The sequence below is a fragment of the Schistocerca americana genome, chromosome 6, assembly GCF_021461395.2.
Source record: "Schistocerca americana isolate TAMUIC-IGC-003095 chromosome 6, iqSchAmer2.1, whole genome shotgun sequence".
Taxonomy (NCBI): domain Eukaryota; kingdom Metazoa; phylum Arthropoda; class Insecta; order Orthoptera; family Acrididae; genus Schistocerca; species Schistocerca americana.
This window is the reverse complement of record NC_060124.1, coordinates 519,038,630-519,182,808: the sequence shown is the minus strand read 5'-3', so window position 1 is coordinate 519,182,808 and position 144,179 is coordinate 519,038,630. Positions and strand designations below refer to the sequence as shown.

Genomic DNA, 144,179 nt, shown 5'->3' with positions numbered 1-144,179 from the left:
AGCCATTATTATTAAGGAGATTTGAAATAAAAAATTTTTGTTATCTCCATATATTTTGACGAAAAATACACTGTGATCATTGCAACCTCTTCCATCTATACATTACACCAACCGAACAGGATCTACTCTCTCGCCCAACAGAACAATAACTGCACATTACATGGTCTCAACTAGTAATGCTGTCGACATCCTCTCAACAAGCACTGCCCACGTCAGCCTCTGAACTACAACTGCCCTCGACATTCTCTGAACAACTACTGCGCCAGTGGAGGCGGCGGAATAATACGCTTTGGCGCAATCTCTGGCGCTGTGACTCAGTGTAGCCACCTTTCACATGTAACAGTGTAAGGCGTGAACGACCTCACGGACCTTTCGACACCATGCACTCAGTGTACTGCATCAGTTGTGAATACTAATGGTACTATAACATCACTGGGGATCAATCCATTTTATATTTAAGAGTCTCCCGTAACACTATTTTTCAAAAGCTTTAAACGGTCTCATTTTGGTCTTCGTAACCATACAAAGTTGTTCTTCAGATACAGCTACTCAGTAGTGCCTTCACAGTCCCTAGATTTGTGTTTATAGACGTTGGCAACTGTTTTCTTCTGTAAAAAAATCCCTTTTGCCCTCTGCAGTCCTCTTCATTACACAAAAACTTTACCCTTCCTTATCCTAGCCAGCGGGGTTGCCATGCGTATTAAAACATCGCTACCGGGACAGAGAGGTGCCCTGGCCCCAGATCCAATTCATCTGGTGGATTGACAGCGATAGTCAGTGTGTCGCCCAGCGTGGATATGGTTTTCAGGCGGTTTTCCAGTTTCTGTTAAGTGAATTCTGGACTGATACTCAAGACCTGTCTCACTAATACGATTCGCCAATATTTAGCAAACATCGCTCACCCTCACATGAATAATAACGCACGCTTATAGCTGGGGAACACATATTCCGTCCCGACAGAAAGAGCATCGAGCCACCCATAGAACTAATCCGTTAATAACCATACCGACCCTGCGGCCTCATCCTCAGTTCCTCCTACAATCCATTTCTTTATTACGAAAAATGAAGAAGTGTCTTGTTCTGCCCCAGATATCGCTACGCCTTTCGAATTATGACACTTAATTAGTTTCAGAATCAGTGTTGCTATTTATTTAAGCCATCAATGTCTAATTTGACCTGGTGAAGCGGATAAAGTTCCAGAATTTGACACCAAGTCAGAGTCTGTCATTGAGATTCGAACGTGAGGCGTTGGCCTCAGTAAGCAACAGCGCTAGCCCCCATACCGTGAAAGCGACCTACAGTAGTTTGATTCTATAGCTACTCCATTCCTGTTGCTCACTGACTGCGCCATAAAAACGGCTCTTCAGCACACCAGTACAGCACTACATCTGCGTATTTCAGTAGTCGGTTCCTAAGTACACATCGCGACGGCAATAAGCTTAATCATCCAATCACATCTCGCAAATCTATTTCGGTAACACTATTAAGCAGCATACTTATTTTTTATCTGTTATCATATCTACGGTTTGCTCCTAGAAACAAAAGTAAACCGTACAACTACTGCTACAGTCATGTTGATAACAAACATAGACATTAATTAAGCAACGAAAAAAATTCACGCAATAAAAGCTGATTGTCTTACTAAAGTCTCACATTAATCTAATTCTAAATGGAAACTATCATTTGATGCGGGCATCGACAAGCAGCATGTTCGTTTTACCATAGTTTGGTCTCACGCGCTGGTTCTCCCTGGCAATTGCCGCCAGCTCCCAGTTGCGCTACATGGCATTGTGTTAACACGTATCCTATCACTTATAATAATCAATTTCTTATATTTAGTTATTGTTACGTGATATAAATGACAATGGCTGCCTTCCACATTAATGTGTTCTCACTTCTTTACACCACCTTGCGATTTCCGTCCACGATTAGCCACCTAAAGAGATTCTCTGTACTCCGAAAATCTCTCGGGCTGCTTCCACAACGCGACGTAACTCCCACGTATTGGAGGCGATCTCAGAAGCTAAACACGGTTGTTCTTCTTATCGTAGAAGTTTATTCGCCCTGATCGCGCAAAAATACACAGTTATTACTAGTTTCAGCGAAATTAAATCGCCATCGCCAATCCATTTCGTTGACTGTTGACGTTAACTGGACACAACTGTATTGTATACAAATGTACAGTTATGGAAATTTCTAACGTCAAACCGACTAAAGTGCATACAAATTCGAACTACTTTCCCAAAAAGGAAAATAGGAGTAACCCGCTGAATTACAGGCCCATTTCACTAACGTCGATTTGTAGTAGGGTTTTGGAACATATACTGTGTTCGAACATTACGAATTACCTCGAAGAAACCGATTTATTGGCACAAAGTCAGCAGGAGTTCAAAAAATATCGTTCTTGTGAAACACAACTATCTCTTTGTGTTCATGAAGTAATGAGTGCTGTCGACAGGGGATGTCAAATTGATTCCATAATTTTAGATTTCCAGATGGGTTTCGACACCGTTCCTCACAAGCGTCTTCAAACCAAACTGCGTGCCTATGGAATATCACCTCAGTTCTGCGACTGGATTCGTGATTTCCTGTCAGAAAGGTCACTGTTCGTCGTAATAGACGGAAAGTCATCGAGTGTCATAGAAATAATATCCGTGTTCCCCAAGGAAGTGTGCAACCTCCCAACAAAATTCTTTCTCATTTTGAAACCTCCCTACAAAATTCTTTCTCATTTAAACTCCCCACAAAATTCATTCACATTTAACCTCCCCACAAAATTCGTTCCCGTTTAATCTACGCTCAAAAATGCATTCACATTTAGCGTAACCTCAAAACAGAAATATTCCTAAACCTTTCAACAGTAAAAATTGTAATTATGTCGTTCACATTCAGTGTAACGTCCCAATAAAAAAATAAATTCAGTAACCTGGTAATAATACAATGTAACTAACCTCTCAATTAAATTGTCACACATTTATGACTTTTCAATAATTCACTGTGAATTTAACCTGGTAAATTTTGGACGACAGCAGTGCTGCGTCATGGCCCTGAAAGATCATTCTGAATAAAAAAGGAAAAATTCTTACCTCAATGAAGTCGCCGGATAACGCATATATATCTGCTCTTACAATAAATCTTTCTGGCACAGCCCTGTGCAATGCTGGCCGACATATCTGTCATTTATGAAAGGAAGCAACTGATTTTTCTATTGCAACAATCGGCATGATCATTGATTGGAGAAATTAGTAAATTCTTTAAATTGAAATGAATGGTTGTTAAAAGTTACTTTTTATGAGGAAGATCATTATTACGAGATTTTTAAAACATTTACATGGGACTTGAGATAGCATTACTACATATACGCGAGGCTGCTTTTTACTTTATACAATAATACTCAGGCTCCGGCATCGCTGCACCACGACCGGGCCAGCCAACACGGTACACCAGACCAGACCAGACTGCAGACTCCAGACTAGCAACAACTTACTGCTACAGCTACACAGCTCCGACTGCAGTCAACACTGCTCTCTGGTCAAAAATTCTCTTATACCTTGCATATCGCAGGCAGCGCATGAGCAATACATCGAATTTACATCTGCTCGGACCTCTTACAAGTGTTATAGACCCTCTATTGTTCTTGACTATACTAACGACATAGGAGACAATCTGAGTAGCGCTCTTAGATTTCTTGCAGATGATACTATCATTTACCGTCTTGTAAAGTCATCAGATGACCAAAACGAATTGCAAAATGATTTAGGTAAGATATATGAATGGTGTGAAAAGCGGCAATTGACATTGAAAAAGAAAAGTTTGAAGTTATTCACAAGAGCACTAAAAGAAATCCGCAAAATTCCGATTACGCGGTAAGTCACACAAATCTGCAGGCTGTAAATTCAACTAAATACTTAGGGATTACAATTACAAATAACCTAAACTGGAACTACCACATAGATAATGTTGTGTGTAGAGCAAAACAAAGGCTGTGATTCATTGGCTGAACACTTAAGAGGTGTAACAGGTCTACTAAAGAGACTGCTTACAACACTCCTGTCAACCCAAATCAGGAGTACTGCTGTGCGGTGTGGGATCCACATCAGGTGGGACTGACGGATGACATCGAAAAAGTACGAACAAGGGCAGCTCGTTTTGTATTGTCGCGGAATAGGGGGGATAGTGCCACAGACATGATACGTGAATTGGAGTGGCATTCATTAAAACAAAGACGTTTTTCGTTGCAACGGGATCTTCTCATGGAATTTCATTCACCAGATATTCCCTCCGATTGCGAAAACACTCTGTTGGCACCCACCCAAATGGTTCAAATGGCTCTGAGCGCTATGGGACTTGACATCTGAGGTCATCAGTCCCATAGAACTTAGAACTACTTAAACCTAACTAACTTAAGGGCGTCACACACATTCATGCCCGAGGCAGGATTCGAACCTGCGACCGTAGCGGTCACGCGGTTGCATACTGAAGTGCCTAGAACCGCTCGGTCACAACGGCCGGCGCACCCACCCACATAGGAGGAAATGACCATCACGATAAAATAAGAGAAATCAGAGCTCTCACAGCAAAATTTAAGTGCTCGTTTTTCCCGCGCACTGTTCGAGAGTGTAACGGTAGAGAGACAGCTCGAAGGTGGTCCACTGAACCCTTTTCCAGGCGCTTTATTGTGTATAGTAGAGTAATTACGTAGATGTAGACCTTTTACAGACAACATTCCACATTTTTATCTTTTACAAAACTTTACGTGATATTACGCTTGAAGGTGCTGTAGCATATTAAAACAGAGTTCACCAGCATGTTTTATAATATTAACGACATGCCACCTCAGGTGTTTTCATGGTCCCTCCTGGCAGCCCTCTCTCTCTTTAGTCATGGAGTTTGTATAGTGAGACAGTACGTTCCGATTATCCTATCATAGACCATGACTCAGATAACAGACTTAATACATTGGACCACAACACAGGCCTCGAGCTACTCAACACACATCTGCTGATCATTGAAGACACATTATTGTACGAGACTCTTCACTTGCATGTAGTAAAGTCGCAAAACATCCTTTTCATATTTTTAATCTGTGTGTACCAATAATTTATTATTCTAACGTTAATAGTTTACCACTTTATGTATCTGGTAACAATGGCCGTAAAAATGAAAAAAGATACAGTAACAAAAATTTTATAGTAATTTTTAAGTATATATTTGGAAAATCAGGTATACATTTCTTATACTTTTGCGGACTTTTGCACACAAAAAATTGAAAAAATAAAGAATACGAAATTCCAACATTATATTTCGAAGCGATACTCCTATGCTCTATAAGAATGCTGCCATCTGGAGGAGCCTCAAAACGGAATGTAATCGTATTCCGTTGATTGCCTCATGACAGTTTCTGTCAGATGTCGACAAGGGCACAAGATGAAAATATTTTCTAGATGGCTTGTGTATTTTTTTGTAACTGTTCGCTCAGGTATTCTTTTATTGTGTGATAAGAGACGGTACTACGGAATGTTATCTGCATCAGGTACATTTACTGCTTGCTCACAAAGAGAACAGCTAATTCTGAGGGAGGGGGGGGGGGGGGGGGGGGTGCAGGGCATAGAGGAGGTAAGTTCCGCCCACCGGCACACAGCATACTGGCGGGGTAATGAGACGCATTGACGTTACGCAGTGCTGGCAACACTCTGGCGTCCACATAAAAGTTGTGCTCCAAGCGGTATACACATTGCCATCTATTTGCCGCAGCAGCAACTGTTAATGTTGCGCATATACTAGCGCAAAAGCGGACAGCGGCATAATAAAAGATTGCAGGATACGTGAAATTATTTATGTGTAAAACCCAATATTGCAATTTCGACGGTTGGCCGTTAACAAGTGAAATCTAAAGTTTCTCATTGAATGATACTGCCTATTGTTACTAATTTCGTAACAATTCTCTTGGACAATTTGGCATTATACAGAACTAGTAGAAAAACTTACATTGTCGCAATAAAAATAGAAGGAATAAATTTGGAAAATTTATTGACAATTATTAGGCTGTATTGTACCCTCAAATACATCACTCAGAATTACTTTCATTGTACTCCTCTTCTGTGTGTGCTTCATGCTCGTCGCTACTGCCCGTTTCGGCAGTGTTAATAATGATATCGTCTGTTGCTATTTCAACAACACCATCACGCCTCCAATATTCTTCTTCTAGTTGTGGGACCTTCCTGCAGTACCCTTCCCAGTCGTCGGCAGTTACAGACAAAAGGGATTCACTTGCTGTAGCAAAAACGTTAACTTTCGACATGTCCCCTGAAATGTTACGCTCCCTAAACAACCGTTTTACTTTCGCCCATGCCAGTTCTACCGCACTCAAATCACAATTGTAGGGAGGCAAGCGTACAACCATGTGGCCTTTCTCTTTCGCCATTCGTATGTTTTTTTAGCAGGTCTATGCTCTTGTATTAAAGCGAACCGAACCCGCTTTCTCATGCTCTCATTACAGGCGACACGCCTATTTTGAAGCCATTCCAACATCCTCACTTTGGTGTCATACCGTGTGGGTGTTTTCTCAACCTGTCTGTTATGGTATGGAGCGTTGTCCATCACAATTACCGACTTCGGAGGAAGTTTCGGGAGCACCATGCTTGAAAACCGCCTTTCAAAATTTCCTGAATTCATCTCACCATGGTAGTCACCTTTAGATGATTTAGCCCAAAATTTTAGTTCGGCTTCCCTGACAAATCTCTTCCTTGATCCAACGCTTGCAATAATCAGTCTTTTGGCGGATGATCCACAACCCACAACGCCGACAATATCACTCTTCTGCCAACATTTACCTACTGTCATATTGCTGTCGATCCACGTTTCATCCAAATAGAATATTTCTGTGGCTGCTTCCCTCAGATGTTTCATTTGCACAATAAAACGCGACCGCCAATCAACAATGCTCCACGCTCTAGCAGTAAAGGCCGCTTATTTTGTGCTTTCCGCCATGTGAATCCCAAGGATAACAAAATATTCCGCAGTGAAGTAATACCCCACGTCCAGCCGATCTTTTCTTGTACTACAGGACGAAGTGTTCTCAGACTGGGAGCAATCTTCTGTACCACATAAAAATCTTCGATTGTTTGTTTTACGACAGTCCTGCCCAAAATTATCCAACTGCATTTTTTCCAGTAGATCTTGGCCTAAATAAAGGAGAATTTTAAAAAAAAGGGTTAGAGAGTCAGACTGTGAGAATGTGTAGTTAGAAGTAACAAGGAGACGTTTCCAGGTGAAGAATCTACTTTTTTAAAACACTTATAGAGTAGTGTTAGTTAGTGTAGTAGGTTATGGTCCCTGGTGTTGTAGTATGCAGTCACATTTAACTGAATTGAGTGAAAATGATTATAACAGTCCTTGCTATTAATATTAAAAAAATGCGGTGTAACAGTATTCGTGCCCGTCACCTTCGGCAAAGCAATCAAGCACCATAACCGCTACGCTACAAGCGAATTACATAGATATGACTAATTTGTAGCTTTAGACTCAATTTTATATGCATATTGGAGGACAAGAAATTCTTTCACACCATACAAACAAAACGACTACAGTAATTCAGACAAACGGTAAGGCAGATTCAAAGCAATGTCGAACTGTAAAATTTGAACTGAAATTTACCTTTTTTTGCCTGGAGTTTATGGTGATTTTCCAGCGTTGTCTTTGGAAAATCTACGTATTCTTTTAACGGAACTGACACTCACTCCTGTATAAATAACTGTTCTTGTTATTGGCTGCGAAAGAGGATGGAGCAATTTTTAATTTTTGCTCTCTTCTTCGCAGCATTTAGTGACATTACTAATTATTTTTCTTTCTAGACTCCGTAGTGTGCTGCCCTTTGCTCTTCTCTGAGGAGTGGATGGAGTATTTGGCGTTGCCCGCGATGGGGCAGGAACCTCTTCGTCACTCATAATGCAGTGTAAAACTTCACTAAGGAACGTAGCGAAGTTCACCAGTCAATTTGCAATGGCTATGCACGGTTCAGTATTACATCACTGAGGTTAGCAGCGGCCGGACGCTAAACACGATTGAACCGAATTTTAACGAGTCAGAACTAGGGAGACCTGGCTCTTCTTTTTGTGAACAAGCAGTACTTTGAATCCGTATGCCTTTTATGTTGGTTTGACGTCAGAATTCTCCATAATTGTATCTTTGTATGCGTTACTGTTGTGTCCAATTAATGTGAACAGTCGACGAAATGGACCAGCCCTGCAAGAAATTTTCCTATGGTAATGGACTGCAGATGGCGATTTAATTTCGCTGAAACTAATAATCACTGTGTATTTTTGTGCGATCTGAGCGAATAAACTTCTGTAATAGGAAGAACAATCGTGTTTACTTCCAATTATTGACAGAAATATTGTTGTATGCGATGTCACCCTAAATCTACAATTTACATAGCACACCGGATTGAAACTGATGAATCAGATGTGACAATATCATTCTTTGACTCTCTAGAACAGCATTTTTAAGCTTACAAGCAACATCTGTGATTTCAGATACTTAATTCTTAATACTGCTCTTGAACAGTGTCTAGGTCGTTCACAAGTACCGTTGACGCTCTTCTTCCTATCCCTGGGACGCTTTGATTCTGTCTTACTTTTGCTGGCTGTGGTACCTGGTATCTTATTGTGGCTGGATCCTGTTTTGCCAAATACAGTTCCAGTTTACGTAACGACCCTTTTTAGACGATGTAGACATAACTAGTGCCATAAATACAACGACTGTCAAATTCAAGACGATAGGCTGGAGAGATATAAATAGAGAGTTTCAGTGCATTGCTTAAGAAAGTTGCTGCTGTATGACGTATCGCGGAGCGCAGATGGAGTGTTTAGGGTCCTCATCATTTAAGTGCGAGGAGGGCACCTAAGGATTTCAGACATGCTTCGCAGCATTCCATCATGTCTGTCTAACACGTATGACACAGTCGTGTTTTTCCTGGCCCTCAGTGTACTGGGTGGGTTGATGGGAACGGCCGCAAATATCTTTACGTGACTGGCTCTTCCTTTCAAGGTAGCAGTTGAGTTGTTTCGTCGCTACGTAATGTAATATTATTGTAATATTCCAGCTGCGGGTACCAGCAATGATGCACTACCGTAATTGAGACGAAAACGCTCTTTGCTGCGAAAAAAAGCATGTATTTTTTTTAAATTGTTAGAAATAAGGACTGGCAATTGGACATTTTTTTTGGGGGGGAGCTCAAAGAAATTTGCATATAGACGTGAAGTGTAGAGGAGATACAACATACAACTTGTAATCGCAGTTATCACGAACAAAAATTTAATTTGTGAAAAAGAAGGTAAATATCGTCTACTAACTTTTATTCGATGTTGGATACCCCGACGTTCATAAACGATTAGTGTGTTTAGCAATCCAGTGCAGTGTGATTTCTCCTCAAATTAACAATGCTGGGCGAATCTGCTACTATTACGGTCTGAACGACGCGAAATATTTCGCCGTCAGCTTGTGTGTTAAAAACGTTCCCTAAGCGACCAGTTTGTTAGTTAGAAGCTATTATACTGCCACTGTTGTTCAACCTTCTCATTCTGAGAGTGTTTCCAGAAAATCTTACGGCGACTGTGAGTACTTTAGCTGCTACGGAAGAGGTAGTTTTCATCGCGAGTTGTAGCAGTTTTCTCCGATTTTGTCTGGCGTTCTCTGAGAACCGGAGAAACGTGAACCACCGGCCGCCAACTCATCCTGTACCTAACTCGTTCTGTCCTTACAGCAACCACGAAGAAAACATGTTTTATCTATAGTCACATGTTTTCACAGATTTTCATATTAGACAGGTAAAAATTTTTAAAATCGAAGCATCCAGGCAAACAAATCAAAAGAGAGTTAAAACGCAGTACTTGCCTCATCTCTGTCGCAGTCAAAGGCCAAGCTAATTTTTCTTTACGACGTAGCAGTTCATTATAAAAGGGGCGTTCAAAAAGAAACGAGTCGGAGGCATAATTACAGAAACCAGTACCTGTATGTCAAAAGTATTGACCCTGGCTGTTGAGCCACTTGTCCCACTGTGGCACAAGGCGGTGAATGGCTGTCTCATTCCCGTGGCTGCGATGTCAACCAGTTTGCACGTACAGCTGGACGTAGCCGTCCGAGGTGAACATACAGGAACTAGTTTCTGTCACTATGCCTCTCTCTCTCATTTCTTTTTGAAAGCCCCTTTTAGTTTCATACAGTTTTTACCCTCTGCAGCTTCTTCGTGTACCACGGAACCTATTCTCTGACGTCACATGCCCTACTGTAACACAACGGCCCCCGCCAGACTCAGCACGCATCACGACGCGTGTGTCTGGGCTTCAGCAGAACCTTTAACAAATAGAGAGCGACACTTCGTACTTAACGCTCGGCCCATACAGGGGCTGGACATAAATATGCCAACAGCGTGAGAAATGCATGCTTGAACAGAGACGGAGATGCCAGCCAACCTGCTGGTTGCGGTGTCGTATTTGACCACGAACTGCACGTGTGCAACGTCCTCAGCAAGCTACAAGTACACTACTGGCCATTAAAACTGCTACACCACGAAGATGACGTGCTACAGACGCGAAATTTAACGACAGGAAGAAGATGCTGTGATATGCAAATGATTAGCTTTTCAGAGCATTCACACAAGGTTGGCGTCGGTGGCGACACCTACAACGTGCTGACACGAGGAAAGTTCCCAACCGATTTCTCATACAAAAACAGCAGTTGACCGGCATTGCCTGGTGAAACATTGTGACGCCTCGTGTAAGGAGGAGAAAAGCGTACCATCACGTTTCCGACTTTGATAAAAGTCGGATTGTAGCCTATCGCGATTGCGGTTTATCGTATCGCGACATTGCTGCTCGTGTTGGTCGAGACCCAATGACTGTTAGCAGAATGTGGAATCGGTGGGTTCAGGAGGGTAATACGAAACGCCGTGCTGGATCCCAACGGCCTCGTATCACTAGCAGTCGAGATGACAGGCATCTTTGTCGCATGGGTGTAACGGATCGTGCAGCCACGTCTCGACCCCTGAGTCAATGGGTGGGGACGTTTGGAAGACAACAACCATCTGCACGAACAATTCGACGACGTTTGCAGCAGCATGGACTATCAGCTCGGAGACCATGCCTGCGATGGTCTATTCAACGACGAACATGGGTGCACGAATGGCAAAACGTCTTCTTTTCGTATGAATCCAGGTTCTGTTTGCGGCATCATGATGGTCGCATCCGTGTTTGGCGACATCGCGGTGTACGCTCATTGGAAGTGTGTATCCGTCATCGCCATAGTGGCGTATCACCGGGCGTCATGTTATGGGGTGCCATTGGTTACACGTCTCGGTCACCTCTCGTTCGCATTGACAGCACTTTGAACAGTGGAAGTTACATTTCAGTTGTGTTACGACCCGTGGCTCTACCCTTGAATCGATCCCTGGGAAACCCTACATTTCAGCAGGATAATGCACGACCGCATGTTGCAGGTCCTGTACGGGCCTTTCTGGATACAGAAAATGTTCGACTGTTGCCCGGGCCAGCACATTCTCCAGATCTCTCACCAACTGAAAACGTCTGGTCAATGGTGGCCGGGCAACTGGCTCGTCACAATACGCCAGTCACTACTCTTGATGAACTGTGGTATCGTGTTGAAGCCACATGGGCAGCTGTACCTGTACATGCCATCCTAGCTCTCTTTGACTCAATGCCCAGGCGTATCAAGGCCGTTATTACGGCCAAAGGTGGTTGTTCTGGGTCTGATTTCTCAGGATGTATGCACCCAAATTACGTGAAAATGTAATCACATGTCAGTTCTAGTATAATACATTTTTCCAATGAATACCCGTTTATCATCTGCATTTCTTCTTAGAGTAGCAATTTTAATGGCCAGTAGTGTATCAGTCGTGGTCAGCGTAGCGCAGAGTGCATTCGAATGTGGGCAAATGGTTAGTATTCGTGTGGTGGGTATTTCTGTGACAAAGGGAACCGAAGTGTTCGGCGTTTCGAGAAGCACCGTTCCGAGATCCATACTGCGTACAGGGAAAGCGGAAAAACATCATCCGCTAAGTCGCAAAGCGGACGTGGTATTTCATGGTACCCGTGCTTACTCTGCATTACGCCCAAAGATTATGTGACGATCTTGGCTGATCAGCTCAATCCCACGGTACAATGTTTGTTCCGCCATGTTGGTGCTGTGTTTCAAGAAGCTTCCTTGATCACACAGCTAGCATCGTCCAGGACTGGTTTTGTGACCACGAAGATGAGTTCTCACAACTCTCCTGACCGACAAAGTCACCCAGATCTCAATATTAGAGAATCTTTGTGGTCTATTTTGGAGAGATGTGTGCGTCATCGCTGTTCACCTACACCGAGCGAGATGGCGCCGTGGTTAAGCATACTGGACTCGCCTTCGGGAGGACGACAGTTCAAACTCGCATCCAGCCATTCTGATTGAGGTTTTCCGTGATTTTTCCCTACATCGCTTCAGCCGAATGCCTGGATGCTTCCATTGAAAGGGCACGACCCATTTCCTTCCCCACCCTTCCCTAATACGATCCTGTGACGCTAATGACGTCATTGTCGATGGGACATTCAACACTATCCTCGCTATCCACCTGCATCACCGTTACCACGAAGTGTTATTGTTTTACAACAAGAACGGCAAAAGATTCGCTTGAAAACCTTATGGGTCCTGAATTTATCCACTCCGACACAACTGGAAAGCTGATTTGAATGCCAAGGGTTTCCCCACGCCGTATTAGGCATGGTAATATATTGTGTTTTTGGTATTTCCATGTTTCTTCCACCCTTTGTATAATTATAGTTTCTGGTTCCTTTCATAATGACCAAATCTCTTAGAGCTCTCATTACTCAAATGTACCGGGATGGGTGCGATACGAATGAAGATACCAGAAAAAACGAAATACAGAATCAGGGCATCATAAAATATGAAATAATGGAACTGGACCAAGAATGGAAAGTACCAGCCATCCCAAGGCAGAGTTGAATTACGCGCCGAAAGAAAGAAAAGATATAGAACGACCCAGGACACGCTCGAAGCAACTGTGAAACTGAAACGTGCAAGAATTCATAATCCATAAAGTAGAGACAAAAAATCAGAATTCAAGGACAAAGGAAGCAGTATATCAGGGGGCTATCTGGCCGACTTTGCACTTCAATGTGCCATTAATCTAAATGATACCACTGATATGACACTTCAGGATGGCGTCCACTTGACCTTGAAAAACTACAATAGCTAGTGAGGTTACCTACACGTAGAGGGTTATGACGTTATCAGTGGCATTGAAGATATGGCATCATCAAGATAATGGATGGTGACAAATTAAAAAGATTAAAGATGGCGACAGGCAGAAAATTTAAAAGTTAGAAGATGACGAAGGCAATAAAATTAAAAATATACATGAAACCATTGGAGCGAAATATTTTACCGACAATCACAGTGCAAGATGGCTCTGGTGGAAAAATGAAACGACCAATGATGGCAGAATATATATATATATATATATATATACATGTATATATTCTGATAGTGGCCAGGCTAAACATATCTCACGAAATAAGCATCAAACGAAAAAACTACAAAGTACGAAACTCGTCTAGCTTGAAAGGGGGAACCAGAGAACCAGATGGCGCTACGGTTGGCCCGCTACATGGCGCTGCCATGGACCACTTATATATACACTCCTGGAAATTGAAATAAGAACACCGTGAATTCATTGTCCCAGGAAGGGGAAACTTTATTGACACATTCCTGGGGTCAGATACATCACATGATCACACTGACAGAACCACAGGCACATAGACACAGGCAACAGAGCATGCACAATGTCGGCACTAGTACAGTGTATATCCATCTTTCGCAGCAATGCAGGCTGCTATTCTCCCATGGAGACGATCGTAGAGATGCTGGATGTAGTCCTGTGGAACGGCTTGCCATGCCATTTCCACCTGGCGCCTCAGTTGGACCAGCGTTCGTGCTGGACGTGCAGACCGCGTGAGACGACGCTTCATCCAGTCCCAAACATGCTCAATGGGGGACAGATCCGGAGATCTTGCTGGCCAGGGTAGTTGACTTACACCTTCTAGAGCACGTTGGGTGGCACGGGATACATGCGGACGTGCATTGTCCTGTTGGAACAGCAAGTTCCCTTGCCGGTCTAGGAATGGTAGAACGATGGGTTCGATGACGGTTTGGATGTACCGTGCACTATTCAGTGTCCCCTCGACGATCACCAGTGGTGTACGGCCAATGTAGGAGATCGCTCCCCACACCATGATGCCGGGTGTTGGCCCTGTGTGCCTCGGTCGTATGCAGTCCTGATTGTGGCGCTCACCTGCACGGCGCCAAACACGCATACGACCATCATTGGCACCAAGGCAGAAGCGACTCTCATCGCTGAAGACGACACGTCTCCATTCGTCCCTCCATTCACGCCTGTCGCGACACCACTGGAGGCGGGCTGCACGATGTTGGGGCGTGAGCGGAAGACGGCCTAACGGTGTGCGGGACCGTAGCCCAGCTTCATGGAGACGGTTGCGAATGGTCCTCGCCGATACCCCAGGAGCAACAGTGTCCCTAATTTGCTGGGAAGTGGCGGTGCGGTCCCCTACGGCACTGCGTAGGATCCTACGGTCTTGGCGTGCATCCGTGCGTCGCTGCGGTCCGGTCCCAGGTCGACGGGCACGTGCACCTTCCGCCGACCACTGGCGACAACATCGATGTACTGTGGAGACCTCACGCCCCACGTGTTGAGCAATTCGGCGGTACGTCCACCCGGCCTCCCGCATGCCCACTATACGCCCTCGCTCAAAGTCCGTCAACTGCACATACGGTTCACGTCCACGCTGTCGGGGCATGCTACCAGTGTTAAAGACTGCGATGGAGCTCCGTATGCCACGGCAAACTGGCTGACACTGACGGCGGCGGTGCACAAATGCTGCGCAGCTAGCGCCATTCGACGGCCAACACCGCGGTTCCTGGTGTGTCCGCTGTGCCGTGCGTGTGATCATTGCTTGTACAGCCCTCTCGCAGTGTCCGGAGCAAGTATGGTGGGTCTGACACACCGGTGTCAATGTGTTCTTTTTTCCATTTGCAGGAGTATATATATATATATATATATATATATATATATATATATATATATATATGCCATTACCTGCTACGTTGAGAAGTATCCAGCTATTCTACAATTTTCTCCGCAGCGCTATTTACTGAACGCTGTGAAAATTGTGTCATTTATCTAAAAATGACATAAAGATTGCCCTATCACACGACATTTACATTTACATGTATATATTATATATTACCTATCTTTCCCTACAGATTACCCCTATTTTTCTCAAAATTTCGAACGTCTTACGCGATTTTTGTGTTGTTTGAAAATCTTCACAGGTCGACAAACGCTATGGAGGATTCTTGATTTTTCTTCAGTCTTGCTGCTCTTACCAACTGTAGCGCCACAACTGCCTCTGTGGTGCCTTTGCCTTTCGTAAAGTCAAACTGATCGTCATCTAACACATTCTCAGTTTTCTTTTCAGTTCATCTGTATATTATTCCTATCAGCACCTTGGATGCGTGAGTTATTACGCTGATAGTGCGATAGTTCTCGCTCTTGTCGACTCTTGGCAACGGCGTTACGCAGTTGGTACGCCGGTTCCCGTGTGATCATCGAAGTTAAGCGAAGTCGGGCATGGCCGGCACTTGGATGGGTAACCACCAGCCGCCATGCGCTGTTACCATTTTTCGGGGTGCACTCAGCCTCGTGATGCCAACTGAGGAGCTACTCGACCGAATAGTAACGGCTCCGGTCAAAGAAAACCATCATTACAACCGGGAGAGTGGCGTGCTGACCACACGCCCCTCCTATCCGCATCCTCAACTGAGGATGACACGGCGGTCGGATGGTCCCGATGGGCCATTTGTGCCCTGGAGACGGAGTACTTTTGTCGACCCTTGCAATCTTTGGAATTGTGTGGATAACGTCTTTCCGAAAATCTCATGGCATATCTCCAGTTTGCACACCAGCCTGAAAAGCCATTTTGTTGCAACGTCCGTCAGTGATTTTCTGAGTTCCGGTGGTATGTTTTCTATCCCTTCTGCCTTATTTGATCCATAGTCGTCCAAAGTTCTTTTAAATTCTGTTTCTAATACTGGATCACGTATCTCAGCTATATCGACTCCTGTTTCTTCTTATATAACATTAGATAAGTCTTCCCCCTCGAGGCCTTCAAAGTACTCTTTCCACATATGCGCTCTCTCCTCTGCATTTAACAGTGAAATTCTCATTGCACTCATAATGTTAGCGCCCTTGCTTTTAATCACCGAAGGTTGTTTTGACTTACGACAATCATTTCTTTTTTTTTTTTTCTTCACATTTTTCATGCAGCCATTTCCCCTTAGGATTTCGTTCCTAACTGACTTGTATTTCTGTGTGCCTGAATTTTCCTGCACTTTTCTGTACTTCCTTCTTTCACCGATTCTCTGTTACCCATGTGTTCTTCGCAGCTACCTTCCTCGTATCTAAGTTTTTCTTTCCACCTTCTGTGTTTGCCCTTTTTAGAAATTTCCATTCCTCTTCAACAAACCTGCCTAGTGAGCTATTTATTGTCGCAGTATCTATATTCTGTAGCCTCAGAGAACTTCTAGGGTACCTGTTCATTCTTTAATCCTTCACCGAAGGAGGTGGCGCCGTGGTTAGCACACTGGACCCGCATTCGGGGCACGACGATTCAACCGTGTCCAGCCACCGTAATTTAGGTTTCCCGTGCTTTCCCTAAATCGCTTCAGGCAAACGCCAGCATGGGTCCTTTGAAAGGACACGGCTGACTTCTTTCCCCATCCTTCCGTCATCCGATCTGACAGATGACTTTGCTGTTTGGTCCTCTCCTCACCAACCAACTTAGTACTTCCATATCCCACTAGTCTCTTAAACTGCAGTGCACTCCTCTACTAAATCGCGATATGAGTCTATATCTGATCCTTGGTGTACCTTAAAACCTAATATTTGATTTCGGAATCTCTGCCTGACCACTATGTAATTTTATTGCAGTCTTCCTGGCCTTTCCAAGTACACCATCTCCTCTTTCGATCCTTGAACAGAATATTAGCTACTACTAACTTATATCGGTTGCAGAACTCAGTTAGCCGTTCCCCTTTCTCGTCCATACCATCAAGCTCATATTCTTCCTTTTTTCTACTCCCTGCCCTACAATAGCATTCCGATCCCCCTTGACTATTAGATATTCATCTCTCTGTACCTACTGAATTACGCCTTCAATATCCTCATATACTTTCTCTGTCTCTTAACCCTCTGCTTGTGACGCTGGCATGTATTCCTGAGCAATTTTGGCGGTGCTGATTCGTTGTCGATTCAGATGAGAACAACCCTATAGATGAACTGAACGCAGTAGCCCACTCTGCCCTACCTTCCTATTCATAACCTATCCTACTCCCTGTGTAACATTATCTGCTGCTGTTGATATTACCCTATACTAGCCTGACTAGAAGTAATTCTCTTCTTTCCATTTCTTTTCACTGGCTCCACTGTATCTAGTTTGAGCGTCTGAATTTCCGTTTTCGGAATTTCTACTTCCCTGGCACGTTCATACCTCTGATATTCCACACCCCCACTCATAGAGCGTTACCCTTTTGTTGGTTATCCAATCTTTTTCTTATGGTCGCCTCCCCCACATGCCTTGTGGTTACGTATTACGTGCCGTTAATGCAGTAGTTTCTATTGTCTTCTGCATCCACATGCCGCTGATCACTGGTGATCCTTCCGCCTTTTGGCGACAGTTTCCCACCTCAAGGACAAGAGTGTCCTGAACCTCTGTCCGCTCTTCCGTCATCTTTGGCCAGGCCAGTGACTGAACGAGGGAGACTTCCTGCGCCGAAAGTATTTGGCCGCCGTTGCAGGACCTAGAATGTTTTGATTACTATTCAAAGACGCAACCCCTAGACCAACGTGCACAAGTAAAAATACGAAAACCAATAACATTTCAGCATGGGTTTCCATCTGCATTTTATTTTTCTCCTGGAATTCTCTAATATCTCCAGGGTTTTTCGGTACACAGGAGAAATATAAACTGCTGATGGAAACCTTTCTCCGAAACAGTCATCCATCGAGGCAACAGAGCGTCGCATTCATAGGAGAAAAGCCCAATCTACGCAGCAGCCTGCTCCATTTTCTGTACTGACGATCGTAGTAATCACTCAGTATCACTGAACAACAAATATCATTGCGAGACGTTCCACATACGATCCGTCAGCGTACATAGTCACCTTTGCTGCCGGAATAGTGGTCTAGTGGCAGACACCGGCGCCTATAACCTCACAACATTTCAGGGACACTTTGTATTTTTCATTGACTGTGAAATTGCGACGTAAATCTACCAGTCAGCTTCGTTGCAGAGTGTACATTACATTAATGTAACTGCCGCTGGTTTAATGGAGTGCAGTGTTCCACAGTAAACGCTGCTGCGTGAAATTACTTTCAATAGTAGTGATTGTTGTTGCTCGGCACTACTTCCTTAGTGTGGCGGTCGAGTCAGTGCTACACTGTAAGTGGAATTCAGACGAGGTGCTTGCCGGCATCGGCTCGAGCATAGCTGCTAATTAGTGTTTATATAATTCATTGCACCACGTTCTGTTGGTTTTAATGTTTCTGTGTGAAATGATCAATGTCGTACGGTGGCATGCAGAATATTAAAATTAGTGTATTTAGAAGGTTTTGAGCTGAGTAGTGATATCGGTAGTAAATCGTACAATTTGTGATCAGCCAACGATAGCTGTTCTCAGTTGACCGAGCAAGGTGGGGTACTGGTTAGGACAGTGGACGCGCATTTGGGAAGACTAAACTAAACTCTGTCCGAAAAGGCGTTGGAAGACCCAACGGTCCGACCGACCGCCGTGTCATCCTCAGACGACAGGCGTCATTGGATGCGGATATGGAGGGGCATGTGGTCAGCACACCGCTCTCCCGGCCATATGTCAGTTTACGAGATCGGAGCCACTACTTCCCAATCAACTAGCTCCTCAATCTGCCCCACAAGGGCTGAGTGCACCCTGCTTGCCAGCAGCGCTCGCCAGACCAAATGGTCACCCATCCGAGTGCTAGCCCAGCCTGACAGCGCTTAACTTCGGTGATCTGACGGGAACCGGTGGTACCACCACGGCAAGGCCGTTGGCATTTGTGAGGACGACGGTTTAAATGCGTGCCCGGCCATCCAGATTTTGGTTTTTCATAATTTCTCTGAATCACTAGAGGCAAATGCCGAGATGGCTACTTTTTTTTGAGTGTGTAATCTCATTTTGTTCGTTGCATCTGCTCGGAGCGGACGTCGTAAGACATCCGTTTAAGTGCGTTGTTGACCGATTAACTCAGTTTTTTTATTACAGAGGGCTGCTAACCCTCTGACCGAACACGCTGAGCTACCGTGCCGGCGTTTTGAAAGGTCACAGCCGATTTCCTTCCCTATCCTTGACACCATCTGAGCATGTGCTCTCTGTCTAATGACGTCGGGCCGACGGGACGTTACACCCAATCTTCTTCCCGTTTTTGTTCTCAGTAGAACCATTCATTATCTCCTTCTTCAAACTAACAGTAACATGAATAAACACATCGTTAACTTCTTGGAGTGTAGAGAGGCAGCATCGTCGTAATGTAGCGCACTTAGCCGTTCTGTTATAAACAGCTGGATTAAAATGGGTCCATCAACATCGTGGAAGATCTAGAGGACGGAAATATTGTTCGTTCTGTCATGCAGGATCGTACAGGCGAGTTAGGAAATTGGCATTTATGCAGCAAGATCAGTATCAACACAGACAGCGCGATGAGGCTTGGAGCAGCTCGGACGACCAGCACGGCGTCCATTACTGCGTCTATTGCGTCTTCTCTTGACGCGCCAGGAGAGAGAGAGGCACAATGGCAGCGACGGCCCCAACAGCAGAACTGAACACAGGAGAGGCTTCACGTTTTCTGTTCGGATGAAGCTTATGATCTGCATTCAATGTCACTCTTGATTTACCTGATGCGGAGGCTCTGAGGAGAATTAACTTTGCCATTACGTTTCTACCATGGTCATAGCGCCATCAGTTTCACAAAGCCGCTATTTTCGACAGCTCCATTGCTGTTCTGACGTGCTGAGGCTGGCGGCTGTGCCCTATTTTCGAGGCATCGATAGTGTTATCTTTAAGACGATAACGATAGACAAAGTAGAGCAATTATTGCCTTTATCTGCCTCGGAACAGAGGCTGTTCAAGAGTTGCCCTGGCCACAACGTTCCCCAAACATTTAACCACCGATATCATCAGCTACTGCGAAACTGACTGACTACTACCTGCAGACGACAAGGATTAGTCAATTATTACATACACAGACATAGCCATTTCAATCATTCGAGCTCTACATTACTCGATGTTCAGATGCCACAGAGCTATTGCTGCTGGCAGAGGTGACAGCATTGTGTGGTGAATTTTGTACACAATACAAGGTTTCCATAAATTATCTTTGCAACTTAAGTCTTTAATACCTTTAAAATTATACAAGGTCTTAACTAATGGTTTTTAACATGTGATACGATAACTCGTGAGGTTTTGTTTCCTCATTCACACACGTCAATGTGTGCGTCCTTAGTGTCACGGGTAACGCCTAGTAGGAATTCCATTTCTCTCCATGTACGATTCAAGAGCTTCACAGTGACATGCTCAAACCCACTGCAAGTGCATGCCTTCAAATCCTGTAGGTCTCTAACCTTTGTCTGGTACAGCAGATCCTATACAAAAGCACACGGAAAGAAGTCTACTGGTCGAAGGTAGTGGATCACGGCGGCCATCGAACTGGACCATCTCGTCGAGTCCACCTATCTGGAAACTTTTCATCCAGAAACTGACTGACATTTAGGGGACAATGCTGTGCCCCATCCTGTTGGGATATGTCAAGAGATTTGCAGTTGTTCCAGTTGTGGTACAGAAAACTCCTGAAATATCGCCAGCTAAACACCATCGTTGACGGCAGACTCGATGAAAAACAATGGGCCAATGATGCAGTCCGCACCAAACACTGACCTTGGGAGTGTGTCTTTCCATTTCACATGTAACATGAGGATGCTGTGAACCCCATAAACGAATATAATGGCGATTCAGTTGTCCAGATACGTGAAACGTTGCCCCAGAAGAGACGCAAATGCCGGCCAGGGTGGCCGAGCGATTCTAGGCGCTACAGTCTGGACAAACGTGACCACTAAGGTCGCAGGTTCGAATCCTGCCTCGAGCATGGTTGTGTATGATGTCCTTAGGTTAGTTAGGTTTAAGTAGTTCTAAGTTCTAGGGTACTGATGACCTCAAAAGTTAAGTCCCATAGTGTTCAGAGCCATTTGAACTATTATTCTGAGACGCAAATATTTTCCAAATTAGCCATTGCTTATATCAGTGTTGCTTGGTAGATCCATGGCAAATTGTTCACCCTGAGATCTGTCCATAGGCTATGATGCCTAAAGCAGCTGTACCTTGTGGGGATATAGCCGAAACCTCTTGTGCACTACTGAACGTCTCATTTCCAACCCTCGGGCCACCGCACACTCCGATTTTGTCAGACTCCTTGCAAACTCCTGGCATACCTTGTCAATGTCGGTGTCTGAAACAGGTGGCTGACCTGCCCCCTTTTTATGGAGAACATTACCTGTTTCCATAAATGAAGTGTGGCAAGCCAGAATAGTTGGTCGGGATCGTGGTTGCCTTCCATACCATGTTCGAAGCTTCCCTTGCACCTTAGTATTGGATATCTGCTGTATGAACCAGTCCACACACTTAGTTTTCTCCCGTGACATCCCCATTTTATCGGCTTTCCAAGTCCAATTTTGCGTCATAATTGCGTCATCTGCAAGGTGAAAGAACTGTATAAGCTATTATGCTGAAATACGTTTGTTAATATCGAGTACAGTTTTAAAGTTGTTAAAGTCTTAAGTTTTAATGATTGTTATGGACACACTGTGCATCTGGAAATCGCAAACAACTGAATCATGTATTCTTCCTACTAAACTGTAAACATGCAAAAAGTAGAGTTGGCTGTGGCCCACCGAGTATAAATATAGGCAGGAGCATTCAGATGTTCGTTCAATGTGCAGACAGCGACAGTCCAACAGCGATGACAGCTAGAGAGGCGCTGATGGCGACGGTGCTCCTGGTGGTGCTGGCGGTGCAGGTGCCTGACAGGGTCGCCACTGCGCCAGTGGCCGGCGACGGGCCCCCATCTGACCCCGACGACAACGAGGGGCACCCCATAGAGGGTCTCCCTCTGACAGTGCCCAGCCGCATTCAGCAGGTACAGCCGCCGCCCCCGCGCCCCCTGCCCCGGCCAGCCCCACAGCCCACACCGTTGCCAGTTGGTTCCGACGTGCCTGTCGACCTACCACTGGATGCAGAGGGTGCCTCGACCATCAACAAGGCTGTCAGCGTCGCCGTCAAGACGGTGAGTGACCGCCTTTGGGCTGGCTACCTTATATAATTTTTTATTGTTTCCAGTTTCCGCACAGTAGATGATGTTTCCCAAAGTTAATAGCATATCACTGGGCAACGGCCTTGCCGCAGTGGATACACCTGGTTCCCGTGAGATCACCGAAGTTAAGTGCTGTCGGGCGTGGTCGGCACTTGGATGGATGACCATCCAGGCTGCCATGCACTGTTGCCATTTTTCGGGGTGCACTCAGCCTCGTGATGCCAATTGAGGAGCTACTCGACCGAATAGTAGCGGCTTCGGTCAAGAATACCATCACAACGAGTGCTGTGCTGACCCCACGCCCCTCCTATCCGCATCCTCCCCTGATGATGACACGGCGGTCGGATGGTGCGGGTAGACCACTCGTGGCCTGAAGACGGAGTGCTTTTTTAATAACATATCACTAAGTTGAACATAGGAATGCATGGGTTTGTGGTGATACATACTAATAAAATTATCTCGAGATTTCAGCCACATTAAGTCGTTTAAAATCCATGACCTTTCGGCGGAGTGCACTTCGGCCGTTGTGAAGCCGTGACTGTCAGTTGGTTGCTGTTAACATCCTGTTACATCCATCACACTGAAAATACGATGATGTCAGAGTGCGCATAAATAAATACACAACAGTGTCGTCATATGACTGAAAGAACAAATCTGTAGAATCCTTGCCGGCCGGAGTTGCCGAGCGGCTCTAGGCGCTTCAGTCTGGAGCCGCGTGGCGCTACGGTCGCAGGTTCGAATCCTGCCTCGGGCATGGATGTGTGTGTTGTCTTTCGGTTAGTTTAAGTAGTTTTAAGTTACAGGGGACTGATGACCTGAGAAGTTAAGTCCCATAGTGCTCAGAGCCATTTTTGAACTAATGACCTCAGAAGTTAAGTCCCATTGTGCTCAGAGTCATTTGCAGAATCCTTGAAGAGAGTGCACGTGAATAATAACACCACATCAAAGCTGACCATAAGATGGAGAATATTTTAATCAGGCGCCCATTAGCTCCAGTCTTGCCCAGTTTGTTTCTGGAGTACATTGAGGACATCGCCCAGGACACATCTCCTGCATAGCCTAACCGCTTTTGTTATTATGTCGACGACACGTCCGTTATCTGATCTCATGGAAGTGAAAAGCTGAGAGAATTCCTGGACCACATTAACAATAGCCATGGCAATATCAGATTCACGATAGAGGCAGAGACAGGTGGTACCTTTGCGTTCCTTGACGTCCTCGTCCGACATAAAGAACATGGATCTCTCAGCCACAGTGATTACCGGAACCTCCACCCACACGGGCCGATATCTGCACTCTAAAAGCTGTTATCGTCCGTCGCAGAAACGTTGTGTTCTGAGGACCTTGGCGCATCCAGAGGAATCCGTCTCAGACAATGAAAATCTGCTTTAGGATCTGAGTCACTTAGGGAAAGTATTCAAGGAATATGATTACGTAGGCTTTCCCGGCGTAATAAGACTTGAAAGTCTCTTCGGGTTTGCTGCCGGATCCTAAAATCAAGTTGACTCGATATTTCGGCGCTCCAATTAGTCGCCATCTTCAGGAAAATGCTGCTTCTGCTGATGAGTCGCGCTGAGAACTGACGCCAGGTTGCAAATCGACGTCGTATATAGGCCACCGTTCAGTACACGGCGCATGCGCCGCCCATCACGGTATTCAAGGAATATGCTACAACAACCGGCCGATACCGCAAGCCATCTGTCCGAAAACACGGCGGCAGAAGGATCCCGAGGAGGACTCGAAGAAGCTTGCGTTTTCCCCTTTCTGTGACTCAGAAACAGAAAAGATTAGCCGGCTTCTAAGGAGGCATAATATCGATTCGGTCTTCATGGATCCAACAAAATTTCGACAACTCACGAGGCCTGTGAAAGACGATGTGTGCTTGTGAACGCCATGATATAAAATACTGCGTGGATGTGGACAGTTTTATGTTGGACAGACGGTGTGTACTACTGAACACTGCTGTGCAGGACACGAGATTTCCTTTCACCATCGGTATGCTGAGAGGTCAGCGGTAGCAATGCGTGCTTTAGAAAACAGACATCGCATTACATTCGAAGAGTCATCTGTTACTACACGGAGTAATAGTTTCTGAGATAGCGTAATAAAATAAGCGATTGAGATAAAAAGTCGTGACAACTCAGTGAAGACGGTGCCCTGCAGCTAAGCACCGTTTGGGAAGCGGCCATCGGAAGGTTGGCAGGCGTTCAACGAAAACATTACTTTATATGTCAGTGGAGTGAGCACCAGTGACGTTACAGAAGGCAGCCCTGCTATATAAGGACAGCAAACAAAAAACAATCAACACTTGACAATGCCCGAGGAGTACTCAGCCGAAAGCTCCTGGATTTTAAACCATTCGACACGACTGGAGGCTCTACAGAATTTCATTAAGTCTAACACATTACACAAATCTCCAAGATGTTCTTACATGTACCTCAGTATTGTGTATCCTCATCTCCTCTACATTTTGGAACCACGTGGAGTGTCTTCTTTCCCATCTACCTTTAGTTCCTCAGCCCAGTACAATTTTTGGTATCATTCTGACCTCCATTCTCTTACATATCAACATCGCAGCAATTTCCTTCTGTCCAACATAACACACATTCCTCGTTTCAATTCCTGTCTCTTCAACACTACATTGTACCTTAATTATTTTTCCCTGAATTTCTTTCTGATCCTCTCCGAAAGTAGGTCTCTAATACTTACAACTTACTGTATATGTTTCTGATTACTTGTCCAAGTCTCTGCCCCATACGGAACTGTAATTCTGATTTCGACTTGAATCTGATGCTTATAGTTCTATTCAGTACGTTCCTGCCACAGAAAATTGTGTTGGGCATCTCAAAGACCTTATGGCCGTTACTAATACTTTTCTTAACTTCAACCTTCGAAGTTTTCTAAAACACAATCCCACGTGCCAAAAAATTTTGGTCCTTTTTATTTTCATTCCATCTATATAGACTTCATATAGATCATAGGTTGCAAAGTCTGTTTTTCTTATAATTAATCTTCAGATCCACGTTTCTGTATTCTGTTGTTAACTGACTGCATATGAAATTTGCTTAATGCCTGTCTTGCGCTGTAGCGACTTTTTCATCGGCGAACAGTACATGATTTAGGTACTGTTCAATCTATAATTTCTTATTCTGTTCCCCTACATTTTCGAGACCATGTCCTAAACATAATATTAATACAAATTTTAAATAATGTTGGTGACGTAAGTCAGCTTTGTATCAGGCCCTTGCCTGTTATAAATTTCTGGGAAAGTCTACTACCGATTTCAATTTTGCATGTGTTGTCTTTATGCACTTGTTATATTGTTTTAAATAAAGGACATTCTACATTTGCCTGATAGAGTGCTTTCCAGGGTATATTGCTTGGTACATAATCTTACACTTTTTTCTAAATCAATGTAAACTAATCTGGTATATTTTGACATTTTGACTCGTCTCTCCATGTTTCCAGAGTTTCTTCTACATTTAAATTGTCGTCTGTACTTGATTCTTCTTGGAATCTAAAATTAGTTTCCATTCTGCTCTTCACTACTTTTCAAGAAATTTTCGTTAATGAGTTTGTAACACAAATTCCTCGATACTTCGAAGAACATTCTTAAATATCGCGGTAACATAATCTACAGGTAGCTTCGTTTCTTCAATACCTGTATCACCGTGTAATATATGGATGCATGTTATTGTTGGTAGTGTGACAACTTTGTCTCCACGAGATTTGAAAATTTCCATACTTACTCTGCTTGATCGAGGTGATTTATCATTCTTCCCAGGTCATAGTACTTCAAGCACCTCGTTTTCTGAAATTTGTGTCTTAAAATCTTTCCGTTCGTTTCTTCCACTACTCTTCTATATTTGCAATTTATTTTTTTAGGTCACATTCTTTACATTTTCTTTTTGTATTATCAGTTGGACATAACGTATGGCTTTTCTCTCTTGATGGACACCTTTTAAAATGCGCCATGATTCTTATGCTATTCCAAAAGCTAGAAAACTATTTACATCGGTACCTGTTATTTCCCGAATTTCCTTCTTTGCTAACATTATTTTATTTCCAAGATCATTTATTTTTCCGTTCCAGATTGATCTTGTTTGTTTCCTTTTAGCATCCATCCATTGATTAGGTGCAATGCTTTCTTACTTTATCGCTGTCTCTGTTTCCTCCGAACACCGCTCTTGACATCTTGTATGTACTTTCTTTCACAACCAGCACCTTAAATGCTATGTTTTTATCATTAGCTTTTATATGCTCATAAATTTTTCCTGCATTTTATTCCAATAATTCGTCCAATATTCTCTCGGTTATTGTAATTATGAATGTTCTTATTCTTTCATCTTATAAGCTGTCAATAATATAAAGTTTCTTTTTATTCTTCTCTGTGAAGTATATTTTTACATCATTGATATTATTATTTCTTACATTTTCCACTCACATAAAAATCCTTGATATTAGACGGTGACTTGACCCACATTGGGCTCCTCTGCAATGATTACCTTAAAATGATTATACTGTTTATTATACATAGTTCAGCATACGGAAACGACGAGGCAATCTTTGGTGAAATTAAAAATAGGAGCGGTAACATTAAATGTGCAATCTGAATTCCATTGTTAAATGCACAGGAGAGAGTGGATGCGTGAAAAGAGTACATAAGGCCTCTATGGCGTGATGGAAGAAGAAACAGTAGTTGACAGGGAAGAGATCGGGGACCTAGTATAGAATCATAATTTAAAAGAGCTTTGGACGACTTACTGTCAAATAAAGCATAAGGAATAGATGACATTCCATCGGAATTTCTAAAATCGTAGGAGGCAGCGACAACAAAACGACTATTCACGTTGGTGTGTAGATTGTCGATATACCATGAGACTTTCGGAAGAACATCAGCGAAACAATTCCGAAGACGGCAAGAGCTGTCAGATGCGAGAATTATCGCACAGTAATAGCTCATGCACCCAAGCTGCTGACAAGAACAATATACAGAAGAATGAAAAAGAAAACTGAAGAGGTGTTAGATGACGATCGATATGGCTTTAGGAAAGATAAAGGCACCAGAGAATCAGTTCTGACGTTGAGGTTGATAATGGAAGCAAGACTAAAGAAAAATCAAGACACATTCATATGGTTTGTCGATCTGGAAAAAGCGTTCGATAATGTAAAATGGTGCAAGATGTTCGAAATTCTGAGACAAATGGGGATAAACTATAGGGAGAGATGGGTAATATACAACATATACAAGAGCCATGAGGGAATAATAAGAACGGGAGATCAAAAACGAAGTGCTAAGATTAAAAAGGGTGCAAGGCAGGGTTGTAGCCGTTCGCCCCTACTGTTCAGTCTATACATCGAAGAAGCAATGACAGATATAAAAGAAAGGTTCAAGAGTGGAGTTAAAATTCAAGGTGAATGGATATCAATGATGAGATTCGCTGATGACATTGACATCCTCAGTGAAAGTGAAGAAGAGTTAGAGGATCTGCTGAACGGGACGGTCTAATGAGTACAGAATACGGATAGAGAGTAAATAGGAGAAAGACGGTATTGAGAAGTAGCAGAAAAGAGAATCGCGAGAAACTTAACATCGGAATTGGGGATCACGAAATAGACGAAGTTAAGGAATTGTAGGCATCAAAGCAAGCCATGATGGACAGAGCAAGAAAGACATAAAAATCATCATAGCACTGCCAAAAAGGGCATTCGTGGCTGAGATAAATCTACTAGTTTCAGACATAGCCTTAATTTGAGGAAGAAATTTCTGAGAATGTAAATTTGGAGAACGGAATTCTACGCCAGTGAAATGTGGACTGTGGAAAAACTGGAAAGCAAGAGGATCAATGTATTTGAGATGTGATGGTACAGACGAATGTTGAAAATTAGGTAAACTGATATGGTAAGGAATGAGGAGGTTCTGTGCAGAATCTGCGAGGAAAGGAAGATACGGAAAGTGTTGACAACAAGAAGGAACAAGATGTTAGCTCATATGTTAAGACATCAGAGAATAACTGCGATGGTGCCAGAGAGAGCTGTACAGATTGAAATTGTGGAGGAAAACAGACGTGGGAGTACATCCAGCAAATAACTGAGAAGTAGGAGATCAAAAGGTAGGCACACGAGGGGAATTTGTGGCAGGCCGCATAAAACTGGTCAGAAGATTGTTGACAAAAAAATGCGTGTGTAGTCCTTTCTGGTACTTATCTTCGTTCAGTTTTCTGTTATTAGTCATGATCTGAAGATGAGTGTATAATCAGCTGAAACTAGTCATCATTTAATGTTTGCCACTTGCGATCTCGACTGTTAAAATATTTTATCATTAATTTTTTAAGCTTTGTGTAACCATTTAAATCGCTTGACTGTATGCTGGCTATGGCAGGAATTAGTAGTTAAGAAGTGTAGTGACTTACAGACCAAACTGTCGTCAAACTTCCTGGCACTTAAATGTCTCTGCCAGATTGGGATTCCTAGAACTTTGCTTTCCACCGACTGAACTACCTAGTCACTAGTCGAGTCGCTAAAGACCTTGCCATGATAGGCAAAATTCTTCCGGGTTCTAGTTCTGGTCTGGCACACGGCTTTAATACTCCAGGAAGTTTTTTTTTTTTTTAAACTGACTTTCGAGCCTTGCTCATTTGGTCATCTCAGTAGTGAAATGTCTATTATGACTATAAGAACGTAAGGACAACACAATATCAAGCTTTTGTAAGTCCATCCTTTTAGCAGGACGTCTCTGGGACGACGGCAGTTTACTATCGTGACAAAAAATAAAAACACCTACAGCGGTCCTTACGATTTTATTTTACTTTGTCGCTACCAGTTTCGACGCTTCATTGCGTCATCTTCAGGCTGTTTTGATGCGGTACAGGTTGATACCATCAACTATAGTTGGAGTGCTGACACATTATCTGCGAATCCAGTAATGCTGGCAACTGATGGGTTATGCATGGGGATCGTATCAACCTGTAACGCATCAAAACAGCCTGAAGATGACTCAATGAAGCGTCGAAACTGGTAGCGACAAGATAAAATAAAATCATAGGGACAGCTCAGGTGTTTTTATTTTTTGTCGCAACACAGTATCAAGTCCCCTAGGGGAGAAAATCTCCGACGAGGTGAGAATCGAACCTGGGCGTCTTCGCTTAGCACCGCGCGCCAGGACATTACAAACAGTGCACACTGCTCTGCAGAGTCGAAGATTCATTTTTCGAATCGTGCCGAGTTGTCCTCAATCCTAACCATTCTTTTGGGACCCTTGTCTCTTGCTAAGATAAAGTGCAAAGTGTAATGACGACGTGTTTCCTTCCTGTATGTTGCAGCTGGTGGCTCGCAGCGAACTCGGAGCAGTGCAGGCGTCACGAGTGCTTCTGCACGTCAAGGAGCTGCTCGGACGGGTAAGCCAGTGCAGGCATGGCATGTCGCGAGTCTAAGAGTCCAGAGGTCGCGAGAGTTGCGCGCGCAGCCGTCAGGTAGTGCGGGGATTCCCCGACCCAGCGGCGCTGCTTGAAATTCTCGGCGGGCGCTACGGCCCCGCCGTCCCTCAGGACTGTGGACGCGGCGGAGGGGCGGGGCTGTCCACCCCCAGGGGTGGTGCCGGCCTGCAGACATAATTACGCGCCCCTTTTACTGCGCTGGGCACGTCTCCATAACCTCTCCACTTGAGATACCTGTACTCTGACGTTTAAAATCTCTAGAGACGGCCACAACCAACTTTTAAGTGGCGCTTTTCTGTGCGTAAAGAGGCCTCAGCCACTCCTCTGGCAGTTGGCTCGACGGCCACTAGTGAGAGCTGCCTTACCCACGATTGCAGCCTTGTGGACCTCCCTGAGAGTTTAATGGTGGGAGGGGGGGGGGGGGAGGGGTAGGACGTCAAACGGGCCGTCTTGGAGCAGGAGAGACACCACAGGACATTTTAATTTACACTGTCTACACTTTCTCCAATAAATTCATAAAACTTTGTCGGCATGACCAGGAAGGATTAAGGATTCACGATCATAGCAGTGGAAGTTCAAAAAAATAAAAAAAATAATTTTTTTTACATGTGAAAGTTCATCATCTTTTCACTTCTATTGGCTGCGTTTGTTGCTATAGGTACACGTTTCATCATAAGTAAGAGAGATTCTTCGATGAATTTTGTACAGCATACAAACCATACTTACTCTCTCTACTCTCTCTTACCCTAGAAATTATTTAATTTATGAAAAAATGAATGTGCTGTTACATTTTAAACTTCATGTTTAGAAAATACTCAAATTTTATAGTTGTTGTTGTTGTTGTGGTCTTCAGTCCTGAGACTGGTTTGATGCAGCTCTCCAAGCTACCCTAACCTGTGCAAGCTTCTTCATCTCCCAGTACTTACTGCAACCTACATCCTTCTCAATCTGCTTAGTGTATTCATCTCTTGGTCTCCCTCTACGATTTTCATCCTCCACGCTGCCCTCCAGTACTAAATTGGTGATCCCTTGATGCCTCAGAACATGTCCTACCAACCGATCCCTTCTTCTTGTCAAGTTATGCCACAAACTCCTTTTCTCCCCAATTCTATTCAATACCTCCTCGTTAGTTATGTGATCTACCCACCTAATCTTCAGCATTCTTCTGTAGCACCACATTTCGAAAGCTTCTATTCTCTTCTTGTCCAAACTAGTTATTGTCCATGTTTCACTTCCATACATGGCTACACTCCATACAAATACTTTCAGAAACGACTTCCTGACACTTATATCTATATTCGATGTTAACAAATTTCTCTTCTTCGGAAACGCTTTCCTTGCCATTGCTAGTCTACATTTTATATCCTCACTACTTCGACCATCACCAGTTATTTTGCTCCCCAAATAGCAAAACTCCTTTACTACTTCAAGTGTCTCATTTCCTAATCTAATTCCCTCAGCATCACCCGACTTGATTCGACTGCATTCAATTATCCTCGTTTTGCTTTTGTTGATGTTCGTCTTATATCCGCCTTTCAAGACACTATCCATTTCATTCAACAGTTCTTCTAAGTTCTTTGCTGTCTCTGACAGAATTACAATGTCATCGGCGAACCTCAAAGTTTTTATTTGTTCTCCATGGATTTTAATACCTACTCCGAAATTTTCTTTTGTTTCCTTTACTGCTTGCGCAATATACAGATTGATTAACATCAGGGAGAGGCTACAGCCCTGTCTCACTCCCTTCCCAACCACTGCTTCCCTTTCATGTCCCTCGACTCTTATAACTGCCATCTGGTTTCTGTACATATTGTAAATAGCCTTTCGCTCCCTGTAATTTACACCTGCCACCTTCAGAATTTGAAAGAGAGTATTCCAGTCAACATTGTCAAAAGCTTTCTCTAAGTCTACAAACACTAGAAACGTAGGTTTACCTTTCCTTAATCTTTCTTCTAAGATAAGTCGTATGGTCAGTATTGCCTCACGTGTTCCAACATTTCTGCGGAATCCAAACTGATCTTCACCGGGGTCGGCTTCTACCAGTTTTTCCATTCGTCTGTAAAGAATTCGCGTTAGTATTTTGCATCCGTGACTTATTAAACTGATTGCTCGGTAATTTTCACATCTGTCAGCAGCTGCTTTCCTTGGGATTGGAATTATTATATTCTTCTTGAAGCCTGTCTAATACATCTTGCTCACCAGATGGAAGAGCTTTTACAGGACTGTCTCTCCCAAGGCCGTCAGTAGTTCCAATGGAATGTTGTCTACTCCTGGGGCCTTGTTTCGACTCAGGTCTTTCAGTGCTCTGTCAAATTCTTCACGCAGTATCATATCTCCCATTTCATCTTCATCTACATCCTCTTCCATTTCCATAATGTTGTCCTCAGGTACATCGCCCTTGTATAGACATTCTATATACTCCTTCCACCTTTCTGCTTTCCCTTCTTTGCTTTGAACTGGGTTTCCATCTGAGCTCTTGATATTCATACAAGTGGTTCTCTTAACTTTAAAGGTCTGTTTAATTTTCCTGTAGGCAGTATCTATCTTACCCCCTAGTGAGATAAGTCTCTAAATCCTTACATTTGTCCTCTAGCCATCCCTGTCTAACCATTTTGCACTTACTGTCGATCTCATTTTTGAGACGTTTGTATTCCTTTTTGCCTGCGTCATTTACTGTATTTTTATATTTTCTCCTTTCATCAATTACATTCAATATTTCTTCTGTTTCCCAAGGAGTTCTACTAGCCCTCGTCTTTTTACCTACTTGATCCTCTGCTGCCATCACTACTTCATCCCTCAAAGCTACGCATTCTTCTTCTTCTGTATTTCTTTCCCCCATTCCTGTCAGTTGTTCCATTATACTCTCCCTGAAACTCTGTACAACCTCTGGTTTAGTCAGTTTATCCAGGTCCCATCTCCTTAAATTCCCACCTTTTTGCAGTTTCTTCAGTTTTAATCTACAGTTCATAACCAATAGATTGTGGTCAGAGTCCACATCTGCCCTTGGAAATGTCTTACAATTTAAAACCTGGTTCCTAAATCTCTGTCTTACGATTATATAATTTATCTGAAACCGTATCTCCAGGATTATTCCATGTATACAACATTTTATAGTTATTTATCTCAATTTTTACCACAGTTTTTAACAGATTTGGAAAATTGTAGAGTTGCATACACCTGTACGTATGGTTCGTATGCTGTGCAAAATTCATCGAACAATCTCCCTTACTTATGAAGACAAGTGTAACTATAGCAACAAATGCAGCCAATGGTATGTGAAAAAAAGGTGAAATACAAATGTAAAAAAAAATAAATTATTTTCTTATATTTTTGAACTTCCATCACTATAAGTGTAAATCGTGAAAGCTTTCTGGTCATTCTGACAAAGTTTTATAAATTTATTTTTAAAAGTAGAGATAGTGGAAATTAAAAATTCCTGTGGTGTCTCTCCTGCTCCAAGTCGTCCCGTTTGACGTCCTACCCCTCCTTAAAACTGAGCGCCGACAGGATCACGAACCCACCTATTTTATGAGTCGTGCCAGACTAGCTCAGCTAGCACGGCCATTTTAGAAACGTCATGATTAACCGCCAAGAGCTGCTGCTAGAAATGACTTTATTATATCGCCATTTTCTGTCCATAAATCATCATCAAGAATCATAAAATATTTACAATAGCGTACAAACCGAGATACACAGAGGTGCCTAAGGTCATGGCATACCTCCTAATATTGTGTCGGACCTTCCTTTTTCTGGCGTAGTGCAGCAATTCGACGTGCCATGGACTCAATAAGTCGTTGGAAGTCCCATGCAGAAATATTTAGCCGCGCTGCCCCTATAACCGTCCACGACTGTGAAAGTATTGCTGGCGTAGTATTTTGTGCACGAAGTGATCTCTCGATTATGTCCCATAAAGGTTCGATGGGATTCATGTCGGGCTATATTGGTAGCCAAATTATTAACTTGAATTCTCCAGAACGTTTTTCAAACCCATCGCGAGCAAGTGTATTCCTGTCACAGGTGCATTGTCAGCCACAAAAATTCCATCGTTGTTTCGGAATATGAAGTACGTGAATGGCTGCAAATACTCACCAGGTAGCAGATCATAACCATTTCTAACCAATAACCGATTCATTTGGACCATGCAACCTAGTCCATTCCACGTAAATGCAACCCGTACAGTTATGGACCCACCACTACCTTGCAAAGTGCGTTGTTGACAACTTGGATCCACGGCCTCGTGGTGGCTGCGCTACACTTGGCTCTTGCCATCATACCAACTGAACTCGGGAATCGTCTGACCCGGCTACGGTCAGGAACGTCTAGTGTCCAACTGGCCTCGATCCCATGTGACGGTTATGTCTTGGTGTTAGTAAAGGCGCTAGCATCGGTCGTCTGCTACCGTACCCATTAACGTCAAATTTCGCCGCACTGTCCTAATGGGTGACTTTCGCCTCACGTCCCACATTGTTTTCTGCGGTTTTTTTACGCATTGTTGCTTATCTGTTTGCACTGACAACTCTACGCAAAACGGCGCTGCTCTCGGTCGGTAAGGGAAAGCCGTCGGCCACTGTGTTTCCGTGGTGAGAGGAAATGCCTGATATTTGGTATTCTCGGCATTCTCTTTACACTGTGCATTTCGGAATATTGAGTTTCCTAAAGATTTCCGAAATGGAATGTCCTATGCGTCTAACTCCAAATACCATTCCGCGTTCAAACTCTGTTAATCCCCGTCGTGCGGTCATAATCACGTCGGACACCTTTTCACATGAACAGCCCCACAAGTGCAATGCTCATTTATACCTTGTGTAAGCGATACTACAGCCATCTGTATTTGTACAAACTGCTATCCCATGACATTTGTCACCTAAGTGTAAAGTCAGTGGCGTCACCTATAAGATCATGATTCGTTATTGTCGCTATACCTTGAAGTCGTCGATTTTATATTGCCTTTTTAAGTGGTTGTAAATACATTCTTTTGCGACGCCTGATGATTATCTGTGGACCGAAACTGCTGATATAGTAAATAAATAATAAATAAATATTGATTGGCGACTCCATGGAGTGTTCTGTGCACCACGACCAAATAGTGGATAGAATTGGAAGGAGAATCAGCTTTGATCGTTTTTTTTTTTTTGTTTTATTATCCGCAAAATCGATTTTCGGTCACTTAGTGACCATCCTCAGTGCTGTAATATACAATTAAAATTGGTAGGCACTGGTATCAACAAGTTTAGAGCGATCACATAAACAGCACTGAGGATGGTCACTAAGTGACCGAAAATCGATTTTGCGGATAATAAAACAAAAACAAAAAAAAAAAAAAAAAAAGACCAATGCTGATTCTCCTTCCAATACATTAATAAATAATACAGCTATTACGTTAAATCTTGACGTTTTTCAAGTATTTACGAGTTGTCGGCCAACAACTTCTTAAAATACAATACATTCGTAGGAGCATTGCCTGCAATACAAAGTTTTCTTGGTTCGTGTCCAGGTCTCCGTGTGGTACCAATTTTAACGAGTCATGAAGTGCCCAAATATTTTTATATAAAATGCATTTTAACCATCAGCTGTTTACTTTTCGCTTTAGTCATCTACCGGTTTCGGTTATGAACCATAATCCAGGATGTAGGGTAGAACAGATCAGTTAGACGCATCCCAAATTGCTTTGAAGGTGAGCAACATCAAAATTATCCAGTGAAATTGTATAGACACCTGACATAATTTGTCTACAATACTGACAGTCATATCTCATGTGAAATGGATAGACATCGACTCACATCACCTGTGTCTATTTGACATGAGATATGAATGTCACTTTTCTAGGCAAATTATGTCAGGTGTTTTTTACAATTTCTTGGATGTTTCTATACTGTTCATCTTCAAAGGAATTTGGGTTGCTTTTAACTCAATTTTTTGTATCCATCTTGGATGACTGTTAATAACTCAAACCTGTAGATGACTAACGGGACAAATAAAGAGCTGATGTTTAAAATTTATTTTACAAAATACTTTACGGGTGTTGAACCTCACTATATGGAAACATTTCGAAAATGTGTTCATTCCTCTCCATAATGAAATACTCGTTCTAGAAATATCTCCTAGGCTACTGATAAGCATTTTCTCAGCAGTATCCTTTTTCCCTGTAGTGCTAGACCAGCAAGGCGTGTACGAGAGCGTCTTTGAAGAGCACAAACTGTGTGATAAATATAGCAGCTGTGAACAGACGCCGCAGGTAGTGGCTGTTTGTTCAGTAGGATAAATAATTGAAGAGAAAGGTTTCCGGTTCAAGGCATGGTGCGGCGAACACTTTCAATTAGCCACAAAACGTCCACACCGTACACACTCTACTGTAAAGTGAAACTTTGATCTGCTCCAATCTTGATTTGTCAAGACCATTGTTCCACGGCTACACCGCTTATTCATGACGCGGTAATAGTGACTCTGAGATATAGAAAACAATGACCTACTAGTAGTCTACTTTAAATTGAAGGCTCATGCAGTACTTTGTGGTATCGGAGTGAGGAAAATCTGAGCAATGAAATGCTTCAGCGTATTCGCAAGGTACCTGATGTCGTTCCTAAGAGAAGTCAGCCTGTGAGTGTTTTTTCAAAATAAAAAAAATTGAGATGCATGGTCCAAACACTTGGCCAGGAAACAAGATTTAAGTGTTTCATAAATACCTACCAGCGATAGTTTTTAGTAGTTTTGGGTTAAAAGAACATGGTCGATTTCCTTCTCCGTCCATGTGCAACTCGACAGTTAGCTTTAATGACGTCGTTGTAGACAAGATGTTAAACTGTAAGCTTCCTTCCCTCTTCTTTTCAAGTCTTGTAACTTCATATGTGGAGCTTGGAATGCTGTACACTCCACTGACCTGGCACTCAAGGAGTTCCTTTTAACTATGTTCAAATGCAGTTATGGAGGTCACGAATTGAAGAATACAGCACTCGATTACGATTTAGCGAAGTCAAGCACTTCAAGTGCTAGAGGAAACTTTTTTTTTCCGTTATTGGATTTCGGTTCCCCCTGGAGGGGGCGGGCTGGCAGCAGCTTAGTACGCCGCTCTTCAGCCTACATAATTTTTAAAACATATGAAGATAAGAAACAAAAAAAAAAACCGGCGACAAAATGGTGAGGTAAAATGTAAAACGGCAGAAAATTGTGGAAAGTGAAAACAAATGGTGAGTGATGATAATAAAATACACAGGAAGCAGACAGGGAAAATAGTAGACAGACAATTAAAAAACACAGCGACAGTCTAGATTCTGTTCGCAAGTGATATAATCACACCCTGCAACAGTATGATGCCCGTTCGCAACACTTCAGAAAAAAGTTAACAATCACCGGAAACACTGGATTAGAAAGCCGGCACGAAGATCACACACCACAGGCAAGGGCAGATGGGGGGGGGGGGGGGAGGGACCTGGACAGATGAGGGGGAATAATCGGAGGAGGAGAGGAAATACGAAAGGCAGGGGGGGGGGGGGGAATGACGGAGGGGGGCAGGGCAGATGTCAGAGGCAATAGGGAAAGGCAGAGGAAGGGACAGCAAAAGGACACGGAGGAGAGAAGGGAGGCAGAATGAGGGTAGGTGGGGAAAAAAGAGGATGGAAGGGGGAGGGGGAGGGGAAAAGAGAGCCAGGGAAAAGGACAAAGGATAGGAGGGGGTTAAGATCAGAACTGATAGGAGGGATAAATGGAGGGAGAGAGGGCATCTTCCAGGAGGGGGAGTTGATGGAAGCCACCTTGGGAAAGGAGATGAAGGGTGTAGAGATGTAGGGTAGGGCGGACACAACAGTGATTGTGCAGAAGAGGGCAGGGGTAGGAGAGGAGAGGAGCAACCAGAGGATGAGGGGGATCAAGGTGGCGGGAGGTGTAGAGTAAGCGAATATGGGGGCAGATGGGGGAAAGGAATCTGGTCGTAGAGGGTACGAGTGGGGGATGGGAGGTGGATAGGGAATGCGAGGTGGACTGCATGGCGCTTGAGGATCTGGAAGGACTTATAGAACTTGGGAGGGGCAGATATCCATTTGGGACCGGCATAACAGAGGATGGGACGGATTCAGAGGAAATGTACAGAAAAATTTGATGTTCCTTGCAATGCCGTCGTTCCACAGGGGAACAACTCCCCTTCTGGAAGTTTAGCTGTGTAATCTACCTCGACATTGTTGTTAATTCCACCTGAATCAATACTGTATGGCAATGCGGGTTTGATACCAGTTCTGCTCAGCCACCAGGTCCAGGGACCATATGCGGGGTCGGCTACAACAGAAACACACTTTTACAGTGCATCTGCTAACCTGGCCACCACACTTACAAGTGATTGCGCAATCGTGCTGCTCCCAGCTCTCAATATACAGCCTTCTCGCCCCCACTTCCGACACCACTTCCATAGCGGCCTCCAGGTGGTGATACAGCCGCGAATCAAACACGCAGATGGTAACTCGAATGCACGGCCGTCACCGCTTTAGGAATAGCGGCTACGACTGATACAACCTTTTTTCGGTTATATCGTTCTTTTTTCCACGCCACTAACGTGACTATTGAAACCGCTCAAGATAACCCGTTTCTGAAATAAACGATTTTTGGTTTTTTGTTTCTACTATTCCCCGTTATAAACGTAGAAATCGAACAAAGATTGGAAAAATTTGATTCTCTCTGTTTCAAAATACATAGAATCAAAATATTATATTAAATAGGCCAATAAAAACACTTAGTCCATCTACCATTTGTTGCTTTTCTAGAAAAGTGATAAGTGGTTGAGGACTGCAAAACAAATCACCAGTGCTCTCCTATTGATTCTAATTGTTTGAATCTCTGCCCAAAGATCATATTGTAACCAGAGATAATACAATTATTTGGGCATTACGTGTAGTCAGTGCTAAAGGGTGAAAACTGAGGTTGAAGACCTCTGTTTTTCATGTTAATTTGTCCAATTTCAAGGGCTACAAGCAGATAATGAAATATTATGTCGATACAGGCAAACGATTAGTTACTTTCTATTTTTATTTTATACTGAGAATGAATTAGTTTTAAGTTTTCAGTTTAGTACTAATACCGTAATATCATTCGTCTCTTATTACACTACTGGCAATTAAAATTGCTACACCACGAAGATGACGTGCTACAGACGCGGAATCTAAACCGACAGGAAGAAGATACTGTGATATGCAAATGATTAGCTTTTCAGAGCAATCACACAAGTTTGGCGCCGGTTGCGACACCTACAACGTGCTGACATGAGGAAAGTTTCCAACCGATTTCTCATAGACAAACACCAGTTGACCGGCGTTGCCTAGTGAATCGTTCTTGTGATGCCTCGTCTAAGCATGCGTCCCATCACGTTTCCGACTTTGATAAAGGACGGATTGTAGCCTATCGCGATTGCGGTTTATCGTATCGCGACATTGCTGCTCGCCTTGGTCGAGATCCAATGACTGTTAGCAGAATATGGAATCGGTGGGTTCAGGAGGGTTATACGAAACGCCGTGCTGTATCCCAACGGCCTCGTATCACTAGCAGTCGAGATGACTGGCATCTTATCCGCATGACTGTAACGGATCGTGCAGCCACGTCTCGGTACCTGAGTCAAAAGATGGGGACGTTTCCAAGACAACAACCATCTGCACGAACAGTTCGACGACGTTTACAGCAGCATGGACTATCAGCTCGGAGACCATGGCTGCGGTTCTCCTAGACGCTGCGTCACAGACAGGAGCGGCTGCGATGGTGTACTCAACGACGAACCTGGGTGCACGAATGGCAGAACGTCATTTTTTCGGATGAATCCAGGTTCTGTTAACAGCATCATGATGGTCACATCCGTGTTTGGCGACATCGCGGTGAACGCACATTGGATGCGAGTGTTTGTCATCGCCATACTGGGGTATCACCCAGCGTGATGGTATGGGGTGCCATTGGTTACACGTTTCGGTCACCTCTTGTTCGCATTGATGGAACTTTGAACAGTGGACATTACATTTCAGATGTGTTACAACCCGTGGCTCTACCCTTCATTCGATCCCTGCGAACCCCTACACTTCAGCAGGATAATGCATTGCCAAATGTTGCAGGTCCTGTACGGGCCTTTCTGGATACAGAAAATGTTCAACTGCTGCCCTGGCCAGCGCATTCTCCAGATCTCTCACCAATTGAAAATGTCTGGTCAGTGGTGGCCGAGCAACTGGTTTGTCACAATACGCCAGTCACAACTCTTGAACTGTGGTATCGTGCTGAAGCGCATGGGCAGCTGTACCTTTACACGCCATCCAAGCTCTGTTTGACTCAATGCACAGGCGTATCAAGGCCGTTATTACGGCCAGAGGTGGTTGTTCTGGGCACTGATTTGTCAGGATCTATGTACCCAAATTGCCTGAAAATGTAATCACATGTCAGTTCTAGTATAATATATTTGTCCAATGAATACCCTTTTATCATCTGCATTTCTTCTTGGTGTAGCAATTATAATGGCCAGTAGTGTATTTCACAGAAGCATCAGACAAACCTTTAATCTTTTAAAGGAAATGAAGCATTCAACTTCCATACTAAGTCACTTCGTAAAGATATTTCCTGACGAGGGCTGGTGCTATTCTGCACTACAATGGATGGCAGTCGACGACAGCGCGAAACAGCCGGATAGACCAGCTAAGGGCAAGTCTGTCACACTGTACGCACACGCGTACCTTAAGCCACGACACACAGAAATAATGACATTACTTTCTCAGCAATGCTGTACCAATTCTTATGCCGTTGTTTGTTGTTCGCCTTTGTCGCCATTTTTATTAAAATAGCAATGATCGCTTTCCCCATTTTCTATAATAAAGCAGTACTTCAAACCAATGCAAATTTTACTAATAAAAATAACTCCTTTTTTTAAAAAGTTTGGCTAAAAGCGAAAACTTTTAGGGCTGATGTTATGGCTATTTCATATTTCGGTTTTTTAGTCGTTTATTGCTATTGCCTCCCTCCCCCCATTATTATTTGAAAAGCGATTTCAACGTTATGAGTCTTACTTGACAAACAGTGAAACCATTGAACGAACATATCCAAACATTGGCCATTTGTTATGCAATATATCTCATTTCGTGTACAAACTACCTTCTTCCATGTTAGTTACGTACTACTAAGGGCCGTGTTTTGGCGGGGGTGAGAAGTAGTAGTTGTTGCAACTGCCATATTGTACAGTTGTAATTCAATTTTATACTTGGAAGTTAATTAAAATGATCCTGTATGATGGAATATGTGTGTGTAATTGCGCACTGATATGATGTTTTACTTACATAAATACTGTTTGGAAGAGAAAATAGAATATTTGATCCGTGCATTAATTGTAACTATAATGAAAAAGTTTTAAATTTGAAGACATGAGAAAACCTCGAAATCACGGCAATATATCAACAAATGAACACATTTTGACCACACGGTGCTACTATCTGAAAATCAAAACCTGGATCGTATTACATAGACTCAAAATTTTTCTCTCGGCGAGACATATTTTTGTCGGTTATCCACGCGAGACAGATGAGTGCAATAGGAACTAATGGTTTTCAGGGTTTATTTAAGTGCCAGTAAATCAAATCCATTTGCATTATTCACTAACAAGAAAGTATTCCAAGTTTTGATGAATTGTGTTGATGGGGCTGCAAGCGATGATGGAGCCTGGTACGTAAGCATGCATTTGTCTGGTTTTTCTATAAGTTTTTCGAAGGGGTGGCCAGGAGAGAGTATGGCTAACAATCGAACAGCACGCGACAGCTTGCAAAGGAAGAAATGATTTCGTAAGCGATTGTCTGAGAGAATGGATCCACATGAATTTCTGTTGCTTGAATAAGTTTACAGGCAGGAACAACAAAATCACTGAAATGGCTGTCCAAGGGCTTAGATATCAAATACTTTACCAACCCAGCATTAAGAAACAGGTTTCTCCGAAAAACGTGGGACGTGATGCGGTAGCTCCATACACGGGAACTGATGTCCAGTCTTTGAAAATAGAACTTCAGCTCTTTGATATACAATACAGCGTAAAATGGCTGAAAGTGACAAAAAAAATTTTGGTTTCTATGAAAAAAATGTTCGGGAATTATTTGCTGATGTTGGAGCTTTGGTAGCTGTGAAGCAGCAACCAATTTAATTGCTCCACAACGACGGAAGAACTGTTTACTTTCGAGGCTAAGCCACGTAGTACTTAGCAGTGTAAGCATGTTGCTGTTGGATCAGTGTTGCTAGAATGTTTTTATCCACTTTTGACAAATAAAATGGAGAAATGTATCTAGTTCACTACACGACGGACTTTGTAAGATTATCTTACCTTATACTCCTACCATCGTATTTAGTTATCATTTCTCTCTTTCTTGCATTTTCATTCCTACTTCTAATAGTTTTCCATTTGTCTTTTTAAACGCATATTTTTAAAGTTTGAAAAATAAACCAAATAAGATAGTGTATGTGGTACTCCATTCGTTTACGTTTACAATAAAAATCAAGCAGAATTTAATTTGAAAAACTCCCCAGTCACGGTTGTTTAGGACATAATAACTGATAATCATTCACACACTGTCGATAAATTTAAACGTTCATATTATATAACTTTCTGATACTCGGTAGTCGAAAAATACGTTTCAAACCGGGCATAAATTGGCACGGTTTAGGAGTTTTAAGTGCCATTGGATATATGGTGTGGGGTATCCAGAAAGCTCCAAAAAGCGGTTTTAGTTTCTAATTTTTTTGAACTCATTTTCAAGGGGATCTCCCGTTTAGACCCCCTTGCGATCTATATCTCATCTATTGCTTCGTACCCCCCCCCCCCCCCCCCCCCCCACGAATAATTTCGTGCTGGTAACCCCAGAACGCCCGTGCTCGATTATGCTTACAGCTGGCACATAACAGTAATATATATATATTTTTTTTAGTTGTGAATTTACGGTCATATATCGAAAATCTATAAATACGGGGTGTTACAAAAAGGTACGGCCAAACTTTCAGGAAACATTCCTCACACACAAATAAAGAAAAGATGTTATGTGGACATGTGTCCAGAAACGCTTAATTTCCATGTTAGAGCTCATTTTAGTTTCGTCCTTCCTCGATTCACCGCCAGTTGGCCCAATTGAAGGAAGGTAATGTTGACTTCGGTGCTTGTGTTGACATGCGACTCATTGCTCTACAGTACAAGCATCAAGCACATCAGTACGTAGCATCAACAGGTTAGTGTTCATCACGAACGTGGTTTTGCAGTCAGTGAAATGTATACAGATGCGGAGTTGGCAGATGCCCATTTGATGTAGGGATTAGCACGGGGCAATAGCCGTGACGCGGTACGTTTGTATCGAGACAGATTTCCAGAACGAAGGTGTCCCGACAGGAAGACGCTCGAAGCAATTGATCGGCGTCTTAGGGAGCACGGAACATTCCAGCCTATGACTCGCGACTGGGGAAGACCTATAACGACGAGGACACCTGCAATGGACGAGGCAATTCTTCGTGCAGTTGACGATAACCCTAATGTCAGCGTCAGAGAAGTTTCTGCTGTACAAGGTAACGTTGACCACGTCACTGTATGGAGAGTGCTACGGGAGAACCAGTTGTTTCCGTACCATGTACAGCGTGTGCAGGCACTATCAGCAGCTGATTGGCCTCCACGGGTACACTTCTGCGAATGGTTCTTCCAACAATGTGTCGATCCTCATTACAGTGCAAATGTTCTCTTTACGGATAAGGCTTCATTCCAAAGTGATCAAATTGTAAATTTTCACAATCAACATGTGTGGGCTGACGAGAATCCGCACGCAATTGTGCAATCACGTCATCAACACAGATTTTCTGTGAACGTTTGGGCAGGTATTGTGGTGATGTCTGGATTGGGCCCCATGTTCTTCCACCTACGCTCAGTGGAGCACGTTATCATGATTTCATACGGGATACTCTACCTGTTCTGCTAGAACATGTGCCTTTACAAGTACAACACAACATGTGGTTCATGCACGATGGAGCTCCTGCACATTTCAGTCGAAGTGTTCGTACGCTCCTCAACAACAGATTCGGTGACCGATGGATTGGTAGAGGCGGACCAATTCCATGGCCTCCACGCTCTCCTGGCCTCAACTCTCTTGACTTTCATATATGGGGGCATTTGAAAGCTCTTTTCTACGCAACCCCGGTACCAAATGTAGACACTCTTCGTGCTCGTATTGTGGACGGCTGTGATACAATACACCATTCTCCAGGGCTGCATCAGCGCATCAGGGATTCTATACGATGGAGGGTGGATGCATGTATCCTCGCTAACGGAGGACATTTTGAACATTTCCTGTAACAAAGTGTTTGAAGTTACGCTGGTACGTTCTGTTGCTGTGTGTTTCCATTCCATGATTAATGTGATTAGTAGAGAAGTAATAAAATGAGCTCTAACATGGAAAGTAAGCGTTACCGGACACATGTCCACATAACATATTTTCTTTCTTTGTGTGTGAGGAATGTTTCCTGAAAGTTTGGCCGTACCTTTTTGTAACACCCTGTATATAGATCTAATTCATCACCCAGGAAAGTGGTTTTATTCTCGAATGTAGCGTCAGGTGCATTAATAACGTTAAAGTAACCATTTCATGATAAACGCGAATAAACATTTCATATAAGTAACACTGCATTGCAGTATGGAAGGAAGTCCCAGTAATGGCTGCTGACTGCCTCAAGCTATTAACGCTCACAGATTGGTTCATAAAGCATTGATGTTAACTGTACAGGGACTGACGAACATCATGAGGGTAGATCCATTAGATTTAGATAGTGCAGCAGCAGAGGTCTCTACTTCTTCTTCTTCTTTTTATATTCGTGTGGTTTGATCACCGTAATTTAACCGATCAGTTATTATGTCGTTGACATATCAAGACACACATCATCAGCGTAATCTGATCGGCGGAGATAATTTTGACAGGTACAGCTGAATTGGAAGAGCAGACTTAAATAATCGGAGAACGGTTATTTGCAGCCGTGGTTAAGTCAGCTAATTAAAATTTTAATGAAACGGTAACTGGTAGCCCTATAAGGTAAAGCAATATCATAAGGAACATAGCTGCTACCATGATATTGACGATTTTTTGAGAAAACCACTCAATTCTGTGTACATTTATTGTCAAATTTTTTGTCGCACACACGTCCTCCTTCTATTAACTAACGCCTTAATGTAAATAAAAAACCGTTGATTTACATCCATAAAATATCAATATGTTCTATTCGCACTAATTCGAAAAGAAAAAAACAAGTCGCATCAGCCATGTGGCATCACCCGATGTATTTCACCCCAGTGAAAACATTTCACATAAAAGGCGGCATCCAGTGCATTTCATAACCGCCTCTCTCCTTTCTATTTGTTTACGATAGGAAGTACGTTTCATTGATATTGTGCCTCTGTGCTAAAACCGGACAGCATGAATGAGAGTATCAGGATCAACTGTCGGCTTTGATTGTGTATTTCTTTGAAAACAGTAGTCACACAACAAATTACAAGCCCTTCCTTTACCGTGTTCCCTTCGTTTGTCTTCATTAGTAACTTCACTAGTGTATCGCTCGGCAGAACGTGAGAGGAGCTAAGGGGGTGGGGCGACGGGGGTGGGGAAGAGTTATCCATTGCGCTCAGTTCGTCCCAGTAACTCGAAATTTTGTTACCTCTCACGCATCCACATCCCGTCTCGATACATTTTCACACACAGTCTTTTTTTTTTTTTTTTTGCATGTACGTTTTATCTCTCTAACCCTATTGTGTAATCAGACTGATGTGTTACATTCCCGCTTGTATGTCGGGGAGAGATTAAAGCTTTAAAAGATAAAAGTTTTCTCACGTGCCGACCTCTATCGGCGTTTTTGTCCCCGTTTGAAGACAGCACCTACGAACGGTGAGTCTTTTCTGACTTTGTTTTTCATGAAAATATCCTCCAATGAAGATGAAGTGTGAAATAAAGATCATTATCTTCACCTTCTTCTTCTTCTTCTTCTTCCTCTTATTATTATTATTCTTTCAAAAGGCTAAGCCTTGTCTCTTATGTGTGGTGCATTCCAGCAGTAACATGAAATCATAAGCAAACATGATAAAGTCAATAATTTCAGCTTATCTCAGAGCCACAATATCTACAAGCTCACAAAGGTAAGCTTTTCCGTTGGGATGACAGTGGTTATTTATTCTAATGCAAACCAGTGAATCCAGTTATGGATTACGGCCAACGTAAAGGCATTTAATATCGCTAACATTCATATAAGTTTTCAACGCTTTGAGTGCGGAGGGTAGAAGCCGAGAAACGGTAGATGCACAAGATTTCGATAGGACACCTTCGTTTGGATCATCTTCAAGTGGAAATTTATGAATAATTCCACTATTTTTCATCTAGCGCTCTTGGTGCCAGCCATTGAAACACGAAGTTTAATAACAAGCGACACCTGATAAAATCTATTTTTCTTTTTGTTTACACACTAGCCGCAGGTAAGGAAACCGGGATCAGAAGGTAAATGATTATTGCGATGCAGATGTTTTTGATCTTGGGCCTTCCTTCACAATTTAAGAATCTGTACTCCCCTATATGTCGACAAATATGAGTTTAGCCATTGTACTTTCAAAGAAATTTATTGCCTTCGCTCAGATCAGCGTTAACCTTTCGCAATATTTTCGTCCCCAGTCACAGAAATCTCTTTGTATCTCGATAATGTGGAATCCTGTATTCTGATTATGTGTGAGGTACAACTTAATTATTCTGTTGCCTCCTCTGGTTCTTGTACATTGTGTTAGACGAATAGCAGCGTGACATTCAGCGGTTATACATCCTGCACGTAAAACGTGGTGCTTTGGAACTCCGTGGGATGTGTGCTATTTGTTAGAAGTCACCCACGGATGAGTACTAATTTAGAGAAATACGAGGAAGTGTAATCCTATGATTATGTTTCTCGTGTGTTGTGGTCTTCTGTCCGAAGCATGGCTTGTTGCATTTCTCGACGCTACTCTATCCTGTGCAAGCCGCTTCATCTCCGAATAACTATGGCAGCTTACATCCTTCTTAGTCTGCCTACTGTATTCATCTCTTGCTCTCCCTCTACAATTTTTACTACCCACACTCCTCTACAATATTAGCCTGGTGATCCCTTGATGTCTCAAAATGTGTCCTGTCAACCGAACCATTTTCCTAGTCAAGTTGTGTCACAAATTTCTTTTCTCCCAATTCAGTTCAGTACCTTCTCATTAGTTTCATGACCTACCCGTCTCATCTTCAACATTCTCCTGTAGCAGCACATTTGAAAAGCTTCTATTCTTTTCCTGTCTAGACTGTTTATCGTCCATGTTTCACTTCCATACATGGCAACACTCTATAATTCTTTTCCTGTCTAGACTGTTTATCGTCCATGTTTCACTTTCATACATGGCAACACTCCATACAAATACTTTCAGAAAACACTTCCTAACACTTAAATCTATATTCGACGTCAAAAATGTGTCTTCTTCAGAAAAGCTTTGCTTGCCATTGCCGGTTTACATTTTATACCCTCCTACTTCGGCGAACATCAGTTATTTTGCTGCCTAAATAGCAAAACCCATCTTCTACAACAAGATAAGTTTCCTAATCTAATTTCCTCAACATCACCTGATTTAATTCGACTGCGTTCCGTTATCCTTGTTTGGCTTTTGTTGATATTCATATTTTATCCTCCTTTCAAGACACTGTCCATTCCCTTCAACTGCTCTTCCAAATCCTCTGCCGTATCCGACAGAATTACAATCTCATTGGCGAACCTCAAATTGTTATTTCTTCTTTCTGGGCTCTAATTCATACTCCAGATATTTCTTTCGTTTCGTTTGCTACTTATTCTATGTACGGATTGAATAACATCCGGGATAAACTACAGCCCTGTCTCATTCCTTTCTCAACCACTGCTCCTTTGCGTGCCCCTCGACTCTTAAAACTGCCGTCTGGTTTCTGTATAAGTTGTAAATAGCCTTTCGCTCCCTGTATTGCACCCCCTACTGTTTTCAGAATTTCAAAAGGACGATTCCAGTCAACTGTTGTCCTCCACGTAGTTCACTAGATGGCGAAATTTGGTTATTTCCTCGAGAGCTCCCTGCGTATTGTTATATCAGTCCCAATTCAAAGTCCTTTCTTGTCTATCATCATGAATTTTCTCTTCTTCATGTTTATTTTTAGTTTTAGTTTTATGTATGTAGTATTTATTTAGTTACTTCTCTGCCACTATTACTACGTTATCAGAAAAATGTACGCATACCATTAATTTTGGTTCAAGTCTCCTTTTCTCTCGTTGCTGTTGTTGTTTCCTCCAAATGGTTCAAATGGCTCTGAGCACTATGGGACTTACATCTGAGGTCATCAGTCCCCTAGAACTTAGAACTACTTAAACCTAACTAACCTAAGGACATCACACACAACCATTCCCGAGGCAGGATTCTAACCTGAAGCGCCTAGAACCGCTCGGCTACAGCGACGGCTGTTTCCTCCCAGATGAACATTTTAAATGAGGAAGATGACAGAGGGCACTCCAGTCGCATTCCCCTTCTGATTTTTTTTTTTTATTGCCCCTCTCTTGCTATCATTACTATCCAGTTCAGTACTTTCCTTTCCTGTACACTCAAAATTAGTCACCTGCCACTCCAGTCAAGTCCTGATTTGCGCATTGCTTTAACTAATAACATCCAGTGAAACATAGCAAATGCCTTTTTCCTCGACAATAAATACTGTATATGTTTTTGCGTTTACTTCTTGTTTCCAAACTTTGACTTTGTACCAGTTTTCCTTCCCTCGTTCTTTTTCCTGATCTGATCCAAACTGAACGTTGGCTAAGTTCCAATCTCTTTTCGTTTTATTCCTCTCTTTAACTACTGGCAGTAATATTTTTTGCAGGACAGAGAGAGATCTGTGCCGTCATAATTCGAATCGTAGCGGATCTTAAGTTGAGTATTTTGATGTTAGGAACATTTTGTGCCGTAGCAAGTCATTCCCGAGAACCACGTGGCGTTTCAGTCGATTCTAATCACCAAAAATGCCGCAGAGAGCGAATGTTACGACTGCAGGCAGTGTGACCGCATTCCAGCATTATTCAACAAAGCTAGCTGGCTGAGTACCTTGCTATGGTGACAGCGTCGTCGTGTTGCCTCCGAAAGCATTGGTGGGGGAAGGGGGGGAGGGGGGAGCAGTAGCAGTAGCAGTGGAGGGCCCACACGCGACCATACACGTCTATCGACATTCGTCCATTCCTCGGAACGAAACAGAGAACAGGTACTCTCCACCAGAGATAGCGAGGTAGTTTCCAGAGCACGGGTGTTGATCAACAATTCACTCCTCTGCTTAACGTAACAGTTAAACATTGAGCAGCTCTTTCCTTCGTTTTTGACAGTCACTACGAAAAAATTAATCCAGAGTAATGTGTATGAGAATCCACGTTTCGCTGGAATAAACGACTTTAATTCTGATGCTTCATTATTTCATATAAGAAAATGTAATATTTTGTACCTTTTTTTTGGATCTATGTGGTCTCGTTTCTTCTGCCACCTTTTTAAAATCTCGCTAGCCGTAAAGTCCAGGTCTGTGCCACGGAATCTGTGAAAGAAGGTGGCATGCTCCATTTCTGCTGTTTGTACACTCCTGGAAATTGAAATAAGAACACCGTGAATTCATTGTCCCAGGAAGGGGAAACTTTATTGACACATTCCTGGGGTCAGATACATCACATGATCACACTGACAGAACCACAGGCACATAGACACAGGCAACAGAGCATGCACAATGTCGGCACTAGTACAGTGTATATCCACCTTTCGCAGCAATGCAGGCTGCTATTCTCCCATGGAGACGATCGTAGAGATGCTGGATGTAGTTCTGTGGAACGGCTTGCCATGCCATTTCCACCTGGCGCCTCAGTTAGACCAGCGTTTGTGCTGGACGTGCAGACCGAGTGAGACGACGCTTCATCCAGTCCCAAACATGCTCAATGGGGGACAGATCCGGAGATCTTGCTGGCCAGGGTAGTTGACTTACACCTTCTAGAGCACGTTGGGTGGCACGGGATACATGCGGACGTGCATTGTCCTGTTGGAACAGCAAGTTCCCTTGCCGGTCTAGGAATGGTAGAACGGTGGGTTCGATGACGGTTTGGATGTACCGTGCACTATTCAGTGTCCCCTCGACGATCACCAGTGGTGTACGGCCAGTGTAGGAGATCGCTCCCCACACCATGATGCCGGGTGTTGGGCCTGTGTGCCTCGGTCGTATGCAGTCCTGATTGTGGCGCTCACCTGCACGGCGCCAAACACTCATACGACCATCATTGGCACCAAGGCAGAAGCGACTCTCATCGCTGAAGACGACACGTCTCCATTCGTCCCTCCATTCACGCCTGTCGCAACACCACTGGAGGCGGGTTGCACGATGTTGGGGCGTGAGCGGAAGACGGCCTAACGGTGTGCGGGACCGTAGCCCAGCTTCATGGAGACGGTTGCGAATGGTCCTCGCCGATACCCCAGGAGCAACGGTGTCCCTAATTTGCTGGGAAGTGGCGGTGCGGTCCCCTACGGCACTGCGTAGGATCCTACGGTCTTGGCGTGCATCCGTGCGTCGCTGCGGTCCGGTCCCAGGTCGACGGGCACGTGCACCTTCCGCCGACCACTGGCGACAACATCGATGTACTGTGGAGACCTCACGCCCCACGTGTTGAGCAATTCGGCGGTACGTCCACCCGGCCTCCCGCATGCCCACTATACGCCCTCGCTCAAAGTCCGTCAACTGCACATACGGTTCACGTCCACGCTGTCGCGGCATGCTACCAGTGTTAAAGACTGCGATGGAGCTCCGTATGCCACGGCAAACTGGCTGACACTGACGGCGGCGGTGCACAAATGCTGCGCAGCTAGCGCCATTCGACGGCCAACACCGCGGTTCCTGGTGTGTCCGCTGTGCCGTGCGATTGATCATTGCTTGTACAGCCCTCTCGCAGTGTCCGGAGCAAGTATGGTGGGTTTGACACACCGGTGTCAATGTGTTCTTTTTTCCATTTCCAGGAGTGTATTTCATTGTTTCATGACTATTTTGTGTGCCTTAGGCCATTATCAAATGATTTTCTGTGTAATAGAGAACACAACAAATTTTGCTGAAGAATAGAAAATGCGGCATCTGCATTAAAATGTTAGTGTCTTTAAATTTACATCCATACAACTTGCCGTATCTCTGTTTAAAGGTTTACTATGTAATGTCCTTCCAATGTGTATACATGTCGCAAGGAACACACACTGCTACGGTCTGTAGCAGAGCGGGTGCAGGACGTGGTATCACTGTTACGTATGTAGCCGGCCGCTGTGGTCGAGCGGTTCTAGGTACTTCAGTCCGGAACCGCGCTGCTGTTATGGTCGCAGGTTCGAATGCTGCCTCGGGGATGGATGTGTGATGTCCTTAGTTTAGTTAGGTTTAAGTAGTTCTGAGTTCTAGTGGATTGATGACCTCAGATATTAAGTTCCATAGTGCTCAGACCAATTTTGTTACGTATGTGTGTTTGGGTCGGTCCTGGAAGCGTGTTCGGACAGCCGAAGTTTTTAAGGTGACCACTCGCGTAAAGAGGAAATCCGGTTTGGAGTCCTGGTCCGGCCCGAATTTTCGTATGTCGCCGATACATTGTACAGCTGGAGTCTCATCGTGTCTTTAAATTTAAGTGCTGTATTCGCTCCAGTTAACACAAATGCTATCTTGTGATTTTGATATTTTAATAAGGCGTGAATTGTGTTGCCACCGAATAAAGCTAACCATGGTCTAATGATTTCAAACAACCATCACTGAATTACAATAGTTTTGGTGGGGTCCGCCTTTAGCACAACACAATTTTGTATTTTTGTCCCAGACATGTTTCACTGCAGTTTCAGCATCATCAGTGGGTTTTTTATTATTATGGCTGTAAAACGTAAGGAACGTTCTTTGCTGTTTAAATACATATAAATGTTAGTTTCTAAATCGTAATAACAGATTTCTGAATAGCACATCAAATTGTGTATTCACACCTTCTTACCACATGCTGTGGTTTTTCTGCTGTATTACGTTTCTACAGTGTCTGCTTTTCCTTACAGTTTGTCACCAGCAACTATATACAACTTAATGCAGGCAAAACATTTACGCAAAAATTACGATTCTAAACAGTTAGGGCTATGCATGAAATTAATAATTTATGTGAAATGTGTGTGTGTGTTTGTGTGTGTGTATCTGTTTTTATTATGTTTCGCTTACGGTTTCTTTTTCTGTCATCTTCTTCATTGACAAGTTCTATGTATTGAGTTGACACTGTCACTGTTTACCAACCGTAATAACAAGATGGCGGACAGTGGAACAGTTGAAGATGTCATTGGCAAATGTTTTGAATTTCTCAGAGGTGTGTGTGTGTGTGTGTGTGCGTGTGTGTGTGTGTACGCGCGCGTTCGCGCGCGTGGGTGTATGTGGAAAGAGAGAGAGAGAGAGAGAGTGAGAGTAGGTTTGGGGAAGTATCGTTATTATTATAGTTATATATATGTATTTATTTATTTTTAGTTTTATATGTGTGTATGTATGTATGTGTCTATGCGTATGGGGGGTGGCGATGTTCTATAGTTTGGTATTATCTAATAATTCTTTGAGGGCAGAGAACAGAGTTCCATTGCAGAGAGCTGTGTATTCATTTATTACTTGCTTTCCTTCAACTAGGCTTTTTGTATTTGATACTTTTTTTCAGTTATTGGTTTTGAGAATTTTGAACTCAGTTGATGTCTGTTGGACTATGTTTGTTCTCCATAAGGTGTTCACCAAATGTGGAATGGCAGCTGTTACTTTTTAATGCTCTTCGGTGTTCTGTGTATCTGTTATTATAGTTTCTGCTTACTTGTCCTATATAAACTGATTTGCAGTCCTGAGACGTTAGTTGGTAAATACCAGATGTACTGTGTTTTTCTGTGCTTGTGTTGGTAGTCCTTAGGATCCTCTGTATTGAGTTGTCTGTCCTGTAGGCTATTTTTAACCTTGTTTTTTGAGTATGTTGCCTATTCTGTGGGCTGCTTTGTTGTTGTAGGTGAGAGTGAACCACTTGCTTGTTGTTGTGGGTGTTTCTTGTTCATGTGTGCTCGTTTGTGTGTTCTACGTGTTTGTAAGTTGGTGAGAAGACTTTTGTGTGTTCGGTGTCTTTTTTGATTTTGTTTTAATTTTCTGATTCAGTTTATCTATAGCGTTTGTGTCGTATCAATTCCCTATAGCTATTTGTCTGATTGTAATTCATTGTTATAGTTGCTTTCAGTGAGTGGAGTTTTGTTCAGTCTGTGTAGCATATATTGGAAACAGTCTAGTTTGTGTGTAATCGGATGATTGGAATGTTTGTGAATGGCTGTGATGGTGGTGGTTACTTTTCTGAATATGGAGAATTGGTGTTGGCTGTTGTGCCTGTGTATTGTCAGGTTAAGGAAATTTAATATTTTGTTGTTTTCTGTTTCTAAGGTGAATTTTATTTTTGGGTGGACTTTGTTCATATCACTATAGAGTTGTTGGGTGCGACTGGATGTTTAATCTAGAAGGCATATGACGTCATCTACATAACGATACCAATATATTATCCAGTATTGTTTGGGTCCTACTATTGTTTAAAATATTTTATTTTCATTGTGATGAAAGTATTGGCTCCACTGTCTTATGTGTAATGTGTGTGTGGACACTGTATTTTGGGTCTTTTTCTAGGAAATCCATTTCTTGGTAAGATGTATGTCAGTAACGTGTTTTGCTAAAGGCGGACCCCACCCAAAAACATATGTTATCGTTAAAGCAAACAGAGACAAAAGAGCTTCAACCTCAAGGTGATCATCACTGAATATTTACATGCTCCACTATGTGATCAAAAGTGTCCGGACATCCCCAAAAACATACGTTATTCATATTAGGTGCATGGTGCTGCCAGCTACTGCCAGTTACTACATATCGACGACCTCGGTAGTCATTAGACATCCCGAGAGAGCAGAATGAGGCGCTCCGCGGAACTCACGGACTTCGAAAGTGGCTAGATGATTCGGTGTCACTTGGGTCATACGTCCGTACGTGAGATTTCCACACTCCTAAACATCCCTAGGTCCACTGTTTCCGATGCGATTGTGAAGTGGAAACGTGAAGGGACACCTACAGCATAAAAGCGTACAGGTCGACCTCGTGTGTTGACTGACAGAGACCGCCGACTGCTGCAGAGGCTATCCAAACCATCACACAGGAATTCCAAGCTGCATCAGGATCCACTGCAAGTACTATGACAGTTAGGAAGGAGGTGATAAAAGCTTGCATTATATGATCGAGCGGCTGCTTCTAAGGCACACATCACGCTCGTAAATGGCAAACGACACCTCGCTTGGTGTAACGAGCGTAAACATTGAACGATTGCACAATGTAAAAACGTTGTGTGGAGTGACGAATCACGGTACACAATGTGGCGATTCGATGTCAGGGTGTGGGTATGGCGAATGCACAGTGAACGTCATCTGCCAGCGTTTGTAGTGCCAACAGTAAAATTCGAAGGCGGTGGTGTTATGGTGTGGTCGTGTTTTTCATGGAGGGTGTTGGTTCAAATGGCGCTGAGCACTATGGGACTTAACATCTATGGTCATCAGTCCCCTAGAACTTAGAACTACTTAAACCTAACTAACCTAAGGACAGCACACAACACCCAGTCATCACGCATGGAGGGTGTTCTCAACCCTTGTAGTTTTGGGTGGCACTATCACAGCACAGGCCTATATTGATGGTTTAAGCACCTTCTGGCTTCCCACAGTTGAAGATCAATTCGGGGATGGCGATTGCATCTTTCAACACGATCGAGAATCTGTTCATAATGAACGGCCTGTGGTTGACATGGTTACGTGACAAAACATCCCTGTAATGGACTGGCCTGGGCAGAGTCCTAACCTGAATCCTATAGAACACCTTTGGGTTGTTTTGGAACGCCGAGTCCGTGCCAGGTCTCACCGACCGATATCGATACCTCTCCTCGGTGCAACCATCCCTCAAGAATGGGCTGCCATTTCCCAAGAAACCTTCCAGCACCTAATTCAACGTATGCCTGCGAGAGTGGAAGCTGTCATCAAGCCTAAGGTTGGACTAATACCACATTGAATTCCACCATTACCGATGGAGGGCGTCACGAACTTGTAATCATTTTCAAGTCCGGATACTTTTGGCCACATGACGGACGTATGTGAGGAAAGTCAATCAATATAAGGAATACAAATCTGATGCTAACAATACAACTGGCTTTGCACTACATCTCCTGAACAACAAACAAACGTCCAAGGTCATTAGCAAAAAGCTCCCAATCCTGGATTACGCTAATACAGGGAAGAAAATGAGCACCTTAGAAGACATTGAAACCTTTAGTCATTTAGAAAGACAACCACATACAGTTACAAACGAATAACGGATGTACAACACAGAAAGTTTCTCAGTAACTTGGGTTACATTCTGCTAATGACCAATCAGAAATGGGCTATACAATAAATGAAGTTTAAAATTTAGTCTTACTCATAATATTCTTCTTCTTTTATTTTTATATTCGCATTTGACCATCTTCACTCAATCATTTTCTGGTCATGTTCAGTAGCTATTCATTCTGAATTGCTCAGTACCTTTTCGTTCGTTCTGATCTTTTGTGTCGTTCCTTATCTGCAAATACCCTTGTTATTGTATATACTTTGTATATTTTTGGTTTGAATTTTTAATTTTTATGTTTTCCAGTTTCTTTAAATATTCTGTTTTCCACGAGTGAAAGAACGTAAACATCGGTCGTAGTATCAACTGTCTCTCTTGCTGCAATGCAGATCTAGATTACATGTGACAGTGCAGCTACCATGTGCGTTATAAGTAGTCATGTAGACTGAACGTAATTATAACGACACACATTCCACTCTAACAAGCATTGGTCAGGCTAGGATTTGCAATGCAATATAGAAGATTACACTACGATCGATGGTGAGCTTGTTTCTGTCCTAGATTGCATCACAGTCGTGAGGCATAATCATTCCCGTGGAATCAGACATGATATTCTGTTTTGTTTTGTCAATTGACTAGGGTTCATTCTACGAGTAGCTTTTTCATATCCTCCCTGATTTCCTGTTTCCATCCCACTTGTTGCTTCATGTTCCAATCTTTCTGTGTGATTTTCCTCGGTAATCTGGTTTCTGATCCCTTCGTAACGATTATTCTTTTCTTCAGTATTCTAGCCGTAACGCGCTTCAGTTCGCCCCATACCACTTCAAATGACACTATGCCCCACTGCTCATCTTTCTTTAATCTCTATAAACACTTACATTTTCGGCCGGAATGCGTTCTTCAGAAATACACAACATACACACAATCAAATGCAGCTCACTCACGCACACACACACACACACACACACACACACACACACACACACACGCGCGCGCGCGCACATGCAGTCTCTGGCTGCCGGGGCCAGAGACAGTGGTCACATGTGTGTGTGTGTGTGTGTGTGTGTGTGTGTGTGTGTGTGTGTGTAAGAGAGCTGCAATTGCGTGAATGTGTGTGTGTAAGTTGCCTATTTCGGAAGAAGACATTCTAGCCGAATGCTTACGTGTTTAGTAGTTGTTTTGTTGTGCCTGTATGCGAATCAACATATCCGCTATATGGTGAGTAGCAACCTAGCTTCTTCGTAACTTTCTCTTTATTCCATCCATAATTTTCCATTGTTCGATTTTTTTTAGTATGTCCGTTTTATTTTCCAAGGCAGACAATGGACACTCGAGGTAGGAATGGCCTTTTTTGCTCCTTTTTCCCCACGTCCCTGCCCCATAAGGGCCGTGCGGAGAGGCAGCGCGGTTAGAGGTGCCATGTCTGGATTGCGCGGCCTCTCCTGCCGGCGGCTCGAGTCCTCTCCCGGGCATGAGTGTATGTGTTGTCGTTAGCCTGAGTTTGTTTAAGTAGTGTTAGCAGTTCCGGCCGCGGTAGCCGAGCGGTTCTAGGCGCTTGAGTCCGGCACCGCACGACTGCTACGGTCGCAGGTTCGAATCCTGCCTCGGGCTTGGATGTGTGTGATGTCCTTAGGTTAGTTAGGTTTAAGTAGTTCTAAGTTCTAGGGAAGATTTCAATTAGATTACATCATGGTCAGACAGAGATTCCGAAATCAGATACTGGATTGTAAGGCGTACACAGAAGCAGATATAGACTCAGATCACAATATAGTACTGATGAAGAGTAGGCTGAAGTTCAAGACATTAGTCAGGAAGAATCAATACGCAAAGAAGTGGGATACGGAAGTACTAAAGAATGACGAGATACGTTTGAAGTTCTCTAACGCTATAGATACTGCAATAAGGAATAGCGCAGTAGGCAGTGCAGTTGAAGAGGAATGGACATCTCTAAAAAGGGCCAACACAGAAGTTGGGAAGGAAAACATAGGTACAAAGAAGGTAGCTGCGAAGAAACCATGGGTATCAGAAGAAATACTTCAGTTGATTGATGAAAGGAGGAAGTACAAACATGTTCCGGGAAAATCAGGAATACAGAAATACAAGTAGCTGAGGAATGAAATAAATAGGAAGTGCAGGGAAGTTAAGACGAAATGGCTGCAGGAAAAATGTGAAGACATCGAAAAAGATAAGATTGTCGGAAGGACAGATTCAGCATACAGGAAAGTCAAAACAACCTTTGGTGACATTGAAAGCAACGGTGGTAACATTAAGATTGCAACGGGAATTCCACTGTTAAATGCAGAGGAGAGAGCAGATAGGTGGAAAGAATACATTGAAAGCCTCTATGAGGGTGAAGATTTGTCTGATGTGATAGAAGAAGAAACAGGAGTCGATTTAGAAGAGATAGTGGATCCAGTATTAGAATCGGAATTTAAAAGAGCTTTGGAGGACTTACGGTCAAATAAGGCAGAAGGGATAGATAACATTCCATCAGAATTTCTAAAATCACTGGGGGAAGTGGCAACAAAACGACTATTCACGTTGGTGTGTAGAACATATGAGTCTGGCGATATACCATCTGACTTTCGGAAAAGCATCATCCACCCAATTCCGAAGACGGCAAGAGCTGACAAGTGCGAGAATTATCGCACAATCAGCTTAACAGCTCATGGATCGAAGCTGCTTACAAGAATAATATACAGAAGAATGGAAAAGAAAATTGAGAATGCGCTAGGTGACAATCAGTTTGGCTTTAGGAAAAGTAAAGGGACGAGAGAGGCAATTCTGACGTTACGGCTAATAATGGAAGCAAGGCTAAAGAAAAATCAAGACACTTTCATAGGATTTATCGACCTGGAAAAAGCGTTCGACAATATAAAATGGTGCAAACTGTCATATACAATATGTACAACAACCAAGAGGGAATAATAAGAGTGGACGATCAAGAACGAAGTGCTCGTATTAAGAAGGGTGTAAGACAAGGCTGTAGCCTTTCGCCCCTACTCTTCAGTCTGTACATCGAGGAAGCAATGATGGAAATAAAAGAAAGGTTCAGGAGTGGAATTAAAATACAAGGTGAAAGGATATCAATGATACGATTCGCTGATGACATTGCTATCCTGAGTGAAAGTGAAGAAGAATTAAATGATCTGCTGAACGGAATGAACAGTCTAATGAGTACACAGTATGGTTTGAGAGTAAATCTGAGAAAGACGAAGGTAATGAGAAGAAGTAGAAATGAGAACAGCGAGAAACTTAACATCAGGATTGATGGTCACGAAGTCAATGAAGTTAAGGAATTCTGCTACCTAGGCAGTAAAATAACCAATGACGGACGGAGCACGGAGGACATCAAAAGCAACACTCGCTATGGCAAAAAAGGCATTTCTGGCCAAGAGAAGTCTACTAATATCAAATACCGGCCTTAATTTCAGGAAGAAATTTATGAGGATGTACGTCTGGAGTACAGCATTGTATGGTAGTGAAACATGAACTGTGGGAAAACCGGAACAGAAGAGAATCGAAGCATTTGAGATGTGGTGCTATAGACGAATGTTGAAAATTAGGTAGACTGATAAGGTAAGGAATGAGGAGGTTCTATGCAGAGTCGGAGAGGAAAGGAATATGTGGAAAACACTGATAAGGAGAAGGGACAGGATGATAGGACATCTGCTAAGACATGAGGGAATGACTTCCATGGTACTAGAGGGAGCTGTAGAGGGCAAAAACTGTAGAGGAAGACAGAGATTGGAATACATCAAGCAAATAATTGAGGACGTAGGTTGCAAGTGCTGCTCTGAGATGAAGAGGTTAGCACAGGAAAGGAATTCGTAGTGGGCCGCATCAAACCAGTCAGTAAGATGACCTCAGATGTAAAGTCCCATAGTGCTCAGAACCATTTGAAACATTTGAACCTTAGCAGTTTGGCCCCTTGGGAATTCGCACACACACATATTTTTCCCCATAACGTCCTGCTACTGCACCTGTTGACAGTCTAATCCCTGCACAATACACCAGAGAGCGTTCGTCTCTCTTACCACACGTACACTACTATCCATTACTTTTCCCTTTCCCCTTCCCCACCTCCTCCATAAAGCTGCTTGCAAGCCATGTGATGTTGGATTCCGGCCCGAGATGCTGGATTTGCCGGTCGTGTGTACTAGAGTTGTGCTTGCTTGTTCAAATGGCTCTGAGTACTATGGGACTTAACATCTGAGATCATCAGTCCACTAGAACTTAGAACTACTTAAACACAACTAACCTAAGGACATCACACAGATCCATGCCCGAGGCATGATTCGAACCTGCGACCGTAGCGGTCGCGCGGTTCCAGACTGAAGTGCCTAGAATAGCTCGGCCACTACGGCCGGCTGTGTTTGCTTGTGTTTGCGTGCGTGCGTGCGTGTGTGTGTGTGTTTGTGTGTGTGTGTGTGTGTGTGTGTGTGTGTGTGTGTGTGTGTTGTGTACATAGTTCCCCATAGTCAGCACGTACACAACTTTCCCATTAGAGCGCGCCCCACTAAGCACAACAGCGCAGGCGCAGCGCTCGTCCGTCTCCACTGTACGAGATGGCGCTGCCTTAGAGACGGACCAAATTCTGCTTCCGCTGATCCGCGTATTAATATGTAACGCAGCCAATGAGATTGCTTCTAACGTAGAACCTTTTCTCCTCACGGATCACACTCGCGTAGTGATACCTGAACGCTCGAGGTATTATACCGAGTGTACAGACCTCCGTTTAGCCAGTCTGCATCAGTCTGTAGCAGCCTGCATTAGTCTGCATTAGTCTATAGTCAAGTTTCAGTCTGCACCTAATAAGATTATCATATTCCTGTACATAGCCACACACCGTTGGGTGGCTTGCGGAGTATCAATGTAGATGTAGATGTAGAAATGTATACATACTTTGTCAAGTATCAGAGATATGTGAGAATAAGATTAACGTACCAAGACCAAAGGAACTTCAGATTGTCAATTGTAAATAGCATCCAGAACCAAGTTAAGTTATTTTTATGCTTGTTATTATTTTAATAAATGTGTGTGAAAATTAATCAAGTTCTGTTGAAAGTTGGTCACTGTCAATCTGCTACTCTAAGCGTGCAAGTGGCATTTCTATCGTCTGACATAACGGCAAAAGATAAACACGCCACGATAAGACCACGAGACATAGTGCTGACACTCACCTACTTCGTTAGAGCGACAAGTAAAATAATCTGATGGTGTGTCTACCGAAAGTCTTTCAGTACGCACACCAAAGTGTGTGTGTGTGTGTGTGTGTGTGTGTGTGTGAATGATGCATGTGTGTGTGTGTGTGTGTTTTACTGATGAAGGCTGTAGCTAGAAGCCACGTACGTCTTTTAATTGTGCCTGTCGGCAGCTTGACGTTGTCTTTGTTATATTTTTATTTTTCTCATTATCATTAGAAAGAGGGAGAGAGAGTATGTCAGAAGGATAAAAGATAGGAGGAACTTCTTTTTGGCGACAATTTATTAAGAGCTACTCCGTTCACATTTCGGTTGACTTAAAAATCTCGTACGCAACAATAAGCGCTTTGCTGGTTTACACAGCGAGTCCAGTTCGCTGCGGGTTGGAACCGAGTATGAGCGTTTGTGTAGGGTGTGTTAGTGTTAGCGCGTGTGAGGGCAGCCATTGCCTGGCATAGCGCGCTGCTCCGGGCCGTACATCACCCGCTGCCGGCAAACTCGGAAGTCGCCGCGGCGGCGGTGGCGGCGCTGCAGTCGCATCTCATTGTGGCCAGCAGCAGCCGTGGCGTGGTGCGGCGCGGCCGTCGGAGTCCCTGGCGTCGTGATTTGTCGTTGGTGGCGCCGCCGCCGCCTCCTCCTCCTCCTCCTTCGGAAGACGCTCTGCCCTGCCGCTGCAGCCGGCCCGCCCAGCCCAGAGGCTGAGTTAGTCGTTCAGCTGCTGGTAGCAACGCTGGCGAGGCCGTGCCGTGAGGATAAGGAGATACGTCCCAGCGTAGGGCGCAGACACACAGAGGTCGCAATAAATGACAGTAAGGAACACGAAAGTCAATCAGTTTAGCAACTAGCCGGTAGAGGGACGCGAGATCTCATATCTCTTGCGCTCCCATGTCAAGAAGCCTAAACCTCGGCTGGCAACAGTAAGGCCAAACTGTCATTGTAGCGTCTTTTGACCAGAGGCATTTCTTCCGGCGTTGGAACACATGCGTGGAGTGATATTTGTACGGAGTGACACTTCCAAGCTGCCCACTGTGGCCCAGCTGTTCTAGGCGCTTCAGTCCAGAACCGCGCTGCTGCTATGGTCGCAGGTTCGAATCCTGCCTCGGGCAAGAATGTGTGTGATTTCTTTAGGTTATTTAGGTTTCAGTAGTTTTAAGTCTAGTGCTTAGAGCAATTTGAACCATTTTTTGCCACGGAGCCTGGGGCTATTGCCGAGCTAACCGGCTTTTGACAGGTACAGGCACCCCAAAAATCGAAACTCCCCATCCCATCTCCCTCACATTTAGTGGCAAGAGGGCCCAGTCGACAGCCGATCAAAAACTGAACACAGATCAAACAGGAAGCACGTGTGGCGGTTTGTGAAAAAAAAAATACAAAATATAAACACTGAACGGTCTAAGAACAAAAAGTGCAGTATAGAGCAGCTGCGAAGTAAAATTGCGTCGTGGTTAAGTGGTTAAGTGGTTATGCTGATGGATTGCCAAGCAAGCGAGGTCTGTTCGAACTTTCCTCATGTCACTTTTTTCTCTCATTATTAAAATTTCTGCCTGTGTCGTGGTGTAACGTCTGTCTGCAACAGCGAGGTGTTAAATAGGAATCCATAATGACAGCTGCAAAATACTAACGCGAATTCTTTACAGACGAATGGAAAAACTGGTAGAAGCGGACCTCGGGGAAGATCAGTTTGGATTCCGTAGAAATGTTGGAACACGTGAGGCAATACTAACCTTAAGACTTATCTTAGAAGAAAGATTAAGAAAAGGCAAACCTACGTTTCTAGCATTTGTAGACTTAGAGAAAGCTTTTGACAATGTTAAATGGAATACTCTCTTTCAAATTCTGAAGGTGGCAGGGGTAAAATACAGGGAGCGAAAGGCTATTTACAATTTGTACAGAAACCAGATGGCAGTTATAAGAGTCGAGGGGCATGAAAGGGAAGCAATGGTTGGGAAAGGAGTGAGACAGGGTTGTAGCCTCTCCCCGATGTTATTCAATCTGTATATTGAGCAAGCAGTAAAGGAAACAAAAGAAAAATTCGGAGTAGGTATTAAAATTCATGGAGAAGAAGTAAAACCTTTGAGGTTCGCCGATGACATTGTAATTCTGTCAGAGACAGCAAAGGACTTGGAAGAGCAGTTGAACGGAATGGACAGTGTCTTGAAAGGAGGATATAAGATGAACATCAACAAAAGCAAAACGAGGATAATGGAATGTAGTCAAATTAAATCAGGTGATGCTGAGGGAATTAGATTAGGAAATGAGACACTTAAAGTAGTAAAGGAGTTTTGCTATTTAGGGAGCAAAATAACTGATGATGGTCGAAGTAGAGAGGATATAAAATGTAGACTGGCAATGGGAAGGAAAGCGTTTCTGAAGAAGAGAAATTTGTTACATCGAGTATAGATTTAAGCGTCAGGAAGTCGTTTCTGAAAGTATTTGTATGGAGTGTAGCCATGTATGGAAGTGAAACTTAGACGATAACTAGTTTGGACAAGAAGAGAATAGAAGCTTTCGAAATGTGGTGCTACAGAAGATTGCTGAAGATAAGGTGGGTAGATCACGTAACTAATGAGGAGGTATTGAATAGAATTGGGGAGAAGAGAAGTTTGTGGCACAACTTGACTAGAAGAAGGGATCGGTTGGTAGGACATGTTTTGAGGCATCAAGGGATCACAAATTTAGCATTGGAGGGCACCGTGGAGGGTAAAAATCGTAGAGGGAGACCAAGAGATGAATACACTAAGCAGATTCAGAAGGATGTAGGTTGCAGTAGGTACTGGGAGGTGAAGGAGCTTGCACAGGATAGAGTAGCATGGAGAGCTGCATGAAACCAGTCTCAGGACTGAAGACCACAACAACAACAACAACAATGACAGTTGATTCTGCACAACTAGTCTATTGGTTCAAATGGCTCTGAGCACTATGGGACTCAACTGCTGAGGTCATTAGTCCCCCCGAACTTAGAACTAGTTAAACCTAACTAACGAAAGGACATCACACACATCCATGCCCGAGGCAGGATTCGAACCTGCGACCGTAGCGGACTCTCAGTGCCAGACTGCAGCGCCTAGAACCGCACGACCACTTCGGCCGGCAAAACTAGTCTATTAGCAGCAGAAAGGAGGTAGGTAGGTTTCGAGTGGAACCGCAAACGTCTGATAACAAGGCGACAAGACAACCGAATCCCCCACCGAAAAACATGTCTGGTGTTTCATACACGGCATTGGTGACAGTAAGTGTGTCAGAGCACACTCCGCTGCAGAGTGAAAATCTCATTGTGGAAACATACCCCAAGCTGTGGCTAAGCCATGTCTCAACAGTGTCCTTCCTTCCAGGAGTGCTATATCTGGAGACGAGGTACTGGCGGAATTAAAGCTGTGAGGACGGGTCGTGAGTCGTGCTTGAGCAGCTTAGTTGGTAGAGCATTTGCCCGCGAAAGGCAAAGGTCCCGAGTTCGAGTCTCGGTCCGGCACGCAGTTTTAATCTGCCAGTGTGTCATATGATAGGAATCTCTTAGCGACGCACCTAATTTGTACGACTGGCGAGCGAGTGAGGTATGCCTCCTTGCCCGACAGAGCTGTTAGTACGACTGTGAATGTGGTCACTCCCAAGGAAATGAGGAAAACATAATACTTAGTCAGATAAGCTGCTACAAATGGTCTTAACAGATTCACAATTATACAATTTCTCTGTGCTCTGTCAAAACATACGTTTTTGACGTTTTTGAAGATGCGTTTGAGTTTGGAAGTCTTGAGTCTTGATTTCCTTTGTTGTAAAATATACTGTACACCCTTTTATTTGTTGTTTTCACTTCTGAGAAACGTCTACGCGGTATCTCGCACGCTCTTACTATCCATCACTTTTTCTGCCAACGCTAACGTATTCTTACCACATGACTCATATTCTACAAACAGTGAGTAGGTACTATGACTTTTGTATCCCGCCTGGAAGGCGGCGCGTGGGTCTGCTCCTGATAACTGAAAGGTTGGCCGAATGAAGGAACCGAGTAGGAGCAGGTGAGGCAAAACACGTCGCTACTGCGTTTCAGATTATAGATGTTTACTACAGGTAAAAACAAGTTAATAAATGGTTACATAACTTTGCAATGAGGTGCGAAGTGTCCCGGCCGTCTGCTCTTGATGCAAAATGGGCTGAATATGGAGCGGAGCTCGTAGAGGTCCACAGCATCGGGTAGAGGGCACTGTCGTCGGTGTCTGTCGTAGTGCCAACTTTGGAACCTGTTATTTACGCCGTGGCATCGTAGCTATCGATACCACAGCGACGACTGCCAAGACTACAGAAAGAGAACAAACATTTCAATGACCAGACGGACAGTTCATAATGTTGTGGGGAAAAAAAGGGAGTTTTGAACACGGCTCGCCCGCATGACGTTCGAACACCATTATTACTTACTCACGACGTCATTGCTGTCTTAGGTTGCTCTTTATTGCACTTCTTCTTCTTGGATCATTCACTGTTTCTTTTTTGCTTTTTTTTCATAGTTCAGTGCGCCTTCTCGTTTTCATGCATGATCTGTGTTCAGTTTTTGACGGACTATCCACTTGGCCAACCGAAGGAGGTGGCGCAGTGGTAATCACACTGGACTCGCATTCAGGACGATGACGCTTCAAAACCGCGTCAGGCCATCCTGATTGAGGTTTTCCGTGATTTCCCTAATTCGCTTCAGACAAATGCCGGGATGATTCCTTTGAAAGGGCACGGCCGACTTGCATCCCCATCCTTGCCTAATCTTATAGGACCGATGACCTCGCTGTTTGGTCCCCTCCTCCCAACACAACCAATCAACGATTGGGCCATCTTACCACTAAATCTGAGGGACGTGCGATGAGAAGATTCCCCTGTAAGAAGTCTAGCAAGTCAGCATAACTACTCACGCGCACAGCCTCGCGCTCACACCGCAGCAGCCAGCAACCATGTATCGCTTCATTGTTACTCATTAACGCGTTTCTCGGCAAATTTATTTTTAAGACTTGTACAGGGTGTTTATAAATGAATAACGGGGTTTTAACGCTTTATGATATTTATTACATTAAACTTATAGTTATAAATGATATGTCAAATGAAACAGCAACTCAAACAGCTTTACCAAGGACTTTATAAATGTTCAATGTCAGCACCATTTTTCACACGGCACACATAAAGTCCATAGCCGAGTTCTTTCCTTACGTTGATAAGTGTGTCTTCAGTGATTGTAGCAACAGCTGCTTCAATCCGGTTTCATAATTCAGGGAGGTCTGCTGGTAGCGGAGGCACGTACACACGATCCTTGATGAAGCCCCAAACGAAAAAATCGCATGGAGTTAGGCCGGGTGAACGTGGGGGCCATGCCAAGCAAGCCCTGTCATTGGGCCCCTGGCGGCCTATCCGGCGCTTGGGTACAGTGAAGCTCAACCAATCGCGTACTTCGCTATGCCAGTGCTCACATTGAACATTTATAAGGTTCTTGGCAAAACTGTTTGAGTTGCTCTTTCATTTGACATATCATTTCTAACTGTAAGTTTAATGTAATAAATATTATAAAGCGTTAAAACCCCGATATTCATTTATAAACACCCTGTATTAATGAGAACCCGCAATGAAACTGGCAATGAAATTCAACGTCTCTTTTAACACTTTGATGATGCAAATAACGAGGAACAGACGAGTAAGGAACATGGTATTTCTTACAACTGTCGCAGCTTTATGATGACTGTCGTTATAGGAAGAAATTTAAACTGACAGATTACGTTACCATTTTATTTAAGCGTTAATCATAAAAATACAGAATGTCAATTAATATTACTCATTTTCCTTTTGACTAAAGCATGAATGTCTGGCACCACTTTTCAAGTAATGCTAATTTTAAAACGAGCTCTTAAGTTAAAGTCTGCGATTGAGAGTATGTAGGTGGATTTCGTTCTCTCCATTGCGTAAAAAAGCAGGATGTACATGTAAGTCAAAATATCGACATAATCGTAGCTGCAGAGTTGTAAAGTCGTGAAAACTTACGTTGAGGAAACAGAAGTCTACGAGACTAATTTTGCTATGAAGTCGATCACACAAACGTCACACTGTGAGTGTATAAGTTATAGCTGTAGCCGGGTTTCCACGCCGTCAACAGATCCCGAAAATCACTGAAACTGCGGAACCCTTTCAAGCTGAAAAGCAGTAAGGTAACTTGTGACTTCATAGGCTTTCCCGGTGTAATGAGTCTCTTCGGGTTTGCTGCCGGATCCTAAAATCAACTCGATTCGATACTTCGGCGATCCAACTCTTCGCAATCTCCAGGAGAATGCTGCTTCTGCTGATGAGTACCGCTGGGAATTCAACGTCGAAATATAGAACCGAGCTGATTTTAGGATCCGGCAGCAAACACGAAGAAACTTTCAAGTATGCTAACTTGATCTGACTGCAGATTCATTCGTTGAGTGTTCCTCCTGAAAACCAAAATATGTATATTGTGGTAGTGAAAATGTTGAGCAAATTAGTGAGATGTTTATTTCTCTGCTCCCATTGCACACTGGCTTGTCGCTGTTCGCGTTCCAAGGTCCATAGAGTTTGAAGCATATTAATAGAACACTAAGGGTTTCAACATACCATCGTATAGAATAAACATACTTACTAGGCATCCTGCACTGATATATTAATGTTGATGTGTCTGACCGCTTTGAAGTTCCTAAACCGACCATCATGCTATTTTTCATCCCTTTAGAACAGCTGTTCTCCATTTTAAAGCGAGGCATCACTCTAAGACTTCAATCTTTTTCAAGAGAATATTACTGGCTACTTCACAACGCTGAACTGTTTCCCCTGAGACCGCTAAATCATTTGCCTGTACTTCGAATTATAAGTACGTCTAAGAAATGTTTGAAGTACAGACTGCGTTAGGGTCTGTGGCACAACGAAAGAATCCACAGATAATTCTTGATTTATATCACTCCTAACTTGGCATATACTCAAACTGAGAAAAACAAGTTCCAAGATTTCCGGTAAAACTGAAGTGCAACAATTGGCAGCCAGTCGTTGGAGATCAATTACTTTGTCTGTTGAATGTGTAAACATAGATTTAGGGAACACGCTGAAGTCCTGTTGAGTACAATCAACAAGCTCCTTGGAAACAGGCATTGGCTTACGATCAGATATTCCCCCCCCCCCCCCCCCCCCCCACTGAAACTACTCAAGAAGACTGTGAGTAGATTTTTATTCATCAATTTCAAAAAAGACTTCAAGAACACTTACAAGAAGAAGCCTGGTAACAAGCAGAAAGGGAAAACGTTACGGTGCCGGTGAAGTTTAATGAATATGTGTGTTGTTGTAACATCCGTTTTTTGATAAAATGTGAAGATACATTTTACCATAAGTGTGTTTTTCCATGCTCAGTTGCAACTTCTTTATCATAAATATTAACCACTCTGAATTTTTGAAGGAAGTAGTCTTGATCTGTTTGCATACTTCTGTGGATTAATTATTATCGAAAATATAATTTATTTTTTCAACATACATATGCATTAATAATTTAAAAAATTGAAGGCCGATAGTTCAAATAAACACCGAAAACCAGTTATTAATATTTCTCCTAAAACGAATGCAGAGAACAGTTGAATTACATCTTGTGAATGTACCTACAAAATCTGGCGTGTGAAATTTTTTTTTATCAAGAATACCATTAAAATCACATTAAAAAATCAAAACTGGAAAACCAATGAAGTTATGGACTTCAAAACTAGAGTACTGCTACATCTTTGCATAATAGACACGATTTCTATATTTAGTTGCTATTGGCAAAGTAGAAGAAAAGCTGAATTTTTGGGACGAGTCTTTCCTTAAGCAATGCGCCGAGTACGTATCTAAGGTTATGAATGGCTCTGAGCACTATGGGACTCAACTGCGGAGGTCATTAGTCCCCAAAAACTTAGAACTAGTTAAACCTAACTAACCTAAGGACATCACAAACATCCATGCCCGAGGCAGGATTCGAACCTGCGACCGCAGCGGTCTTGCGGTTCCAGACTGCAGCGCCTTTAACCGCACGGCCACTTCGGCCGGCCGTATCTAAGGTTACGCCGAACCTAATTATGGTCACTCCTGCGAACGCAGCACATAGTTTCCGCTTCTCCTGTGCTGCTAGCTAGCCGTGCTGCACTGCGCACTGTCGCATTTTGCCGCGAAAGCTCACAACCCAGGTGGCTCGCCTGGACGCATCCTCAATAGGCCTTCAGTAGTCTTCGACGTCTGTTACTACACACATCAAAAATGTTTTGCATCACCTCGCTTCCGAGAGTTTCGGAGCCTGTACAGAAAATTGGAATCGAGATCAACATAAAAATCATTTCCGCCCTTTTTACTGCTCATGAAAACCACACATTGCATGTTGTACTACCATACAGCGAGACCTTCAGAGGTGGTGGTCCATATTTCTACACACACCGATACCTCTAATACCCAGTATCACGTCATCTTGCATTGATGTATGCCTGTATTCGTCGTGGCATACTATCCACAAGTTCGTCATAGCACTCTTGGTCCACATTGTCCCACTCCTCAACGGACATTAGGCGTAGATCCCTCAGTTTGGTTGGTGGGTCACGTCGTCCATAAACAGTCCTTTTCCAGCTATTCCTGGCATGTTCGATAGGGTTCATGTCTGAAGAATATGCTGGTCACTCTAGTCGAGCGATGTCGTTACCCTGCAGGAAGCACACATGTGTACGATGGGGGTTCGAATTGTCGTCCGTGAAGACGAATGCCTCGCCAATAAGCTGCCGATCTGGTTGCACTATCGGTCGGAGGATGGCTTTCACGTATCGTACAGCCGTTACGGCGCCTTCCATGACCAGCAGCGTCGTACGTCGGCCCCCCATAATGCCACTCCAAAACATCAGGGAACCTCCACCTTGCTGCACTCGCTGGACAGGTGTGTCTAAGGCGTTCAGTCTGACCGCGTTAACTCGACACACATCTCCGACGCTTGTCTGGTTGAAGGCATGTGTGGAACTCATTGGTGAAGAGAACGTGATGAGAATCCTGAGCGGTCCATTCGGCCTGTTGTTGGGCCCATCTGTATCTCGCTGCATGGTGTCGTGGTTGCAAAGAAGGACCTCGCCACGGACGTCGGGTCTAAGTTCCTCATCATACAGCCTATTGCGCACAGTTTGAGTTGTAACACGACGACCTAACCAGCCGGTGTGGCCAAGCGGTTCTAGGCTCTTCAGTCTGGAACCGCACGACTGCTACGGTCGCTGGTTCGAATCCTGCCTCGGGCATGGATGTGTGTGAAGTTAGTTAGCTTTAAGTAGTTCTAAGTATTAGGGGACTGATGATCACAGATGTTAAGTCCCATAGTGCTCAGAGCCATTTGAACCATTTTGTTAAGTCCCATAGTGCTCAGAGCCATTTGAACCATTTGAACCATTTTGTTTTAGAGAGGCATGTCATCGACAGTTCCTGTCTCTCTGTATCTCCTCCATGTCCAAACCACATCGCTTTGGTTCAGTCCGAGACGCCTGGACACTTCCCTTGTCGAGAGCCCTTTCTGGCACAAAGTAACAATGCGGACGCGATCGAACCGCGGTATTGACCGTCGAGGCATGGTTGAACTACGGACAACACGAGCCGTGTACCTTCTTCCTGGTGGAATGACTGGCACTGATCGGCTGCCGGACCCCCTCCGTATAATAAAAAAAATGGTTCAAATGGCTCTGAGCACTATGCGACTTAACTTCTGAGGTCATCAGTCGCCTATAACTTAGAAGTAATTAAACGTAACTAACCTCTGGACATCACACACATCCATGCCTCAGGCAGGATTCGAACCTGCGACCGGAGCGGTCGCTTGGCTCCAGACTGTAGCGCCTAGAACCGCACGGCCACTCCGGCCGGCCTCCGTCTAATATGCGCTGCTCATGCATGGTTGTTTTCATCATTTGGCGGGTTTAGTGACATCTCTGAAGAGTCAAAGGGACTGTGTCTGTGATACAATATCCACAGTTAACGTCTATCTTCAGGACTTCTGGGAACCGGGGTGATACAAAACTTTTTTTGATTTGTGTATAAATTAGTTGTAGCATATGTTGAAGAGTTGCAAAACTGCGACCAGTCACTATTTTATGATAACTTATTTTGTCTTTACCAGCTTCACGCTGGTTTTCTCATCTTCTAACCGAGGGAGAAAGTATGGATTTAATTGCATGTCATCTTCATGTGTTTCCTCTGCAAAGATTTAGTATTCGATGTCCGGCCACACAGAGTTGGATTCTAAATACCTCTTAAGACGAACGCTGCGATTATCCCGTAGAACAGGCTTGGCCTCTAACATAGTCTTGTCAGCCTTCATTAGGGAATGTTTTACAAATTTTAAGAGACATTTGGCCGATTTTGTGCCGTTTCCAGGGAACAGCGAGAGGACATAGTCTCTTTTCGTCTCCATTAAATTTATTTGCAATATTTACAATATTACCAATGATTAGATTTAACTACGTTTCAGTATGTACAACTTTTTCAATGAGTCTGAAGTTTTCTTCGTCATTGTAACTTCTGTGCACAGGCCACACAAGTCATAAATGATTTTAAGTTCCTGAGTTCGGAGTTCCTTTAAAGCCTTTGCAATTGTTTCGTCAGTCTTCCTTGCTGACTTTTTCTTCTTTCCCCACCAAAATTTAAATTTAGTCGGTCAAACTGGAGGCCGTGATACTCTGCACCTTCTTGAACATTTTTCAGTAGTGAGTAAACATTCGGAAGAAGTTTTACATTAAGGCACTTAATTTTCGCCTTTCCATCTGAGACCTTATTAGTGCGATTGTACCTTCCACTGCAGTTCCACGTCTCTCTTGACGTATGTTCGTTATTGAGCCGCAGGTCCAATAATTATTCACAAATGTCCTGACGCTTTTGGTTTTCAGACATGCTCTCCTGAATACACAGCCAACCATCATCCAACATTTCCATGGAAAGATGTGCTAGGGCAGCAAATATACTTTTGTGACAACGTAATTTCTCGTTTTCCTTATAGCCTGGAACGAGGCCGCAACACTTAGCTTCCTGTTCCAAGAAACAAATTGATAGCTGGTTGGACGGCGGCAATTTCGAAGTCCATCATCATAAATGCTGGGTTCCATACAGACATGTTAGTTTTAACAGCTTTAACAAAACGTTCACATGTTTCTCGCTTATTATTTGGCAGCAAAGCATAAACAACTTTAAGAGTGTTTTTTTCTTCACAAGAACTATTACGGTCGGCGAGGACTATTAACTATTGTCCAGACCACTTGTTCGAATTCTTGAAGGTTTCATCCACAAAGAATGCTTCGCCGTTTTACAAAAACGCTTTTCCATTTTCGCTGGCAGACTCCAGTATTCTGTCATTCGTTCCCTGTTTTCATCTGCAAGTAAAAAATTGCTACCATCATTCATTAGTAAATTATTTTCTTGGAAGAATATTCCTCCATAAGCTGTGGGATCTGGTGTAGTTTCCATATATTTTCGCCTAATGCAATGCAACGATTGTTTCGCACTTCTGTATGATGGTAACGATGTTAGTAAGTCGCAGCCTCGATTGAAGTGCTGGCCTCCCTCTTTTCAACGTAAACTGATGAAACTGTAGCGTCTGTTTCTCTTGTTTCTTCTTTGCGCTGACAAAATGTTTTCGCATTTCATCTGCTGCTTCATCTGGAGTACAGACACAGCTGTCTTCTCCTAAAACTGTGTTATTCTTTATAAAGTTTACACAATGCCAGAAGTCACTTCCTGTCTGTGTAATCGATTTTATATTGATGCCCGTTGTAAATCAGTAAAGGATTCCGTTTGGTGGTCTCGAAGAGCTCCATTATCGTAGCACTAAAACACGAAACAATACTTGCCAATCAGAGGTCATCTGCACTACTGTAGTCTGCGAGAAACCCACGCACACTGCTAACTCGTACGGGGACGGGGAACACTGTGCAGGAAATGGGCTCCGGCTTTCCTAAAATACGCCACAGATAGTGGCGGACAGCCCGGTGTACCCTAGCTCTGGAACACGCTATCCACTGACTAAGGTGCCCTGGGTTCCGTACCAACATCAACACATTCCCTCTTCCTACAAGTGTAACTGCATGCGTATGTCACAAATTCATTTTCTCTATATTATTACATAGGTGCATAAGTTCGTGGCGTTTTTCCATGAGTTTTAAAAAACACAGCACATAAACATAACTCAGACTTTAGTCACCAATGATGCGTTCTCCTTAAGTATTTAGACAGTCTGCCAATCCTAGGGTAACTTTTAGATTCCTACACTACGGAAATAATGTTTTCAGGCGAAGAACTAGTCGAGCCATGTTCGGAGCGCATTCTGAATGCAATGAATAGTCTTATGAGTACAGAATATGGACTGAGAGCAAACCGAAGAAAGACGAAAGCAATGATAAGTAGCAGAAACGAGAATAGTGAGAAATTTAACCATAGGATTGATGGTCACGAAGTAGATGAAGTTAAGAAATTCTGCTACCCAGCAGTAAAATGACCCATGAAGGACGGTGCAAGGAGGAAACCAAAGCAAATTAACACTGGAAAAAAGGGCATTTCTGGCCAAGTGAAGTCTAGTAGTATCAAAAATAGAGCTTCATTTGAGGAAGAAATTTCTGAGAACGTACGTTTGGGGCACAGAATTGTGTGGTAGTGAAACATGGAGTGCGGAAAAACTGAAACAGATGATAATTGAAGCATCTGAAATGCAGTGTTACAGACGAATGCCGAAAATTAGGTGCGCGGATGAGGTAAGGAACGAGGAGGTTCTGCAGGGAATCGGAGACGAAAGGAATGTATGGGAAACACAAGAAGAATGGACAGAATGTTAGTACGTCGTACGTCTGTTAAGACTTCAGGTACCAGAAGGAGCTTTAGAGGAAGGCAGAGACTGGAATACATCCAGCAAGTAATTAGGAATGTAGGGTGCAATTGCCACTGTGAGATGAAGAGGTTGGCAAAGGAGAGGCATTCGTGGCGGACCGCATCAAACCAGTCAGAAGACGGATGATGTAAAAAAGGCGTCAGCGGTGATCGTTACACCCTGGTGAAGCTGTTCGTAGCACACCAAACCGTCGCCGTTCCACCAGATGCATGTCATTATCTTTTGCGTACGTGCGTAAGCCATTGCGCGCGGACTTGCAGCTTTGTTTGAGCACAGCCATTCCTTTCTTTTCTTGATGTTAGCATAAAGACACAGTTTCTCGTCACCAGTAACGATACAGGTCACGAATGATTGGTGTTGTTCATGAGCCAACTGATGACGAACGAGCACAGATGCACGTGGCCACCAACTGACTTCGTAATTTTGGCTTAGAGCATGGTACATTAGCACCAATGACGCAACAAGTCCCACCCCTTCTGAAGAAGGTATTTTTAGAAATATCGAAATCTAGGTCATGGGCTGGTTGGTTGATTTTATCAACCTCTTCATATAATTCTGTCAGAGACAGCAAAGGACTTGGAAGAGCAGTTGAATGGAATGGACAGTGTCTTGAAAGGAGGATATATGATGAACATCAACAAAAGCAAAACAAGGATAATGGAATGTAGTCTAATTAAGTAGGGTGATGCTGAGGGAATTAGATTAGGAAATGAGACACTTAAAGTAGTAAGGGAGTTTTGCTATTTGGGGAGCAAAATAACTGATGATGGTCGAAGTAGAGAGGATATAAAATGTAGACTGGCAATGGCAAGGAAAGCGTTTCTGAAGAAGAGAAATTTGTTAACATCGAGTATAGATTTAAGTGTCAGGAGGTCGTTTCTGAAAGTATTTGTGTGGAGTGTAGCCATGTATGGAAGTGAGGCGTGGACGATAAATAGTTTGGACAAGAAGAGAATAGAAGCTTTCGAAATGTGATGCTACAGAAGAATGCTGAAGATTAGGTGGGTAGATCACATAACTAATGAGGAAGTATTGAATAGGGTTGGGGAGAAGAGAAGTTTGTGGCACAACTTCACCAGAAGAAGGGATCGGTTGGTAGGACATGTTCTGAGGCATCAAGGGATCACCAATTTAGTATTGGAGGGCAGCGTGGAGGGTAAAAATCGTAGAGGGAGACCAAGAGATGAATACTCTAATCAGATTCAGAAGGATGTAGGTTGCAGTAGGTACTGGGAGATGAAAAAGCTTGCACAGGATAGAGTAGCATGGAGAGCTGCATCAAACCAGTCTCAGGACTGAAGACCACAACAACAACAGCTTCATATTTATTTCCGTTTAGACTTATTTCTGTAAATGTGTGAACACGTTAATATTATTACTGAGTTTTATCCGGTAATTTGTGTAGCAGAACGCCTTTCACGTCTCATTATTAAAAATAAGGGCTTCATAATATTAGTACGTCCACTTTCTCCCATTATGAAGTCTTGAACTCTCCTGGGGACACTTGCGATGAGCTGTCTGAAAGTCTGTGGAGGAATGGCAGCCCATTATTGCTAATGATCCGAGATCAGCGAATGTAGTGATCCTGGTCGGTGGCGTCTGGTGCGAAGTCAACATTGTAACTAACCCCAAAGAGTCTACATTGGGTTCAGATCGGTATTTGGGCAGACCAGTCGATTTCAGGAAAGTTGTTGACCACAGGAGCTGCTTTACGACAGGATGTATTGTCAATCTGAAGCAAATAATCATCGCATTAGAACTTTTTCTGTACTGTACTGAAAACAAAATCTTGAAAAATGTGCTCGTTCTATTCCACATTTTTCTCTCGCGTTTCCACGCCACAATCACATCAGCAACAGTCGAATGGGGCTGCCTTAAAAGGATTTTAATATCCCGGATGGATCTACTATGCACGCTACTGAGCCGTGCGTGGCTTGTGGTCGTGCCATATCTCATTTGACATCCTGTACTACAACCTCGTTATGTTAATTTCAAATACTGGTGTCATTGTGTTCCGCCTTCCCTGCCCGTGAGCGGCAGCAGCGGCGCTTATCGATATAAGCTCTGGCTTATTATATTTGCTGACTGCTATTACTTCCCGGTTGTCGTGTGTTCGCAGTTAGTTCGAATCTGCCAGTGAGTTGGGAGGCACTAGCAGTGCAGTTCGGACCTGGCAGTGTTTGACTTAGGACACAGCATAAGTTCAGTCGGGGCGCGGATCACCTTGGTTGGTCGTCGGTCGATCGTCTTGTTGGACGACGTGTATGTTGGCCAGGGATCGCTGACGGGTTGCCTGCGTGTGCCGACTTGTGGTTCGACCTTGTTATTGCACAGTCGCTGCCATTAGCATCGTCTAGTCCTTTGTGCAAGTGTTCGTGAAACTGTGTGTAGCTTGTGATGTCGACTGCTCAGTTATTTTAGTGCTGTCTCCGCACTGGTGTGGGGGAGTCGGTCAGTTGGTGTGGATCAGCCAGGAAATCTTCGCGCGGCGCAGTGGGCCGGGCCCGCTGGCGGTCTCTACGCAGTGTCGGAGTTTGTGGAAGCTGTTCCGATTGCTACGGGTTTCGTGGCTCACCGACCCAGGACATCAAAGTTCAGTGGTGATTTATTTACCGAAGCCAATCTGTTCAACTTGTGCCGTTGGTTTTCATGGTTGGCTGTTGGGGGTATTCCCGTGAGCAACAGCGAGTGTTCGAGTTGGCGAAAGTCTGGCCACCACCTGGTGGAGTTCAACTGTAGTTTGGTTATTTGAAGTCCAAGTGCACCGGCGGAATTTTCAGCCTTGTGGCCGTTAGCGTTCCGGTTACCTGCCCCGGCCGCTGATGTAAATTTCAGGCAGTGTCCTTTCCTCACCGTGTTGTCGCTGTCCAACACGTGTGTGTAGTTTTGACAGCTTATGCGTACTTGGTTCTGGGCGGCTACGCCTTTTACATTTTGGCATTGGAGTTGCTTGAGTAGTGGTCGGGTGAAAAGCAAGTCGTCTTGTCGGTGGGACCATTGACTGTCTCTTGGTTGGGTTGCCGGCGGATCGGATATAGTTGGGCCGACTACCTGTCTCCCCTAAGCGAACGTTAATATTTAAAGTGCAGACCGACCCCCAGAAAATTCTGAGCGCCGCTGGCTGTACTGCCATTTCTTATTGGTGTTTGAATGCGTATTGTAGTTGTGTTTTAAATCATGGGCCATCAGCCGTTTTAAAAATTAAAGAGGTTGTGCCCGCCATAAGATTGTGTGACGTATTCAGTCGATAGTCAAGTTCGGAAATCTGCGCTGTAATGTTTGGGCAACTACATAAAGTTATATGTGTTCGAGTGTAACTGACAGCAGCTCAATTTTGGCCCCTTTCCACAATTCCAACTACCTGTTCTGCAATGCGGATTTAACTAGGCGTTTCAGCTACATCCAATGACCAGTCAACGTTCGAAGTCGACCTATTCAGCTGTAACTCCTGCTCCACTGTCCACACTTATATACTGAAAGGTCGGCTCTCGCAGCATCTAGTGGCCAATTCTGCATTACGTAGGGGTGACCGAATTCGGCTGGGAATCTCATTGACTGGAGCAGGATTGTCTTTAATGATGAGTCCTGCTTCGAACTGAGCCACGGTGACCAGCGAAGACGTGTCTGCAGATGCTTTGGGCCTGACTCTCGCCCGCCCTACATTCCACCAAACAGGAGTGATGCTCCAGGGAGTCATTTCTTTACAGAGCAGGTACCCTTTGGTTGTCATCCGCGGTACACGTACAGGCAGCTGTACGACGACGATGTTTAACACCCCGTTTCACTGCCCTCCATTACTAGCCATCCTGGGCTTACATTTCAGCAAGATAATGCCCATCCGCATAGGGCGAAAGTTTCTAATGCTTGTCTTCGTGTGTGCAAAAGTTAGATCTCTCCCCAACTGAGAACATTTACAGCATTGTGGGCTTGGCCATCCAACCAGATCGAGATTTCGAACATCTAGCGCCCCATCTGGATAGAATTTGGGGTAATATCCCTCAGGAGGACATCCAATAACTCTGTCAATCAATACCAAGACGAATAATTGCTTGCTTAAGGACTATAGGTGGACTAATGCGTTAATCACTTGATCGCTCTTTAATGAATCATCCAGATTTCTGAATTTGTAATCATTTGTTTATCTGTACATGTACATCACTTCTAACCATTCGGATAATTCCTTCGTGATGCGTCGGTCCTTTTTTTTGTATATGTTTCATCAGATGGTGTAGTTATTTCTCGTTCTAGATCATGTACCTGACTGGCTTCGTAGTCCATCCGTTCTAGTCTGGCGCACGCCTGCAAGAACATACTAATGATAATGAAACTTCCTGGTGGAATAAAAGTGTGTGCCGGACCGAGACTCGAAATCGGGACCTTTGCCTTTCGCGGGCAAGTGCTCTACCAACTGAGCTACCCAAGTACGACTCACGCCCCGTCCTCACAGCTTTACTTCTGCCAGTATCTCGTCCCCTACCTTCCAAACTTTACAGGAATAAGAATATCTTGCAACCGTAAAAGAGAACTGTATCTAACAGCAAGAGGGAGTACTGACCCCGAAATTGTTCAATATTATAAAAACTATTGTGCAGTACTAAGAAATGTTATTAAAAAGTACAGAAGCGTGTGTATCATGTCTGAGATCAGTAACTCTGATAATAAAATTAAAGCAATTTGTAATATTATTGAAAGGGAAACAGGGCAACCAAGAGCACAGGAAGACTTTAGTGCCATAAAACTGAATGACAAGTGTATTAACAAACAATCAGAAATTGAAAATATTTTCAATAATCATTTTTTAAATGTTGTGGAGAGAATAGGATCTAGATCTCCACTAGAAGAGGCAAGGCTACTAATAGAAGAGGCCATACCTGTGCAGTTTGAAACAACTGTAATTCCAACAACCTCTCCCTCTGAAATCAGTAAAATAATAAACTCACTGAAAAGTAAAGGCTCTTACAGAATTGATGGCATTTCCAGCAAGGTACTTAAAGCTTGTTCCCCACAGATTCTCAGCCAAGTATGTAATAGCTCTTTGGAGCAGGGTGTTATCCCTGATAGACTGAAATATGCCATTGTAAAACCTTTGAATAAAAAGGGGGATACGTCGGATGTCGACAACTACCGCCCAATCTTTTTTCTGACAGCTCTATAAAAAATTTTTGAGAATGTAATGTATTCAAGAGTAGCCTCCCATATTTGTAAAAATAAAGTACTAACAAAATGTCAGTTTGGTTTTCAGAAATGCTTTTCAACAGAAAATGCTATATACGCTTTCACTTATCAAATATTAAATGCTCTGAATAACCAGACATCACCCATTGGTATTTTTTGTGATCTCTCAAAGGCCTTTGATTGTGTAAATCATGGAATTCTTTTAGATAAGCTAAATCATTATGGTTTGAGGGGGGCAGTGCTCAAATGGTTTAATTCATACTTAACTGGAAGAATGCAGAAAGTTGAAATAAGTGGTTCATGTAACAGCTGATTCCTCAAACTGGGGGGCTATCAAGTACGGGGTCATTCCACATTGATGAAGATGCAAAGTTAGTTCTTTTTGCTGATGATACAAGTATAGTAATAACATCCAAAAACCAAGAACTAAGTGATGTAATTGTAAATGATGTTTTTCACAAAATTATTAAGTGGTTCTCAGCAAACGGACTCTTTTTAAATTTTGATAAAACACAGTATATACAGTTCCGTACAGTAAATGGCACAACTCCAGTAATAAATATAGACATTGAACAGAAGTCTGTAGCTAAGGTAGAATTTTCAAAATTTTTAGGTGTGTCCATTGATGAGAGGTTAAACTGGAAGCAACACATTGATGGTCTGCTGAAACGTCTGAGTTCAGCTACATATGCTATTAGGGTTATTGCAAATTTTGGTGATAAGAATCTCAGAAAATTAGCTTACTATGCCTACTTTGATTCACCGCTTTCGTATGGCATCATATTCTTGGGTAATTCATCGTTGAGTAGAAAAGTATTCATTGCTCAAAAAGGTGTAATCAGAATAATTGCTGGAGCCCACCCACGATCATCCTGCAGACCTCTATTTAAGGATCTAGGGATCCTCACAGTAACCTCACAGTATATATATTCACTTATGAAATTTTTTGTTAATAATCCAACCCAGTTCAAAAGTAATAGCAGTGTGCATAGCTATAACACCAGGAGTAAGGATGATCTTCACTATGGAGGGTTAAATCTGACTTTGGCACAGAAAGGGGTAAATTATGCTGCCACAAAAGTCTTTGGTCACCTACCAAACAGCATCAAAAGCCTGACAGATAGCCAACTAACATTTAAAAATAAATTAAAAGAATTTCTAGATGACAACTCCTTCTACTCATTGGCTGAATTTTTAGATATAATTTAAGGGAAAAAAACTTAAACGTTAGTGTCATGCAATATTTTGTGTAATGTAATATCTTGCACAGAAATCTTTTTTAACCTGACACGTTCCACATCATTACGAAGTGTCGTATTCATGATCTATGGAGCAAGTATTAATCTAATCTAATCTAATCTGTGTAACTAGAACATCTTTCGCTAAATTTCGTATCACACTAGTGCAGACAGACCTGCAAATAACCTGATTAGAATGTATTCCATTTGTAGGGAAAGACAAGATAAGCAAGTAGCGATTGTATTAAAGATTATCCATGTCCATAAGCTAGTTATTTAACCAGATTTTCTATCATAAAGGAAGATAGATACTTTTCTGGAGAGCGTAACTCAGTGTCCGCCCTTGAACGCGTATGCTCGTCGGGTTTGCCTCCTGCCGTGAAACTGGGTCAGATTCCGGTCATTTCCAACTATTTTGTCTTGGTGGGAGGAGTAGAACTAAACGCACTCGGCTTTATCGCGACAGTGAGGAGCTGCTTAGCGAACAAGTAGCAGTTGTATGTAAGTATTCAGGATTTTGTGGCCGTTGTCACTGAAGTTAAAATCTTCTGGGTTATTAGGCTGCGTCATGTTTCTTTTAAAATGTTCGACGTTTCGACCCCTCTGCTGGGATCTTCCTCAGGATCTTTTGGTGTCCACTACTGCTGGAAGATCCCAGCAAAGTGGTCGAAACGTCGAACATTTTAAAAGAAACATGACGCGGCCTAATAACCCAGAACATTTTAACTTCAAGTAGCAGTTCTGATTTAGCTTGCTTTTCACTTCGTAAAAGGCAAGTGTGGATTGTGGCATTCATTCTGCAAACATTTATAAAACATGTTGTTGCCTCTTTTCACTCTGTCAGTCCACTGTCAGTAGGCCAGAACTGAAAACGAACCTGTAAGGTTTGGAATTAGTCACATATTTATTATAAATACTGCAACCGTCGACAGAATCGTAAATAAACGCATTAAGGTAGTAAGATCGACGTTGTAGACCAGTGGTAACAACATTCACTTCCATAGAATGGTGTGATGTCTCAGGTTTACGTGGCGTAATTGATTAATGATATGTTTTCAGGTCTTTAGTCGAGTTACTGATAGCGTCTTCTGCACAATGCTTCTATGGCTCCCCCAGGTAGGCGCTGGGAAATATGTAGTAACACGCGCCTGCCGGCTGTATTCGAACATGGCATCCTGTGTACTTCGCTTCCATCAAGATTAAAAATCGCTTGGCAGTCTATACGAATGTGGCACGTCTTGTGTGGGATTGCTTATTACAGCAGTGAAGGAGAAGTGCAAAACAAATTTAAAAAAGAAAAATTAATTTATGGCATGGTATTACCGGCTGGGTGACTCCATCTGGTGTTGCCCTGTAGCCTCATGCAAATCTTTCAGTTTGAGGCGACTTCCTCGACTTGGGCTTCTTTGTGATGACGATGAGAGCCGGCTGCAGTGGCCGAGCGGTTCTAGGCGCTACAATCTGGATATGCGTGACCGCTACGGTCGCAGGTTCGAATCCTGCCTCGGGGATGGATGTGTGTGATGTCCTTAGGTTAGTTACGTTTAAGTAGTTCTAAGTTCTAGGGGACTGATGAAGTTAAGTCCCATAGTGCTCAGAGCCATTTTTGATGACGATGAGATGCAATTATTAGGACAACACCCAGTCTTAGAGCGAAGTAAATCTCTGAATCTGTCAGGAATCGAATCTGGGACCCCGAGATATAGACGCAGCGATATACCCAGCTAAAGCAACCACGCTCTCTACTAGAATCATGAAATTAAATAAGACGGGACCAGTTAGCTGCAATCGCCAAGTCTTTGGGACAGAGGCGGTGATGCTGACAGAAATAGATTAGAAAAAGAGACATTAAAAGTAATCGATGCGTTTTGTTGCTTGGGCGGCAAAATAACTATGGCTGAAGTAGAAAGTATATAAAATGCAAACTAGCAATAACAAGAAGTGCGTTTCTAAGAAAGATAAATTTGTTAACATCGAACGTAAATTAAAGTGTCACGAAGACTTTCCTTAAACAATTTTTAACGGAGTACAACCTTGTAAAGACGTGAAACGTAGGCGATAAGCGATTCAGAAACAGAAGCTTTTGAAATATGGTGCTACAGAAGAACGTGAAAAGTAGATGCATATTTCGAATAACTAATGGAGAGGTACTAAATAGAATTCGGGGAAAATAGAAATTTATGACACAACTTGACTAAAAGAAGGGATTGGTTGGTAGTACACATCCTGAGACATCAAGAAAGAGCCAATTTGGTAATGGAAGGAAGTATGTGTGGAGCGGGGGTAACCAATGTCTGAACACATTAATCAGGTTCTATTGTATGTTGGTTGCAGTAGTCATTCCGAAATGGAGGGACCTGCACATGATATAAATAATATGTAGAGGTGCACCAAAGCAGTCTTCCGACTGGAGACCGTAATAATGACACATCGAGATGAAGATGGACAACCCTATACACAATGATCGAGCTTGCAAATTAAACGACGTACGGGGTCTGGCTCTCAATTTATTAAGCTCTCACCAGCCATTTGATCCATCAGCACTGGAGAATGCTGAAAGAATCTGCCCTTCACTCAATATCAGCGCAGGTTCTGAAAAATAAATGAGGCTCAAAAGACGTAGTGGCCGGCGGTAGGCGAAATCGTTATCAAAAGCGGCACGGCAGCAACAAAAGTAAATTCACGGTCTGCTTGGAGTACAGGCAACGAGTTCGCATAAAAATACTGCTCGCAGCACCTGAAGATGTCAGCTGTGTCGGTCGTCAAAATACCGCATATAAAATGTAACCAACAGCTCGGCTGAACACTGGATTGGGTATCATTAATGCCTTCTTCTGTTTCTCTACTGTTTGGGTAGCTGTTTACAATTTAGTTTTTGTGACGAGTGGCTACAGACAAGTCACAGTGTGCCAAGCTTTTGCTGGGCTTCGCTGATGTGATGTGATTACGAATCGCGAACAACGTCACCCTCCTGATTACGGTCTCTGTTGATCCATAGTGGACGTGCGACAGGGGCTGGCCACATATTCAACAATGAAATTCGCCAAACAGTCGTGCAATTGAGACGTTATTTTATTTACGCTACCAGTTTCTCCAATTCATTGTGCCATCTTCAGGCCCCACATGCACCGCTCGAACATAATCGATATTGGCATACTGAAGCCATATCTTTCTGGATGTCGTGAATTCGTTGCTCTAGTGCAGTCAAGTCTTCTAAAATAAAATAACATGTCAATTGCACGGCTCTTTAGCTAATTTCATTGTTAAATAAAAAGCTCCCGATTAGTGGTCACGAATGCGGCTGAGTGAAGACTTGGCAGAAGACACAAGTCAAGAGAAACAAACGCGAGTGCGAGAACCATCAAGTAGCAGTCGAATCAGAATGCCCTCTCAAGTTTTGATAGCATTCCTTCAGATCTCAGTACGGCACCTGGCACAGTCTTCTCTAGCCAGTCCCCAGAAAGGCACTAAGTGCTCTTCCGATGAGGGGTATGGAAGTTCGTTCAGTAACTACAACCACAAAACTTATTCTCTTCCATTGTGGCAGGGTGCTACCACAACCAGTTTCGAATTACTCCAGAATAAAAACAGTCTTGATTGCGAAATTATTCAATATTAATGACGCGTTTCACCCTTCTGAGACATCATCAGCTACTTTTACACAATCTGATGATGCCCCAAAAGGGTGAAACGCATATTTGATATTAACCAATTTCGCAACCAAGAATGTTTTTTTTTTTTCTGGAACCCACCCAAAAAGTTAAAGATCTATCCGCCCATGACATACGTGTATATGGAAACAGGAAATCAGTATCGCCTTGCTCCCACGTCCAGACTTGTTTGTCGGCAATTCTGGAAACTTTGATGGGCTTCGCATAGCGTTCCCATGCAGAGGGCTAAGTCTGCAAATTTGGAGGTGCATGAATGGCTTGGTATTTTGCTTGAGGAAACGTGTCTGGAGACCATACGCAGCAGGATAACGGCAAGTGAAGAGCTAAGGAATCCACCTCAAGTTAACTACGAAGCAGAGTTCTCACCCGTTCCACCACTGGTTTCCTATTCTGCTATTGAGGACACCAGTCCTCCGTTGAGACACCCATTGTCAACGGGGACTAAACCAGAAGGATAATCCCTGAAAGGCTCACCTGATTGTCTGTGCGGTCTGCTAGGGTGGGACATGACTTGTGAGAGGCCGACAGGTCTTCCAGAGAGTGCGTCCCAGCCAAGAGGAGCTCCCCATACCAAAACCAGATGCATTTAATAGACTACCCCTAACCACTCATGCAATCAGTGCACAATATAGGTCAAAACACGACAAGTAAAAATCGAATCGGAAAGTAAAGGAAGCAAGAACGTCTCGTATGCAAATTCAGTATGCAAATAGGAAAAAATGGGATGAGAAAGGCCTCAAACAGGCAGCTGACTCCCTTCACCCCGTATCCCATTCGAAATTGTTTCCAAGAGATGTTTCACGGAGAAACGTGGCGAGACCTTTCCCAAAACAATTTATCTCAAACCCGCAGTCAATGAGGAAAGGAAAGAAACGAGAAAAGTTTAGATTACATTTAGGGGGGAGCGTCTGTTGTGTACCTGTGAAAATTGCCATTCATACAAATTACAAAATTTCCTTACACAGTAATTCTGAAGACTAATGTGAAAATGATCTAGACGAAACACAAAAGTTGCTTCATACTACCCGTCCCCCCTCCCCCATTCATTGCTGTGATTATGAACTAATTCAGAGGTGTGAGCATTTAACACAAAAAAATTCTCAAATGCACGATGAACACACTACAAAAATGAAGTATACAAAAATCTTATAGCCTACGAGCAATGTCACTGTGTGAAAATGTGATAAGTACATGTGTACGTCGTGTTCACGAAAATGTGGGCACTCTAAAATTACGATTCAGTCGAACATTGGTGAGCAGGTTAGAAACCAAATGAATTTAAGGAACATGGAAAGATTTAAATAACGTACAAAAATAGTGATATATATGTATGTCAGCACATTAACAAATAACAAGCACGAATACTCGATGTGACATGCGTCACTGTACTAAAACGTCAGCTAAATGTGACGAAAATATGACCACAACAAACAATGTCAAAAGTAGTGATCATAACAAATATACCAATGTAAAATGATGAAAAAAAAACACAAGACTGCAACAATTTGCAGCCTAAATATATACCACACCACTGCTAGGAAAACGATTCATGGAAGAGCACGAAATCAATTATAGAGAAACAAAAACTTGTCATGCCTCGCAGTGAGGACCAAGACCTAGCACACGAATGCCTTGAAAAACAGATTCTAGAACAGCACGAAAGCAATTAAAAGGAACAAAAACTTTCAGAGTGTCGCAATGAGATCCAAAATACAGCGGATGATTGGTTTAAAAAACGTCGTGGAAAAACACGAAAACAATTCAAAAAGAAAAAATTTTAAAGCCTCGCTATGAGGAACAGAATATAATACATGATTACTTTTAAAAAAACGTAGTGGAACAGCATGAAAGACAAACTAAAAAAATACCGGTAATGACTCACAGTGAGGTCCACTATTGATCTTTAAAACCTCCGTAGTGTGCTTGAAGGACGGCAGGGTGTTTATTGACTAAATTAGCACCGTACACGCACACTTCACTTATTTCGACGCTGTGTTGAACATATTGGTCACAGTTTGTGGGATAGTGCAAGCAGCTGAAGGCATCTCATGTGAAAAATTGGCGACGTTCACTGGAACACCCACACGTCTCATCTGCTTTCGCAAAACTGCGCATGGCAGCTCGGGAATGAGAACAGCGTAACTTGGTGCAAAAGTAGCAGGTTTTGATTAGTCAAGCAAGCACGTAATTGTGCATCACTACGCCTTATTACTATTGTGAGATCTCGCTAGGAGATAACACAATGGAGTGAGTTCCAAGATGTACTTCTGGCAAACCAGAATTCAAAGAGGAGTTCTCTTGTGAGAACAAACAACCTAACTTCGTTACGCGCTTCATCACTTCACTACTGCGCGTGACGAGTAACACAGAATGTGTCTGTTTCTCAGTCTGTGAGAAAAAGGATTCTTATTTGGTGCTGCACGTAACTTCAGTTGATTCAATGATGTTGACGTTGGACGCCTGTTGTGAATACGTCAGGATAACTGAACGGCTGCAGTTTTGACAGCTTAAGGAGATTTTCTGGTCTAGAGGTCTGATTTTTACATTTTCAACAGTTTTTTTTTGGGGTGAAATCAAAAAAATAAGTGAAAAAGTGCTTGTACCAATTTTGTTCATCTATCTTTTACAAGCATTAAAATTTTTTTTGTCCAAAAGTATTAAGCGGCCATTAAACAAAATGACACCAAAGATCACAATGCACGCCGTGCACCTGTAGGCGGGTCGAGGTGGTTCAGGTAACTTGGTGGCCTGAAACAGGCGAGACCAAACATTATTAAAATATATGAGCGTAGCTATGGTCAGAACCACGGAAAAGTGAAACAAAACGTCATTTTTTTGCAAAATGGTGCCTATTTGAAATAGAAATATGAAAAGTCGACTTTGTTAGGGCATTCAGACGTACATAAGAAAATCGATATTTTGAAAACTGTTTAACTTTTAGATGTTCTGGTGACAACCAGGTCAATTGCCTACAAAAACAGCTAAATGGCATCAAAACCGGCCGAGTAGTTTTCGGCAGTCCGAACACCCAGGAAATTTTGTGGTAAGTTCCTATGGGACCAAACTGCTGACTTCATCGGTCCCTAAGCTTAGGAACTTCTTAATCGAACTTAAACTTACGCTAAGGACAACACACACATCCATGCCCGAGGGAGGACTCGAACCTCCGATGGGGGGAGCCGCACTAGCCGTAGCAAGGCGTCGTAGACCGCACGGCTAACCTCACGACGAACACCTAGGGGAAAAAAGTTACTTTTAGGAAATTGCGTTTGACGTTTTGGAAAGGATTCTCGTGTTTTTTTTTTTCGACTTACCATCAGTCAGCGGTGTCTGGAGCATACAGTACGGCTTCCTCGATCTCGTAAATCTCGTTCGCGTCCACCGCTTCCTACCGGCCCGCAGATCTGGCCTCTTTACTGGCCGTACACGCCCGGTGCTCTTGTGCGTACGAGGCGGCCCGCATTGCGCCTTCTGGAAAATTCAAACGTGTTGCCCAGCTAAATGCTCATGACATTCATTGGCTGTGCGAGGCCCTTGAAGCAGTCGTTGAATATAACTGTACCAAAATTGTTTGCAAAGTAGATAACGTCCTTACCCTAATATACCCCTATATTTTGGGGAAAGCGTCGAAATCAGCGAATTAATCGATTCGTTAGGGTTTTGATTGTTCGCGTCACCACATCTCTCCAGTAAACTGCCATTCGATAGGACTTCGTATACACGTCTGATTGCCTCCGAGCGCAGTCTGCAGACGCACGACGACGCGTAACTGCCGGTCCCGATGATCGTGTGTTTCGACTATAAGCAATAGTTCACGAGCAAAACGGTTTCGCCCATACGTCCTCTGTAATGTAGGGTATGGACATATGCAATAAAAAATTGTGTTGGTGAACCCTTTCGAGCAGAAAACCGCCTTAGCGAATCCTTGGCACACGTCCATTCAGCCCTGATAGCCATGTGCGTCAGCACCGAACGCGCCGTTGCCATTGTGTTGACATGGGACGCCCCTTGTGAAGGCACGCGCCGCTGAACCTGCTACATGGGCTATAGGGCTGGCGGCAGCGCCCATTTGTCTCTGAGAGAGCGGGCGGTCAGCGACCCTGGCCGAGACGCACCGGTCCTTCACTCGCCAAGCTAGATTCCTCGTTTCGCGCCGTGCTACCATCGTACCATTGATTCTTAACGGAAACATAACGTACATACCGGGTGCTTATAAATGAATATCGGGGTTTTAACGCTTTATAATATTTCTGACATTAAACTTACAGTTATAAATGATATGTCAAATGAAAGAGCAACTCAAACAGTTTTACCAAGAATCTTATAAATGTTCAATGTGAGCACCATTTGTCACACGGCACTCTCAAGTTTATAGCCGAGTTCTTCCCAAACGTTGGTTAGTGTGTCTTCAGTGATTGTAGCAACAGCTGCATCAATCCGGTTTCTTAATTCAGGAAGGTCTGCGGGTAGCGGAGGCACGTACACACGACCCTTGATGATGCCCCAAAGGAAAAAATCGCATGGCGTTTGGTCGGGTGAACGTGGAGACCATGCAAAGCAAACCATGTCATTGGGCCCCTTGCGGCCTATCCAGCGCATCGCTATAGACATTGATGTGGACCGTGTGAGAAATGGTGCTCACATTGAACATTTATAAGGTTCTTGGTAAAACTATTTGAACTGCTCTTTCATTTGACATATCATTTACAACTGTAAGTTCAATGTAATAAATATTATAAAGCGTTAAAACCCCGATATTCATTTATAACCAACCTGTACTACTGAAAATCAGCCTACCGTTGAACTTTACACGCAAGAAAATTAAATAAAATGACCACTGTAATTACTGTAGCGTACTATTCAATTCAAACAAAAGACAAGTACGCCAAAAATAGACCTTAGAGTCTCTGTCACATATTCCTTACATTTACAAAAGAAACTTAGGTAGACGGATGTTGAGTTTACCAGGAAATCAATTCGATAACGAAACGAAATGTTTGACGCTATGATTGGGTACCGTTATTAATAGGGCTCACGTGAATTCTTTACAGATTACTGCTAGTTAAAATGCAAATGTGAATATTTACAAATATAGCTACGAAGTAAAAAAGTTTTACAACTTAAACAAAATACACAGAGGGAAATGAAAGAAACGAAAATGAAAACATCTGGAAAACAAATCAGTCTCCTCCATTCATCGATGCATCCATCCGCATGGTTAGTTGTGTAGCGTAGGATTTCTGTAATTAATCACATGCAGTAACATTATCCCCTTAAATCTAAGTTAGTTGCGCCGTACCTGGAGCATGCATGGATCAAAATGTCTACTACTCACTTTAAAATGGCAAGTTACTTACAACAGTACTCACGAGCGTCACTACTAAACATGCACAAGGGAAAGAACACCTTAAACGTTACTCCCTTCATGCATCTTCAACTAGTCACCATATAAATTTCCCCTCAACTGTTGCGCTAAATTGGTTCGCCATCCTCGATTCTCTTACTGTTCCCTTCCCCTTCATTGTCGTTCTGAGCAATAACGACCATCAGTAACATACGTTCACATTCTCCTCTGCATCTAGAATATAAACTTAAGACAATTTGCTTAATATCTACGAAAATAACAGCACTGAAGTGATACATTTATGACACCTACAATTAATCGAAAGAAACAATTAGCACAAACATCAGTAGGACGAAATACCTGCTTTCAAAATCACTAAACGGATTAAATAAGTCCCGGAAAAAAATAGCTCCTCTATCGTTTCTATACCCATTCCTGCTGGTATTGGTTGCTCCTTGACTCCTTGTGTTGTAAATAATACGTCATCGGATACCACCAGGGCTCACTTAAAGGCTTTGCTGGGGTCTTTCTTATCGTCGCCTGGAATTATGTCCAGTAATGTGGGGCTGCATACCGTCCTGTTGCGAAATTCTAGAACATAACTTACGGAAAACACCGTAACAAAAACTCTTCAAAAATGGTTCAAATGGCTCTAAGCACTATGGGGCTTAACTTCTGAGGGAGCGAGGTGCCGCAGTGGTTAGACACTGGACTCGCATTCGGGAGGACGACGGTTCAACCCCGCGTCCGGCCATCCTGATTTAGGTTTTCCGTGATTTACCTAAATCGCTCCAGGCAAATGCCGGGATGGTTCCTTTGAAAGGGCACGGCCGACTTCCTTTCCCATCCTTCCCTAATCCGATGAGACCGATGACCTCGCTGTTTGGTCTCTTCCTCCCAAACAACCAACCAACCAACCAACTTCTGAGATCATCAATCCCCTAGAACTTAGAACTGCTTAAACCTAACTAACCGAAGAACATCACACACATCCATGCCCGAGGCAGGATTCGAACCTGCGACCGTAGCAGTCGCGCGGTTCCACACTGCAGCGTCTAGAACCGCTCGGCCACCAAGGCCGGCAAAAACTCATCCTCAGCAATGTTATCATCTAACTAATAGTATACATTATGGCTAGGTTTGTGCACAGTGTCCTCGTTGCAGACAGCAGTAATGGACTCCCATCGAACCTCATCGTTTATCTCGTGCGATAAGATCAGAGAGCTGCAGAATGAACACCAAATCCCGCAATGGGTTCCTAACCTTCTTAAAAATTACCGGCAGTCCAAACGCGCAGCGCCGTGGACGGCACATAGACATCACGCTCACAAATACGTCAATGATCCAGGCATACGCTGGCCCGGACAAAAGTCAACCATAATACCCCGTGGTGGTCAGCGCCCGTTCGATGCGGGTACACAAAAAAAGTTCCTTGTATACCATCTCAGATCTGGTCAAACAACGATCTTCTTCCTCTACTGAACGCTAGGTTTTCCTCATCCACAACTGATAATGACCGCGTTCTCGTGTCCCGAACACGGGGTCCCGGCTTCGATTCCTAGTGGGGTCAGGGATTTTCACTTGCCTCGAAATGATTGGGTGTTTTTGTGTCGTCTTCATCATCATTCATCCACATTACGGTCGGACGAAAGCAATGGCAAACCACCTCCACTAGGACCTGGCCTAGTACAGCAGTGCGGGTCTCCCGCATCGTCCCCTACGCTCTGCTACGGTGTATGGGACTTCATTTCATCATAACTACTGATAATGCAGATTGACAGAAAGTACGTAATTCTTATTTCTATTACCACCTTATTGTGCGCGTTAAATCATGTGCTGTGCTGCGTATTTGTAATGTGGGTATACGTCATGCGGATACTGACCCCAAAATACTGCGCCTCTGATTCTTCAACATACAAAATCGCGTACACCTGTAAACCGTCTCAAACAGCCTACTACCTCTTTAACGGAAATTTGCGTCATATTAATTCGCTAGACACTGTAGCATGCAGGACTTTGTCGAAAAACATCATCATTTATTCCCCCCCCCCCCCCCCCCCCTCCCACCAAGCACACGCCTTTATCAAAATCGTTACATAAGCGGACTACAAGACTTTAAGAGAGAAAAAACACAATCTGTTATTCATTATGATGAGCAGGATACACACTGCAAAGAAAAACGAAAATAAAATCGTACACGAATCCCACAAAGCATTTGCCTACAAAAGCTTACCTATTTCCTAAGATGACGCAATGTACCAGTTTCTGGTATACTAAAGTATCAAGCTGTGTGCTCTAAACTAGCATCTCCACTTCCTCGTGGTCGTCTGCTCTATTGTTCTACCACGGTCAGTTTATCGGCTCCACGCCCTCGGTCGATTCAAATGATCGTTGGTTTTTACCGTTTTGCGTTTGACTGGGCCACAAGTCGGGACTTTCACTTCAGTCACCTGGGCACCTTGCCTCTTGTGATTGTCCTCCAGTGTGCATTCAGTCTTTCGATTGTTGATATTATTGCTATGACCGTTTCGCCAATTTCCCCTGTCGCGATAATTACCGTGGTAGTGGTGTCCCGCCCGTGAGCGGAAGCTGTCGTCCCTGCGTTCATAGCAGAAACGGCGTGGTCTTACAACGTGTTTTTCTTTGCTGCGAGTTGGTCTGTTATTCCCGCTCTCACCGAGATGGCGTTCTAAATTATTGTGGTGGAATGTCAGCCGATTCTTCCTCAACGGCCGAAACGAAAGAAAATAATAATACTGGATACTGGCGTCTGGAGTCAAGTCGACCTGCTCATTCCAAAGGTGTTCCAATGGGTTCAGGTCGGAACCCTGGGCAGACCAGTCTATTTCAGGAATGCTATTGTCCACAAACCATTGGCTTAGAGATGCTGCTTTATGACAGGGACTATACCCCCACACGCTACACCACTTACTCCATACTTCACTGTCAGCGCCCGCATCTCGTGGTCGTGCGGCAGCGTTCTCGCTTCCCACGCCCGGGTTCCCGGGTTCGATTCCCGGCGGGGTCAGGGATTTTCTCTGCCTCGTGATGGCTGGGTGTTGTGTGATGTCCTTAGGTTAGTTAGGTTTAAGTAGTTCTAAGTTCTAGGGGACTGATGACCATAGATGTTAAGTCCCATAGTGCTCAGAGCCATTTATAGCCATTTCACTGTCAGCACTACGCATGATAACGTTCTCCGGGCATTGACCATACAAAAACCCTTCTATCGGACTGCCTCAAGTAAAGCGTGATTCATTAATACAAATCACTCTCTCTATCCACTGTTCAGTGGCGTCACTTTTTACACCATCTCAGGCGATGCTTGTCATTGACTAGAGACATGTGCAGATTATGAGAAGTTGCTCGACCGTTGTAGCCCATTCTTTTTAACTCTCTGAAGCCGTAGCCCATTCTTTTTAACTCTCTGAAGCCAACGGCTTTGGCGCAGTGGTAACACCGGTTCCTGTCAGATCACCGAAATTAAGCGCTGTCGGGCTGGGCTAGCACTTAGATGGGTGACCATCCGGTCTACCGAGCGCTGTTGGCAAGCGGAGTGCACTCAGCCCTTGTGAGGCCAACTGAGGAGCTACTTGACTGAGAAGCAGCGGCTCCGGTCTCGTAAACTGACATACGGCCGGAAGAGCTGTGTGCTGACCACATACCCCTCCATATCCGCATCCAGTGACGCCTGTGAGCTGAAGATGACACGACGACCGGTCGGTAGCGTTGGGCCTACCAAGGCCTGTTCGGACGTAGTTTAGTTTAGTTTTAACCCCCCGCCGGCCGGTGTGGCCGTGCGGTCTAGGCGCTTCAGTCTGGAACCGCGTGACCGCTCCGGTCGCAGGTTCGAATCCTGCCTCGGGCATGGATGTGTGTGATGTCCTTAGGTTAGTTAGGTTTAAGTAGTTCTCAGTTCTAGGGGACTGATGATCACAGATGTTAAGTCCCATAGTGCTCAGAGCCATTTGAACCATTTTTTTAACCCCCTAAGTGCAGTCGTTGTCATAGCTGGATTGCTGTTAGCACTTGGGTTCTCAAGAGTGATTCCTTCCTCTCATTCCATGCCATCCCTTACAACAACCCTCTGCAATGCTCTACGGTTCCTGCCTGTATTGCCTTGATTTAGCTGTAGTTGCTCCTTCGCATTTCCATTTTACAGTCACATCCTTACCAGTCTGCTTGAGAAGCTTTAGAAAGGCTGATATGCCATTGACGGATTTGTTACTCACGTGACAATCAGTGACTACTTTCGAAAGCACTGACCTCTCCCTAGCGCCCCATTCTGTTGTTACATCTCCTCTACTGACCTCTGCCTGGGAACTGGGTGTTTGTGTTGTCCTCATGTTTTCATGATAATCATCATCATCATCATCATCATCGTCCGCCCACGGTAGCTGAGTGGTCAGCGCGGCATAATGTCAATCTTAAGAGCCCGGGTTCGATTCCCGGCTGGGTCGGAGATTCTCTCCGCTCAGGGACTGGGTGTTGTGTTGTCCTAATCATCATCATTTCATCCCCATCGATGCGCAAGTCGCCGAAGTGGCGTCAAATCGAAATACTTGCACACGGCGAACGGTCTACCCGACGGGAGGCCCTAGTCACACGACCTTATTATATCTCATCATCATCAACATTCGTGACAATCATTAGTTTGGACTGTGTAAAAATAGGACTGTGTAAAATTTGAGACTTTGTGCAGGCGCAGATGAGGGCGCAGTTGAGCGCCCCACAAACCGAACATCGTCATCATCATCATGATCTTCATCATCATCCTCTACTGACAGATCTCCCTGCCTCTTTTTATGCCGTCAGGTCCACCTGTCGTGGCATTTAACGGTCAATTCCTTATTACACAGATGTTCAGATAGTATACCAATAATGAGACGAGGTTTTCGCCAAACAACAATGTGATGAATTTTCCGACTCATGCAACTAAGTTTCAAAGTTTATTTATTTTATTTAACCTGGACTGACTAGGGCAATCAGGCCCTCTCTTACGTCTGACCAAGTTTTCATACGTACAGTGCCTTGTTTGCATCAAAGTTACCTACGAAATAGCCAAGCGGGTCTAGGCGCTACAGTCTGGAACCGCGCGACTGCTACGGTCGCAGATTCGAATACTGCCTCGGGTATGGATGAGTGTGATGTCCTTAGGTTCGTTAGGTTTAAGTAGTTCTAAGTTCTAGGGGACAAATGACCTCAGAAGTTATGTCCCATAGTGCTCAGAGCCATTTGAACCATTTTTTTACCTACGGAATAACAGTTTTAGTATGAGAAATAGTAATTACTTTATAGCTACCAGATTATGAGACTATACTGTTTTTCTCTGTGTGCTCTGTCTATGGAACTGGAAAGGGATTTCGAAGCGGCCATCAGTGTAGAGTATGTGGAAGTTGATCAATAGAAACACAGCAATAACGAGGCAGACAGCTGTACCGCCACCGGAAGGAAAATGCCCACGAATATCTCACCTAATGTACGCACTGTAAATAAACGCGTAATTTGGGGAACGATTCATGTGTTTATCATTATGATATACGAAACTTTGAAAATTTCGAACTTGGACGTCGATAAACACAGTGTACTATTGCCTTGCAAACAATGATGAACTCCGAGAGCTGTTTGGGCTAACTGCAGGACAGGCCCATGCGCTATTTTTCCCCATGGATAAAAGTGAAGAGCAGTTTTGTCTGGTGAAAACGCAGTGCATCAGGTGTTTCCTGAACGAACGATGCAACGATCTACAGTCGTTCTGTTAACAAGGTCTTTTATTATCGTCGCGGAATGGATGAAACATTCGTCAAGCTGGTACCGCATTGAGTGCGTGACGTCTAGTGGAATGTATTAAGCTCCCTCGACACCAGAGCGAATTGAAGCCAACACAAGCGAATGCGCATTGAGAGATAATTCGCCACCGTTAACAATCATTCTCTTGTATCTGTGAACAAGCGCTTACTGTAGAGGTAACGGAAGAGAACACACGTTAACAAACGGCAACTATGAACGCTGCGTTATTGTTTTCTGGAGACAGTAATTAACCGGCACACAAGATATACTACTACACAGGCTGTCCTAGGAGGAGCGGTCAGTATTCAGGGATATGACGGAAATATATTTTGCTTGGAATGTTCGTTCGTGTCATATCTCTGAATACTGACCACTCCTTCTGGGACCACTTGTTAAATTAGAACAACGACGCAATACTTCATTTTTTTTTTTTTTTTGACGGTATTGTTTCGCGTGACTGACGTACAATTCTAGTGAAAGTAAACGAAATGGCACATGACATGAATCTTTTAAACGTCTCAGTTGTTACATAAACGTGAAATTCTCGGAGGTAGTGCACTTAACACTGAAACGATGCTCCAAGTTGTGAAGGTACGAGGTTTTCCACGATTCTCATAGATGTAGTTAAATGGTACGAAAATCACGTAAGTAGCTGCATTTAAATCAACAAGCGCGACGAATTTCGCATCACCCACAAGTGCAGACACAAGATAAGTGTGCTTTTTTTTAAAACAAATTATCAGTCTTCTGTCTGGTTTCACATAGCCTGCATTCTGTGCCATCCCCTTCATCTCAGAGTGAAGGAAACAATCTACATCCTCAATTATTTCTTGGATGTATTCCAATCTCTGTCTTCCACTACAGCTTTTGCCCTCTGCAGCTCTCTCTAGTACCAATGGAAGTTATTCCTTGATGTCCTATCATCCTTTCCCTTCTTCTTATCAATGATTTTTCTTATATTCTTTGGCGAGCCGATTCTCTGGAGAACCTCCTCATTCCTTACCTTATCAGTCCAAATAATTTTCCACAATTTTCTGTAGCACCACATCTCAAAGGCTTCGATTCTCTTCTGTTCCGGTTTTCCCACAGTTGATGTCTCATCACCATACAATTCTGTGCTCCAAAGTACATTCTCGGGAATTTCTTCCTCAAATTAAGGGTTGTGTGCGAAGCCAGCAGACTTCTCCTGGGCAGAAATGCGCTTTTTGCTAGTGCTAGTCAGCCTTTTTATGTCCTTGCTCTACCCCTCACGGGATATTTTGCTGCCTAGGTGGCAGAATGCTTCACTTTCGTCTACTTCGTTATCCCAGTTCTGACGTTAAATTTCTCTCTTTTCTCATTTCTGCTACTTCTCGTTATTTTCATCTTTCATCAGTTTACTGTCAATTCATATTTTGTACTCGTTAGACTGCTCATTTTATTCAACATATCCTGTAAATATTCTTCAGTTTCAGTGAGGACAGCAATCTTATCATGATATCCGTTCACCCTGAATTTTAAACCCACACTTCAAACTTTCTTTTATTTCCCTCATTGCTTCTTCGATGTATAGATTGAACAGTAGCGGCGTAACACTACATCCCCGTCTTCCACACTTTTTAATCCGAGCACTTCGTTCTTGGTCTTTCAGTCTTATTTTTCCCTGTAGGCTCTTGTACATTTGTATATTATCCCTTATTTCCTCTATCTTACCCCTGTTTCTCTCAGGATTTCGCACACCTTGCGCCGTACGCTGCTCCAAGGAGCACCGTTGATTCCAACGTCCGACGGACAGGAATGTCAGTGGCATTAAGACTGCTTTGCAGGTTCACGTTAAGAGCTTGTACCTGAAACGCGTTGTGTAAGGAGTGAAGGTTAAGTAGTGTCTTATCCACAAGTTGTTGAGTTGGTCCTTCAGTAGCGTTACTAATAATTACTCTAACGAGTAACAGAGCAGGATCTGCCGGGAGTACATCATCTTGTACTCTATTTCAGAAGAGTTTGATAGACGTGGACTCTCTGAAGCTTTCCTCAGCATCAGTCCACAACTTTCCACATATGTCGATTGACGCTCTCCTCTGGCTTCTTTTTATAATAGAGGAGAAAATTTAAAGGAAGAACACTAACCACCGACGACCAACCTAACCAGAACAAAGGCAAGCATATACACAGTCGTTAACAGAACCGGAGACATTAACTTTAGTGATTGTTTTGCATTTAAATAGGTGCTATACATCAGGTAGTGTTTGATGTATATAGTCACGTATGCGATTATACTAAAGTACGTATATAGACGAAGCGAATAAAATATGATGAACCAAATTTGAATTATACGTTTTATCTGTGACATAGGTAACTTGATAAAATCAGCTATGTAGTTTGTTAAAGTGCAGATACTGTGATAATGGGAAACCAATTTTGTTTATCATCAAGTGCCTCTAACATAACAGTGATGTTCCAGCCATGTAATTACAGATAACACGAACGCATGTGGCAATAATGGTCAGGTCATTCGTCCATATTTTTAAATTTTTATTCTAATCAGCATAAGAGATAAACATCCGGACTTGTTTAATTTCAAGGAAATTTATTGTGAAAAAATTTTGGAAATTTGTGGTAAGAACTTACGGGACCCAACTGCTGAGGTCATCGGTCCCTAAGATTACACACTACTTAACCTAACTTAAACTAACTTACGCTAAGGACAAGGCACACATCCATGCCCGAGGGAGACCTAGAACTTCCGACGGAGGGGAGCCGCCCGAACCGTGGCAAGGGGCCTAAGACAACGCAGCTACGCCGCGCGGTGAAATTTATTGTGACGTTCTTTTGTAATAAAAAGAGTTGCAGAGCTTGTGATTATTCACTCCGGTCCCATCTGATGCAAGTTATCTAATGAATTTACCGTCGTCCTCACGTCTCTAGCAGTACTTTCGAGTGCTTCAACAAATTTCTGTCAGTCACATATGTTTACCCTCGGCATTTGTGCGGTGGACCTCTTAGATCCGTGAACCGCTAATGATGTTATTTTCATCTATCAGCAACATTACACTCTCTCCGGACCTCTCCATCGCTAACATCAACTTATGTCAACAACAACAATACTAGACAAGATTGCAGACCAAAGATTTCTACACTGCTAGCGTCGAAACGCAGAGCAAGCTGCTTTTAATTGACTTTTCGCTAAAAGACAGACAACCAGTATAACACGAGCGAATGCGAACCGAACACGATAGAATGTCGTTTGCTCTCACAGCCTATCGTCCACATTAGAGACAATTCTCGTTCAGTGCTGCACGTGAACTTGTGTTCGCTGTGGTATGAAGAGGACTTTACAAGAACTGCAGAGGCGCACCTTTTAGGAACTGTGCACGCTTGTGGCTATTCAGAGTCCTTTCAATAAAACAGCAACCAATCAATACCGCAGTTTGTGAAAAGGACACGCTGCACGTTTTTAGCCTAGGGTCATTTATCCACCACTCTCAGCCATCGCGGATTTTCAACTGACCGGTAGTGCGTATTGCGAAGACTGCCTTGACCATGGTTTTTAAACGATGAAACCACAAAACAAAAATATCTTGCATAGAAAAGCCAAATCACTTTTCTATGTATACACTATTCGTACAAATTCACAGGGGTCCAAAAAAATGTATCCATTGTTCAAAAGTTCATAACTGGGAAACTAACTGACGGAGTTGTCTCATCTTTGGTAGTGCAACAGTTTGTAGTTCCGGCAATCGCCACACAAGCATTGCATTGCGTTGTTTTGTTTTGTCAGATGACAGTCGCCAGATAGTCAGTATTTTGTTCTTAGTTGCACCTAGTTACTCGAGTAAACATGGTTGGCGCAAGGCTTACATTCGATGAAAGGAAGTCAGTTTTGAAGTGCTATTTTAAGTACGAAACATTAATGAGATGATTGTGCGGTCTGATGAGGCGCAGTTCAAACTCAGTGGTACAGTAAATCACCACAATTGAATCTACTGGGACGCCGAAAATCCGCACGTCCATGTAGACAAAGCCGTGAATTTGCCAGGAGTAAATGTATGGTGTGGGTTGACTTACCGGGGCTTGATTGGGCCATTCTTCTTTGACGGCACAGTTACCGGTGAGGTGTACCTTCAGAAGCTTCAGACATTCATTTTACCTGCCATCCGAGACTTGTATGGAGAGGGAAGAGTTTGCTTTCAACAAAATGGTGCCCCAGCCCGCTACCAAACTCGTGTTAGGGCGTATCTCGACGAAAATCTACCAGGTAGATGGATAGGCCGTAGAGGTGCTGTGGAGTATCCACCACGTTCCCCAGACCTAACTCCTCTAAACTTTTACCTGTGGGGAACACTAAAGGACGTCGTTTATCGACAAAAGCCACGCACATTGAATGAACTTCGAGAATCCATCGTACATTCATGTGCAAATATCCAACTGAACACGTTGCAGTCAGTAGTTAGTGCTGCAGTTCGGCGGCATCGTTTGTGTGTGGAGGTTAATTGTGACCATTTCGAACACCTACAGTGATATCATTAAGTTGGACTTCAAGCTACACTTTCACCAAAAATGAGACAACTCCGTCAATTAGTTTGCAAGTTATGGAGTTTTAAACAGTGGATACATTTTTTTGGACCCCTCTGTATATTAATTCGGTGCATAAGTTAGCAGTGCTTTTGTTTTTCGTGTTGGTATTCCGGTTGCTATGGGTTTATTTTACGAATGTCATTTTTCATCTACTATTCACCGTTGCCATTTTGGTTTACATATTGTAATTTTGTAATTTGGAGATAGTGAGTGTGGCTGTGGACCCTAGAACGCGGTGTGTAGTTGAGAAATTGGAATATTTCCGACATATTATTCTGTTTAAGTTCAGTATTGACGTGACAGCAGCGGACGCAGCCGTGTATAAGGATATTGCCATTGGACAGAGACCAGCTAGAAAATGGCTATCTCGTTTTAAGAAGGATCATTTTGACACTGGTCACTCTCCACCCTCAGGAAGACTTTCGTGGTTTGACGTAGATCATTTAAACGTATTAATCCACATTGGTCGCTGTACTCGATAACTGGCAAATGTGATGAACTGTGAACATTTCACCATCGTGTGACTTTTGCATGCTGTGTAGAAGATTCAGAAATGCTGTAAGTCAAAATCACAAAAATCAGCAAGTTGCCATTTGCGCACCTCTGCTTGCTCGTCATCAGTTGCCTCGTCAATAGCACCGACCACTCCTACCCCGTATCGTAACTGGTGACAAGAAATGGTGTCTTTATGCTAACATATGGAAGAAAAAGGAAGTTTAGAGCCCAAATAAAGCAGTAGCTCCCCGTAGAAAGACCTGTGTGCATACACAAAAGATAATCTTATCCGGTGGAATAACAGCGGTGTTGTGTACTACGAACTGCTGACATTTATTGTCAACAACTCAACTCAGACATCTTGCAGACGCATTCCAAAACGACCGGGAAGACTGCGTGAAGTGATTGTACTCCACGGTAATGCACACCCGCATTCTGCCAGACTGACAAAAAGCACTGCACAGGGTTGGATTGGGAAGTCATTCCGCACCCACTTTTCTCTTGCACCCTCAAATTTTCACCTTTTCCGTTCTCCATCGAAATACCTTCAAGCATCTTCGTTTCCAGATGAAAATGCGCTCCGAACATGGCTCCACGTGTTCTTCCCCTCAAAACAGCGTATTGCTGTAGTCGCGGTGTTGGAAAGGTATCACAGCGCTGGCAGACTGTTGTAAATAGTGAAGGAGAATATATTATGAGTGGGAAAGTTGCTACTCACCATATAGTTTTTTTTTACCATCTCAGTTGCGTGAGACTGCTATAGTGTGAGTGAGTTGCGATTGTGCGAATATATATATATATATATATATATATATATATATATATATATATATATATATATATATATATATGTGTGTGTGTGTGTGTGTGTGTGCTTGTGTGTCTATTGTTGACGAAGGACAATGACCGAAAGCTTTAATTGTGAGAGTCTTTTTGTTGTACCTATCTGCGACCCAGCATCTCCGCTATATGGTATCAGCTTGCCTTCACACGATATTGTTACATTGCATCTTGGATTTTCCATTGTTTGAAGGAGAATATATTATTGATGACCAAAGTCTCTGTTATGTGTATCTGTTGTGTTTATTAAACTTATGGAAAAACACTATGAACTTAAGCGTAAATCCAATAAGCAATTTTCAAAGACATTGCCATGAAGTTGCTGGTGGAGAAATATCTGGAAAGGAATAAATGCGTTGGAGTGTAGTACAAGCTGAATAGTCCTCCCGCTGTTACCAACCGCACATTCAACAAGCGTTGTAATGGACTGTGAGTTACCGCTACTGAAATGTTATTTGCTGTTCTGTTTCGCTGACGTATTTTATTCTTTACATTCACGATTTCTCGTATTTATATAGAGGATGGTCAGAATGTCTGAGGAGCTTGTAAGGGTGTTGCAGGGTAGATTTTGCTGAGAAATAAGTGTTAAGAAAGAATTTCACACTAGCGCTGTTTCCTAGTTAATAAGCTAATCAGGTCGTGGCGCACGCAGATTCAAGCGGCCAGCCGGATATAAAATGGCTCTGAGCACTGTGGGACTTAACTTCTAAGGTCATCAGTCCCCTAGAACTTAGAACTACTTAAACCTAACTAACCTAAGGACATCACGCACATCCATGCCCGAGGCAGGATTCGAACCTGAGACCGTAGCGGTCGTGCGGTTCCAGACTGTAACGCCTAGAACCACTCGGCCACCTCGGCCGGCAGCCGGATATAACTAGTGACATTTGTTCTCACAGAGTATATGATAGCACACGAGATTGCTCAGCCTTTGCCTCGGGCTTTATCCCTACTACCGTCCCTTTCCCGCTTTTTGTATCGCTCTCTTGTTCGACTTTCGGAAACTAAACGAAGAACACCTTTGGCCACACCGTCCCTGGAGAGCTGCTTGAATCTGCGCGCGCAGTGGCTTGATTGGCTAACTTCAATGCTAATCAAGTCGGAATCGGCACAACGTATCGAATTTTCTTCGTAAGAAATATTTCTCAGCCCAACCTACACTGCTAGACACTCATAAGATTTTCAACTGTTTCTCACCACACTGTATGTCAGGTGTCTCTCCTAAGAGTCGTCAGGCGCATTCTCTGGTGTTTTAGTATATGTTTGCAATATTGTTTTTACAATGTTTAGTTGGAGTTATCGCAAACACTGTTCAGCATGTCTTTCATGTAATGCCCATTGTCGACGGAAAGTGTCGATTTGTTTCCCCCTACGAACAAAATGAAAATTAAAGTCGAATTTTGCATGCTCATTCTACAGAATAATGCCAAATTAGTCTATTGAGACACTTTAGCCGGCCGCAGTGGCCGAGCGGTTCTATGCTCTTCAGTCTGGAACCTCGCGACCGCGCAGATTCGAATCCTGCCTAGGGCATGGATGTGTGTCATGTCCTTAGGTTAGCTTAAGTTCTAGGGGACTGATGACCTCAGCTGTTAAGTCCTATAGTGCTCAGAGCCATTAGAACCATTTTTGAGACACTTTTTTTATCGGTATGTATTAAGAGGGTCAGTGAAACACGAAAAATAACGAGTAATCGATTAGTATGTGTTGAGAGGGGCAGTGAAACACGAAAAGTAATCAGTACTCCACTAGTGATTGAGCAGCTCGCTTCTGTATGGCGGTAGCATTCAGCGCGGGCCTGGGCTGTGCTGTCGATTCTGGGATACTGTTCGTTACTAGGGATTTACTGTCCCTGTCAATACATATAGGTATAACAAACAGCGCCCTAGACTAATTTGGGGCCGCTGTATCGACTGGGAACGTAAAATTCTGCTTTTAAACATCATTTTGTTTGTAACAGGAAACAACAGACTCTTTTCGTCAACAATGGGCGTCGCATGAAAGAGGTGATAAACAGTGTTTGTTTGGGCTGATTCCAAGTACACCCAGCAAAAACGAAATTGCAGACGTGTGCTAAAACGTAAGAGAGGGCGCGCTTGACTACTCTTGGGAGGGACAAAAATGGTTCAAGTGGCTCTGAGCACTATGGGACTTAACTTCTGAGGTCATCGGTCCCCTAGAACTTAGAACTACTTGAAACATCCCCTGAGAAAAATTATGAATGACAGTGCTGGTAAACCCCTTACGTTATTTGATTTTCAAACAGATGAGCAAACTGAACGTACTCAGACATTTCTCTCTTTACTTATTCTGATCAACACTAAACTGACACACAATATTTTTAGCGCAACGCAATCTGACTTTCGATAATCCCTACACAAGAATGGCCGTGACTAACAATAACCTATACCTTTCATGAATCACTTACCTCACAAAAATCTTCGTTACTCGAACTACTGCAATACAGTGAGCTCCAATACTGCCAGCTAAAGAAAGGATTCTACATACTGAAGGCACTAACTACTGATAGGCATAGTTAGCAAATGAAAGATTTTAATAGAGAATAAACAATTTATTTACCTTAATAATGTTCAAAAGTCATCATATATATATATATATATATATATATATATATATATATATATATATATATATCAGTTCATGATATCCAGTATTACAAATTTACTCTTTCTGATGGACACACGTCCAGATCGTCCACTCTCAAAATTCTGCCATCTCTCTCCCCACATCCACCACTACTGGCGGCTCACCTCCAACTGCGCAACGCTACGCGCTGTTCACATCCAACTGCCCAACACTACAACAGCGAATATTCCAACAATGCCAACCAGCCACAGACTGCACACAGCACAGCCAGTGATTTTCATACAGAGCGCTATGTGACGTTACCAACATAAAAACCTAAACAGCCTACATACTTAAACCTAACTAATCTAAGGACATCACACACATCCATGCCGAGGCAGGATTCGAACCTGCGACCGTAGCGGTCGCGCGGCTCCAGACTGTAGCGCCTAGAACCGCTCGGCCACTGCGGCCGTCTGGGAGGGACATCCAGTACATATAAAAGACCGTAAGAGTTTGGTACGATGGGGATTTTTTGAAGCGTACAACCACAGTATTCTACAAGTATTTTACGACAGTCGCCATAAACGAAAACTACACCCATGTTTTCGACTATGGTGTACATTGTGGAAGTCTGAGCAGCGTCGCGAGCGAGTTTTCCTAATCGAACAGGCAAAGTGCAAGCACACTGACAAACCTACCTACCGTAACACAGTAACGTGTTTTGCTTGTATTTCGTTCAATATAGAAGGCGTTTGTGGTACAGGAACGGTGGGATTAGAAATTCGTTGGGGAGAGGGGAGCTTGAAATATATTTATTAACAACAGAATTCAATAAATCACAGCGTACAATTAAAAGTAAAACACAAGGAAAATGTCCAGCGCTCAGTCCACAAATATGCATCAATTCGGTAAGTAGTACAACATGCCAAAACGATAAAATTCCTGCCCTTGAAAATAAGTTCAGTTTCACAAAAGAAGGAGGACACAAAACAGCAGAAATCGATACCACTAACACCAACAGAAGGTGAAAGGAATGACAGAGGTAGCAAGACTCTAGCTCAGGGCAAAATATAACAAACTAGAGCCGACACAATAATTCCCAAAACTAATATAAATACAGTTAATGAACCAGAAAATAGTAAATAGACAGTTAAGCCACACTGAACGAAACTACAGAAAACTTGACATATGACAAAATGAATCAGACCAGTAATTCTACCAAAGGCCTGGAACCTCAAAGTCATGAAGGGAAAACACTTAAGAAACACCGACAATAGTACAAGGTGTACCCGTAAGGTTTAACTGACACCGAATTTTCATCTATTGTGACTAATATTCCAGATAACTCTAGGTGCTGTAGCAGCCACGTCACCATTGGAATATAACAAGTCGCACAACCAGATGAGGCGTCTGCAGATCTCAAGTTTTCCGCCGTACACTGTCGGTACACCCCTTTGCTCAAGCGCCACCATCTAAAAGAATATACACCGGTTGGCTTCTGCTTGTGTCTCGTCAGCTCGATCTTTTCCGGAGGCGAGACACTAGCCACCGTCCTCTCTCCCCGCACAGGAAGTGATGACAAGTCGCTGCTAGCTTCGACCCAGGCGACACCGCGCTGCGTCCGCTGTTAGCTGCCCGATTGTTGCACTTCCTCGCTGACACTCTGCCGACTGTCCGAGTCTCCCACGAGGCTTGTCACAGCTCCAATATGGCGGCGCTGGAGATCGACCGTAGCGCCACAGGCTACCTCTGTGTGGCAGCTGACAAATCAGCGCTAGACACACCCCTTCTGCGACTGGGAATACAAATGTTCCTTGATCCAAGGCACGCGTTTGTAGGGCGGACCTCTTGAGAGACTGAGGGACAATATTTTATTTCACTGTTGTCTAGTTAGTAGTCGATAACGATCCATAGAGTTTACGTCGTAGAAATCCTCTTCGAAACATCTTTCTATTGCCACTGGAAAAGTATATAGCGATGTTAAAAAGAAGAAAGTGTAAGCCGGTCTCACCACACGGGAAGTATAACAGTTAAAACGTAGCTACGTTCGTGTTCGTCAGACCTATAACGTGTTCGTCAGAAAAGTTCACAAGTGGTCTGCCGCAACTTAGCGATAACACTCTCTGTGTACTTACTCATTGTCGATATACATTCCAGTGTTATTTCATCGAAGCACCAAAGAAACTGATATAGGCATGCGTATTCAAATTCAGAGATATGTAAACAGGCAGAATACGGCGCTGCGGTCGGCAACACCTGTATAAGACAACAAGTGTCTGGCGCAGTTGTTAGATCGGTAACTGTTGCTACAATGGCAGGTTATCAAGATTTAAGTTAGTTTGAACGTAGTAGTCGGCGCACAAGCGATGGGACACACCATCTCCGAGGTAGAGATTTTCTCGTACGACCATTTCACGAGTGTCCTGTGATTATCAGGAATCCAGTAAAACGTCATATCTCAGACATCGCCGCTGACGGGAAAAGATCCTGCAGGAACGGGACCAACGACGACGGAAGAGAATCGTTCAACATGACTGAAGTGCAGCCCTTCTCCAAATTGCTGCAGATTTCAGTGATGGTCCATCAACAAGTGTCGCCGGCCGAAGTGGCCGAGCGGTTAAAGGCGCTACAGTCTGGAACCGCACGACCGCTCCGGTCGCAGGTTCGAATCCTGCCTCGGGCATGGATGTGTGTGATGTCCTTAGGTTAGTTAGGTTTAAGTAGTTCTAAGTTCTAGGGGACTTATGACCACAGCAGTTGAGTCCCATAGTGCTCAGAGCCATTTTCAACAAGTGTCAGCGTGCGAACCACTCAACGAAACATAATTGATATGGGCTTTCGGAGCCGAAGGTCCACTCATGTATCCTTGATGACAGCACGACACGAAGCTTTACGCCTCGCCTGGGCCCGTGAACATCGAGACTGGGCTGTTGATGACTGGAAACTTTTGCCTGGTTGGACGAGTCTCGTTTCAAATTGTATCGAGCGGATGGAAGTGCACGGGTATGGAGACAACCTCATGAATCCGTGAACACTACATGTCAGCAGCGGACTGTTCAAGTTGGTGGAGGCTATGTAATGGTGTTGGGCGTGTGCAGTTTGAGTGATATGGGACCCCTGATACGCCTAGATACGACTCTGACAGGTGACACGTACGTAAGCGTCGTGTCTGATCACCAGCATCCATTCATGTCCATTGTGCATACCGACAGACTTTAGCAATTCCAGCAGGACAATGCGACACCTCACACGTCCAGAACTCCTACAGAGTGGTTCCAGGAACACTCTTCCGAGTTTAAACGCTTCTCCTGGCTACCAATTTACCCAGACATGAACACTATTGAGCACAACTCGGATACCTTGCAACGTGCTGTTTACAAGATCTCCACCCCCCCCCCCCCCCCCCCCTCCCGTACTCTTACCGATTTATGGTCAGCCCTGCAGGATTCATGGTGTCAGTTCCCTCCAACACTACTTCAGACATTAGTCTAGTTCATGCCATGTCGTGTTGGGCCACTTCTGCGTGCTCGATGGGACCCTACACAATATTAGGCAGGTGTACCAATTTCTTTGGCTCTTCAGTCTATAACTCTTTCTGCCTTTCTCTCTCTCCTTCTCTGTCTCTTTATATATATATATATATAAGTGTGTGTGTGTATTAATGAATGTGATTTTATTTGCTCTGTACAGCAGCTGCAGGCTGATGACTGATTCGCTGAGGCGAAGTCGCATCACAGTGTGACATCGCTTCGGCCTTCACGCGGCTGCACTTCTGCCAGTTCAGCAGAAGCAAGCAGCGGCGCTCTGACCTTCAACGCTGCCAACATCACCACAGAGTTGCACCTCACAGCAATGAGATGTATCTCCCATAGAGATGACAGACTTTGTAGCTGTGAGACCTCCTGTTTTAACTTATATGTGAAATGTATTAAAATATAATAATTTACATAACGTGATCCGTGTTTATTGCTTTTACTATTTCCTTCTTTTGACTGAAATCAGTGGAGCAGTGAAATGGTGTAAGGCATCGTAGTGAGGGGAGCGTCACTGGATCCTTTATATGGAGTAAGCAGTCATCTCCTGACTATTTTTGCCTTGATGATAACAGCGATCGAAGTAACTGAAAGCTCCTGACTAACAACGTAGAAGTTTTTCTTGATATTCTCCCGGCTAATAAAAAATTCCATCACCTTTCGAACGTGCAGTCGAGATGATTTTATTTCTTTTGGCCTGCAGCCATCTTCAGAGTGGGTCGCTGGCAGAATTTAAACCCCTTGACACAATACTGTGGAGTAAACGCACCTGCGTCCGAGGTCAGTCGCAGATAAAACTTCATGCATCGAAGTGCGAGATTCAAACAAAGCAAGCACAGAGCAACCAAATTTAGAAATTACATCTTCAGTTATTAAAATGGATGGCATGTGTTGGATGCCAGACAATGGAGACTCAGAATATTATTCCCTTGAGAGTGTAGACATGAAATGACTGGTTTCCATGATATGTCTTTCCATGATATGTCGAGCTGTAAACCCTCCTCTCTGTTGAGTATGTTGAGTGTTAATTGCATTTTCGTAACTTCCTTGACCACTGAATCCGAACAGGATAACGCTGTGGCCAGTATTTTGAATTTCTACATCCATGGACTGACCAGTGGAAATAAAATGTTCAGGCACAGTAGCTATGTTAGGCAGTACAAGGCGGACATGTCGCTGGTTTTCAAGGCACCAGTCTTGCATAGTCCGTGTTGCTTATGCTACGTAATTTTAACCGCTCTGACAAGGAATTTCGCATATGCCCACCTTTCGTTAAAGCAGATCATCTTTCACAGATTCCAGAAGAGCTACAGTCACGACCGGTGGGAGGAAAATCACATCTACTCTATGCTTCTTCATTATTCTAGCCATTTCTAAAGAAGCGCCTCCCACATACTGTAGAAAGGCCGTAGACTTTCCACAGATTACAGAAAAGTCAAGATACTGGCCACGGCCTAATCCTTTTGGATCAAGAACTGTGGAAATTCAGTTAGTAGGCAACCTGTCCAACAAAGACGAGGGTTTCCAGCTCGACAAACCATGGAAAAAACTCGTTTTACTTCTACGGTCTCAGAGGAATTATTGTTCTGAGTCTTCACTGTCTGGCATACCAACACAAGCCGCCCGTTTTAATAACAAACCACGTAATTCTTAAGCACTGTGGATCTGCGAACTGTGTTTCCTATGCGTTACTCTTAGAAGGATGAAGTATTATGTATGATTCAAGCTCTTGTTCCCTATAGTGTTATCACTGACGCACGTGAGTTTACTCTCTAGTATTGCGTCCAGTCGTTCCGACTCTGCCAGTGATTCTCTTTGAGGCTGGCTGTAAAGTCATCAGCTGAAACGGCGTAAGAAAAAATAATGTCCAGGATGCACGCACGGATGATGGAATAATCGAGAAGTTTGTTGTCAAGTAGCACTATTGATAGGTGTCCACTCACAGCATGGTGCCATTAAGATTGGCATCCCAGCCATTACTATTGAAGGCCATTTGGAATTGTGATGGACGCAAGTTTCACCCTCTCCATTCCTTTAGTTTCCACAAACACCACGACAACATCAAGATTACAGCAAAAAATGGCACCTTTTATATCTGTCGTAGTAAGCTCAGACAACAGGTCAATAGGTATGACTTCTATAGGGGGTCTAGTGGATGCTACAGCAATTCGAGAGTATTAGCTCTGTTTCAGTAAAACTCTTTAATACAGAATACTTACCTTTAGTAGGAACCCATGTCCATATGGGCTAGGATATACATTTACAATCACAGAACACAACGATAACTATTCTTATACAGAATACAACGGCAACTGTTCTACCGTAACGTAACGTAACGTCGCAACAGTTTTTGACTTCTAAGTGACAGTCAAATACCACTTTCATTTACCTTTGGACGTAGTTCCGACTAATGACAGTAGCTCGCTGCTGGATCTCAACTACAATGATGCTGCTATTAGAGTGGGCTATCAAAGAATGGGGCGAGCGGTTTTCTGCTGTGGCGTGGGTAGACTTCCAGCAGCGGCGGCGAACGGAACCTCTAGAGGGCGTGTCTTCGTCGACATTTCACATTTTTGGCTGTGTCTGCCAGCAAGTGTCCGTAGCTTGTGGTTCCGTCGTGAGGGACCAACTTCACTGTGGGACTTCGCTCTTCGGATGCCATGTAATCTGGCCTTTTCCTACTAAAATACTATTCTTTTAAATCTGCTTTGATTGCAACTCAGGCAAAGGCGGACAGCGTCCAGTTAGCAAAAGTAAGGTTTATAATCTTTACGAAAGGATGTGTTATATTTATTGCCACAATCTAACTACGACAATGCAACATAAAATTTAAAATTGGCTTATTTCTTTCCGACCAGGACAGTAAGTTACGGTAACACAATGATAACGATCTGAAACATATACGCTCTGAAACTTACGTCATTATGTCAATGAGAAACTGGTTTCCCGGCAACCCCCGTCGGAGTTTCAAGGTCTCCCTCGGGCATGGGCGTGTGTTTTGCCCATAGCGCAAGTTCGTTTTATGTTACATTAAGTAGTGCATAAGCTTATAGACCGATGGCCTAAGCAGTCTGGTCCCATAAGATCTTCCCACAAATTTACAATTTTTTTAAAAATTGGTTTCAATTCTCAGTTATCGGACTCCTTATGCACTAAGATACACGTATTTTTTTTCTAAAGGATAAATAGCAAACACGTTTACTGTGTTACACCATAGAACAGTGATTCATCACATTATCAGATGACATCAACGAATTGCTATCCAAATTACTTTTCATTTCTCAATAAATGACATTATGGCAAAATGGCTCTGAGCACTATGGGACTTAACATCTATGGTCATCAGTCCCCTAGAACTTAGAACTACTTAAACCTAACTAACCTAAGGACATCACACAACACCCAGCCATCACGAGGCAGAGAAAATCCCTGACCCCGCCGGGAATCGAACCCGGGAACCCGGGCGTGGGAAGCGAGAACGCTACCGCACGACCACGAGATGCGTGCATTATTATGTTTAAGATTCAGATTTCACTAGGAGACAATAGCCTAGATCCAATTAAATTCACTATTATTATTTTGATATTACCACACAGGTAATCACAACGAAATTGCTATTGATCATTTCAAGAACGACAAAAAAAAAGAAAAAAAAGATTCCTATTTGTCAAAACTCACAAAGAGAGGTTAATCACATAATGTAAAAAATCACATATCAATTCCGTTTTCATAGATATTGACATCCTGCTAAAGAATCTAAAATAGTAATAAAAATTCATCCTCTTTTGTTATCTTTCTGCTACGTAACTATATTAATGTGTAAACTACAGTTCACCACATAAATTAAAAGTCAGTTTCAGTCTCACGTCTTGATCACGTTTATCAAAGAGTGGTTGTAGACACCACAGGACCCATCTCATATTTTGCACACAATGTCGAGGAGAAGGGGAAGGCAAACTACACCCTTTTTCTCAATAGCGCTCAGAATGAACCGTAAGAAACTGATCGCAACAGTTTTGTTGAGACTACTGATTAGGCCAGTCTAATTACAATTAATATAAACCGTATCTGGTAACAGGATATCCGAAATCTGTTTACCTTTCAAATTTGTCGCAGAAGTGCTTATCTATGTTGAGTATTTTTTCGAACGGAAGAACGTATTGCGATGTTCTTGTTGTATATTCCGCTGATTTGTGTATGTCTTTGCTCATTGTGATCTGGCAAATGCCAGATTTCTTTCATCAAAGATAAATGTCTAAGGGATGTATGTGTGAGGGAGGGTGGGAGGAAGAGGGGGCGGGCAAGTATTAGTGACAGTGACAGTATCTACTTTCCGCCACATTCCTCAGAGTGACTTACAAACTACTTGTAGATGTAGATGGAATAGCAAACGCTATATATCTCTTTTAAGGTTAGAGTGTCAGTTAAGCACTGTACGATTTGCACGGCAGAAGGGAGGATGGCGGTGATTCCCACCCCCCTCTAATTTTAAGTTTCCCATCCACACCTGAAATGTTTTTTTGCCCGCTCACTAAATATGTAGAGCTTACCAATTGATTTAAATTTGGCGAGCCGTAACAGACAGTATTAATACTCTACTACTGTTTTAACATTAACACGTTTCCTCATTAATTTCGGAAAAAGTGTTACGTATTGAAACATTTGAAAAGAATTCAAACTGACTGGCTGTTCGCGTGCTTGTCATTGTTGCTTTAATCCAATATAAGCTTTGACCCCCTTACACTTGCGAGCTTACGAAGCAAGTAGCATTATTAGTCAGTTGAGCGTGTGCAGGCCTGTAAGAACGACGGAATTTCAGCACGTCTTTCAAACAAAACAAAATTTTGACCTTCCTTAGGAGCAGCTCATCACCAAACGTGTGCGGACATTCGGAGTCACAACACTAACAGTGGCGCGAAAAGAGTAAAAACAAATGGTGAATCCAAAAACCAAAATGGTATTGACGGAGACAACAAAGAGAAGGGTAGTGATTCTTTGGGGACTAAAAATTTGTAGAAGTTTCCAGGTAAAATGGGGTAACTATAGGCTTGATATTATAGAGAGTAGTTGTGTTTCTCCATCACGTTTTCAAAACTGGCAACTGACTAAGCTTGTCTGAACAGTGTGTTCAGAAGTTCGTGAACTTAAGATGCCAGAAAACTAAATGTTAAAATTGGTGAGTGTGTAAACTACAAATCACGCATGAAATGCCTGGAATCACATGCACCAAAGAAACGCGAAGTATAGAAAAATGTGTGAGTGAAAGTGAAAAGTTGTGGGGAAAGCAACACTAAGGAACAGTAATGATCACTGCTTTGTTTTTCAGATCTGCATATGAAATAGCGAATCTGAAATTATCATTTCAATCGAATCCTGTAGTAATCGAACTACAAAAGTTTAATGGTTTATCTGATGGTAATGTTTCATTATATACATGCATTATATCATTATGTTTGTACGAAAAAGAGTGAAAAGGAATCTAGCTCATTACCGGGTACAAAGTTTAGTAAAATTATGGACGAAAGTACTACCGATTTCCAATAGTCTTTTTATAACACACGTACGTTTGTACTTTGAGAGAGTTGTTTGCGTTTATTATTTCGTTATTGTTGAGTTAGAAAGTGGGGGAGGAGAAGGTATTTGAAGTACCCTGTTCTTTAGCAGCTCTTTCAGAGTGTAACAATAAATACGATGTACTAAAAAGCTGTGTTGTGGGTATAGCAACAGATGCTGCATCAACAATGACTGCACCTTACAAAGGCGTAGCCGCTCTGCTGAAGTATTCAGTTGCATAAGGATTTAATTGTCGTGAGTTGTATGAACCACAAAAAGAATATAGCTGTCCTTGATATTATGAATGATGTGTCGGATGTGTACCGTATACAGACCTTTTTTAGATTTCTTATATTCTGTGTTTTCCAAAAGTGCGAGAAGTCAGAGACAACTGCATGATATTTCACAAAAATTATCCACACAGCTATAAAAACTTGGCTGCGCTTTTCACCTACGTTGGGTTGCTTTATGATTTACTGTTGTTGACCTCTTCTTGGAAGTTACAGTCTCCATGTCCATCGTTTTGAAAAACTGAGTCATGATGATTCCTGAACAATTAGTGAGATATCTGAATTTAAAGGATGGCTAAGATACCTCACAATGTGGTTGCTTATAATGAAATTAGTTGTGCTTTATGAGGCCGTGCAAGTTCTGCAAGTATTTTTATTCTTTATGCAAAACGGAGCTTCTAAAGTCCTTAAAGCAAACCAAGCCACTGACTTGGCTATAATATTGTAAAAATAATAAGTGACTCGACCGGAATTTGGGTGATCGTGCTAGAATTGAAGGAAAAGCCAATTGTCAAAGGAATCCTAATTAAAGAATCGTCTTACGGGAGTATAACAAATTTTAAACGTTTCGGAAAAAAAATTTTCAGTCTTTCGTAGACATTAGAAAAACCCGCTCCGAAAATTTGAATTTCTTTTGGGATGCAGCCGTATTAAATTCAAACACATGGCCTTCAGACGAATATGAACGTATTTTTTATGGTGACTTGTTAGTCCCTCGTTTACGTGATAAGATGTATTTTAAATTAAGTAAAACCACATGTGTGTTACTAGTTAAAGATTTTCGAATCTATAAAGTAAATCCTCAACACATTACCACTACCGTGAAACAACTTGTGAAAGCAGTCGAAATTTACCTACATCTAACAGTGAATGTGAACGCGGATTTAGTGCCTTTAATCAAACACTGATCAGAGAAATCACTTACAGATTTCAACACTTCCTAATTTACTTTTTATTTAAATAAATGAACCTCCAACGCATTGCCTCGATGCACAAAAATTTGCAGCAAGATGGATCAAGTCTCAGTACCTACCCACAATGACGTCCCTCCCAGTGTAAAAGCACAAACCGCACGCTGCAGTTAAGTGAGTGGCTGTGCTGGCCTTCAGTCCGAAGACTGGTTTGATGCAGCTCTTGATGCTAGTCTATCCTGTACTAGAGATGGGCAAAGTGAAATATGTAACTGTTTCGAAACAGTGAAACAATTTGTGTTTTGTAATCTAATAAACCTACACAATTTATCATCTTGAATGTCTACTGTATATGTATGTCCATATAAACACAAATGAGGTGCGAGAGCGCTAATCATATAGCAGGAAGTATGAAACTATCACTTTGTCGTATTGGCAGTTTCGTATTTCCTGCAGCAAATGCACTGCTTTCGTGTCGTGTGACTTTCATACTTTTCATTTGGCTGAGGACAGCCATAGCTGAAGACAGAAGAACCATCACGAACGGAACTGGAGATGGGAGCGAACTGCAGAAACTACGGATATGCTACTGGGATTCCCACATTCCGTTAGTATGGGTAATACACCCATCCTGCTAATTTCCATGCACACAAAGGAAATCATTGTGGATAATAGGTACAGTGACTATAGACTCACAAATAACGCCAAATACTTCGAATAAATAACAAAATATAAGAAAAAAATTTTGTCTTTCAAGGTGTTTCGAACCGTTACTATAAATTCACCATGCTTCCCAACCCTCCCTGTTCACCATTACACTATTAGTGATATGTCAAACAGATTGCTTGCAATTATACCTACATCAAATTTATGTATATGTCTAATAACTGTCACTCTACGCCTTTTTTTATTCAAAATGTTGTAGGCTTACTTGCGTTTCTTAATATGATTATTGCACATGAACAGAGAAGCGCATGTTATAAAAAAAGTGTAATTTAACTAAATGATTTTCACATATTTATTATTTTCAAAGTGAATAGTATGCGTTGTTTTATTGTTTTGTTAGTGTTTCTAAAGCAGATGTTACGCCATTTCGGAATAGGGCAGTGAGCTAGAAACGAAGCTTTATTTTCGGATATCTTAAGCTTCATGCTATTTGTTGTCAAAAAGATTTCGACACTCTAGAAAGTGTTTCATGAAGTGGTATACTGTGTTTCAGTGTCTGTGCCGAGCCCGAATGTCGTCCGACACAGAGCAGAATGAAACATCACTGTTTCGATACAATTAGTCCGTTCCAAGCACAGGTGGACTGAAACAGCCTTATTTTGAAACAACTATATAGTTTATGTGTCTGGCTCGAGATCGAATCTGGTCCGGTTATCCGAGACAGGGGCGGAATGAAACACCACTGTTTCGAAACAGTGAACCACAGCCGTTCCGAGACACTGAAACAGTTCCACGTATCGATACACTGTATCGAAACATAGAAACAGTGGCCAAGTCTATCCTGTACAAAACTCTTCATCTGTGAATGGACATCGCAGCAAAAAGGGGCTGGACAAAAAAAATATGGAAAAATCAAAAATACAAATCATTATCGTGCCTAACGCGGTGTAGGAAAACTATCGGCATTCAGAACAGCTTCCAGTCGTCTCAGAATGGATATATACAGGTCCTGTACCGTTTTTAAGGGAATCTTATACCGTTCATCCTGCTAAATAGTGGCAAGTGCAGGCAACGATGCAGCAGGTGGAATAAAATGATGCACCGTTATCACCAAAGTAGGCCACAGTTGGGCAAGAAAGGAAAAGTGTATTGATTGTAGGCGTTAATAACGATCATCCTCCTTTACCTCCTCTGCGTTACTGCAGATGGCGTGTCACTGAGCACATTTGTCCTGTGCATGCAGTACACGTGAGACGCCTAGTTGTTTCCACTGCACTGTGTGGAATACGAAGGTTCTGTTATACACTCCTGGAAATTGAAATAAGAACACCGTGAATTCATTGTCCCAGGAAGGGGAAACTTTATTGACACATTCCTGGGGTCAGATACATCACATGATCACACTGACAGAACCACAGGCACATAGACACAGGCAACAGAGCATGCACAATGTCAGCACTAGTACAGTGTATATCCACCTTTCGCAGCAATGCAGGCTGCTATTCTCCCATGGAGACGATCGTAGAGATGCAGGATGTAGTCCTGTGGAACGGCTTGCCATGCCATTTCCACCTGGCGCCTCAGTTGGACCAGCGTTCGTGCTGGACGTGCAGACCGCGTGAGACGACGCTTCATCCAGTCCCAAACATGCTCAATGGGGGACAGATCCGGAGATCTTGCTGGCCAGGGTAGTTGACTTACACCTTCTAGAGCACGTTGGGTGGCACGGGATACATGCGGACGTGCATTTTCCTGTTGGAACAGCAAGTTCCCTTGCCGGTCTAGGAATGGTAGAACGATGGGTTCGATGACGGTTTGGATGTACCGTGCACTATTCAGTGTCCCCTCGACGATCACCAGTGGTGTACGACCAGTGTAGGAGATCGCTCCCCACACCATGATGCCGGGTGTTGGCCCTGTGTGTCTCGGTCATATGCAGTCCTGATTGTGGCGCTCACCTGTACGGCGCCAAACACGCATACGACCATCATTGGCACCAAGGCAGAAGCGACTCTCATCGCTGAAGACGACACGTCTCCATTCGTCCCTCCATTCACGCCTGTCGCGACACCACTGGAGGCGGGCTGCACGATGTTGGGGCGTGAGCGGAAGACGGCCTAACGGTGTGCGGGACCGTAGCCCAGCATCATGGAGACAGTTGCGAATGGTCCTCGCCGATACCCCAGGAGCAACAGTGTCCCTAATTTGCTGGGAAGTGGCGGTGCGGTCCCCTACGGCACTGCGTAGGATCCTACGGTCTTGGCGAGCATCCGTGCGTCGCTGCGGTCCGGTCCCAGGTCGACGGGCACGTGCACCTTCCGCCGACCACTGGCGACAACATCGATGTACTGTGGAGACCTCACGCCCCACGTGTTGAGCAATTCGGCGGTACGTCCACCCGGCCTCCCGCATGCCCACTATACGCCCTCGCTCAAAGTCCGTCAACTGCACATACGGTTCACGTCCACGCTGTCGCGGCATGCCACCAGTGTTAAAGACTGCGATGGAGCTCCGTATGCCACGGCAAACTGGCTGACACTGACGGCGGCGGTGCGCAAATGCTGCGCAGCTAGCGCCATTCGACGGCCAACACCGCGGTTCCTGGTGTGTCCGCTGTGCCGTGCGTGTGATCATTGCTTGTACAGCCCTCTCGCAGTGTCCGGAGCAAGTATGGTGGGTCTGACACACCGGTCTCAATGTGTTCTTTTTTCCATTTCCAGGAGTGTAGTTCACTAACCTACTGTGTAGTTGATGTCCCCAGCGCAGAAAACAGCACGCAGGTCGAAGGTTCTGTATCTTGAGGCTGAAACTGACTTTTAGCGAGGTTCTGTTCTGAAATAATGTATCACTTATTTGTGATACCACTTGCGTATTTTAATATAGCCACACGAGAAGACTACATGATCTTAATACAACACCTTCTGACACAGCAAAGTACATGATCAAACACAACGTTTACGAAAATGTATCTTTACACTATTTGTGGCACGTGTCTGTCTCATGACTACCGGAGTGAATCTTTTAATACTAAATACTGGCAAACACATGCTGCCACAGAAAACATGTCTGTTCTTCTCGACTGCTTAATCCAGAGAGACGAACAGGAACTTAAATAAAAATTGGAAACACGTCCTGCGACAGACAACATGTCTGTTCTTCTCGACTGCTTAATCCAGAGAGACGAACAGCCCGAAACACTTCGCGCGCCATACCAGAAAAGGCGTGACCCGAACGCTTCCGAAGTGCTTCGTCTGCAGTTTCGTCAGTCTTTTGTTTTTGATTTAAATTGTTTTTAATAATTCTAAAATGACTGAGGGATAGTCAGCTGTTGAGAGATATTTACATTAAAAAGTGAAGTCATTCCAATAAGTAGTTTAACTAATAATAATAACTATACTTTAACGTTTTGGCGCCATTGCTCCGAACACAGCAGCCAATCACAGAGCAGTAGCATTAGCAGGCGTTCTTTCTCATGGGAATGGTACCGAATCTAACATCTCTCACAGGTACCTTACACCACATTTCGTCATCTACATACTTCTTGCATCTCCACTGCTCTGGGAACAGCTTCTTGGAGCCTAATATGATGGCTCACTAAGCCAGAAATATTACAACAGTACTGAGATCTCGTGTCTTGGTTGGCAGGACAGGTGTGACAATTCATCCTCGTGCTCAAAAAATTTGTCCTAGACGATACGAGCCGTGTCGCCTTCGAACACAGCACCACCATTGGGGAACAAACGTTCTGGCATGATGAGGACCTTATTCGCCAAAATGGTTACATGGCAGGATTTTAGAACGTATACTGAACAAACTATCTCTTTATTCTCACAAAGTAATGATTGCTATCCACAGGGGACGTCAGACTGATTCCGTTTTCAGTTTTGCTGAAGGCTTGTGACACGTTACTCACAAGCGTCTTCTAATAAAACTGCGTGGCGTACCTATGGAGTACCGCCGTAGTTGTGCTACGGCATTCCTGAGTTCCTGCTGGAAAGGCCAGAGTTAGTAGTACTGACTGAAAGTCATCGAGTGAAAACAGAAGTAATATCTGGCGCTCCACAAGGAAGTGTTACAGGCGTTCTGCTGTTCCTGATGCACGTAAACGACATAGGAGACAATCTGAGCAGCCCTCTTAGATAGTTTGCAGATGATGCTGTGATTTACCGACTTGTGAAGTCATCAGATGATCAGAACCAATTTCAAAATGATTCATACATCTGTATGGTGCGAAAAGTGGCAATAATGAAAAGTTTGGAGTCATCCACATTACTGTTAAAAGAAATTCTCTACATTTTGGTTTCACGATGAATCACACAAATCTAAAGACAGTAAATTCAGCTAAATACTTAAGGTTTGCAAATACTAATAACTGAGTTTGGGACTATAAAATAGATAAAGTTGGGAGGAGACCAAACCAAAGACTGCTACTTATTGGCAGAACGTTTAGAAAGTGCAACTAGTCTACTGAAAGACTGCATTTGTCCACCGTCTTTTGGAGTATTGCTGTGCGGTGCGATTCTGCATCAGATGGGACTGACGGAGGACATCGAAAAAGTTCAGAAAAGGGAATCTCGTTCTATATTACAGCGGAATAGGTAGCAGAGTGTCACGGACATGATTCGTGAATTTGGTTGGCAAGCATTAAAACAAAGGCGTTTTCCGTTGCCACAGGATTTTCTCTTGAAATTTTAATCAACAGCTTTCACCTCCGATTGAGAAACATATTGTTGGCCCCCATATACGTAGGGAGAAGTGATATCATAATAAAGTACGAGAAATAAAAGGTCGCGCCGTTCGAGAATAGAACGGTAGAGATATAGCTTGAAGGTAGTCGGATGAATCCTCAGCCAGGCACTTAATTGTGAGCTTCAGAGTAATCACGTAGATGTAGATGAATTCTTTGTCAGCGGTGTGACCTTTCAGACTAACTGTGGGACCCATGGAATACCGCGATATGGCTTTCCAAATCATCACCGAGTCGAAGCCACGTTTCACTCTTATGACGTACCAGTACATGGAACCAGTATGAATCAAGACTCATCCGAGCGAATTACTTTCTTCCGTTGCTTCATAGTCCAGATTTTATGACTCAGGAATTACATTTTTCCGTAGCAGGCATTCAAATCACTGATGGTTGGTTGTGGAATTCCAGCTCACCCTGAAATTCCGATCTTATGGAGCCCCCTTCCTATTGTTTTGGTGATGACAGGGTTCGCGACTGCGACATTCACTTCTGCAGTGAGTTTTGCAGCTTTCGTCTTTTTATATTTCGTCATAATTCTCTTCAATTACCGTCTGTCACTGTCACTCAATATATTTTCGTCCGCGTTGTGACTTGGCACGTGATGTCTTTCTGTTTCCTCTGATGCGATATAAATCTTCGATGCGGTGCCTTTTGAAACACCAAGCATTTCGGCTACCTTGGCAATGGATGCACCTACCATAGGAGCACCAAAAATTTGCCCACGTACGAAGTCACTTATCTCCGAGACAACGCACTGACAACTACACAGAACACTCTTCTGATCACAACTGTGATTTGTAACGCATAGAGGACAATGCATAGGTGCCGTTCATGGTCAAATACAACAAGCAGCCTGCAGGCTTGGCTTACACCTGCATTTATGTTCAAGCGATCATTCATTTCCCGTGGTGTTTTCTTATTTTGTCCAGCTCCATTTGAATCTACATGCTTCATCCAAGCCTTGATCTCACTGTAAAATTTTTAACCTCCCCCCCCCCACCCCCTCACTCACACATTCCTTCTATTGTCAGACCAGCCATTCCTTCATGCCTCAGTTTATCCAATTAACCTTCAGCATTCTTCTACTGCACCACATTTCAACGCTTCTATTCTTTTCATGTGTGGACTGCTTATTGTTGACATTCCAGTTTCTTACTCTTGGACAATACCTTTAAAAAGGATTTCTTAACATACGAGGGTAATACCAGAAGTAAGGTCTCCTATTTTTTATAAGTACATAAACCTGTTATTTTTACAATAGTTTACATCAGTTTACAGCTTGAATATTTAGCTATTTTTCGACATAATCACCATTTCTGTCGATGCATTTTTGTAGACGCTGTGGCAGTTTTTGTATGCCCATGGCATACCAGCTCCTCGCCATGCTATTCAGAAAGTTATGAACCTCTTCTTTCACCTCGTCGTCGGAGCTGAATAGCTGGGACCACAATTAAGGCTGACAGGTACTATGAGACTCTGAAAAATCTCAAATGGGCAATTCAGAACCGGAGAAGAGGAATGTTGAGCAAGGGCGTACACATTTTCCATGACAACGCTCGCCCACTCATCGCTCGGCAAACCGTTTCTATCCTTCAGCAGTTTCAGTGGAACATAATCACCCACCCATCCTATAGTCCTGACTTGGCGCTCAGTGACTATCACCTGTTCCCTAGGTTAAAAGAACATTTGGCCGGAAAGCGATTCAGCTCGGACGACGAGGTGAAAGAAGAGGTTCATAACTTTCTGAACAGCATGGCGGCCATCTGGTATGACAAGGGCTTACGAAAACTGCCACAGTGTCCACAAAAATGCATCGGCAGAAATGGTGATTACGTCGAAAAATAGTTAAATGTTTAATCTATAAACTGATATTAACCCTTGTAGAAATGAACAGGTCTATGTACTTATAAAAAATAGGAGACCTTACTTTAGGGATTACCCTCGTATATTATTATTAGGTGTTAACAAATTCTTATTGTCCACAAATGCTTTTCTTGCTGTTGAGAGTCTGTTTTAATATTCTCTTTATTTCGACCGTCATCAGTTATTCAATTGTCCAAACAGGAAAACGTATTTATTACTTTCATTTTGGGGGTTCCTAATCTAATTCCCTCAGCGTCATCTGATTTAATTCAATTACACTTATCCTTGCTTTATTTTTACTGATGTTCGTATTACAACCGTTTTTCAAGGCACCATATATTCCGTTCAGCAGTTGTTCCTTATCCTTTGCAGTCTCTGATAGTACTACGTTGTCTTAGGCGAACCTTAAATCTTCATTTTCTCCTAGCCTAGGTTTTCTTTACTACTTACTCAATTTCCAGATGATATAACATTGAGGACAGACAACAAATCTGTCTCACTCCCTCATAAAATACGACACTCTTTCAGGTCCTCCGACGCTTATAAAGGCAGGCTGATTTTTGTACAGCTTTCTATACTTTGTCCCTGCTACCTATAGAATTTTTGAAAAGTGTATTCCGGTGGATATTGTTCAAAGCTTGAGACAGTTAATTGTGGTTAATTGAGAATTTTGCCCGGATCCGCAAGTCACTATTTTCATCGCAGTCAAAGTCTTCTTCCTCATTTACTTTTCTGTTTGTGCTACTCACAAGTATATGAGCTGTTTCATCTCATAAATATGATTAAAAAAGGACAACAACCTTCGTTAGCAGCACACATAAACGGATTCATTCCTAAGAAAAGTAGTGGTACTTCTACGGGATGTCCTAAGCAATATGAAGCACCTTCATGGTAACTTAGTAACCAGGCAACTAGAACAGTTGCTATGAGCTGTAATCAAAACTCCTGCATTTACTGCAAACATCAGAAGTGACATCGACACTCGTAGGTAGTGTTTCAGTAGATGGAGTGTGACCATGAACTTTGGGAATAAGCTTAACTTGTGGAGGAGATCGAAGCCTCGAACCGAATACTGAAGAGTACTAATTCATACCCTAATGAATCGCAACACGATTCCACAGGAAGTTATAGTATGAATACTTCACAGGTATTCCGGAAGGAGAGAGCATGTATCATTCATTAGGTGCACTCCACATATTGCTCCGGTTACCATACACGGCAAATTACCGCTAAATTTTTAATGCCACTGCATACCGGCACGACCCCTCTCTCTGCTGCCGCACTGGTTTTCTGTTAGTAGTCGTAGTCTCCAGCACAGCAGGAAGTCCGAACAACCCACGCACGAGTAACGCCCGTGCTCTTCTACATCTACATCCATACTCTGCAAGCCACCTGACGGTGTGTGGCGGAGGGTACCCTGAGTACCTCTATCGGTTCTCCCTTCTATTCCAGTCACGTATTGTTCGTGGAAAGAAGGATTGTCGGTATGCATCTGTGTGGGCTCTAATCTCTCAGATTTTATCCTCATGGTGTCTTCGCGAGATATACGTAGGAGGGAGCAATATACTGCTTGACTCTTCAGTGAAGGTATGTTCTCGAAACTTTAACAAAAGCCCGTACCGAGCTACTGAGCGTGTCTCCTGCAGAGTCTTCCACTGGAGTTTATCTATCATCTCCGTAACGCTTTCGCGATTACTAAATGATCCTGTAACGAAGCGCGCTGCTCTCCGTTGGATCTTCTCTGTCTCTTCTATCAACCCTATCTGGTACGGATCCCACACTGCTGAGCAGCATTCAAGCAGTGGGCGAACAAGCGTACTGTAACCTACTTCCTTTGTTTTCGGATTGCACTTCCTTAAGATTCTTCCAATGAATCTCAGTCTGGCATCTGCTTTACCGACGATCAACTTTATATGATCATTCCATTTTAAATCACTCCTAATGCGTACTCCCAGATAATTTATGGAATTAACTGCTTCCAGTTGCTGACTGCTATTTTGTAGCTAAATGATATGGGATCTATCTTTCTATGTATTCTCAGCACATTACACTTGTCTACATTGAGATTCATTTGCCATTCCCTGCACCATGCGTCAATTCGCTGCAGATCCTCCTGCATTTCAGTACAATTTTCCATTGTTACAACCTCTCGATACACCACAGCATCATCTGCAAAAAGCCTCAGTGAACTTCCGATGTCATCCACCAAGTCATTTATGTATATTGTGAATAGCAACGGTCCTATGACACTCCCCTGCGGCACACCTGAAATCACTCTTACTTCGGAAGACTTCTCTCCATTGAGAATGACATGCTGCGTTCTGTTATCTAGGAACTCCTCAATCCAATCACACAATTGGTCTGACAGTCCATATGCTCTTACTTTGTTCATTAAACGACTGTGGGGAACTGTATCGAACGCCTTGCGGAAGTCAAGAAACACGGCATCTACCTGTGAACCGGTGTCTATGGCCCTCTGAGTCTCGTGGACGAACAGCGCGAGCTGGGTTTCACACGACCGTCTTTTTCGAAACCCATGCTGATTCCTACAGAGTAGATTTCTAGTCTCCAGAAAAGTCATTATACTCGAACATAATACGTGTTCCAAAATTCTACAACTGATCGACGTTAGAGATATAGGTCTATAGTTCTGCACATCTGTTCGACGTCCCTTCTTGAAAACGGGGATGACATGTGCCCTTTTCCAATCCTTTGGAACACTACGCTCTTCTAGAGACCTACGGTACACCGCTGCAAGAAGGGGGGAAAGTTCCTTCGCGTACTCTGTGTAAAATTGAACTGGTATCCCATCAGGTCCAGCGGCCTTTCCTCTTTTGAGCGATTTTAATTGTTTCTCTATCCCTCTGTCGTCTACTTCGATATCTACCATTTTGTCATCTGTGCGACAATCTAGAGAAGGAACTACAGTCCATTTATATCTGTACTCTGTAAGCCACATTATGATGCGCGGAGGCGGTTGATTTGTGCACCATTGTCCCTTTCGCTATCGTGTGCCAGTAGCGAATGGTGCGTGGGAAGCAAGACAAAATTGTTGGTAAACCTCCGTTCGATCTCCAATCATTCTAATCTTGCTTTCATAACCTTTCCGCGAAGTATCTGTACAAGGAAGCCGTATATCGATTGATAGTTCTAGGAACGTACCCTCGAGCAATTTTAACCTTTAACCAAATTGTAATGCAGAAGGCTCTCTTGTAACATAAGTAAATGAAGCTGAACTACCACCTGTGTGGTGCTCTCGTGCTTACTAGCCGAACCTGTGGCTAAAAACGTTGTTGTTCATTGGGTCTTCTCTATTTCGTGCATCAAGTCTACATAAGAAGGGCCCAGAGTGCCGTACAATAGTCAATCATCTGTCGAAGGAGCGTTTTGTATGTCGCCTCATTAGTGGAACACACTTCCTAAGGATTTTATAATAGTTCTCTGTCTAGTATTATCTTTGCCTACGGCGGACTTTGTGAGCGTTCTAGGCTCTTCGGTCTGGAACCGCTTGACCACTACGGTCGCAGATTCGAATCCTGCCTCGAGCATGGATGTGTTGATGTCCTTAGGTTAGTTAGGTTTAAGTAGTTCTGAGTTCTACGGGATTGATGACCTCAGATGTTAAGTCCCATAGTGCTCAGAGTAATTTGAACCAAAATTAAAATCATAGGAGAAATCTCAGGACCATTTGAGAGTCACACAAGGATCGCTTTTATTCAACATGGTCTTGGACAAAATTATCACACTCAGTTAGGTTGGTTCGATGATTTGGGGGAGGGGATCAAACGGCAATTTCCTTGCTCCCGTCGGATTAGGGAAGAAAGACAGCCGTACCCTTTCGAAGGAACCATCTCGGCATTTGCCTGAAGCGATTTAGGGAAATCGCAGAAAACATAAATCAGGATGGCCGGACCCGGGTGTGAACCGTCGTCCTCCCGAATGCGAATCCAGTGTGCTAACCACTGCGCCACCTCGCTCGGTGGATTCAGTTAGGATGAACATTTGCAGGTGACCTGGCAGTACTCAGCCAGAACAGACAAAAAGCACTCCAAGCATTGGAACAGTTACATGAAGTCGGTGCCAAAACAGGACCACAGATTAGTATGAGAAACTACGAGACAGAGATAAAAAGTGCAACAATACATCAACAATGCACGCAGAACACGGAAAGGTAAAAAGTGCGGAAAAATGGAAATATCTAGGGGAATCTACACAAAAAGGGAGATGAAATGAGATATCCAACACAGAAAGCACGGAGAAATTTCAGGAATGCGTACAAACTCGCACAGACGCAGTGCAGTAAAATAAACATATCTTGGCAGGCCAATCGTTCTACACATCAGAAACAATCGGAGCCTCAGGCAACACAGAGACACGAAAAGCAGAATATGAATTCCTCAGAAAAAGTTTTGAACTGTTGTAGACGGATGAAATGACCAAGCAAAGAATTATACGAAAACACAGATTCACGGGCTTGATCAGGAACTGTCGACTTTCTGCGGGAATAGAATGAACAACAGACACACGAAGAGGATTTTCGATTTTTTATGTAGTAGACAGGTAGATAAAGAAAAAAAAGGTTTCAGTAATTAGAAGAAGACCTAAAACAAGTAGGAATCAATAGGGAAAATGATAAATGAAAGAAACAATGTTGGTTGTTTGATTTGGGGAAGGGGACCAGACAGTGAGGTCATCGGTGTCATCGGATTAAGGAAGGACGGGGAAGGAAATCGGCCGTGCCCTTTCGCAGGGAACCATCCCGGCATTTGTATGAAGCAATTTAGGGAAATCATGGAAAACTTAAATCAGGATGGCCGGAAGCGGGTATGAACCGTCGTCCTCCAGAATGCATGTCCAGTGTGCTAAGCACTGCGCCAGCTCTCTCGGTGAGACAAATCAGAAACAAAATTGTGAGCACGAAGTTTGAGGTAAAAGAAAGGTGACGGGAAAAATGTGGAAAGAACAAAGGACACAGGTGGGCAGTCAAAAACTGAATAATAAAAGAAGAAAAAAATGGAACCACCATATAACATTCAATTTCAAACACTGCCTTAAGAGCGAAAATTTGTAACGATAACAGTAACATTGTGAAAAGCAATGTCCGTCCAACACTTCATCGTGGTAAGCCCGAAGATGGTTTACGTCTTAAGATTTCTCTTTTGTCAAGAATGACATGTTGTTTTCTGCTTTCTAGAAGCCATTCAACCCAGTCACAAAGCTGCTCTGTGCTCCCGTAGGCACGTTCTCTGTTGATCAGGCGGCAATGTGGAACACTTTACAGGAGTCAAGGAATTCGGCATCTACCTATGGACGCACGTGCCCACTGCATTCTGGGTCTTGTGAACAAAGTGAGTTTTTTTTATACTCTTGTTTTCTTACGGAATCCATGTTGATTCCTGCATAGAGATTTTCGGCCTCAAGAAAGGTCATATTCCGCAAGCGTAAACGTGTTCCAAAATTCTACAAAAAGCTGACCTCAGCGATATACGCCTATGGTTGTGCGCCTATGTTCAACGATCCTTCACGAAATAACGAATGCTTGAAATGGCTCTGAGCACTATGGGACTTTACTTCTGAGGTCATCAGTCTCCTAGAACTTAGAACTACTTAAACCTAACTAACGTAAGGACATTACACACATCCAATCCCGAGGCAGGATTCGAACCTGCCACCGTCGTGGTAATGCGGTTCCAGACCGTAGCGCCTAGAACCGCTCGGCTACAACGGCCGGCGAAATGACGAATGACCTTAGCATATTTTCAATTACTGTCCAACAAGCTACAGTACATATCTGCTAGAAGAGATACAGTGTCTTCTTTCGTAATTGTTGACTAACTCCCCATATTCATAAGCACTTTAGAAAGAAAATCAGATTCTTTTCTACGAGGTCGGTCATGGTCACAAGTTGTTTGTACGGGTATGCTTAGTAATAACGTGTGTTGGTTAGAAGATACTAGCTGTAGGTCCTGCGAACAGAATATTATGATGATGAAACAGACAGTAATGAACAACCCACATGAGTGAAGATGGCGTGCGAGGAAGTAAATCGTCTCCGCCCGCATGCTTCTAGCTAGCGGAATATCGTCGGATACATAGCGGTTACTTACAGCGCACAAGTTTCCCTTGCAACTTTCTCTGCTCGCTGTCTGCCCCCCAGTCAGCTATTCCAATATGTGTTACGCAGACGAGACGCTACAAACATTCAAACACGGCACACACCAACAGGCAATGACTGACCCACTAATACCAACACACACACTCTCTCTCTCTCTCTCTCTCTCTCTCTCTTTCCCTCCCGCCCCCCTCTCTCACACACTCCCTACCTCCCTCTCACCCTCTTTCTCTCTCTCTCCCTTCCAATCTCTCTCTCTCTTTCTCCCATTCTCTTCCTCCCTCTCTCTCTCTCTCTCTCTCTCTCTCTCTCTCTCCCTCCCTCTCTCTAACATACACACACACACACACACAAACGCACACACAGTCAGCGCCACCGCTAAGTGAAAACATACGTCGTCTGATAGAATGAGGTAAAACACGTTTAGTACGTTTAGTGCTCTGCAGCTTGCAGAAACTGTAAATGTGTCATAATTGGATTAATTGTTCAAGAAAAGTTGCTTTGAGCTTGTATTTTATTTGAACGGACAAGATGTGAGCGTTGCCTGTCATCAGTAGTATCTGTATCACGCAAAAGTCACATATTTCTTATAGTAAGTTGCTTACAATGCATACTGTTATGTTATGCATATGTGTTTTTTCACTTCATTGTGCTCCTGCTTTCCTTGTATGTGATGTTCTCTAGCGTGTTCCAGTGAAAATATTTCGTAACGTTCACGTAATAATATGATTCCATGATCTATACATACTTATATGTAAAAAGCGTAAGGATTTTTTACCATTAAAAAGCATTCAATCCAAGCGCGCACAAAATATTTATTTATTCAAGACAACCGATTTCAACAGCCTTAGCTGTCATCTTCGGATCTTAAGCATTTTTTGTAGTAAAACGTGTTCATCTTACGCTGACCTCATGCACAAAATGCATGTACAAGAGGTCAGAGTAAAATGAACATGTTTTACTACAAAAAAAAAAAAAAAAATCTTTAGAACCCGAAGATGACAGCTAAGATTGTTGAAACATGTTGTCTTGAACAAAAAATATGTTGTGTGATCTTGGCTTTTGAATAGTTTTTAACAACTAAAACAGATCGCTCTTCAGCACTCCCATAATGAGAAAATTCTACTATTTTACGAAATATTGCAGTTGACATTGACAGTTTCTGTACATGCGAATATTATTTTTAACATACGTAATTAAATATACATAATGCTACTTGTAATCTGTAACATCTCTGTTAGCATAAGAAGGAAATGTGTTTACGTAAAAGCATACTAGCAAAATTTTCGATTTTTAGGTAGCCCTGTACGTTTAAAATAATGACAGGATGACTCGTTATATATGTGAAAATTTCTATTTCTCCCAAGATATTGAGTAAGCTACCCTTTTCGGAATATGTACGACTGATAGGCATTTTTATCATGTCACTAGCTTTCAATACTGTATTAAAGTGCCAGTTAGGTTCAGATGTTCTTTAAACCGTGCTTTGAAATTTCGTCCAGTTTCTCGTACGAAAAATTTTCTAACAGTTCTCGTTGTTTCCCCTACAAACACCTAAATGAGAAAATTTGCGCTGTTGTTCTATGTTACAACAAATGTGTGATCGCGATGTGTTCTGCGTTCTCAAGCCTATTTTTATGTTGCTTTTCTGGACTGAAAGTCTTGTTTTACTTGAATTTTTTCCCTGATTTAGGTATGACAGTAAAATGCGTATGTTTTCTATTATCTGTCCTTGTTAATGAACTGAAAATTCACATATGTACAAAACCCTTCAATATATGTTGTAAGTAACTTACTGTAAGAAATGTCTTTCCTGTAATACAGATATTGCTGATGACGGAGAGCGCCCGAAACATCCCCGGTGGAATAAAATATTACCACAAAGTAGCTATTGTCGAAAAATTAATTAATAACATTACAATTTCCAGTAGAATTATAGCACCCAAAAGGGGAGGAAAAAGCGAGATGAAACTTCACGGGTTAAGAGGGTATGTGATGTTATTCCAGTGATTACAATATCGACTCATATTTACTAAAAACTTACCAGTATAAGACCGCTTATCACTATGACGTTGCACCCCGTCTGACCTGGATATACGCACTGACTCGGTTGGGAAGGGTGCCTTAAAGCCGTTGTATCCCCTACAGGCCAACGACTGTTGTAACTGGTCCTCGATATCCTTGATACGGATGGATGAAGACGACATCCGAACTTGTTCCGTACGTGTTCTATCGGGGAGAGATATGGACATCTTGTGGGACACGGGAGTACCTAAAACATCACGTGGACAGATCGCAGAGACATATCACATGCGTGATGGGCATTGTCTTGTTCAAAAATGGCACCATGATACTGAGCTTTGTCTTGTTGAGAAATGGCACCACGACACTGTTTACATAAGAGATAAGGACACAGACTGCCACATTCGAAAGCCCCACAAATTTGGATACTACACTTTCGAACTGTGGGGGGGTGCTGATGATTCTGAGGCACGATGGTACACTTCCCCTTCATAGAAATCCCTTAACATCTGATAACATTCACACACCTTATATACGCTGCCAGGTACTACATAACGCCAGTGCATTTTGGATGCCGCTTTACCTGACCCAGTGATATTACACACCCGCCGATAGCGTGTACACGTACCAGGTTACATTGACACCAGACCGTGTTTTCGAGGTGCTGCAGATATTTTGTCAGGCAATGTAGTATCATCCAGAGTTACACACCACCAGTTTAGCCAACGCTATCTCCGGTAAACGACACATCAGAACGCCGACAGTCGTACCAGATGTACCTCTGCTGTAAACTCGATAAAATGAGACGAGTGTAGACATTATTCACAAGAATCGCTACTCTGAGATTCACAGTGAACTTAAGTAAATTTATCAATGGGTAGGAACGGTAAATTATTTAAATACTTGATGAACCTTCCGAAAACATTCTACAGGCAGTCAAATGAGTATTTGAAATGCGACATCTTGATATATTCGTTCTAATTCAAATTAAGATTATTCAATAAAGAGAAATGTTTGTAGAACAAGTAAAATGAATACAATCTATTTTTTGTATTAGTTGTAATAACCCATCGCTTTCTATGTTCCGTTTCCGATAACTCCTAAATTTCAAAGAGTCGATACGGTATACGAAAACTGTTCAGCTGATGTGACATTACAATCTTTCTTGTTATCATCTGAAAATATACACTTGTGTCAGTGGAACAGTGGAGGTAGAGTCCAAGAAATCCAGAACCGTCCACGTAAGCATTTTGCAAGCCAACATGAAGTAATCGATTCCAGGTTGATTCCGATTTCTTCTGATTCTCTCTCTCTCTCTCTCTCTCTCTCTCTCTTCTTTTTTTTTTTTTTTTTTTTTTTTTTTTTTTTTTTTTTTTTTTTTTTTTTTGAGAATAAAAATGACACAGTGGTGGCGCAGTGCATTGCCTGGGATGGAGTGAAATAGTCCCACACAGAGGTCCAGAGCGTTTGTGAGGACATTTATTAACTTTGGCAAGACTGACGTCCGTGACAATTATGCAGTATCTCCCTTAGTCGCTGACTAGACGCACGATCCCCTGTACACCGTTAGAGCTATGCTGACGTTTCAGTCCTCACAAGAATCCAGTGACGTCTCTGGTTATGTTGACAGCCGCCTTACAGTTCTCAGCAGCACCTTTTATGTGCGCTCTTCATGTTAACTTCTGATCGATTAGGAATCCCAGACAGGTGACAGCTGTCTTCTGAGAGAAGAGGCCAGTGCCGAGTACATTGGCGTATGAACTTGTGTTACTTCAGAAAATTTGTCCCAGGCTGGAATTCTAACAGCGGTTTCGGCTTATTGTAAGCACTAGACATAACTGTTTAGCGATCTGAGCACGTCTTCAAGCCTGACTTAAGCGTTTATTGACACAGATGTTCCACCTACCACCGTATGGTCCCCTACTTGGTAACTGCGAATAAAAGCATTGGACCAACAGAATTGGTGGACGACTGCGGCTTACCCTAGTACGAAGCATGTACAGCTGAACTCAAAATAAACATAGCCTAGGGGCTATAGATTTTTAATGCATGACGATACATCGAGAAGAATTACAGAGGACGCAAAAAAATGAAATGAAATATGTTTTTCGTCTTTTCTTGGAGTTCTGTATAACTTATCTGATACGAGGAAGAAAAGGGAGTCGATGTGAAAGACACAGGATCCAAGATTATAGTCAGGGTTTAATAGAGTTTTGAAAGACAAACGGTCAAATTTCGCAGGAGGAACAGATAACATTCCTTCGGAATTTCTAAAGTCATTGGGGGGACTGGCAACCAAACGAGAATTCAAGTTTATGTGTGGAATGGATTATACTAGAGATATAACATCAGCATATCGGAAAAATATCTCCCGCATATCCAAGATGTTACTACAGGCGGGTGTAAAACAACGGAAAATACTGACCGCGAAAATGAAGATTTGGTCCTGTCTGACTACCCCCTGAAGCAGATCTTAGGATCTCTTAATGGTGCTCAAAATGGTTCAAATGGCTCTGAGCACTATGGGACTTAACTTCTGAGGTCACCAGTCTCCTAGAACTTAGAACTACTTAAACCTAACTAACCTAAGGACATCATACACATCCATGCCCGACGCAGGATTCGAACCTGCGACGGTAGCGGGTCGTGCGGTTCCAGACTGTAGCGCCTAGAATCGCTCGGCCATTCCGGCCGGCGGGGACTGATGACCTCAGATGTTACGTCCCATAGTGCTCAGAGCCATTTGAACCACTTTTAATGGTGATTTTATCTCCTACTTATTGATCTTTAACATATAAACTACAACATAAACATAAATGAAGGATTAGTGGAACTAGTAACTACAAAACGATAAATGGTGTTTCTGCTTATACACTTATTGTAGATTAAAACTGTTTTATATATTACAAATGTTTATATATCAATGTTCATTGGACACAAAGAGATACAAATAAATTTCCCAACTAATGTGATTGACCAGTTACCCAAATCTCTCCTTTTTATGGCTTCGCGATCTAATATAAACAATGCGAGGTGACTGACATCATACACGTACCAAACATTAGAAGACACTACTTTAAAAGATGATCTACAGTGGCGTGCAACCTTAGTGGAAATAAAATTTACGTGATCACAGCTGTTTAGCGTTATAGCCCTAAGAAGCTGAAGTAATTAGCAATATCGTCGTATGTACTGCGTCCGGTGATGGTTCTGGTACGCGTCTGCGACGACGGAAGAACTCCAACCACAAAATATTGAAAAAAGCCTCATCCAAACACTAGGACGGTAGAAGACGGTCCTCTGACTAGTATAATCTAATAATCTAATACTGTATTCTCCTCTCTGTGTTCTACAGACGAGCAACGCAAACTCCCAGCCACAAGGACAGATTTCAGATAACGTCTCAGTGTGAGTATAGGCAGAATAAGTGCTGTCAATCACTGATCGCTGCGTACTCAATGACGACTCCCTCCCCTGAGGCGAAATCCAGAATCGTATAAATTAGCACCAGTACAGTGCCTAACCGTTCTAACTATAAAATCTTCTGAGAGCAAAGACAGAAAGTCCGGCTGTAGCAACAAAGCAGATACTGAGCAACCATCAGACACAAGCACTCAAAACGGAAGACAACTTTCTCTCCACCGCTGGCTTCCCAGCAAAGCTCGGCTGCTCTCCCTCGTAACTGCAGAAGGTGAATCATATTCTCGAAACCACGGAATATTCTCTCTCTCTACAGATTCTTCTGAACGCCGACCAACCATATTTTGGGCTTTCGTCGTCCAGCGCGGAAAGTTTGCCAGGAAATACCTATACCAGTTAATTAGGAATTCATACAATAGTATGCTTCTCAGAGTAAAAATCCTCGGAAGCAAACCAGCCTGTGTGATTTCTGAGGTAACGCTTCCTCGTTCCTGTCTGCTGCGTCCAATATTTTCAGAGTTTCTGAAATATTATCCGGTTATCCTTTCGGTCCGATACAAAACCGGCCGCCGCCGCTGCATTGTACTTCAGCGCTCAGGTGCCCCGACCGTCCATCTTGGCTACTTCCTATGTTAAGCAGGACCAACACATCTGTGTGGGCTTTTCCACCCTCGGCTTGAGTTACCCCTGCCGTTTCATTTCCACTGGCGTTCCAACATCTACTAGTAAGGGCAATCAGTCATTACGCCGTTTTGATAATAAAGACACTCTGTCACCTTTCATGCAATACACGTTAACAAATGGTTCAAATGGCTCTGAGCACTATGGGACTTAACTGCTGAGGTCATCAGTCCCCTAGAACTTAGAACTACTTAAACCTAACCAACCTAAGGACATCACACACATCCATGCCCGAGGCAGGATTCGAACCTGCGACCGTAGCGGTAGCGCGGTTCCAGACTGTAGCGCCTAGAACCGCTTGGCCACTCCGGCCGGCACGCGTTAACAACTGTTTACAAGATGTACGTGACAATGTCAGTCTTCTTTAAACATTCATATATACGATGTACAACCTATCAAATGATACCTAATTCCGGTTGCAAATCACGGAAAAGTATGTAGATGAGTGCTTGCAAGGTGCGAAATTATAGCCACCTTACACGTAATCCTGAAGACAGCAATGGCAGATAAATGTCCCCATATGTGTCGCAAAGTTAGCTTAATAACTCATGCATCAAAAACCTGACCAAAAATAACACATAAGAAGGGAAAAGGAAATTTAGAAGCTGTTAGATAGCTATTGGAAACATGGGCGCGCCAGACATGCATTTCTCCCCGGCGCTTGATAAAGAGAGAAAGACTTAAGAAAATTAAAACACGTTCTACACGCTCATAGCATTAGTCGAACTACAAAAAGCGTTTGGATGTGTAAAACGGTGCAAGGTATTCGAAGGTCTGAGAAAAATACTTGTAAACTACAGGAAAAGACGGATAATACATAATATGTACAAGAACCAACTGGGGGCAAGAATAAATTGCTCGGATTAAAAACAGTACAAGATAGGTATGTAGTCAGCCTCCCCAGCTCTCACTGAAGAAGCAATGATGGCAATCAAAGAGACGTTCAAGAGTGGGAGTACATTTCTCTGTGAAACGATATCAATGGTAAGATTCGAAGATGATTCTGCTATTTTCAGTCAAAGTGAAGAATAATTACAGGGCCAGTTGAATGGAATGAACACCATAATGGGGACAGAACCGAAAAAAGACGAAAATAATTAGGAGAAGCAGAAATGAGATGGAAGATAAACTTAAGATCAAAATTGGTGACTACAAATTTAATATATTCTGCTATCTGGAAGCATAACAGCAGATTGCGGCCGAAGCAGACAGGGCACAAAAATCCGATTAACGCGAACGAAGAGGGTATTCCTGGTCAAGAGAAGATCGTTAGTATCAAACGTCGCATTTAATCTAAGGAAGCAATTTCTGAGAATGTACTTTTCCAACATATCACTGTATGGCAGTGAATCACGGGCTGAGGGAAAACTGGGAAGGAAAAGAATGAAAGCGTTTGAGATATGATATTAACCAGGATTTTGAAAAAATTGTTGAGTGATAAGATAACTAATGAGAAGGTTACTCACAGAATCAGCGAAGAAAGAAACTTACTAAAAACACCGAAAAAGAAAAGGGACATTATGATAAGACATGTGTAAAGATATCAAGGAATAACTTCCTTGGTACTAGAGGGAGCTGCAAACGGTAGAAACTGTAGAGGAAAAGAGAGGCTGCAATGTATCTTCGAGATGAAGAGGTTCCTACAAGAGATGAATTCGTGAACCGAAACAGTCAGAAGACCGACGAATAAAATAATATGCACTGAAGAGCCAAAGAAACTGCTATAGGAACGTAATACAGACATATGTCGGCAACACCTGTATAAAGTGACAAGTGTTTGGCGCAGTTGTTAGATCGGTTACTGCTGCTACAATGGCAGTTTAACAAGATTTAAGTGAGTTTGAATGTGGTGTTATAGTCGGTGGATGAGCGATGGAACACAGCATCTCCGAGATAGCGATGGGGATTTTCCCATATGACCGTTTCACGAGTGCACCGGGAATATCAGGAATCCGTTCGCCTGCTTAACTGAGTCGGCCGGTACGGTATCTCACCGTGTTCGGTCAGAGGGTTACCTGCCTTCTATCATAAAAAAAACTGAGTTAACGGATCAAGTATGAACCTGAACAGGCGGCACGGGACGTCCGCCCCGAACAAATGTAACGAACAAAATGAGATCATAAACAAAAGTGGTAACGTCCTTGCCTCCTATGCAGCACGGGTTCGATTCCCGGACGGGTTGGAGACATTCTCCGCTCGTGGACTGGTTGTTGTCCTCATCATCATTTCACTCTCATCACCGGCATGCAAGTCACCCAATGTGGCGTCGACTGAAATAAGACTTGCACTCGGTGGCCGAACTTCCCCGGTGAGGACTCCCGCCAACAATGCAATTCGATCATTTCATTTGTTATCAGGAATCCGGTGAAACATCAAATCTCAGACATCGCTGCGGCCGGAAGAAGACCCTGCAAGAACGGGATCAACAACGACTGAAGAGAATCCTTCAATGTGACAGAAGTGCAACCCATCCGCAAATTGCTGCAGATTTCAATTCTGGACCATCAGCAAGTGTCAGCGTGCGAACCATTCGACGAAACATCATCGATATGAGCTTTCTGGGCCGAAAGCCTACTCGTGTGCCCTTGATTACTGCACGAAACAAAGCTTTACGCCTTGCTGAGGCCGTCAACACCGACATTGGACCGTTGATGACTGGAAACATGTCGCCTAGTCGGACGAGTCTCGTATCAAATTGTAGCGAGTGGACGGACGTGTACGGGTATGGAGCCGACCCCATTAATCCATGGACCTTGCATGTCAGCAGAGTACTGTTCAAGCTGGTGGAGGCTCTGCAATGGTGTGGGGCGTGTGCAGTTGGTGTTATGGGACCACTGATATGTCTAGGTACGACTCTGACAGGTGATACGTAAGTAAGCATCCTGTCTGATCACCTGCATCCATTCATACAAGAAGATGGTATCTATTCTTTCGGATATGTCCGAAGGAACAGATACCATCGGTGACCATGCAGCTCTCTTAGAATGAAATGATAATTAAATCAAGACCCTAAGTCGCCGACAGGCGTTGATGTACATCAATGGGGACAGTTAAAAATGTGTGCCCCGACCGGGACTCGTACCCGGGATTTCCTGCTTACATGACCGACGCTCTATCCATCTGAGCCACCGAGGGCACAGAGGATAGTGCAACTGCAGGGATTTATCCCTTGAACGCTCCCCGTGAGGCCCACATTTCCAACTTAATGTCCACACACTACATTCGCAGTGCCCCTGTCCATTACACTCATTACTCGCGGCATACAATCTTACCAAGTCCTGCAACAGTTCGGGCAATGCGTGTGCATCGGCACAGAAGAAGAAGGTCAATGGCCGGTTAGCATTAACTATATAAAGATGATATCTTACGGGACTCGGTAAGATTGTCTGCAGAGAGTAATGAGTGTAATGGGCAGGGACACTACGAATATACTGTGTGCACATTAAGTTGGGAATGTGGGTCTCACGGGGACCGTGCAAGGGATAAATCCCCGCAGTCGCACTATCGTCTGTGCCCTCGGTGGCTCAGATGGATAGAGCGTTTGCCTTGCGAGCGGTAGATCCTGGGTTCGAGTCCCAGTCGGGGCACACATTTTCAGCTGTCGGCAGCTTAGAGTCTTGATTTAATTATCATTGCAGCCATTCATATCCATTGCACATTCCGACGGACTTCGGTAATTCCAATAGGACAACGTGACACCTCACACGTCCAGAAATGCTACACAGTGATTCCAGGAACACTCTTCTGGGTTTAAACAATTCCTTTGGCAACCCAGTTCCCCAGGTATGAATATTATTAAGCATATCTAAAATGCCTTGCAACGTTCTATTCGGAAGAGATGTCCTGCCCCTCGTACTCTCACGGATTTATGGACAGCCCTGCAGGATTCACGGTGTCAGTTCCCTCCAGCACTACTTCAGACATTAGTCGAGTCCATGCCACGTCGTGCTGCGGCACTTCTGCGTGCTCGCGGGGGCCCTACACGATATTAGGCGGGTGTACCCATTTTTTTCCTCTTCAGTGTGTATTACCCTTGTTCACATAGATCTAAGCGATAATACAGGGTTATTACAAATGATTGAAGCGATTTCACAGCACTACAATAAATTTATTATTTGAGATATTTTCACAATGCTCTTCACACACATACAAAAACTCAAAAAGTTTTTTTAGGCATTCACCAATGTTCGATATGTGCCCCTTTAGTGATTCGGCAGACATCAAGCCGATAATCAAGTTCCTCCCACACTCGGCGCAGCATGTCCCCATCAATGAGTTCGAAAGCATCGTCGATGAGACCTCGCAGTTCTGGCACGTTTCTTGGTAGAGGAGGTTTAAACACTGAATCTTCCACATAACCTCACAGAAAGAAATCGAATGGGGTTAAGTCGGGAGAGCGTGGAGGCCATGACATGAATTGCTGATCATGATCTCCACCACGACCGATCCATCGGTTTTCCAATCTCCTGTTTAAGAAATGCCGAACATCATGATGGAAGTGCGGTGGAGCACCATCCTGTTGAGAGATGAAGTCGGCGCTGTCGGTCTCCAGTTGTGGCATGAGCCAATTTTCCAGCATGTCCAGATAAACGTGTCCTGTAACGTTTTTTTCGCAGAAGAAAAAGGGGCCGTAAACTTTAAACCGTGAGATTGCACAAAACACGTTAACTTTTGGTGAATTGCGAATTTGCTGCACGAATGCGTGAGGATTCTCTACCGCCCAGATTCTCACATTGTGTCTGTTCACTTCACCACTAAGAAAAAATGTTGCTTCATCACTGAAAACAAGTTTCGCACTGAACGCATCCTCTTCCATGAGCTGTTGCAACCGCGCCGAAAATTCAAAGCGTTTGACTTTGTCATCGGGTGTCAGGGCTTGTAGCAATTGTAAACGGTAAGGCTTCTGCATTAGCCTTTTCCGTAAGATTTTCCAAACCGTCGCCTGTGGTACGTTTAGCTCCCTGCTTGCTTTATTCGTGGACTTCCGCGGGCTACGCGTGAAACTTGCCCGCACGCGTTCAACCGTTTCTTCGCTCACTGCAGGCCGACCCGTTGATTTCCCCTTACAGAGGCATCCAGAAGCTTTAAACTGCGCATACCATCGCCGAATGGAGTTAGCAGTTGGTGGATCTTTGTAGAACTTGGTCCTGAAGTGTCGTTGCACTGTTATGACTGGCTGATGTGAGTGCATTTCAAGCACGACATACGCTTTCTCGGTTCCTGTCGCCATTTTGTCTCACTGCGCTCTCGAGCGCTCTGGCGGCAGAAACCTGAAGTGCGGCTTCAGCCGAACAAAACTTTATGAGTTTTTCTACGTATCTGCAGTGTGTCGTGACCATATGTCAATGAATGGAGCTACAGTGAATTTATGAAATCGCTTCAATCATTTGTAATAGCCCTGTACATTTTACCCCATGCTTCGTGAAGCATAAGTGTAGCCAAAAGGGCGTTAGAATTGAGCGTTTTGAGTTCTGTAGGTCGGGAAAGGTATCACATACCCAACGTCTGTCACATAACCGTGTAAAAAAATTCGTATGTGCCAGGTTCGTAGATCAAAGTGGCCCAGAGCAGAAAACAGCGTTTCCACGCTCACTACGACTAATCCAATTGTTTGAAGGATACTGATTTCAAAACGTGCGGATCGTCATACCACGACGTGGGCTCCTTCATCTTTCGAAAAGATGTAATCCGTGAAGCCTACGTCACGTTTTGGCACCAGCCATTGATCCCGTATGTCCAAGTTAGTGTTTGTTGAGACATTTAGTTCAACGTACGTAAATGGACTGTACAGTTTTTGTGCTCCTATCGCTCAACACACATTAACATTCGGTGTGTCGTATTGATGTCCAGTTGCACTCACAGGCTTTTCTGTAAACAAGATGAAAAGTTATACCGGTTACCTTTGCTGCTCAAGTGGCAGGTTCCTTCATTACACGTACCACGAATTTTTCTTTCCCCATAGCATCCAGCACAGCCGTAGCCTAAGTTTTACGTTTAACCCTGTTCCTGTTTCACTTTCTGTAATTTTTTAATTATATGTCGCTGGCATTTGTGAATGTTGTTGGGATTTGGAGGTGTTTAAGTACGTGCGATGCCAAGGAAATCCATTCCACACTTCGACGTCAGAGTGACACAAACTCAAATACACAGAATGATATCTGCACAGAATCCGCCAGCTTGAAGAAACTCTTGTCGTGTACCTCACTGCGCATGCGACTGCTCTCAACTCACGCCGGCCGTGGTGGCCGAGCGGTTCTAGGCGCCACAGTCTGGAACCGCGCGACCGCAACGATCGCAGGTTCGAATCCTGCCTCGGGTATGGGTGTGTGTGATGTCCTTAGGTTAGTTAGGTTTAAGCAGTTCTAAGTTCTAGGGTACTGATGACTTCAGAAGAAGTTAAGTCCCATAGTGCTCAGAGCCATTTTCTCAACTCACTGTCATTACTTAACGACCGAAACTCTGAACTTCATTTTATATTTTCTGCAATTCTTATCATGAAATAGTTATGGCCGTTTGCATTCTCTACATTAATTTTGAATTGTTTTATGAAGAAATGAATTAAACTTAGTCAAATGAAATAAAGGAGTAGATGAATATAAAAATACTGAAGACTTAATAACAAGAAATGATGTCAATGTGAACCAAGCTAGTTGCTGCGGCAAATGATACGTTTTGATCTGACACAATGAATAGCAAACAAATTCTTGCCTCATTTCGGTCCCATCTTAGGTTTAGCTACTTTCCAAGGCTCTTTGTGGAGTTTGCTAAACAGTATTTTATTAAATTTTACTTATTTATGTCGAAAAATAACACTGTTGATTCAATGTAGAAATCATGAAAGATCTCGCGCGCCGTAATTCTTCTAGGATATTTTTATTTACCCAAGATATCTTGAGCACTTGTAACTCACGCCTGACACGCCGTTCTTGTAAAATAGCATAAAGGGAAAAGTGAAACTCTAATTACTTCTGGTATCGACAGCGGAATGACGAGGCTTCTTGCTCGACACAAATACCTTCAGCGCGACGTCGGAGCGACTGCAGGGGAGACAAAGAGAAGTACGGCGCACTTTGAAGCTGGATATTACAAAGCGGATTATCCGAAACGCTGCTGGCAGGGACAACGTTATTAATGAAACGCAAACTTCTTATTCCTGCTGGCGATGTTTTTAACGATTACGTACCGTTCTGTTTCACACAAAGATTTGTACGGAGAAGTTTCGTTGTAGCGTAATACCTTTTAAAATCTGTGCTTGCTGTTACAACATGGATGGGTCGTGTGAACGTAATTCCACTGATTAGGTGCACTATTTGCGACAGACAAATACCTGGACTATAGGCGTCGATTACGGGTATGCTAGGTCGCATAAGCAACCATAAAATTTGCGTGGGTACGAATTAAAAAAAAAAAAAAAGTGATATCCAACCGGCGCTATAAAGGTTTGGTTCTTGACCGTAATTAAAATCCACTCACTCATAGTATTCCTGGGCTGTTGGCTTTTATAATGCAACGCTGTAAAAAAGTTATCTTAAAACAAACGGCTAATTGAATCCATAGGAATTAAAATCCACGTTGAGATATAAGTGAAGTGACCGTTTTCTAAAAAGTCCGAATATTAAGGGAGTAAAAACCTAAACCCCTCCCGAACAGGACATCAAGGCCCAACGGCACCGACCGGCCGCCTTGTCATCCTCAACCCACAGGCGTCACTGGATGCGGATATGGAGGTGCATGTGGTCAGCACACCGCTCTCCCGGTCGTATGTCAGTTTCCGAGACCGAAGAATATTAAGGGAATGCCGTTTGTTAAAACAATAATGTAAACTGAAGGCGGTAATCTTTAATTATTATTATTGTATTAAGTAGAAGCCGCTTGGGTGCGATACGATGAAAACGTTTATATAACAAAGTACGGATCTAATTAGCGGTTACTTTTAAGATAACCTTTTAACACAACCACATACGTCACCTGCTGCGAAGAGTGCCTCATACCACCTACCTAAAACTTTAAGTAAGTGGACAGTACAACAATTTGGCGAAGTTCTTTGTGCTTTAATTGGCAGCTCTGCAACCATCACGAAACATAACAGCCAGCGAGAGATTTTTGCTTGTGATATTGTGTTCGACATCGTGTAACTTACAATTAATTTAAATTTCGGGACTAAAACAACTGAACCAACGGCGAAATAATCAGAAGTCAGATCGTGTACACCACTAGACGTTAGTTTGTGTTCTGTCTGAAATGTGTCACCTGTGTTTGGAATTATATTATGTCTTCGTGTCTTGCGTGTCAAAATCGTTACAACGGATAAGTATGTAGTAAAATTCTAAAGAACTTTGACAGATAATCGTGATGGCGATGGTGATATCGAATCGACAGCGTGTAGCAGTTAAAGAGGATCGTCTTTGTCAACTTTTGACAATGAAATCACTGTTACTATTTCTATTTTGATGCAGCTCTGCATGCTACCCTATCCTGTGCAAGCTTCTTCATCTCCCAGTACTTACTGCATCTTACGTCCTTCTGAATCTGCTTAGTGTATTCATCTCTTGGTCTCCCTCTACGATTTTTACCCTCCACGCTGCCCTCCAATGCTAAATTTGTGATCCCTTGATGCCTCAGAACATGTCCTACCAACCCTGGCACTTAGAACTACTTAAACTTGACTAACCTAAGGACATCACACACATCCATGCCTGAGGCAGGATTCGAACCTGCGATCGTAGCGGTCACGCGGTTCCAGACTGGAGCTCCTAGAACCGTCAAGTTGTGCCACAAACTCCTCCCCAGTTCTATTCAATACCTCCTCATTAGTTATGTGTTCCACCCATCTAATCTTCAGCATTCCTCTGTAGCTTAACATTTCGAAAGCTTCTATTCTCTTCTTGTCCAAACTATTTATCGTCCATGTTTCACTTCCATACATGGCTACACTCCATACAAATACTTTCAGAAACGACTTTCTGACACTTAAATCTATACTCGATGTTAACAAATTTCCCTTCTTCAGAAACGCTTTCCTAGCCATTGCCAGTCTACATTTTATATCCTCTCTACTTCGACCATCATCAGTTAATTTGCTCCCCAAATAGCAAAACTCCTTTACTGCTTTAAGTGTCTCATTTCCTAATCTTATCCCCTCAGCATCACCCGACTTAATTCAAGTACGTTCCATTATCCTTGTTTTGCTTTTGTTCATGTTCATCTTATATCCTCCTTTGTGGTAGTTCCACGAAAAACGAATCCGGCAGTGGATGTGGCAGCCACAGGTTCAGGACTTAAAAAATAAAAACAGGGAAAAACATTTACACGGCTTCAGAATGACGAAAAAGATGAAGGAGTTTTTTGCCTTTTGTGTTGGTCTATGCGCGGAAACAACAGATTGCCTCCAAAAACTGTTACTGCAAACAAGGATTCCTATAATGCAATCGTTAAAGACGGCTTTAAGAACTGGTCTGTTGCTCTAAAACGATTCAGATCTCATGAAAAAAGTAATCTGCATATGTGTTCAGTTACTACAGATAATTCTACTATGAAAAAAGAAGTAAACATTCTGTCATCAAGCAGTTGTTCTGAAGTAAAAGAAATACAGGCTGCTACTGTTTGTTTAAGGAAAAGTTTGACTCCAGTATTTTTCTTGGTTTGCCAAGGATTGGCCTTACGTAGTCATGTTGATGAATCTTCTAATTTTGTCAGTTTTGTGAAATTACTTTTCGAGCTTGTACCCGAACTGAAACTACGGCTTAATCAGACTCATTACAGGTGGATGTCTCATGACACAATTAATGAAATTGTAACATTGATAACTACTTCTCTTCAGAGAATGTTGAACCAACAAATGAAAGAATATGATTTGTATGCATTAATACTGGACGAGACAACCGATATATCAATTAGAGAGCAGATGTCTGTTTGTTTTCGTACTGGTGAGAAAAATTTTTGCTGTGCAATAATCAATAGTTGTTTTGTGGTTTTAATGAGCTCCAATTAACTGATTTCCTGTTTAAATCTTTGAAGTATGTATTATCAAGATATTCTATTTCTGTAAACAATTGTCGTGCACAGTGTTATGGCGGAGCGTTAAACGTTAGCGGTTGTCTGCAAAGATTACAGTCAAGGATAACAGAAATTGAACCCAGACCTATTTACATTCACTGCTTGGCTCATTCTCTACATTTAGTTTTTCAAGACTCATTTAATAACATTCCAGTAATAAGAGATATTCTGGCAGTTCTCAAAGACTTGATTTCATATATTCGCGTTTTACCCAAGAGGCTAGGAAAATTCGGAAATCTTAAATAGTTGCTTACAGATACTCATCTCACTGAAACAGGTCAAAGCTTAAGGTCGGTGTGTCCAACGAGATGCTGCATGCGTGTCGTGTTTCTATTGTGCATATACAACAATTACGAAGTTCTTTTGCAATTTCTTAATGATGCACAAGATGAAAGAAATTATGCTGGTGCAAAAGCTACAGTATTTATAAAATGCCTGCAAAAATTTGAAACTTTGTTTCATATTAGGATGTTAATTGTTGTATTCCAAAGAACAGAGAATCTTAATGCCATACTTCAAAAAGTTTTGTAAGTAGGCTGTTTAGGTTTTCTTATTGTTAACGCCACGTAGCGCTCTGTGTGAGAATCACTGGCTGTGCTGTGAGCAATCTGTGGCTGGTTTGCATTGTCTGCCATTGTAGTGTTGGGCAGCGGCAGCTGGATGTGAACAGCGCATAGCGTTGCGCAGTTGGCGGTGAGCCGCCAGCAGTGGTGGATGTGGGGAGAGAGATGGCGGAGTTTTGAAATTTGTAAGACTGGATGGCATGAACTGCTATATATATTATGACTATTAAGGTAAATACAATGTTTGTTCTCTATTAAAATCTTTCATTTGCTAACTATGCCCATCAGTAGTTAGTGCCTTCTGTAGTTTGAATCTTTTATTTAGCTGGCAGTAGTGGCGCTCACTGTATTGCAGTAGTTCGAGTAACGAAGATTTTTGTGAGGTAAGTTGTAACGAGAATTATACATATAAGATTTTTTTCTTTATGAATTTAGATAAATTAATAATAGCAATGTGTTGAATTTCTTTTTCGATTCTTTTCGTGTCATGTTAAAGAAACTGTGCGTAACTTTTGAAACGAATATCATTTCTGTTAGATTTCAAATAATGTGGTAATCAAAGGGAAGTGTATTTAG

General features: G+C 43.2%; 1 non-coding gene across 1 annotated transcript; it reads left to right on the top strand.

Moving 5' to 3' along the window:
* Window positions 1-136,496: 136,496 nt before the first annotated feature.
* On the top strand, window positions 136,497-136,571 carry Trnaa-ugc. Its single transcript has one exon. It is a non-coding gene; the product is annotated as a tRNA-Ala (tRNA).
* Window positions 136,572-144,179: the final 7,608 nt, after the last annotated feature.